Here is a 144179-nt window from a genome sequence, read left to right as displayed (position 1 = left end):
TCTTCAACATCTCTTGACAGAAAGATTTTGGTGTATTATGTACACTTTCATCATGTATTAAAGTACCGAATAAATTACACTATGTTTTACTGCCTGTTACGGTATCTCTGTGTTTATCCACTAACAAAACAAAAATCAGGAAATAATTTATAATGAAAAATATGTAATGACAAAATTATTTATATATATATATATATATATATATATAGAGAGAGAGAGAGAGAGAGAGAGGCAGCAATGACATTTTGGACCACATCTCATCCAAAGAAAGACTTTGTAGGTCTCCTGACGCTCCATCCACCGGGATATTTGAACAGATGTTGTCACTGAATGAGACACAAGTAAACAGGTACTGTCATTGTGTCTCACTGGTGTACAACACCTGTCAGCACTCATAAGACAGGAAGTAGGTCAAGAGGAGAACTTTGAGGAGGGGATACAGGACAAAAGGACTCTTTTAACTGACAGGGCAAAGTCTGCAGGATCCATTAATAGCTGAGGTCAACTCAAAATGGTTTGGACAAGTGTGTTATACAGATTATTTTTGTGACACCTGTGCGCCTGTGTGTAATTATTAAGTGTGAGAGTTATGGTGGTGGATCAGATGGGCTGATCTGAGGTGACTCATCTGTAATCATCTAGTGAGGCCGCTGCTTTGTCCATGCCCTCTTGAACGACACATACGTTTTGATGTCTGGTAAGAATACTTGCTAATTCCCCAAGTCTGGTTGTTTTGTGCCTGGTTAATTTCTTCCACCATGTCGTTTTATGGCTCTTGCTGAAAGAACTGACTCTATCATTTTTTTGGGAGGTCTCCTAGTAATGGTGATTAGAGTGTGTATGAGAATGTGTCCTTGGTTGACATAGCCTCGTAGGAAAGGCTGTCTATAACTACATGTAGAGATGAAAAACAAACTACTTTGTTTTAGTAAGTCAGGCTGAATGCATTTCGCTTCCTAAGCACACAGCACCACATTTATAAATTAATTGAGTTATTGGGACATACAATAAATACGTTACATGAAGTACACTCAAAGGTTGTGAAACAATTCTACCAATCCACTGTAAGAACTCCTCCAGGCACACACAGAGGCCATCTTGTTCCCTGTGATATCCCTCGGCAGTGTGTCAAAACGTTTGCGGAATAAATGATAGAGAAACCAAAGAGTGCGTTTCAACTCTTCAAATCATGATTTGGGACACAGCATACCTCAGCGGTCGGAGCCCTGCAAAGGCTGGATGGGATATCTGTTGAACTCAGCACTTTAAAAACGATTTATTGGCACCCTCTGTATGCCCCAGTAGATCCGTCTCCTTTGATGTTTCTTTAAAAAATCAACTGATTTGTGTGTGAGATGAAGCTAGTGTCTAAGAGGTGATAAAAAAAGGCAACAGAGGACACAGATGATGCATCAAACCATACTCCAAGCATTCAATGAAAGTCAGAGGACAGTTTTACGAATATGAATTCACATTTTTAACTTAACTCATAATCAGTTTGATGTCTAAAGTCCTGCGTGCAGTATTCTTATGTTATATCAGCACAAGAAGCATGCACTGGACACGAGTACATGAGTAAATGGGAAATAAATCAAAACACTGACCTCAGTTCAAGGAAAAATCTACGGGTTGAATATGGATTACATGCCTTTATAGAAATGTAGTACCCCCTCTTACTTCTTGCTTGCTGATTGTGGTGCAATGATTTTTCCGGCTAAATACATATTACCTAATTTCCTGTGAACATCTTGCTGGAGGTTATGCAGTACAACTTGAAGAGGAACTGTGTGTCCTGGTGGTTCTGTTTGGCTCTTTCCCTAATGTTAGGGAAGTGTTTTGAGCAATGGTTCTCCTGCTTGGACCAGAGCAACACATTAACGTCTGACCCTGGAGGCTTATTCATGGTGCTGTAGACTCGCTCGTGACAATTTTGGTCTTCTAACGAAAAGGTTTCCTTGTACTAAAAGAGTTTTGTGGTGTCAGTGCTCCACACCATTCCCTAACTCCTCAGAGCTCGATGTCACTGAGTTCACAACTTTTATTAGAACGCAAAAGAGCTGATTTAATTTGTCAGGCTTTTAGGCACCTGTTGTTACAACATGCAGGTGTGGCTCGCCTGTGCCTCTTGCCACAAAGTGACCAAATATTTGCACACTTGACTGTACTTTATAGCACGGATTCCCAAAGTGAGCTGCCTCTAGGGGGTGCGCGAGAGGAAAAATGTAATGGTGGTCTAATGGTGCAGTCCTGTCTCCTAAAAATGACGTTCCCCCAAAACTAAAATGCATTCTCAATTACGTTTGACCATAAACGTATTTTCTCCCTGATTACGTTTGTGTTTGACTTATTACAAATACGTTTCTCATCAACATATCTTTGCCATACTCTAGTCTTTATTATTTTTCTGTGATCTGCCTCGCCTCTACCCCCGCCACCCACGAGTTGTTGCCCCGCGGCCTGTTCCGAGGGCTGACAGACCTGACGATGGGGTGCCTCACGGCGGGGGCGGCTGGAGACCTCGCGTCCGGCGCCAACGGGTGAGCGCCCGCCACTCGGAACCATAAAACCAAGTCCCGGATTTCACCCGGGGGACATTCTGGAGGTATTGTGGCCGGGTGATGTGCCTCGTTGCTGGGGAGGTATGAGCCGAGAGTGGCGGGGTGTTATGGAGGTATATTTTATTTATTTGTATCCATCTAACCCTAACCATAACTTCCACTAGGAAGCCACGTCTCCACCCAAACCTAACCCTTAAGAGAGTCACGGTTACTCCCGGATTTTACACGCGGGCCTTTGTGGAGGTATTGTAGCCGCGTAATGTTCCTCGTTGCTCGGCCTGGATGAGCGCGTTTCTGCTGGAGACAGGCGGGGTGTTTTGGTGGTATCTCGGCCGACAACTCGGTGTTGTTCCTGTGCATGGATGAGCGCATTTCTGCCGGAGACGGGCGGCGTGTTGTGGTAGTATTCTGACCGCGTAATAGGGAGAAGGAGAGGAAAAAAAATATTAAAGTGTTAAAATGTTGATTAGAAACGTATTTGTCATAAGTCAATGTAATAAGTCAAACACAAACGTAATCTGGGAGAAAATACGTTTTTGGTCAAACGTAATTGAGAATGCATTTTAGTTTTGGGGGAACGTAATTTTTAGGAGACAGCTTGTTGGTGCAGTGAGGTTCTGGCTAACAGCTGTCTGAAGCCCTCTTATTTACGTCGCCACCTGAACACCAAACATGCCAGTGTAAGTCAAAAGCCCCTTACATTGTTTATATCGAAATTGGAGGAGTTACAAAACAGCCCAAAACAACTGCAGTCTCATTCATGTGTTGGGTCTACAAAACACGCACTACGGGCTTCATATCTGGTCACAGCATAGCAAGAAAGGGGCTACCTCACACAATCGCCGAAGACGTGTGCTTGCCAGCTGCCAAGGAGATGGTGGAATGTATGATTGGAGAGAGAGAAGCAAACAAGTTGGACATGATCCCGGTGTCCAACAACACTGTCGCGCCGCATCGATGCTTTGTCCGAAGACATCCTGGCTACATTAGTCGGAAATGGACAGCATGTGAGTTAAATATGAGTGTCACAGCAAAGGGTCTGAATACTTATGACCATGTGATATTTCAGTTTTTCTTTTTTAACAAATTTGCAAATATTTGTACATTTCTGTTTTTTTCTGTCAAGATGGGGTGCTGAGTATAGATTAATGAGAAATAAAATGAACTTTTTTGATTTTAGCAAATGGCTGCTATGAAACAAAGAGTGAACAATTTAAAGGGGTCTGAATACTTTCCGTACCCACTGTATATCACATGGTGTAGCAGTGGTGTGTGGGAAATGTTCTCACTGGGTTATTTCTCAGTAGCATCGCAGGTTATGTCAATATTCCATCACCACATCTACCCCCTGAAAGGTAGTGCGGAGAATCAAATTAAAACAGATAAATGCTTGAAAATTATCTTTCCATGATCTAAACAGTGCCAATGAGGTACACAACGGGAACCAATTATCTCTTCATTCTGAATATTAGCCTGGGTATCATTAGGTCGAATATTACTCTAGTCATTTATTTTCACTCAAGTTTTTCACATGAAAATGACACCATAGAGCTTGAGTGCCCAAGCATTTAAGTACAAGTCCCCCATTAAGTACAATATAATCGGGGAATGGCAGTCAATGAAAAGCAAATTGCATTTTACTATTCTACTATTGGTTATCTTAATTCATTCTCACATGTTGTGATGAAAACAATGCATTTTATCATGTTAAGTGCCCCCATTACATGTATCAATTTCTCAAAATAATGTGGGTTATACGGATAATATATCCAGTAGATGTAGAGGATCAATAATGAGCTGATGCTTAGTGCAGATATGGTATAGTTTTGTGAAATGTATACTGAAAGAGTAATGCAAAGGCAGTCTGTTGACTTTTTTGCTTAAATAATTGCATTTATAGTACGCACACATATACAACATAGACCTATATAACACATTTGATCGGTTAAAAAATGTCAGTAGTGATATTTGTAGTAGTAGTACTAGAAGTTGTAGTTGTAGTAGAAGTATTATTAATAGTAGAAGAATAAGTAGTAGTAGTAGCAGTAGTGATATTTGTAATAGTAGTAGCCCGCCGGTAGCAGACTTCCAAATGATCATCAGTTATGGTGGAACGGTGTTTGGCCTTATGTTCTTCATGTAGGAAAAGGCTGACTCACATAAATATGTATAGAGCCGAATAATGCAGTCAGGAAGGTAGCACATTTCCTCATGTTTGGGTACTTTTCCTCTGTGAGTAAGTTCCAAAACTGTCCATGAGTCGGTTAAAAATGCCAAGTCCAGCAGCCACTGATCGTCATTTAGTTGGTTGTATTCTGCATGTTTAACGACAAGGAGAAACTCCTTTATCTCCGGACAGAGCTCTCGAAATCTCTGCAGGAATTTCCCCCTACTAAGCCATCTCACATCAGTGTGTAGCAAGAACTCACAGTGGTCGCAGTCGGCCTTCTCCAGATGTGCACGGAACAGGCGATCTTCGTTGCCACATCCATTATCTCTTTCATGTTTAGCATTTTAGCGCATAATGCTTGTTGGTGTATTATGCAGTGGTAATTAAGGAAGTCGGGGATAGCATCGTCCTCCCTGCACTTGGCAATAAATCCATTTGAGCGGCCAACCATTGCGGCCGCACCGTCCGTGGTGATTGACATCAATTTGCACACTGGGAGCTAGGTTTTTTGTCGATAAAGTTTTTGAAAGACTGAAAAATGTCCTCTCCCCGAGTGTGTTCTTTCATGGGCAGTATTGTTAACAGCTCTTCTTTTGCAGTCATATCTGTAAACACCATCCGAATAAAAATGCACAACTGGGCTGTATCACATTAGCGCCATGCTTTGTCGTCAGAGTGAAATCTGACTGTCTGCAGACGCTATGACCAGTGGTTCTGCCGGGGCCTACCTCAGAGCCTCAGAGCTGTCCAGGTGTCCAGCTGTCCTCTGGGAGGTTCAGGAAGATACTGTTCTGAACTGAATTATTTGGTGGATAATAGTTAAGACAAATAATAATAAGTCTTTCTATAAATTATTTTTTGTTTGGGTGGCACATTTCACTGCTCTGATTGGAAGAAAAGATTACACAATTTACATTTTACTGCTATGACTTTTTTCGACATGTCGGCTATATATTCTGGCTGTGCTGTTGTCCCTCCCCAGACAATCTGCACTGCCAATCGAGGTGCACCTGATACTCTAACCCAGAGGTCCCCAACCTTTTTTGCACCACGGACCGGTTTCATGTAAGACAATATTTTCACGGACCGGCTTTCAAGGTGTGGCGGAAAAACACGACGAAATAAAATGATACGATCGGCATGAAAACAAATATAAGATGCATAAATAAATAAAACTCACAATAACGCTGAGTCAGTGGGAGCCCTGAGCTTGTTTCTCTGCAACGAGACGGTCCCATCTGGGGGTAATGGGAGACAATGACACCCGAAGTCTGTTCCTGATGTCCAGTCTACTCCGTCATTTTGTTTTGATTGCCGTCACTGCAGAACATCCCGCTTCACAAAGAGGATGTATGAAATGGAAGCAGGGTTTTCAGTGCTTTAGTGGCGATCTCATGATATTCAGCCTTGATTTCAATCCAAAACACCAGCAGAGTTGTTGTCTCAAACATACTTTTAAGGCCACCGTCATTTACAATCTCCAGCAGCTGATCTTCCTTTGTCGCCACATATACAGAGCCTTAATGTTGCCACCTGTCTTGTAAAATGCATTTATCAGCTGTTTTTGATTTATATTACGTTTTGCTGTCCCCTTGGCCAGGACCATATATTTTTTGCTTAACAGCATTCCAACAATTAACATGGCTTCGATAATTCAGTCATCTTTTTCTGGCTGTTTCGAAAACACCATAACACAAAAGATTTTGATTGGTGCAGATTTAAATTGTCTATAAAGCAGTTGGCCTAAGTATAGCCCAAATGATACTGTGTGTGTGTGTGTGTGTGTGTGTGTGTGTGTGTGTACACTACTCAGTGACAGTGTGGTCATTACTTTTATGAAGCCTAAAAGTTGTACATGGAAAATTACTGGAATTACTTGTCAGCATCCCGAAACTACTTTCCATGTAACACTTCTACACAGCTTACAGCCACAGCAGGATGCACCTCAGTAATGACTTTCTTTCACATGAATTCTAGGATTTTTCCTCCAAAACATATTTGTTTCCCATATGCTGGACTCTGAAAGTTTTTCTTCACTGTTTTCATCTCAGGTCTGCCAGACTGCCAGATTGACACAAATGAGTGTGTGTTTGTGAGAGAAAGACGGGGAGAGAGAATGGGAGGTGGTAAGTCCCTTGCTTATACAGCAATCGCTGACCATCTTGAGCTTCTCTGACAGTGATCAAGTGTGGCTTACCAAGACAGCTTAGGTGATCGAGGTGTCCACAGTGGCAATTCATCATGCTATCAGGGAGCACGAAGATGACAAGTTGTGCCACTGCTTGAATCGATTTTCCACAATTTTCGACTGCAACTTGTCTCGTGGTTCAAATGCACTGTTCTCCATTATCACTTCTCTCTTTCTCTAAAGCGTTGAGTCAGTAAAGGATGGAGCGATCCCTAAGAAAGCAATTATAAACAATATAAACAGTTCTGAACAATAGAGCAGGTGATGCCTCTGAGTCATGTGTTCATCAACTATCAGATATCTCCCCGAGCTACCTGCCAACCACCCGACCACACACACACACATATTTACAATCACCCAAAGTTTTCTATTCAACAGAATATCACTGTGGGTGACGGCGCTCCATTAACGCCATTAAAAGATCTAATCATAAGTCAGCCACAGCAACAATAAAATTAAAGCATCAGCATGACATCAGCAATTATTAACAATCATCTCTATGGAAAAGGAATGCCAGCTACAGAGTTCGGAGAAAGAGGAATGAAGCAGCGTAGGTAATATTAATAAAGGAGGGGAAACCATGAAAACGGATAGGCCAACAGGTCCCAGGTCAGAGAGTAAGAGGATAGACAGAGCTAAAAGAAGGGAGAGTGAGAGTATTAGTGAGATGGCATGCAGGAAGTGCATCTCTGCATGTCCCGCAGGACTGCTCATGTAGTCTGCCCCGGTTAAAGACACTATTGTAAAAGACAACAGAATTATTTATTGAACTAACATTAAAATTTAATACTAAATGGCACTCCCATGCTATTTCCTATTGTTGTTGTTTTTTTCAATTTACTTTTATTGTTCCCTCGTTGCTTTTATTATCTGGGGTATTGTGATATGCTTCCTATTTTTTTGTTGGGTTTCCTATTTCTACCTCCCCCACTCCCTCATGCTGCCCCTCTCTCTCTCTCTTTCTCACATTCCTCCACCTGCTCTTGGCCTCCATCTGTTCCTCCGAGCGTTTGACTTGCTCTTGTTTTCCCCCTTTCCGTGGCTTGACTAGCTGTATCATCCTCAGGAGATTTTGACATGAAATTAAGTTATAGTTACAAGGCAATACTGTGATGTGATTCCTGGGGGAAATCTCCCCGATCTGGAGTACGCCATTTTTACTAGAGGAAGCAGGTGTCTGACTAGCCGAACCAAACAACGATATATTTAATTTTGAAAATGGATACATAGTACCACCTTCAAGCCACCAGGGATTTTTACTCTGGGATGAGAGAATCTGCTTCTCTCTCTCTCTCTCTCTCTCTCTCTCTCTCTCTCTCTCTCTCTCTCTTAGCCCAGGAGGATGTTAATTCATTGACAGAATGAGGTATGATTCCAGCACTGACAGGTGTAGGCATAAGCAGGTGCTGCCTTGTGATACTGTCATGCAATTTATGTCTCTCATCTCCCAGTGAGGGCCTTGTCTATACCAGCTGCCGCAACCTTGTGAGGAGAAAGCTAAGAGGTTTTAATTAGGAGTAAGAGTGTAATTAATTACACATTCATTTGAAGTCCCAGTACCTTCTGACTCCTCCCACTGTCCCTCCTTGTCAATGCTGTATCGTTTTAAGTACCCAAGAATTTACTCCGTTGCCTACCGGGAGAAGGAAAGCAAATTTGTTAATTTGATGAATCGCACTCTTAAGTCCCTTCTTGCCACCCCTCCACCCCAGTCTCCCAGATCGTTCAGCACACTTTCATCTTTGATCTAGGACCCCCCATGGGCAGTCATGTTTGAAAAGGCGGACCCCTGACAGCCCTTTCAGGGGGCCGGGATTTAACTGAGATGGGGGTGTATGCAGCAGATTAGTCTCTTAAACGACTTGGGGAACAATGAGCAGGGAAATTTCTTATGAAAAGCACCTAGGTTCATTACTCTAACTAATTTAATTTTTCCCTTTGTACAAACGAGATGATGAGGTCATAACTCAGTGCGGAAACCTGAGACAGAGGCTGTTGCAGCCGACAATGTGATAAAGACATGTAATATGCTTAAGTTCCCCAGATTTATCCTTCAGAGAGAGGGAACTTTAATATCCCCATATTATAAAGACAGGCTTTATTAATATGCATTCATGGGTACAATATATAGCTTTGCTGTATTATTAATGTCCATTCAATCAGCAAGAGCAGACAGAGGGTGATCCCAATCCTCAGTTGGAAAGAACATTTTTAGGAGTGTAATGTTAATGGTAGTTCACCATGTCGCCTAACAGCAAGAAGGTCCTGCGTTGAAATAAGCCAGCTAGCTAGATCCTGTGTGGGGAGTTTGGATGTTTGCCACAGTCATGAAATATCTCTTGTCCATTGCATGCTGGGATAGGCTCCAGCTCCTCATGATCCTGAGCAGGTTAAGCAGCTTTACCGAACAGATCTGTCATGTTCTGGCTCTGTGTCCAGAGGCCTTTTGACTCTCTGTTAAGATTGAGCTTTTAAGAGATTCTCAGTTTGAAGACTATCTTTTTATATTGTTTGCTTGTATTGGCCTTCAGTAAGGTTTTTCCCCTGTTGTATTTTGTCATGTTTTGCTTTACTCCTGTGTTTCCTGCCTTTATGATTAGGCTCGTTCCAGATGAACTGCGTCTCGCCTCGAAAGTAGACGAGAGCAGGCGGCAGCAAAATATACTGTGGTCAAGTCGGACAGTTTTCAGCCGCCTTCAAAGAATAAACAGGAAGTCAAAGAAACAGTTACTTCCTGTTAGATCCGATCTGTAGGCTAATTGTAGTTTGCAGACCATGTTCAGGTTTGTAAATATATATTTATGTGCAAATGTGTGTGTATCTGAATTGTATGTTTTTGTCTTTTTTGGTGTTTTTCCCCTTTTAGTGTCAGGCCATCTGCTTTTGTTCCCAGTGTTAAGCGGTCAGTCCTGGTGTTTTGGCATCTTCTTCTGTTTCTGGTTTGTTTTTGGACACTCTACGCTGTAATTATTTTTTCATTAAATCATTGAACTTCTCCAATCTTCCAACAGTTTTTTTTTTTACCTGCTTTCCGAAGATTGTGACTGAAGATCGATGTTTTTATGTATACATGCTACAACCTTGATAGAAACATTCTACAGTACACTAAGGAAATACTGAGCTTCAAAGCTTGATAACCTGAAAGGGATAATACTTCATGTAGTTACATCTGCCTTAATAGCTCATCAGTGCATTCAAATAATGGCACTCTCTTAGCAAAATATAAAACTCCTTGTATGGTTAGACGTTGCAATTTTCAAGAGGTCTCAATCAGAAATGGAGTCTGCTCTTGCTGGGAGCCAACACATATACCATGATGCTGATGGCCCAGGCCGTATTGCTGCTGTCGGCGGGTTGTGGGCAAGCTCATTATTTTTTCCCTTGGTGCTGTGTCAAACTACCACCATTTAGTAGCTAGTCTTTTTCATACCTTGGGTCCTTATTACCCCATCTCCAGTAAGGTCTTAGCTAGAGTCTGACTTTCAGTGGGTTATTCAATTGGTAACACTTGTCCCCTGTTGAGCAAGAGAGGAGAATTAAACAAGGCATTGCAGCTACTGTAGTCCGCATACCTCAGATCAACCTACCCATAGCTCATCAGTAAGCAAAGGGATGCTGGTGGGACAAACCAATTCCCCGAATTCTTTTTCTATTCACGCTCAGATGTATGTTCCTCCTTAAACAGTCAGTATTAATCTCTAGGCATCTTGGATTCTTAATGCTTTATAGACTCAAACTCGTGTTTGTTGCTCCCTGTATGCTCACTACCCTTTGATACTCCCCTGGAAGCTGATGTACATCTCATCTACATAGCTTCATCTCCATCATTTTTTCCTTGGGTTTGCAAATGTGCTGATATCACCTAGAGACAAACTAGGTCCATGTTACTGATTGCTAAGGTTCCTATGGTAATCCTCATGTTGACTGGTCCATCAAGTACACTTCTCCTCTTGGTTCAGTTCCTGTACATGTTCCTGAATCATTTTTAGACTTCTTATTGCTCTGTTTAACCTGGAATATGGATTTGATGGAGAACAAAAATGCAACAAAATTACTTGGCTATGCTTAGGCAATAAAATGATTGTGTTAGGTTTAGTAAGACATCATGGTTTGGCTTAAATAGTATGTCTGTGACCTTATTTAAGCTAAAGGTGTAAATTGAAATAAATCAATGGTTTCATGCTGGACAACAACAGCGGTCTCCATTGGTGAAGGTCCTGTGTTTGTTCATGTGCGCACTTCTGCAGACTTTGATTAAAAACTCATTTGTGATAAGTCAAAACAAATGTAATCAGTTAAATCTAAATATGATTCACTCATAATATAATTGACAATGCAGTTGCGTTGTATGGGAACATCTTTTTTAGGAGACCAGGCTGACCACAAATATTACTTTACCACTGACCTCCTGCTAAGTATATCTTTCCTTGGGGTGGTGCATAGTCACTAGCTGGCACAGAAAAGAAAGATGTGACCCACGCCAGAGGATCTAAGGTTGTAGTGCGTTTCATAAAGGATCAACATATCTAAAATGTTGCTTGGAGCCTCTCCTCTAAGGTTATCAACAGTGAGATCTGAAAATCAATTGTCAATCAAAACTCACAAGCAGCCAGTGACAGGAGCAATAATGTGCCTTCTTGTAGAGGTCCTTAAAATTGACTTCTGGTTGCGACCTGAATAGACAGCATTCCAGTAGAGCAGTTGCAGGGAGCATGGACTACTTTCTCTCAAGCTATGCCATTCAGCTTTTTTTATATCTGACGGACTGGACAATGGCTTTATATGAAGTCACCAGGTTGTACTGGGATGTAGAGCTATGTGTCATCTGCATAACCGTGAAGATTGATACTGTGATGCTGAAATATGTGGTCCAGCGTCAGCATGTAGACATGATGTGGTAGTAGTAGTAGTAGTAGTAGTAGTGTGGTAGTGAGTAATAAAGACCACAGCCCTAGGATACAAAGAACAACCTGTATATAAATGAAGTACATTTCAACTAGTCTAGCCTATTTACTGTGGTGTCTTTATATGACAATAAAACACACCACATTCTAACTGATTTATATTCTTGGCACAGCTATCTAGAAGAAAGCAAATTGATACCAGGATGTCGGCACATGCATACTGCTAATGCTGTCAATCACAGATAACTTTACACATCTGAGAATAGTTTTGTTTGCTGTAGCATGCAAGGTGCCAGATAGATGACAAATGTTGCAATGGGCAATACAGGTCAGCTGTATCTGAGCGTAACTGGGGCAAGGGCTTTACTGTGTCGGCCTAGTTTGAGACTGTCTCATCCACTGCATGTGGGACAGTCCCAGATGCTTCTCGTAGAAAAGCCGAGTAAAGTGGCTGGGCACTGCTCTTATTCACAGGTGGGGGAGTTAAGCAGGTGTGCATTTGCTGAACCAACAAGTTAACCATCTACTGTACAGTACAGTGTATGAGTCTGTTAATGGTTATATAATTTGTCCTGTTACGATATTTTAATATTTTTGTCCCTAGAAATTTCAAAGTCCCTTGAAAAAGAGATTTTTAATCTCAATGGGACTCACCTGGTTAAATAAAGGTTTAAATAAAAAAAAAGAAGTAGGATGTGACAGGAACTAAAAGAAGAGGTTACGCAACAGTGGTCCTGAAGTGGACTCGTACCTAGTCGTATAGCACATTAACATGGTCTGTACCTCAATCCTTTCGGTGTTTCTAGAGGCCTTCCGCTGTATGGAGGTATTAGTATTATTATTGACGCAGATTACTGATATAAAAGTCCTCTTTGTGCAGCTACGACCAGTATTTGCCAAATATGACCTGCATATGGATCTGTGCACAGGCCTCACTCCGTTTATAAAAAGGAGATCGCAAATAAGCGCAATACTGAGCGTAGAACTATATTTTGTATTTGCTGTCCCAGCACCTTGCTGCATGAAAAAACTTAATTTACCTTCACACAGGTAATTTGCTCTCCGTATCTATTTATTATTCACTTTATTCACGATTTGTTGTACCAATTAATTTGTCTTTTCTTCTGGCCTAAAAGGCAACACTATTTGCTCAGATGTGCTTTGTAATTAACATCCAGGCTCATCCACCAGACTGTGTGCCCGGACCTTTGTCACGGGCCACGCTTGCAGTGGTGTATTTGAAAGCACAGGCATGGAGCAGCTTCATCTGCTGGGAAAAGCCAGATCAAATGACGGATTCAGATTTGCCAAAGTCATTAGTTTCACATGCTGGCAGTGGAAGTCCTTGTGGCTACTGAATGAAAAATGTTTTCAATCAAAGATTTGAATTCTTATTCAATCATCACAACCGCCATTGGGGAACCAGGCAGGACACAATTGTGGTTGGCAGAAAAACATTTGGTTCTTGTGTATCATTTCGGTCCGTCAAATAAAGCGAACTTGTGCTGCATTGTGATGAAATAAGAATGGAGTGAGTTTTGGCAGTGTGTACTGCTCTTCACTTTGCCGTGAACACATTTCTATCCTGGCATCCGGCTAATCCGGTGATGTCTGTCATGAAAGGTGTAAATGCCAAACAGTCACTCAGATATTCAAACAAATATTGCAGACTAGGGATTAACTGGTAGGACTTTGGGGAATTTGGAGGGATTCATGAAGGTAAATCTATGTAGGGGCTGGCATTTTAATAGCTCTACAGAGTGGAGTAACATTATGTGTGAAGTGTGAATGTTCTTTTGGACCTGTGCTGACATTTTTATGGAGCCAATTTAGGCCCGAAATGTTTAATAGTTAGGAAAAGGCTAGATTAAGACTGCTGTAACCCCATTTGTTGTTGTGTAAACCTCCTATAACCTGTAAACGAGATTCCTAATTACTAGAAATGACAGATTTCTCCTTCAGCGAGTTGTCTTCGCTTAGATGGCCTTTGTGCACCCTCGCACAGGGGAGTTGTCTTTAGTATGGAAGTTCATTCTTGACCTTGGGAAGACTGTGTGTGACAACAATTCTCAACTCAGTGGTCCAGTAACAATCATTTCAATGGCTTCTCATGGTCTTCATCAAGTGTTTTTAAGTCTGGAGCGTTGGTCTTGTGATAAGGGGCTGTGTATGGTGGGATATCGAAGTCTTTGTTCAAAGATGGACTCTTGCTACTTTGATCCCTCCCAAGTTGATGCTGTGACCAGTTTTAATCTGGTGTTCACAGACAGTTTTCTGCTCTCCAGAGTCCTTGCCATTTCCCCTATGTAGTGTTCCTCTCAGCTGTTGCAAGTGATGTCATACACTACTCTACTACTTCTTATCTCTAGGCTGGTCTGGTCTTTAGGTCTCAGAGATCTTAAAGTGTGGAATGGTTTGTAGTGGCTCATTATGTGGTCCAACAGCTCAGCTGGAGTCCCACTGGGACGGACATTGGGGTCCCTATTGAGTTAGTGTTCTTCCTGATCTTAAGTCTGTATCTTATCATCCACTCATTGTGGTAATTGACCCGTAGTTCTTCTGACCTGCTTCACCTTCCACTCTCTATCCATCCCCTCAGGAGGATTTTTGCGCTGTCCATCTGCTGAGCTGTATACTGTAAACAAAACAAAATATCTGTCTATAAATTTGTTTTTATGTGTAATTTAGAGTTGTTGTCTCCACTTGTACTTGCTTTCATACATTTTGCCATCTTAATAATACAATTAAGTGCAAATGGAAGAGACAGAGCTTTACCAGGAAAGCAGAAAGCAAAATGAAACCCCTTTTAGGAGAGTAATTTTGGTTTGGTTTTGGTCTCGCTGGACCTGTAAAAAGGGTAGACCATGCGGGCAGAGCTACGGCACTTGCTAATATACGTTGGATAGCAGTGATTTGAGTGGATCCAGTTTCGTAAAAGAACAAAGTGTTATGTTTTAAGTAGTGTGCTGAGTGTTTGCAGCATTTACGGGGTCGAGCCAGCAGAGTGGCTATCCCTGTGTAGCACCAAGAGCTCGGTGGTATTTCAGCCTCTGGCGGCGGTGATTACTGGAGGTGTTATTGTCCGGTTTTGCTCAGCTAGTTTGTGAATATGGTTTTCCACTCAAGGCATCTCCTGCTGAGCCACCTGTTAGTGCAAGAAGTCTCCAACAGCAGGCTGAGAGCCTCAGTTTTACTGTGCTGTTTGTCTGTCATGGGGATTATATTTTTTGGAAGTTAAAGATAGTTTTTTTTAAATATCATGGTGTATTTGGGCATTCTTTTCCTCAACAGCCCAACGTCTCTTCGGACACCTGGTTTTAGTTTTTTGCAATTTTTAGGAGAGCCGCACATCAACATATACCTGGAAACAGTAAATATCTCCCGAAAATCATTGTGGAAAGTAAACCACAGAATTAGCATTTGTGGGACAGAGGATGACGATGTGACACAGTCAAGATTCAAGCAAAACACCTTTCTGAACTGAAAAAGGAGATGTGAATAGAGCATTACATGATGTGACTCTTTTCTCCTCTACTTTCAGGCTAATTCATGTGGTTTGCAATTACATTCAAAGGATTAATTAGCTGCAAAAAGTTGATAGCTTTCCATGTTTTCTTCTCTGTCAAAGAACACCATCTGCACTGCCTTCCTGATTAATGAGCAGGTGGAGAAGAAGCATTTTCATCATGGTGTGCATTGAGGCAAACAAGAAGTGGATTTACTATTCCTAGAATACCCAAACTATCAAGTGTTTTTTATATATATATATATATATATATATATACAGTCAATATATATATGTCATTTTAATCCAAGTTTCGTACATATTAGAGGTGTGAGTCTTCACCGGCCTCACGATTTGATTCGATTAGTCAAAGATTTTCGATGCATGGCAATGTATTGCATCCTCAATTTTCTATGCTACCATTGCTACTTTTTTTTTTCAAGAATTAACACAAGCAGTGAGATAAATCTCCCTTTTTATTGAGAAAGTGCTTTCAAAAATCAGTCTGCAACAGTCTAATATAAAAAGCTGCATCTTTTCAATAGCAGTATCTGTGTGAGCCACCTCAGTACATAAACATTACGAAAACAAAACGTAAGCCCTTCTGCAGTGCTTTAGAAGAGTGCTGTGATCTACAAAAAAAGGTGTTCAGGTAGCACCTCTATGGCATTTTACACTGCATGAATTAGCCTAGTGGCGAGCGGACTTAGTTTATTTTACTTTCTCATAGCTTCTACTCGAACAAGGTTTAAGTAACTGCATCTTCCGACAGGGTTAACAACACCACGGCTGAATTTCAGCCTGCATGCACTTTTTTTTGTCAGCCTAACATTATTAACAACAGAGCAGCTAACATTGGGAACGAGTGCCACAAACTAGCAGACAGCAGAGTGCCGTCGCTCTGCTCTGCACACAAGGAGTATGTGTAAGCTCCGCCCTTGGAGAAACAGAGAGATCAGAGGAGAGAATCAACCAAGAAAGACTGTGGATGACAGCAGAAGAGACTCGCGCTGAGCTCAAATGAAACCAAACTCCCGATTATGTTCTGTCACCGCATCAATGCAGAGTCGTTCAAATCGCGATGCATCTTAGAATCGAGAAATTTCCCCACCTCTAATACATATAAATATTTTTTTCTATATTCAATTAACTGAAGAGTTAAACAAAAAAAAATGACCGTATGTAAAACATATAATTCTCGGCACTCTTAAATAATAACAGTAGTGCCAACAGTGTATCTGCAAGCTTGATTAAAACCATTGTAATGTACAATAGAAAAAGAGCATAAACCTACTTTTGCAGGCAGGGCACTGATTTGTGTCCTTCTCTGTTCCAATGCTAGAGAAAATGAAGATTGTGATCATTTGTGATGTCCTGAGGGGATACAACCTGGGGCTTCTCCTCCTCTGAGGAATCGGATTGAATTTGTGGAATCAGATGCTTTTACCATTTTACACGAAACACGTGTGATTTGGATTGCTTGCAATTTTCTTGATCTAGAATATTTTTAGTAGATTGTCTACGTAGAGTAGATTATTGTGCATCATACGAGGGACAGATACATACTTTGAAATAATTTTCATAATGGCTTCCACTAAAGATAATACATTACGAGCCAAGCTTCAAGATGACTGTAACCTGTTGGATCACAGTCATTAGTAATTTGTGTACACAACATAATATACTTCAAGAACTGTCATATCTTTCCAAAACCGAGCAGAGGTCTGTGGCATCAACCACAGTCTTTAAAGAGTAACTTAACACTAGATTCAAATTCTTGAGTTAGTATATTATGTGAGTAGTCACTTAATTACTTCTGATCCTAGTCTGTAGTGTTCATTATAACAGAATTTATTTGACTTTTTCCAGAGAAAATCCAGTAAGTCTATACTCGAGAGCCCCTCCCTCCTGGGACAGCACGTCCCTGCACTACAAAGCAGGGATTTTCTTAATTTTTGAAAGGAGCAAGTTTATCTTAAAATGGAGTGTTCCATTGCTTTTTTTAAGACAGGATGGCAGCTGTGGGATGAACAACCCAGCAAGAGCACTCAAGCATATGTACACCATGCTCGCTGCTACAGCTCCACGATTTCCAATTCCACCATCACGCTCACTAACATCAGCAGGAAAACCTGTGAGAAAGCATGCTGTTGTTTGTGTGCACATACAGATGTGTGTTTTCACCCACTTGTATGTGTATTTCAGGTGTGTTCACTGTGAAAACCGTGCGTGAGGAGTGACTGTAATTAGATGGGTTCAAATATGTTTGTTGGTGGATAAGGCTCGGCACTTGAGGATGCACATGACTGCTAGCAGCGTGCGCTGATTAGGGAATGCAATCAACCCCCCCTGACGAATAGAGAACAGGACTTCAGAGACATGTCTGCAACGAGGTATTTAGATAACTGCAAGGCAAACTATGGCATCGCAAGTAAGATTAATAAGGAAGCGGCGCAGATGTGGGATGAATCACTGACAATCATGTGTAACAGCCGTGTCTAGGACATGAGAATGAGACTTAAAACCAACTGGAAAGGATACACTTAGAATACAGATACCTGCCAGGTATGTCTGCAATAACCACTGGTGTAATGTTTGATTGAATGAATACAACCCACATTTGGCCAACCCCCGTCTAGACCGCAAGTGTATCATATGTGTTTTTCTCTCGCACATCTCAAACAACAGATATACGCTCTCATTTTAATCTATGGAGATGTCTGAGCTCCGTCCGGCAGCAATGCAGTCAGCCGTTTGTGTACTGGTAGTTCCGTTAGCTGATAGCCAAACACACCGTCCATAACAATAAAAGTGAGCAAAGCGCCTGAGTTATCACTTCTGGCCATTACTGGCCGGAGGCCAGTTAAGAGTAGTGAATGAGTCAGCAGTCAATCAATGGCAGAATCAAAAAGGCAATAGGAAGTTGTTTTGAGAAAGTGTGAGTCACTGCAAGCAGGAGAGGTCCTGCATGCAATCATAAATGAGCACCCAAAATATAATGCAGTTTGATGCAGCAGCATGTGAGATTAGCCGTGGACAGACACACACACACACACACACACCTACAACCAATCTCATTATCTCCTGGCTAAAATAATAAAAACGGCAGTAGTAGCTATATGGTTATAAGGCTTACATTAAGCTCTGTTTTCACTTGGCTAGGGTTTCTTTCAACCTAAAAATGTTGAAGGTCAAATGAAGAATATGTTTGTAACAATGTGTGTATATATATATATATATATACATACATAAATTCCCTTCTGCATTTAATACCCCCATTACAGTTAACAGAGTCACTACAGTGCTTGCACAGCTGGAAATGGAATATATGATCTTTAAATTAACTAAACAGAGTTTCACTCCATTAATATCATATACCAATAAAGCCTCTCTAATTGATACAGCACAGGTGTTTGTTAGTCAGGAAGGCTTCATGCAATAAGTTATGGGCTTGATTTTAATTACCTTAGGGATTTGCTAATTTATATTCCGCCTCAAAAAGTCTCTTGTTGATACTAGGAAGTATGTGTGTGTGTGTATGAGTGTATGTATAAGTGTACTGTATATGCCGAAAAGTGGTTTGATGAAGGTGTGGGTAAAGAATCAATACAGATTTAATGGGAAACAGGATGTCCTCAGGTAAAATTCAGGCCAAAATACTGCATGAAATTCGATCTGCGGGATCAGTTTAATGTTTAACGTCTAATGGTGCTGCCTTCTCATTAATCTATTTTTCTCATCTCAGGCAAAACCTTTAAAAGTGGTCCCACACACTGAAGTATTTATCAACAGTCCAAATCTCCTCTGATGTAGAGATTCACAAGGTGATGCATCTAAAAAGATTGGTGGCTCATCCTTTATCTAACAACCAAAAGTTTAGAAATCAGGCCTGCCACCTCCGACTGCCTGAATACAAGCTGGGTATCTACAGGGCCCTCCCACTGGTCACGCAATTTTCATGATTATTGACATAGTTGGATCATTAAATGGTACACAGAGCCAGGCCAAACATATTTAATTGATATTTGGTGGAGACATGGCAATTCCAGTATATAATCCTGACACCTTGAAACCAACTTGTTCTGCAACTTTCTTTTTGTGCTTTAAAAAAGATTTGGGGGGCTCGAACGCTGCAAGCACAGAGACATCTGGTTGCAAAACTTATAGCCGCCCTTCAAGACTGGGGCCAAAGTACTACCACACATCGCTGAATTTCATTGTTTTGCTCTCATGTGCAATAACATTTCGACAAAGATGACTCCCAAACTACCTACACTCCTGATCAGCTGATGAAATTCAACAAAGATGACTCCCGAACTACCTACACTCGTGATCAGCTGATGAAATTATCATCAATAGTGTTAAAGAACTGCAGAACAGAGTGTCAATAGTCTTCAATAATCTTCTAATAATGTGCATATATCACCAAGCACAATTTTAGTCTTCATTAAGTGTTTGTGAGTAAAATCGCTGCAGTGTACACAACTTTATTAATTAATGTATGGTTGTAACATTTAACCAGCTGCGCACATTTACAGGTTGATTTAGAATTCATACAATGAAATTGCGCAGAGGCAGGCGTACACATGGTTGTATAAGTCTGTTTTATAAATGAGACCCCAGAACACTGGAGACCAGAGTTTGCATTCTACATTCCGTGTGATGTTAGTTTTAGGTTTAAAAACATCTCCCCGTAACCCAATGAAATCACACCAGTGCAGCAGTTACAAACAGGAGAAAGACAGAGGAGAGTCATTATGTCATGAATTAGGGCTGCCACCACACTCCATTTTACAGAGTTACAAATGCACTACGCACTGGAGTCCACCGATGAATTGTCGTCTAATGGATGTAAACATTGAAAGGTGGAGGACATTAACTCTTCCCTCCTACTATTCCACACTAGAGATGTTAATGTCCCACCTCCACCAAAACACCAACACATTGGATTTGTATTCACATCACATTACACATTACATGTTTTAGAAATGTTTTTGCTTATCGTGTTTGACTTCATTGCTACCACTCTGCATATTAATGTCCTTTTGTGGATTCACAAATGCATTCTTAATGTGGAGAGGATTCAGAACTGGGCAACAATGAGTTTAAATGTCTGCAAACAAATTCCTCTAAAAAAGTTGCAGTAGTTCAAACAGGATATTTATAAAATGTTGATCTGAGGGCTTGTATTTTCCTAGAGCGCTGAATTAACATGCGGTGCCTCACACATCATTTGGTAGTCACATTTTAATTGCTCTCCATTAATTACATATTCTGAGTGAGCAGTGGATTTGCATAGATTTCACAAGTGTGACCTACTGTTATGTTGTGTGGGTGAAAAGGTTTCCGCTCACTACGATATGATATGAATACAGTATGCAGTTGGAACCTGATCCGCCAGACTACACCACTGTAGGCTTGAGCACATCATTTCAGCTTTCAGTATGCGCCAAGGCCAGGCCGAGTTGAGGTTCAGTGTGGTTGTGGTGGAAGTTTCGTGTGTGTTTGTACTTAACAATATCTTTATTTTTGTTAAAAATTACACAGCAGGATTTGTGGAACAATTCCCTTGATAACCAAATTATTTGTTTTCTCTTAGATTACAAACCTCTTACAGTTTAAGAACGTCTTTAAAGCTTCAGGAGTCGCTATCTGCCGCAGTGGGTTGCCGAAATCAGCAATTTAAAATTGAAATAAAGATCCCTTTTACTTTTGCCTTTTTACAGTTTGGTTTTTAATCCAGTTTGTTGTGATAATTGCTATTTGAATGGCTTTAAACACATGTCCCTCTGTATTTAAAAGACACTGATTTTGCCAATTAGAGAAGAAAACGGCCCCTTATTAGGCTTGTGCCTATTGACGATCGGAACGTATATCCGCGTTTGAAGGGATGAGCGACGATTGCTTTTTCCTACGGCAATACTGTTACGCCTGGTCTAGGGGAACCTGGACGCAGCATAATGTAAGGTCTCCCCCCTCTCTCCCACTCCCAAGAATGACCATTTATGCTGTAATACAGTCCATCATATTTATTATTTTACCCCATTTGTAGTTATATACGTCAGGGTGAGCCTGGCCCAAAACAACAAACAAAACAATCTTTATTAATCAACTACCTGACCTACTCCCAAACTGAACAAAAACAAAAGACAGGCAGCTTACCTAACTCCCTACCCAAAACAGGAGAAAACAAAAGTAAAGAAAAGAGCGGCTCACTCCTACCACTACATGGACTGTTAGTTATAGGATGTTATAGGATGTGATAGGACGATCGCCCCGATCCGTATTACAATGATCCCTGTTGCTGTGCAGCACGGTCCGGTTGGGAGCCGGGGAGAAGAGAGAGAGCCAGCCGGCCTCCACAGGTGCCTTCTTATGTCCCGCCTCATGAGTCTCCAGTCCAATCAACTGCCACTTACAGGATACAAAGAAAACGGTCGCAATATACAGCACCACCCTCAGGCAGGGAGGCACACGGCATATATGATCCTATATTATGACGCTCAAAGTCATAACAATACTAAGGTGATTTTAAGTAAGTATAGGAACTAAAATGTTATCAAAATAATCTCTAGAATCTGTGCCCTGTGCATTTAGAGATGAGTTTTGGTGGAGCGGCATGTGTAACGTTAAACATCTTTTTGCGACCTGTAATTTAAAGGATTGTTGTTCCTCTCCGCTTTTTGGATCTTCAACTGAATTTCCTATGATGGAAACAAACAAGAGCTCTGAGAACCTTTGGTAGCTTATTATACACAGCTGCAATGTGTTACTGTTACTTGCTGCATCGCATAACTATCTCAGTTTGCAGTCGCACAAAAAGGTCTTGTTAGCAGTCTGCCAACTTTGAAAAGTTGTTTAGATTTTGACAAAGATCTTCCGCTTGAGAAATCAAAGCGATGCCGTTTCGCATTCAATATTTTGTCTTTTGGAAAAAGAACAAAATGGGAAACGAGCTCTAAAAGCTGATCATATCCTTGACTACAAATTCTAATTGAATCCTGACTGAAAAGGCAAAATTGTGCACTCAAGACAGCTTTTGTGTCTAAACATTGCTGCATGTACCCCATACCGTTGACTAACTGTTGATTTTCAGTTATTTTTCTCTGAGAGCTCCTTGACTGCAAACACCAGCATTGGCTACTTCTGAAATGCATCTCCTTTTTCTCTTCTTTTTTTTATATCCCTGGGGCAGTGGAGGCCATTCTGCTGTCCACAGCACATTCCCATGAAAATACCTTTGGGGATCCTTTTCTTAGTGGCAATGCCATCACTCCTATCATCAGTCCCCTAAGTGCCACTGTGCTATACCTGTCTGTCCTGGCAAGCAGGGAGGCACTGCAAATGCAATGGTATATCATAACTTGCTGTAAGGGATCCTTAATGAGAATGTATGAGACTGATATGTTCAGTTGGGAAATAAAACACTAACAAATCAGTAGATATTGTCTCAGTATAGTATTAGTTCAACTAGACAGAAAAAAACGATTGGTTAATGCAAAGCTTATCATCATTGAAAATGGTTTTATTTTAACATTCAGCATTGCAAATAAGCATTTAGCAGTGAAATATAACTCAATATACTAAAACTTTCTCCTAAGAATCTCACAGTTGGCGTTTTTGAGGCCTTATGTCTCACAGTTGATTTCTGTTATATTATTTTTCACCCATGCACTGTATGTATGTCATGGGATGCTGAGAAATGACAACACTGATTAATCGGCTTGCTTTTGTAGTTTTCTTTCCCCATTTTGTACATTAACATTTGCTGCATACTACAACTGCTCAGCACATAGTGTAGGATACTCAATTAAATTTTACTCTTTTATATGAATGGCTTTACTTGTTAATGATTTCATTGTGTAAAGACTGTGTTCTCTTAGCTCGAATCAAACCAAAACAATGTTCTGGGACCCAAGAGGAATCTCCCTATGTCATTAATTCATTTTCTTCTATTCTTAATTCACTGATATCAAACATGTCTGTAACTTTGTGCAGAATTCTGTCACTCTTCCTGTTGCATATTTTATTCCTCCTTTCATTCATTATTAATGCCTCAAGAGGTTTCTCTCACAGAATGCTCGAATCTTAATTTAATATATATGCTGTCTTATTTCTGGTTTAAAGGAGAGGGGGAAAACATGTCAAATAATTTAAGTAGAAAATGCCATTACCAGACTAATTCAAAAATATTTCTTGTCAGTGCTTTCCTTAACACTGACATAAGAATGAAATCCCCCATGACAACAAAAATCCTAATATATGACTTCCATTAATGCCAGCATGCATAGTCATTTAAGAGCATTACAGGGTTTTGCATGACTTCCAGTTTTGGTATTAGCATTGTGTGTTGTTACTTAATTTTCTCGATTGGGTATTAATTTAATAATAAAGGCCAACTCAGTTTGCTGCACATAGAGACCATATTCCTACACTACCACAATAGTTATTTTAGTAAAAAGCATTAACGTATGTACTTGCACATTTATGATTGGTGAAAGTGCCCCCTCTCTCTCTTTGTGTTTGGATAAAACTTCTTTAGTAGAAGATACAAATAGTTCATTGACTGATTTGGGTGATCATTTTGTATAAAAAATGTATATGTGACAGCATTTATATTTAATTTATATCATTATAGTATTTGTCTGGGGAAAATCTCATTGATCAACAAAAAAAAAAAAGTAGAAATAGCCACATTTAGACTAAATGCCCTGTTAAGTGCCAGGGGAGTGGCTTGCACTCCTGGCAGACAATGAGCAATCAAAAGCTGTCCTTACCAACTGCTGGTGGTTAGAAGCGTCGGCCAAACGAAGGCAACAGGGCAACTTTTTCAAGCCAGAATTTGTCAAGTCTTTTCGAGTATGTACTCGCGGGTCAGTACTCGCGGGGTACCGTGACCCCACTAATCTCATCCATCCTACTCTCTCAGCTCATGGCGAGCAAGAGGTGGCAGGGGGGCTTTGGAATTGCCAGTCGGCAGTGCCGAAAGCTGACTTCATCTGAGGCTACGCATCCTTGCTCTCCCTCAACTTTCTTGCTCTAACTGAGACCTGGATCACACCAGAAACCACTACCACACCCGCAGCTCTGTCAGATGTGTACTCTTTCTCTCACACTCCCAGAGCTGCGAGGCAAGGTGGTGGTACTGGCCTGCTAATTTCCCCAAAATGGAAATACTCTCTTGTCTCTGTTCCACAGTTCTCCCCGTCCTCTTTTGAATTTCATGCTTTTACTGTCACTTATCCAGTCAAGCTCAGCATTGCTGTTGTGTATCGCCCACCAGGCCCCCTTGGTGAGTTCCTGGAGGAGCTTGACATGTTAGTCTCGCACTTCCACGATGATGGCTCCGCACTCATCCTGCTCGGCGACTTCAACATCCAGACTGATAAGTTAGAACCTCTTTTTTGCTTCCTCTCCTCCTTTGACCTTTACCACTCCTATTCTCCTCCTACCCACAAGGCCGGCAACCAGCTGGATCTTATCTTCACTTGACACTGTTCTGCTGCTAACCTCTCTGTCACTCCCCTCCAGCTCTCTGACCACTATTTCATGTCCTACTCCCTCTCTCTCTCCTCTCCCCCCTTACTTCCGCCACCTACCTACATGGTTTCTACCCGTAGTCATCTCTGCTCCCTCTCCCCCGCTGATCTTTCCTCTTCTGTTACCTCTGCCCTCCCTGACCCTGAATCATTCTCTCTCCTATCCCCTGATACTGCTACTGATCTTCTCCTCTCCACCCTTTCCTCTTCTTTGGACAATCTCTGTCCCTTCACCTCCAGGCCTGCACGGTCAACTCCACCTGCCCCATGGCTGTCGGACTCAGTGCATACTGATAGACGGAGCCTAAGAGAGGCTGAGCGTAAATGGAGAAAAGGCAAACTCCCGGAGGACCTTCTTAACTTCCAATCTCTGCTTTCCACTTTTTCCTCCTCTCTATCTACTGCTAAAGCTGCTTTCTTCCGCTCTAAAATCCTAACCTCTGCTTCCAATCCTGAAAAACTCTTCGAAACTTTCTCTTCACCTCTCCAACCCCCACCCCCTCCTCCTACTTCCTCCCTTCTCCCTGATGATTTCGCCAACTTCTTTGACAAGAAGGTAAACGATATCAGATCCTCACTTCTCTCAGCCCTCCTCTCCCTCTCTACCCTCTCCAGCTCTTCCCCCTCAGCTTTCCCTCCCCTCTCCATGCCCCATCTTACCCTATCTTGCTCCCCTCTCCCCTAACGAGGTCCTCAACCTTGTTACATCTAACTGCCCCACCACGTGCTCCCTTGACCCGATCCCCTCCCCTCTTCTTCAGTCTATTGCGACTGAACTCCTTCCTTTCCTCACCCACCTCATCAACACATCTCTTGTTTCAGGATGCTTTCCCACGGCTTTCAAGACTGCCAGAGTCCCCCCCTTCTGAAGAAACCATCACTTGACCCCTCTGATGTGAAGAACTTCAGACCGGTTTCTCTTCTATCCTTTCTATCCAAAACACTTGAACGTGCTGTCTTTACCCAACTGTCTTCCTATCTGCACCAGAACAGCCTCTTGTACCCCCACCAGTCCGGGTTCAAAGTGGGTCACTCGACTGAGACAGCCCTCCTTGCGGTGACAGAGTCGCTTCACGCAGCGAGAGCTAACTCTCTCTCCTCTGTCCTGATTCTCCTGGACCTGTCTGCGGCATTTGACACTGTGAACCACCAGATCCTCCTCTCCACCCTCGAGGGGATGGGCGTCTCAGGCTTTGCACTCTCCCTGTTTGCATCCTACCTGACAGGTCGATCCTACCAGGTGACATGGAGGGGGGCCGTGTCGGAACCACGCATGCTGACTACAGGGGTTCCACAAGGTTCAGTTCTGGGCCCCCTTCTCTTCTCGCTACATAACATCTCTGTGTTCTGTTATTAGCTCGCATGACTTCTCTTACCATTGTTATGCCGATGATACCCAGCTGGTCTTGTCATTTCCCCCCGGTGACACTCAAGTGGAGGCACGCATCGCTGCGTGCTTGGCTGACATCTCGAAGTGGATGGCGACACACCACCTGAAGCTCAACCTGGACAAAACCGAGCTACTGTTCCTACCGGGGAAGGGTTGCCCGCACCGAGACCTGTCCATCACCATTGATGATACCGTGGTGACGCCAGCTCAGACTGCGGATGAATCGGGGTGTGACCCTGGATGACCGACTGTCGTTCTCAGCAAACATTGCATCGGTTACACGCTCCTGCAGATTCCTGCTCTACAACATCAGGAGGATTCACTCCTTCCTCACTGATGAGACGGCGCAGGTGCTCATCCAGGCTCTTGTCATCTCCCGCCTGGACTACTGCAACTCACTACTTGCCGGAGCCCCGTCGTCGGCCATCAGACCTCTGGAGCTTGTCCAGAAAGCTGCAGCTCATCTGGTGTTCAATCACCCCAAGTTCTCCCACACAACTTCCCTTCTCTCTACACTGGCTCCCTGTAAGAGCTCGCATCCAGTTTAAGACTCTGGTGGTAGCCTACAGGGCAGTGAAATGAACAGCTCCTTCCTATCTCCAGACCATGGTCAAGCTCTACACCCCCGCCCGACCACTTCGCTGCGGCCGATTGACCCGGTTGCGGATTTTTTCTGTTCTGGCCCCACAGTGGTGGAATGAACTCCCCACTGACGTCAGGACAGCAGAGTCGCTGACCATCTTTCGGTGCAGGCTGAAAACTCACCTCTTCAAGAAGTACTACCCTGAGCCTTCCACTTAGCACTTATTGTATTCGTATTAGTTTGTGGCACTTATTTTATTCGTATTATTTAGTTTCTGCACTGTACTTTTGCTCTGGTTTATGCTCTTAGATGCTTGTTTAAAAAAGGAGATGCACTTATGACTTCTGGTGACTAGTAGTTCTCTTGAATACCTATGTTGAATACACTTATTCACTTTGGATAAAAGTGTCTGCTAAATGACTGTAATGTAATGTAAAGACTAATTTGAATGTAGTCCCTATCTGTCCCTATCTGTTATCACCTTCATATTCATACTTTAATACTGTACTTATGTTATTAAAATTGGTTACTTTATTTAATGATAACATGTAGATCTGTCAATATTATTTTTTGGGTAAATAAGTTCTTTACAAAAATTTTTATCTTTTCTTGATCTACATCAGTCATTGGTAGAAAAGTCCAACTATTGTTTTCATAAAATAATGCCAAAAAAGAAGACCTGTGGTATTGATGAAACACAGATGGCTTGTTACAGATGGACGAGTTTTGAATATCTTCAACCGCTTCAAGAAAATGTGGCGCTGCACACCAGTGTGACAACTATATGTGAGCAACATTGTTGGAGGGCTCAGAGTCAATGATGTCTTCACATGCCTGCACACTATTAGTTACACTGATAGAATGACATTTTGTGGCAGCAGTTCTCTTCCAGGATCAATACAGCCTTTTCAATAGTTGAGGAGGTAGAATTGAGGTTGAGTAAAAGCAGTGAAGTGGACCACCTCTAATCCAGTCAGTTGTCAGGGCAATAGAATAAGAAAATACAAGTGTTTAAGGAAGAAATACTGCACAGCTTCTTTTTTAACTCTAATACCTGTTATATTGGGGCACACCTCTCAGGAGTGCTGGACTTTATGAATACTACCACTACTATGCTATTAAACTAATAAGGAACTCTCTTTTGACTTATCATAAACCAGTACTGCCACTTTATTGCAGTATCGGCTTCACATTGTGATAGAGTAAGTTGGAAAAATACATAAGAATATCAATACATGACTGGCTGCCACAGAGAACAGTTTTAGATCAGAGACACTTGTGTTCTCGGTCATAGACATGACTGTCTGTTTGTGAAGCTTCAACCAGACAGCTGGCAGGGTGGACAGATTGTTGTCATATTCAGTTCTGTAGTAATAGTTTTTTCTGTTCGACCCTCAAAACCCAGTTTGTAGCAGTTGCCATTGAGAATGACAAACTACCGGGGAAACATCTGTTATTGCTAACTTGCTGTTGCGAAATGTCAAGGTGCTTGCATTTTACTTTGTAGAGAAAGGAAGAAAGAGAGAGAGTGTGTGTGTGTGTGTTTGTAGGTGTGAGAGGTAGATATTACTACTTACGCAAAACTGTCTTAAGGTTACTTGCTGTTGTGGGTGATGCTCTTTGTCATTGCGCCAAGTAATATACATGTAAAGGAAGAAGTGATGCTGAGAAAAGGCCAACAACTTTACAGACATTAAGCATTATGTCTATAAATGGATTAGTCCGTAGCCCATATACCAATCTAGTCAAGTAAAAGTTGTGAAATAAAGACTGAGATCCTTTGAAAAGGCCAACACATTTACAGTCATGTAGTATTAGTTGTCTTTGACCGGCCAGTGTGATCAAAAGCTTTTACACCCTTCATTAGTAATCATCCATCGCATACAATAGATGTGTTTCCATAAAAAAACAATGCACACAGTTCCAAAACTACTGTGACATTATAAACCAGTGGTTGGTTTGGCCTCATGAACCCTCATGAAAAGGAATGAGTTCTCTCCAAAGCCAAGAAAAGCGTCTGATAATACAACCATAACTCTAACCTCAACTACCCAGACACAGCTGTTTCTGCTTCTATTTTAGAAATATTTGGAATGTGGTGCACTCTTTGACAGATATCTATATTTGATGACTACTGAACTCCATCATTGTACAGTAGCTGAAATAGACATAATCTCAAAACAATGCATACCTTATGTTAGAGAAATATATTAAAACCATGAATATTTTACTTGATATGCACTCTTAATTTGTGTGCTTACATATTGCCTTTTGGTAACTGTAAGCACAAAGCTTGGCTCCTGCCTTCAGCTGCAAAGATATGCATACAAAGTTAGCCGTTAGTTGCTGAGATTGTTGTTTTTTTTCTCTTGGAAGTGAACCAGACCAGAATGAACTTCAAGCCCTGGCCCAACATCCTACTTGGGTCTAGCCTGGGGATAAAACATATGACCGCTGGCTATCGAGTCACTATGCTGCGGTGAGCCTCAAATGGCCATGTCGCTCCATTGCCTTAGCTCTGCCCTTGCCCAGAGCAGAGATAGGTGAACAACAACATCTGCAGGCACATGTCCTTCATCTAAGATGTTGGAATGTGGCCCACAAAGACGGTGGCTTGGTGACTGTCCAATTCCTGTGACATTTTTATATCATCCTATTCATGTGGCTGCATTTCTTCGATACACCTGCCAGGTATGGTGGTAAGTTTTGTACAAAAACAACTTAAAGTTATAACACTTTCAATTTCTGTATTAAATCAAATTCTAATTTCAGTGCTATTCATGAATGGCATTTTATTCCAGAATAGCCTTTTAAGTGTATTTACATTCAGTAATTACAGTAGGATTTTTCTTTGTAAGCATTCAACTAGCAAATCACGAGGTTGCTTTTATTTTAGATGTCAGATCAATGCAAGATATTGCAGATTAGTTCTACATTGTAACAAACGAGGGATCAGCCAAAGTGAGCTCCAACTCCTCAGCAAGGTTGTTGTGTGAAATATTACTTTTTTAATTGAAGTTGAATACTGTAAGTTTGTTGTCTGCTGTGTGAACAGTAGCCGCTCAAGGAGTGTTTGCTGCTGCCTGAAATCTGGGACCCGTCGTATAACCTGCTCTCGCTGTCGCCACCAGTAACCACGGGTGTTGTCATATCAACCAGGACTTGATTATAATTCTAATCCCAGTAACGTCGTAATTATTTTGGGGGAAAACATTTATATTTTATAGGTATTTTTCTAAATATATCAGATGTTCACATGACCAATTTTTCCTAATGTTACAGTACATTACATTAGGTTGAGCTTACAACTTAAACCACTTGGTCAAATATCCAGGTCACGGTCACATATTCTTGGACACTAAAATGAAATGAAATGGAAGCACATTCCATTTCATACAGAGTGGTTATGCATAATTCGTGATGCCTGTTTGCAGTTTAGCGAAGACAAAACAATTTCACTTCACATGTGGGTGTTTTCAGATAGACAGCCAGCAGTATAGTCACGCACTTAATTTAGAATTGCTCTCTGCAATGGCACAGAGAGGGAAAATATAAAAGTCCACTTTGGAGGACTCCAAAGGTTTTTTTATTCATCAGTACTTCATTTGTTTCACTATTGCACAGTGACTTCTAAAATGAGGCAGCAACTGCAGCAGAGATAAGACCAATATGGAGTTGACAGATAATCCTGTGATTTGACACACTGCTTTGCAATTCCAGGGACATCTTGTGTTGATGCCTGGTCAAAGTTTAGGTGACCGGAAGTCAGTGGATGTCATAACAAAGACATGCAACTATTCAATACATAAATTATACTTTGGCTGAATTTAATGGTGCGAAATAATTCATTCATGACGGTAGAGGAGAACAAATATTTAAACAAACATCTTAAGCGTGTGTCTTTGTCCAAATGATTATTTATTTTTACATCTCAATATATGCTCCAGCATTATCACAGTAGAGAACAACAAACTGAAAAGATTCAAAGTCAATGTGCACACAATCTAAAATAAGTGAAGTGTGTGAAACATCCATAACACATACTGCTTGTTTGTTAAAAGAAGAGGCTTCAGCAATTTCATGTGCAACAAGGCAGTTACTGTTTTTAAAGCCTAGTCCAGTTTACTGCTCTGGAAGGTGTTCTCAGGTTTATATTAAAGCAACGTGCACCTTAGTAAAATATGGAGAGGACATGGATAAGGGCTAAGCATCCAATTTTAAAACAGTCAATCCAATCTCTCTAAACAAACGTGGATGACTAAGCTTTGCTAAAGGCTAAATGTTGCAAGACTAAAATATGTAGTATGAAGTGTAAAACTATGGAACAACTGTGGAACAACTACAATCTATGTAAAGTAATGTTGTCTTTAATGAACACTCCCTCTCTATATGTTGTAATCCAAACGTCTATGTGCATTGTGGATTGTAGCTGGTCCGGCTGCGCATGCATGTTAGTGCTAACACTGTAAGCTCTGTCTGCATTGTTCGTTCGTGCTGTTTGCACCGTTAGCTGCTAGCCGCCGCCGGCTCAGCTGTCGCCATGTTGAGATGTGCTCCGATCTTCAGCACCTTTTTCATATACAGAAAGAGAATCGCATAGGCCTTGCCCTTTATTGAAAGTGAGATTGTCAACAATCTGAAAAGGAATCTCAAGGTTAGTTGGGAAAATAAAATAAAATAGTTCACAATGCACTTAGTAATACTCTATTTCCAACAAGAAATGCTCTTACTTATTATTGGAGATTAAGTGGAAAAACAATACACAACTCTTACACCCAAAATGTTCATGCAATGATTGATGAGATTCTCTTAACAATCAACACCAACACTGTATGCAAGTTGTAGCAAGTTGTAGTTCAGGGCAACTAAAATGACTTGGTTAAGGCTAGAAAAAAATCATATTCATGGATCGGCTGTGTTGAAAAAAACAAAAACAGTTCAAACACGCATTCACCCTTCCAATCGCTGCCTTTGCTAGAGTATCTATATGTCACACTCCTTTCTGTATTGGAACTCAATGTCAGTAAGGAGACATATTTCAACACACCAGTTTTATTACACTTAACAAGATCAGCGCAATGCCTAAAAGTTGTTGTGTCCCAGGACACACCTTCAACGGAAAGACAAGTCTCAGGTTTTGACACTTCCACATCCCAATACGGAGCCTGAAAGAAAAGTGCTCTGGCTTCAAACTATTAGATGTGAGGATGCCTCAGGCAAACAGTGGGACCCCGCTTCATCACACACCGAGTGTTATGTGTGTAACGAACGCTTCATAACAAGTGACACAACTGTGTGTTTGTGTCCAAACGAGCAAAACTATCCAAGCTTTTTCTTTTTAAGAAGTCGGTCAGCTTTAGCTTTTCTGCCATCTCTCTTATAATGTCAAGGAATAGCTGTTCAACCACAAGTGAACAGAAAACAGTGTCTCTGCTGCTTTTATTGGTGCCGGCCTGTGTTTAAGTATCATGTTTTTTAGCTACAGTATATGTGTGGTTGGCTGTTAATGATATGATGAATTACCTGGAGGATTAATCAAGTATGAACAGATGTCTGGATGTGACACCTCTGGCCACCAGGTGTTACCAAACATTTGGCATAGCTCATGGTTAAGGACCAGATTAGTTTAAGCGCAGTGTTGTCCAAAATGCACTGGACGGCGCACATCAAAGCATTCTCTGCATTCATTTATATCGTATTTGCGATCCCTCTGAAGAGTTTATAAACCAGACCTTTTTTTCTCTTCTCTTTTTCACATAATTGCACATTAAAAAAGCCTATTTATTAATGCGAATAGTCATTATTGTTATTGTAATCTAATTGACGGGTTTATTTTCCAATACTACTACAAATAGAGGTGGTTCAGTGCAAATATAATTGTCAGGGTAACCGTGGCAGTATTCACATTTCATCGAATAGAATTAAGGGCGATGAAAAGCCAAGCTGGAGTCATGTCCTGCTGCAGCAATGGCTGCACTCTCACTTGTAAAATTGAAAGGAGGCATCCAGGCCTTCCACGTCAAAGAAAGATGAGCCTGATATCTGCAGTTCAGCAGACTTGCTCTGACCCACGCCTCTGCCTGTCCTCTTACTGCGAGTCCCCTCGACACCTGTCCGGATTAAATGTTCGCGGTGTCTGTGAGGCAGCCTTACTGCCACAGTCTGGGGGGGGGGGGGGGGGGGGGGGGGGGGATCCAGGGACAAAAATAACAACAGTTTAGCATTAATATATGTAGTGGGGAACGCTCCTCAGAGAAGGAAGTGTAAGGTTGTGAACGCAGCCCTCAGGCTAGGCTCCTCCCCCCAATTAGTTCCAGCATTTATAAGGCACCTGTGGTCCTGTCCTCATTCCTTTTTGGCCCCTGTCCTGGTGCTGTGGTGAGTTTCAGACATATTCCTCCTCTTGTTGCCGTCTGACTACTTACCCCTTGTTGAGGTGGTAAGTAGTCACAATCTTAACTTGTATTATTTGGCAGCATGGTGTACCCTTTTAATCTCTGTTTATCATTTGTAGGTTCACCTGCTGCTGTTTTGCTGCCTCCATTTTGCCTGTTTTGCCTCCATTTTACTTGTTTTGCTTTTGTTTTGATGATTTTCATTGAATCCTTTAATAAATATTATGTTCATTTTACGAAACACTTCTCTGTCCAAATATTGATAATAAATCTGTGTGCCCTTAATAAAGTCTAAACCATATAGTAGGGCCGTTAAGTTTATATTTCCCGGGATGTAAGTCCCCAGGTGCCATTGTTGGTTCCCTTTAATCTCCCCCCCCCCCCCTCCTAAGGCCACGCTACATATAGAGGAAAGCATTGTCAAGTTAATTTGCAATATATTTTAATGTCTGCTCTGTGTTCAATAAGGTTTTCTGGAGATGACTGAGGATCGTGCCTCTGAAAAGGCTGGTGGGCATACAGTGTGTCAAGGAGGTCACAGTAGACGTTGACCATTTGGAGCATTCTGGTGTAATACACATATACCTGATAATGGTTCCTTCCATCTAATCTACTTTCTGTCAGGGACCAATGTGATCAATGTTTTGTTTATTTGCCTGTGTAATAAGCAAATTATGCTAAGCGGGAGAAGTCACCTCTAGCATTAACCTGCTTACATTTTAATCAATGACTTAAGTGATTTTTATCAGGATGCCACAGGCAATGGGGTGATTCAGTCAGTTACAGACTAGAATCTGTCCTTTATAATGTCTAAGAGACACACTTGCGTTATAAGGTAGTTCTATCGGTGAGAGCAATTTTTCTAGAAGTCACCCATCCAAGAAGCAACATTCATCATAGTTTCAATTAATGGGCTCATTTATTACAGCCACTGCAATCCTGGTAGATTTATAGTTTAGACTTAATAATTTAATTGATAGTCAGTTATTTTTGATCAGACTACACTTAATTTGTTTTGTTTTTTATTACAGTATTTTAATGCTTGTAATTGTTAAGTAGTCAGGCAGATAAAAAGAAAAGTAATTAACCCTTCTCCGTTTTGCCACTGGGCAAAAAAGCTCAGAATTGAAAGATATCAATATCAGAAAAAATGGCTTATAAGAACTAGGTGTATTTATATGTGAGTTTGTATGTAGGCATGTATGCAAGTGTGTGTGTGTATAAATGTGTATATGTATTATACTTATATTTGTATGCTCCTCTAGATGCCTCCAGCATTTCAGGGTGAATCTCATCGAAGCCTGGTGCCTTGCCGCTGAGCAGCGTTTTGACTACCTCAGCGACCTCTGCCAGGGCTTTGGCCAAGTCTTCCCCCGAGACCGCAACCTCTGCCTCCTCCACAGAGGACGTGTTGCTTGGGTTCAGGAGTCCCCCAAAGTGCCTCCTCCTCTGCTCAACAATATTTCTAGTTCAGGTGCACAGTTCTCCTCCCCTGTTGCACACAGCCTGAGCCAAGCCTCACTTTCCCTACCTGAGTCTTCTAATGGTTTGCCGGAACTTCCTTGAGGCTAGTCATGCTTTTAACCTTTCTAATATCTGTTGATGCAGTTGGTGACCTTAAAAAATGGACCCAAAGTTAAGTTTCTACATAACTGAGCTCTCGCACGTATTTCTCAGTTCTATAACTTTATAATGTTTTTATGTTGTATGTAAGTGACTTTTCGAGTGGTGAATTTTTTATTTATTTTTTTATTTTTTTTTAACCTCAAAACTTTAACTGAACCTTTTGCTAATTGGAGTCAACATCCATCCATCGCATTCTGTCTTAGCCTAATTATCTTATATGTTGATGTGGGTGTCTATAATAATATTGATCATGTGCTAATTATTGTTGTCCATAACTGTAATCATTACAATCATTAGCATTTACACACAAACACTGCCATACCATATTTGCATGATTGTACTCCTTTCACAATAATAGTAATTACCCTGTTATCCTTTTAGTTTTCACTGGCACTGCCCACCATTTTCATCAAACCCCAAAAATGTAATACATCTTGTGTAAGTAACGTGTACTTCAATACCCACTGTCCACCATTCATTAGACCAAATAAACTTGTTGAACATGTACTGTTTAAAGTTTGTTTAAGTCTCTTTAGACGAACCAACAATTCCTCCAATTAAACCACCAAATAGGTAATTTGTCATTACTTTCCAAAAGACCCAAGAATCCACAGAACTGTTTTCTCAGACTAGCTCTTGACAAACCTGGTCACCTTTACATTAACAAAGATTCCTTTGTGAAATATCCATGCATGTGTACTAAAAATGATTTCTCAAATACCGTATTTTCCGCACTATAAAGCGCACCGGATTATAAGGCGCACCTTCAATGAATGGACTATTTTAGAACTGTTTTTATATATAGGGCGCACCGGATTATAAGGCGCATAGAATAGAATAGCGTCGTAAGCGTGTCTCTTGAAAGGTGCCATTTTGGGGTCTTTATACACACAAGTGGTGTTGGACTAGGAGTAAGCACAGTACCGGTGTTTACCGCGGTGCGGCTTTGTAGTTTACCAGTCGTACTGAAACATTTTGACAGAGCGCCGTGTACAACCAGTATGGATCAACCAATTAACCAATTGATCCATATATAAGGCGCTCCGGATTACAAGGCGCACTGTTGTTTTTTGAGAAAATTAAAGGCTTTTAAGTGCGCCTTATAGTGCGGAAAATACGGTACTCAGATTCTGAAAATATAAACCACAAGTCAGTATCAACATTTGGATGTCTACTACAATGTAAGAGTAGTGTATGGAGCTTCTGTTTATCCAGTCTTCCATATTTGGTCTGTGTGTTATGTATGTGATAAATCTATGGGTTTTGTGGCTCATCAGAATCACTCTAAAAACAAAAATGTGTGTATATATATATATATATATATATATATATATATATATATATAAACTTCCTCTCAAAAGGTTCTGCAAAAGTATGCAGAACAATCTCAATTATAATGGGGAAAGAATTTGTGGGTGGATACAGAAGGAGCAAGAGATTGTTTCAGGCCAGTAATGCGAGGTGCCTTGATCATCATTAAAAGTCTGAAACCAGGCATGGCTGCCAGGGGAGAGAGAAGAAAACTCCCTGTAAGCCACCACAGATCACATCATAGCAGGATTACACTTTGTGTAGCTTGTGCCACACTTTAGCAACTATTTCTAACTCTTTGACATTGACCATCAATGCTCCAGTAAATTTACCAGAAATGTAATCCCACACTTCCTTAGTGCTACGTCCAACATGCAAACACATCATGCCCTTGCTTTTGTAGCAGGCAGCGGGTATCATCCCTGCCAGCACAGAAGGCATATTGCTGCAAGTTACTTTCCAGAGAGACGGCTAAACAGAGCTGAATTGCCTGTTGCCCCTTTCAAGTCATCACAAGCCACAAGCCATATATAATGAGCTCTTGATTCACATGGGGCAAAAACACAGGCAAGATGGTAGATCAAAACATGAGAGTTGGCAAACAGCTACAAAAATGAAGTAAGCAAGAAAATGAACTAAGGTGCAGTGGCCTGTACAACCCCCCCCCCACCAAAATAAAAGAAAAAAACTGATCAGCCTCCAACATGCTGCAGTCAAGTCAATTGTATTTATAGAGCCCAATACACCAATTCACAAATTTTGCTCAAGGGGCTTTAAAGTCTGTAAAGCTAACCCCCCAAAAAAAACAATGAAAACAAAACATAAATAAAGCAATCCAGGTGACAGTTCAAACAAGAATAAAACATTTATAACTTATGAATTGTATACTAATGAGTGTTAATGTAGGAACAATGCTTTATAAATTATCAATTAAGTGTTTACTCATACTTAACTAATGCTTCATAGCGTGTAGTTATTATAAAGTGTTACCAGATTATCTCATCTATAAACTGTAAAAACAGCTATCACAATATTTTAGACACAAATAATTAGGTGTGTTCATTTGTATCTTAATCTGAAGACGACATCATCAACTGATGTGCCTGCTAGTGATGTTACAGTTAACAGAAGTCACAGTTCGGTTTCTACACCGGTTTAGGGATCGCAGTTCGGTGCAAGTTTGGTAAAGCAGGGGGAAAATAAATGCATTAGGATACATTTGTTTTGAACAGAGTGTATTACAAGTGTCAAAAACTGAAAATCCTCTTGCTGAGTACTCGGGTAGAATTTTGCCCACTAGCAACTGTGGTTTACTGTTTTTATTATGAAAATAATGAACACGTCAAACACTTCTGCACACTGTACAAGCATATCGCACGCAAATTGAAAATGCATGCACTGGACCGTAGACCCCCATACCGTGACGAGACATATCAATATCTCGTCATCAATACCCTTATCAATATCACATTCAGGCTGAGTTCCAAGATTGAAATCCAAGAAGAATCTTCAATGCACATCCACCCGTCTTTCCTTTTTAATCTGAAGAAGTCAGTCCCATTACAGTTCGGCTTCAGTTAAGCTGCTTCCATTTGATTTTTTGCATTGTGTTTCACCGTTTGGTCATTAAAATTGAGCTTTAAATGATTACTTGACTTCCAGGTTGTGTGTGTGTGCAAGTGTGAATGTGCGTCTCTGTATGTGAATTTAAATGTTCCTTCTGTCAGTTATTTGTTCGTTTAAGCTGCTAGGCGGGGGCTGGGTTCTGTGTTGGGGTGTGTGTATGTGGCATGTGGGGAGGGGGGTAGTTGATAGCAAAGCCTGAGTGGACTCCCAGAATGGCTATGGTCTGATAGGGTGCAAATCTAACTATGGGCCTATCCTGCTGCTATTGGGCTTAATGTCACTCCTGCATTTGGAGACCGAAGAAAATCCCAGGAATGATTATGAAGAACGAGATTGGTTTTCACTGTGTTTAGCACATTTTCATTCCCCAGGCACAAGCAGGAGATTCTTAGAGAGAGTGGTCTGTCTGTCATTTCAGCGGCATGGTGTTACATTGTCAAGGAAATGACTTTTGGATGTGTGCTGTTCACACTGAGCTGAGTGAGCTTCATATAGGACTGGCTGATAAAATCTGACAGTGATCCATGGTTTTACCCTATAACCTTAAGTACAACCCAGATCTCCAACAAGCCAAGCTGTCCCATCAAGTTTGTTACAGTGTAATCCAGCCCCCCCCCTTCTGACAAAGTGTAAAAAAATGTCTCATCGGGAAGGATGCAAATTACGATGCTACTGTACATGCATAATCATAAAGGCGCACTATCGCGCATGCAACACACACACACAGAAACGACAAACGATATTTGAAAGCTAACTTTATAGATGAGGAACCACAATGCTGACCTTGTGTGATGTGTGGAGCATCACCTCCAAAGCAGATTTCCTGTCTCCGTTATTCAATATTAATGCCACATTAAAGCACGTAATTATTGATGAGAAAACAACTCTGATAGTGTTGCTCCATACTGTCCTAATAACTAAGGACAGCTTGGCTGGGCTGCATCTGTCAGGTCAAAGCTATAGTTGATTGATGTTTATTTGACATTTAGCCAAGTAAACATATTTTATGCCTTTTTTTGGTAACACTTTATAATAACTACACACTATGAAGCATTAGTTAATTAAGTATGAGTAAACACTTAACTCATCATTTATATAGCATTGTTCCTACATTAACACTCATTAGTATGCAATTCATAACAGTTATAAATGTTTTTTTCTTTATTAATAAGCTCATCTATTATGTGTTTCATGATTGAATAAAGTGTTACCCTTTTTTATTTTAGGTCCATGGTAAAAATACTTCCAATACACAATCCAAGAGACAGTAGGCCTCATGCATTCAACTCTTTGTATTCACTATTCCTCAAGACTTATTTTAGAACAAAAATCCGAAGAACTGCAAAGTGTGAAAAAACTGCCTCATACTCACAACCAATAGTGAGGCATAACAATTAGTTAACAGAAAGGCAAAACATAATTTAATTTAACAATCCTTCCTTAAATCTAAAGCATATATATCCACAGGCGTCTTGATCTTTTTATTTAAATATTTGTGTTGATCGGCACATCTATGTATGAATACTCTGGCTGAAAAATTACAAAATTTCACTTAAAATTATGCTTTAGGCAAAGTGATTATGTTTAACTGTGTCATTTGTAGTACAAAACAAATAAATCCTTAAATAATACTAAATAGGCTAAAATATGTCATTTTTGTGGATTATTATCTTAACGAGCAGATCAAGCGTGCACATGGCAAAGATCTTTTACTTGTTTTTTCATAGTTTCATATTAAAAAAGATACCGATTTTCATTGTCATCAGATTGTCCTGCGTTTGCGATAATTATTCTTTTGCTAAAAAACTGTGAACATTATATTATGAACAAATACATTAACAACTATTATAATAAAACCAAGCGAAAAAACCTCATAGTATAAATAGCTGGACCCATCCCCCCCAACACACACACACAGGCCAAACAGTCACACTGCGTCAGTGCACCTTTTTCGCTCAATGAAATTCAATTATGAAAAGAAAATGTTGAATCATCACAATTTACTGAATGGAAATAAAATGAGATGCAAATAAGTGTGGTACTATGCATTTGAGGCATTTTGTCACACCATAATGGTATAATGTTGATAAGGGAAGTGAGGCCAAAATAAATTCATTCCGAGTAAAAGAAATGGAGAGAAAGACTGAGAAATATGAAAAGGCTCAAGTGTAATACGGGGGAGCGAATGTACATACTATAACAAAATATGCATAGATGGCGGAGTGTGACTAAAATAACATGTTGATAAAAGAAATGATGCTTTCATTTGCTTGTAGTGTGTTGATTTCTATGCGTAATGGCTGTTTAATTTAAACATACTGAGCTCTTTATTATTTTCAACTATCCATTAGGTTATTACGCTTTCATCCAGACATCTATTCAGAAGAAATAATCTCCCTTTGGCTAATGTGACAGCCCAATAGTCGGCTTAAATGTACCATTAACACCAGGTCTGTGGTTTTTGGAAATGTCTGCCTACCAGCCTATCTGCCTTCCATTTCGGCATGGCACAATTTGAACTGTGACAGTTCATACTGCTCTGTTTCACCCCCATCAGTGTGCTGCCAAGATGTCAGAATCTCGTTAGCCAGTGAAAAGCCCCCAAATCTTAGCCCGTGATGCCTACAGCTTTGCCTCTTCAAGACAAAACGTTCTGCGGCGTGTGTCTGTCTGTAGCATCTATCAGTGCCAGTGGTGGTGCCAAAGACTTATCTCCTGTTAGCTGCAGTCGACTCATTTGCATATGTCCTTGCAGTTGTTTGGCATGAGCTCACAATGACAAGAGGGGGGCTGGAAGACTTATAAGAGCGCTCAGACACAGTCATGATGGATCTGTCCATCTGCATCTGATTTGGTCTGATTTGGTCTGATTTTGTGGTTGTGTTCATGCTGTTTAACTTGGACATGTGCCAAGTAGCACTTACGCTGCCTATGAATAGCAGTTATTATTGTGTCTATGAGTCATTACTGAGTGCCTTTCTCAACTTCAGCTGTCTGTGGTGTTTAATTAAGATTGGATGGTTCTTCTCTGGATGGCAAACAGGGATTTCTTCTTTTTTTTTGTTACCGGACAGGTATTTGAGTCCCATTTTGATCGCGACCTCTGGCTTTATGGAAAGATCTTATACTGAAAATGAATTACTCTGTAATTAATAAAATGTAATTTATGACATCTTACAAAAACACTTTAAGGCAGTTCGAAAAAAGCCCATACAAGTGTCATATTGAAGTTGTAAAAATGACTTTAACACACCGTACTCAGTTACATTAAAGACAATGTGTCTATTTTATAGGCAGCATGATTGGCCTTGCCACAGGTCTTTTTTTAGACCGATGTGTAGGTGTAAATTGCTGCGTCTGATACTGTCTGTTTACTTTAGTTCTAAGTGTAGGTCTAGTGTTGAGTTTGTGAAGATGTCTATTTTTTGCTCAGAAAGGACTAGTTTACTATAATTAAAACATATCTTTTTTTTCTTTATGATTAGGCTACATTTCCCCCTAAAGGCAGTGTGAGGCTGAATAACAAACTATGATTGAATGGGCCTACTTGACAACCCCAGTGCCATATGTGTTTCTTCCGTGTCCTCTATACTTTGACTTTCAATCAAGGCTTCTATTTCAAAACTAAACATAGTTTAGCTGCACAAGTGCTGTACATTGAACTCATATCATATATCCCCCCTTTATACCGTAAAAAGGTCAGATAACAAAACATCCCAGTATCACAGCATTGGGTCAAATTCCAATGACGTGTCCCTGCATTTCTCTTTAAAAATGCGAAATAATCATGTGTTACCCAGTTACAAATGTGCAGCTATAAATACGGATGTCGTTGCATCCATAGCACAGTTGGTATAAATGAGGTTGCAAACCACATTTGGAGTTGGTCAGGAAGGCATGTTATTAGAGTAAAGTGCTTATTTTTTTCCCAGTCAATGGACTCGAGCTAAAAGTGAGATTTGAGCAACATGAGGCTGAGTCCACCAGTATGCAGGTATTTTGTAAATATAGCTTTTTATATGACGTTTTGAACTTTCGGCGACACTCAAATGTCATTTTAAGGTCCCTGAAAAGGGAACTTTTGAAAAAAAAAAAAAAAAAAACAGCGAGAAGATTTTCAGAAACTCCGATTTCAGTGTTGCTGTTATCTCCTATGCGAGGCGTCAGTAATGAAGCATGTCGTGCAAACCGTGGCATAAATACATCCGTGAACGGCAGACATTGTCAAATAACCTTCTAACAGGACTTTTTACATGTTTACTCATACATGTACAATTACTCTTCCTCTATATTAAGGAACAGAGGCGTTAGAATGCGCTACAGAGGTCACTGCTAATTTTCCAATGCAACATTCCCATGACACAGATGTCAATGTGGACTAGGCATAATCCTGCATTCACACTGTAAGCGACATAGCAACATCCTTCAAGCCATTTTCAATGGAAGCTGGTTGCCCGTCGTGAGTTTGGGGAAGTGACGCACTACAAATCAAAGTTGAGCTGGTCTCAGTTTTTTTTTTGCATTTCAATGACAAGGTGAGGAGTTGACCAATTATATGTTTTTGTTTCACCCTGTTCCATTCCATCTAAAAAGTGCTATTTAACGACATAACTACGTCAACGACAGCAACACTTAAGCAGCGTCTCGCCATTTAAATTTGAACCATTTGACTCATTAACATAATTGTATCAGCCTTTAAAACAAAGAAACAAAAACAAAAAACACTGAGTGACTCTATATATTAAAATCCAGGATGACAACAGTGGGAGGCATTGAGAGGTAGTCTGTAGGCTGAGCAAAAAAGCATGAACAGTGCATTGACAATGTCATGAATAGACTGCCTTGGTGTGAGGGTTATATGTGCAGCATTTGTACTTGGATATCCTGACCTGTTTCTTCATTAAACATAAAGAGACTTAGAAAACACAAACTCATCTCACTATGGGAAAGATAGAACTGACAGTCTCCTGACTAGTGACCGACTAGTCTAGTTTTAAATTGTATTATTGTGTCATAAACACTTATTTCCCGAGAAAATCACTATGACTTGATCGAATACATTGAAACAATGCGTTCTCGGCTCACATTTTTTGCTCATATCACATGTGCATTTCAACAATGAATCATTCAGTGGGGGACATCCAGTTCTTTCAGCCAGCAACTTGAAAAAAATATGCAGACAAATCCCTTCAGCTAACTTGATCGAAGAAATTAATTTTGATTAGTCTCACTTGGTATTAAAACATTTCTCATCAGTGTGACATTAAGGTTTTTTATACAACTTTTAAAACCATTTTCTCTACACAAAGTTAATTGGAATTAATTAATTCAAGGATTACAGATAAATTAAGACGAAACAAATAAATGTTGCTACTCAGGTCAGGTGATAAAAATGTAATGATTGATAAATTATTTACAAGAATTACTGTAGCCAATCAATTCTCACTATCAATAAGGATGAAATGAACCCTCAATGAAAATATATGTTTGCGTGACTCATCTAGAGAGGTCAGAGTCCAGGTCCAGTGGCTCTGCAGGCATGCTGCTGTATTATATATCATACCAGACAGCCCAGTTTTAAGTAAACTTGTATGTGTATGCTTGTTTTTCAGTTGGTGATTTAAAAGAAGGTAAAAATGAGCTTATCTTGTTCCTGGGCAGCCTCAAGGTTAATACTATTGCTATCTCTTCTTTAATGCAGAAATCCTTTGTTTCTCCAATGGCCCTTTACTCATTTCCCTTTGCAAGCCCCAGAGTGATGCTTTCCAACTGACAAGGCCAAATTCCAAATGTGGACCAAGGCCACTTGCACTCGGCAGGAATAGAGAATTAATCATTTGCTGTGGAGAGGTGAAAGGTGTCCATGGCCTCCACCGCAGACTAATGCTACCGAGAAAGCTACACTACCAGCGCACAGCCAGTTATTTCTTCCATGTCCTAGGAGTGCATGTTTGTGCATACACAGCTCCTACAAATTAAACTGATTTACACACGCACACACACACACACACACACACACACACACACACACACACACACACTCCGTGGCAACTGATAGCACTAGCACAAGCCTTACTTACTAATCTGTGAAAGCAAGTCTTGTGAAACATAATTTAGATTTTTTTCCCCATTTTCCCAGGGTCCGTGTCCTCCACGGGTTGGGTGGGTTGGGACATCGCCGCGTGCTAAAGACTGGTCAGTGGCAGGGTGCCCCGTTCCTGCCCGCAGGGAGAGAGGGAGCAGCGGGCAATTTGATGGCCACGGCAAACTTTGGGTGAGGGCTGCCAGAGCCTCGAGCTACCTTGAACCGGGCCACTCCAAGCCGACTAGTGCTGGTCGTAGCCCACGGCCATGGAGGAAATGCGCCCTGAGCCGCACACTTTGTCAGCATTTGGCCGACGTAAGATTTTCAATTAATGTACCTCCCAGCAAACAATGAGATGTCATTTATAGTTTATGAGGCTGGGATGGCCTGTTTAATAAGTGAGACACAATATTTTACATTATTTCCTCAACAGTACTAAACATTTTTTATTATCATTTCCTCTTTAAATGCATAGTAGTTGCAGTTGTTTTATAGATTATTAGTAAAGGTTTGCAATTGGATAGTTGGGAATGGAATCAAATGTAATATTCAAATTGGATACATAATATATCTTTTTTTTACCGAGGTGTCTCTGTGTGCATAGACAGTCATGACCAGTTTCCTTCTGTAGAATGCTGGCAATCTTTGGAGGAAAAAATCTAATTTTGAACACGTAGTGGAAGTAGTAGTTCAAACTTCTCTTTTTTATGGAGGGTACCTTTTCTGCCTTTATAGCTTGTCAAGAATGTTCTGATATACGGTGCACCTTCTACTCAATAAACACCAAAACAATAAAATCAAAATACAATAGGAAAGCAGTGGGAAAAGAAAGTAAAAGGAAGTTGTAGAAAGTTCAAAGAAAGATGGTATTATTATTTCTGCTTGGATATCCTGGTGTGAATTTGCCAGAGACATTTGTCTGAAGTAATAGCTTTGTCACTTATGTCATTGACTCACCATGGGAGACAGTCAAGGAGGGATTACATTTTTGGGCACTCTATCATTACAATTCAAGAACTGCTGACTTGGATATTAGCTCCCAATAGGGAACAACGCTTCCAAACCCTCCCACAGAGCATACTGTGAATATTTCACACAAAAACGGGGAATGAGATATAAATGAAACCAAACAATTATCTGGTGTTTACATGAAAAAACATGTTAGAATATCGAGGTTTCAAACAACAGAGACTTGTTTTGTTCCTTTTCCCTACTAGATGCTTTGAGTGATTCAACCCCTGTTGAGCCATGCTGCTCCAGACTAAGTGCCATTTTGAAAGGGACCCTGTGCATCTTCTGTTTTCTAAGCCAAACGGATCCATTGTGAATACAAATGAAAGTAAATTTCATGTTTGTTTGTTTTGACAAAGTTTATCAAAGATGGGATATGTGGACCAACATGGAGGTCAAATAGTATTTGAAGAAATGTTCAAAGACTCAGTAATAATTGCACTAACCCCTGCCACAGTGGGCAGAAAACAGGATTGCTGTGTTCTTCAGCGTTGCTTCCTCTGCCCTATTTTTAGGCTCTATTTTGATATTTTAGATCCGATTTTATCCTGTTTATATATGCTCCCAGTGGGCTCTATTAAAGCAGCAACAACAACAAAAATCCATATATCCATGTTCCTCTGACCACACACGGCTGTACTCTCCACTGAAAATGGATGATCCATGTTGCTTTAAGTCACTACTCTTGAGGATGTTAAATTCTGGTTTGCTGAAGGCGTTATGAAGCTAAACAAGCATAAGTTGTCCTCATCTTTGGCTCCAAAGACTCCCATCATTTAGGCAAAATTCAAAAACCTTGTACTCGGGGGTTAAATGGGGTTTGTTGTGTGTAGAAGCCTCTGTGGTTTAAGTTGGGAGCTGCGGGGATCCTCCCCCGGGAAATATTTTTGATAAACAGCTCTATTTTGATGCTTTTTTTATGCACTCTAAGAAAGTGCTTTTGTGCACAAATGACTCTTTGCAGTTCATGTTAGAGCAGTGTTAAAACGTAAAGTAATGTATCCCTCTTCTTCCGGCGCACTTACTTTGACCACACCCATCTTTAAACTCGGCCTTGATTTTGATCTCAACTACACACTTGTAAAGTCTCGTGATTGCATCATTCACAGTTGTGACACTATTACAGTGACAAAGTTTGTCCTCAGTCAGATAGACATAAAAACACCTGGCAAAGTAGTCTAAACCGTGTCTGTGGTAGTTCCTGTTAAAGTAGGTGTCTCCAGGACCACATCCAGCCATGATAACACACACACACACACAGACTCACAAGGTTAAAATGATACCAGTGCCACGGCTGATAATCATTTCTGTTTTTTGGGAATTTGGAGATCATAGTACATGCTGTAGTTCCTTCTTGTCTTGATTATTGTACAGTAATTCCCTTTAAGTGGTAGTCAGCCAATCAGCCTTGTCTCGCCCACAGCATGTTCAAAACGCAAGGCTCTTCATTCAGAGGAGAGGAAATTCCTCTCCTTTTCTGGCCTCCTTTCACTGGCTACCAAACACAGAATTGATTTTCAAGATTATCTTATTTCTCCCTCAGTTTATATCACCAGAATCCTCAGCACCTTATTTCTCCCTTGCTTGCCTCCTATTGAAATCCGAAGGTAATCCAGCATTTCAAATTGTTGCCCCCAGACCCCCAGAACAGGTTACCCTTCACTTTCAGATCTTCCCATTCACTTTCAGATCTTCCCATTCACTTTCAGATCTTCCCATTCACTTTCAGATCTTCCCATTCTATAGACATTTTACCTCCTCTCTTAAATGATTTTTGTGGCATTTCGTTAAATGTGCTTTTTCTCTTTCTTAGTTAGTTAGATGAGAAGCTCCCACTGCAGTTCCCAGCCACAATAATAGTCTGGCACATGACCCCCCATAAAAGAGTGATTATCTTTAGTGGTGATAGTAGCTATTTTCCTTACCTTAAGACAGTGCAAGGCTGGCTGTTTGTCCCTTCTTCCAGTCTTTTTGCTAAGCTAAGCTAACCAGCTGCTTGCTCTAACATCTCTGAGGCAGCACTTGGGTGAACATTTAATGTTTTTTGTTGTTGTTGTTAAACAATCAAATCCTCCACAGTCGGGTGGCCAACATACATAGTATAAACTGAGGAAGAATACCAGAATACCAGAGGGCAAGTGTTTTTCTTCACCAGTCACTTTCCTTTTTAGCACACTTACCTTTCTTTGGGTGATTAGTCTGTTTTCGCTGTCACTGGATTTAGTGTTGATTAGGTTTGTGTGTCTGTAGGCACTGTGCTTTGTCTGTTAATGCTTTTAATCCAGTTATTTTATTTATTCCAGACAAGCCACTGCTGCGGTATATGTTAATGTTAATGCATCACTAACTGCAACCCGCTGTTAGGTGTTTAGAATAGCAAATGCAAAAGCTTTGTTGAATAAGGGAATGCTTGGATCACTTTTGCGTGATGTCAATTCGGAAAGGAAAATGCTAATTATGTGTTAATCTGAATATGTATAGAATTATTCAATTGAATAAAATGGACTTTCTCATATTTGCAAATGAGTAGCAAAACGTATTAATGACATTGAAAACATTGTGATCAAGAATAAAGAGTAATATGTATTTGTATACATTTATTTATCTTTGTTTGCTTTGCTTGATGACTGAGCTGGCCAGTCAAGACTACTAGACTGCTGTTTCCTGACTGATGCTGTGTTGTTTGAAGCAACCGCAGCTTGTGGCCTTTTTCCTTAGCGTTGCCTTTGGAAGTGAGTGGCACAGTTATAGATTTAACTTGTTGGTCGTAGAAGGAGTGTCAGTAGCATTACGGCGTCTTTGAGTTTCCATGAAAAGAAGAGTATTTTCTAAAGAATCTTTCCCCAGATGTCCCCCAGTTCCTCCAAAGAGTGTTTCCTGTAATATTTTCTATGTTGTTTCCCTGTCTCATGGAGAGAAGAGTGCGAGTTCACAAATGTTTTGGCAGAGGATGTAGGACTGACTGTGGTGTGCATACCTGAAAATATCATGTTGCAAACAGCCACTGATAACTTGAATTTCAACAACATTTTTCCAAAGTTGTAACCATTTATTTACAAAATAATATTGTATTGAGTTGCAAAGTGGGAGGATATATTTAAGGTGCCAGTTCTGTCAGTACAATTCTCACTCAGTTGGACCGGGGCATGAATCTCTCCTGGTTGAATCATCAAAATATTTGATTCTTTGGTAAAAATTCACAAGTGCAAGAGAGAAGTGAACTCTGACTTCCAAAGTGCATGGTAAGATACATCGCTTCACCAAGTTGAAATCATTGACACAAAACTTACAAACTGGAATTCAGAGAGAAGAAAAAATACTTCCACAACCAGAACTTTCCCTCTAACTTTATAGGAAGAGATAATGGGCAGTATGATGCGACTCCACCTATGTGGCTATGGTATGCACTAACACGGGCACCATATAAAGGTCTCCCTGGTGCATCTCTGCGGCCTCTGCTGTGACTAGACATATAAGCCAACCAGAAATAGAGCATCCTCAGATCTGTCTCCTAGAGAGTCAATCTTGTTACAGATGATGCACTGAGAGTTTTATATGTGCTTGTTTAGCTGTATGTAACTTTGTTGTCAGTGGAGACATTCATTGTGTTTTGTAATATGTACAGCCGGTCCCACTTGCTGTCATACTTGTAACATGTGAGTGTGTGCAGTGGTGACATCCAGCAATGCATCTGTCCTCCATCTCATGCAACATGACCGCCCGGCATGCACGAAGATGAATAAGGAATCTAAATCAAGAACGAATCAATAAGGAATCTAATTCAAGCACAGCAGCACCGGGGGATAAAGTACTGCACTGTAGTTTTCAGTCAATGATAGATGTTGCTTATAACCTAAACTGGAATTATGTCAATTGAGGACAAAGTAGGTCGAGCAGACAGTGACTGCTGTGGCTATTCATCACCTAGACGCAGCTCCAGGGAAGTAGCATAGTAGTAGCCCGTGTTTACATCAGCCATCTGTTGAGCTAAAAATGGACACTTTTTAAAGCATGTGTGCACACACGCAGAACCTTTTCATCCATTTCTTTTCAAAACAGCACATCCAATGTAAGTAAAATCATGTGAAAATCATTGCAAAATTATATTTACTGTAGAACCCTTATGCCCTTACTGCCGGGTTTACAAAAATATATTCAAGACTACATTGTGTTAGTGTTGTGTTTTTTGTACTTGATTAGGGCTAGTTCAAATGACTGTACCGGCTAAAGGGATCAATTGGTGTAAGAACCACGCAGCTGGCCTGACACATCCTGTACATGCAATCCACAAATAATTTGCAGTCGTGGTGGGGTTTGTCTTTCCATCGTGTGAAAGGTGCATTAGACTCGGTTTAGTCTAATCATTACAAAGCTTTTATGTACATTAAAAAAATGAGATCAACAATAAATACCCATAAATATATATAGATATAAATGTGCATGTTTTATTTGCATCTTAATTGGGGCACTGGGCCACAGGTGTAGAAAAACATTGCAACCATAAGATAAAAGTTTTTCCTCAAATATAATCTGCTATTTTATTCATGAGAATGTTCTCAAGAGCTATCTATAATGAATGCTGAAGCCATGGCCTTTTTGCTATGAGCTTTTGACATGAAAGAGGGCTACCTCTAAACCAATGTAAGATTGATATAAAAAGACATCTGGAGTGCCTTCAAAGAAAACCCTGCATCCTATTTATTACATCTGTGCACACAGATTTACTTCCAACCTTGACTTCAAAGTTGACATATTAACATTTTAGGGCACTTGGTAGGTTCAGACTTGTTCCTCTGAATTGTTCATAATGGATACAGTTTGTTCACTTTTTCAAGGTTAGCTACAGCCACTACTTAATTAATGTGGCAACTACAAGTACACGATCATGTTTCTTTGAAAACTATGATATGAATGTTCAAATTTCAAGCTCAAAAGGCTATTTGCTATTTTTCTCAAGTGAATTATATCATTCTCATGATTGTTCAAGTGTTTGTCTGAAAGTAATCTGATGATAGTGTTTCAATGCTGAGTTTTCACACTTCATACAGGCTATTAGGTAAATGTTCTGAAGCTTTATCCGTAGTTTCCTGCCTTTACAATGTATCAGATTTACAATAATAAAGTTTGAGTTTCATTAATATATATAGATGGATAGATGCTTGCAGTAGGTTGATAGTTGTATATTGTTTTCACATCAATTTAGCTATTCCTTAATGAAGTTAAATTAATTTCATTAATTTCACAAACCATTGTAAACACAAGCATTATTTTAATGTCTTGGCCTCTAGTTTCACAGCGATGTGGTACAGTGATATGTGTTAGCAGGAACAAGATACATTTAGGATACTTCTTCTAGGAACCAGAATTTTGCAGTAATTCGTCTAGTTGATGCTAAGATAATTCTTTGGGTAAGTGCTGGTGGGGCTACATGGAAAGTCAGGAGATCACCAAGGTCAGTAGAATTCATCCTCTGGTTAACTTGAACATATCTGTACCAAACCTCATGGCAAACTATTCATTACATCTCAATACTGAAAACCAAAATGTTAACTTCATGATGGCACTAGAGGGTGAGTTGGAAGATCATTAAAGTAGGTAGGCTTCATCATCTGGGGACCATGAATGCTTGTGACAATATGCTTGTTGAGATATTTCAGTCCGGACCAAATTGGTGAACCAGTCAGTCGTTAAATTCTCAGCACAAGTTTTATTAAATGTGATTTTTCCAGAGCTTTCAGCCACACGTCATGGCAATTTTCTCATTAATGAGTATGGCCTCCTGGATGTTTATGAATATGATTGTGATCAGGATCCAGCTCTGTTTTACACTTTTAATTGTAAATCTCCGGCAGATGCATTTGTTTTGAACACATTATACAATACATTGATTACTTTGCTACTTTTTTCACTGTCTTTACAAGCATTTAAATATCTTTGGCTTGCAAAATACATTCATAAAAAAAAAAAATTTGAGATTTTACTTCTTACTGTCAGCTCCTCTGTCACTCTTTTCACAACTGTTGAGAAAGAAATGCTTATCCAAATTTGAGTTTGTTTGCCACCTCCTTCAGCCTGAACAGGAAAAAATGAAGGAGAAATGTGAAACGACATTACTTAAAGACTGCTTCACTGCTTCCAAGAATAACTGTTATGTTCAATAACAATAACATAAATAAACACAAAACAACTTGTCAGAGCTTTCCCCCTACCTCTTCTATTGATGTTGGATACAGAAAATCAACCAGAAGCAGGATTTCAACATGGTTGTCTTTCATTCTGCATGCCCTGAGATGTGGGCAAGGGCAGGTATTGTCTTCTCCACTAATGAGACAAACGAGCAGACTCTGCTGCTGCCGCTGCTGCTTGACCATGCATGCTTAAGTAGGTGGTAACAGGGGGAACAGGAAGCAGAGCTTTTGAAAATGAAAACAAGTCTTCATATCCATATTATTCTTCCTCTGAATTCTTGTTTTTTAATCGTTCTCTGTCGTGGCAAGGACATTTGTGTCAGGATAGCTCAATGAGATCAAGGACTCAAACAGTGATTAATATGTTGTAACCGTCTACAACCTCACTTTAGTCAGCCTGATAATGACTGATTGAAACATCATTAGATGGTAGTAGTTGGCAGTTGTCCAGCACTGTGAATATACATTTTTAGTTTGTTAGTTTTGCAGAATCATCACATATTTGTATTCAAGTTTGATAGAGTAATGAGTAAAGACTTTCTGCAAGGACAGTCATACGGACATCAGCTGATGAGGAATCATGATGTGGAAACTTTTGGATCTTTTATTCTCAAAGCTCCTCAAAGTTCTCCGTTTTCTCCGCCCATCCTCGTCTGCATAGTTGGACAATGCTGAATGTGTGTTAACCTTTTAACTTTAACAGGCAAACACCTGCCACACAGAGGCCTCGCGAAGGGTCATGTCTGATGGTCTGACATTATAAAGGGAAGCCCAGTAATCCTAGGAATTACGTTGATATTAAATACTCACAATGAACCGGCCAATGCTGACTTTAATTGCCAATTCAGGGTGTTTTGTGCCCTTTATGAGGTGAGGTGAAGGGCTGTCTGTGGAGGTCAGCATGATGGATGGGTGTATACCATATCTAATGTTTATGTGGGGGACCGCATTTTGTACATGTTAAAATCCAGCAGTTAACCTTCGCTTTTTAGCAGTTCTTTGGATGGCGTCGTCAGTTGGTCCACCGCTGGAACATCAACTATTGATTATGATTGATGACATTTGGTTCAGATCTCAATGATATGTATCCTTATGACTTTGGCTATCATCTGACCTAACCTCTATCAGGCTGTACTCTCTTAATCCTTCCCTAACTGCAAGGATTTTATTTGCCTAACTTTAACCATAACTTAATTGTACTTTGTGTGCTATAACCACAATCGCTTCATAAACTTCCAATCCCGTAGAAGCTATGCACAGATATTGTATTGTTGTGTTTTGTGTAAAAGTACCAGGCAGAGATACTTGGCAACTGATTTAAGATAATAGTAAAAAGAGACAACATGAAAGTTGTTCTTTCACTTTAATCATGTGCCATTGAGGGTTAAAAGAATTCAGCCTTATATCCATATCTGCTCCGTATTTTCTTCCACTTCTCCATTTTATTTAAATGTCAAATTTCTCTTTGTGAAAATGATTCCCTTTAATTCCCTCTATAATTCCCTGTGCCAAGTATAGGCAAAGTGATTTTGGACACAGTCCAGGTTATCATTGCAGCCAAACATTGCAGGTGTTATTATTGATAAGTTGTTTTCTCTCTTGATAAGTGGTCAGATCATTATTATTATAGATGACTGCCCTTCACAATATCATCGCTTTTCTCCACACTACGTGCAGCACATTTTCTTCTTAACAGACAGACCCATAGATCCTAAACCTACAATGTTAAACATTAGCTATTCAAATATTTCACATTGTAATTAACTCAGTTGCAGCTAGAATAGAGAATAGAACGAGCTTAGCAGCCCCACAGCAGCATGGCAGTTGGCTACACATATTGTTGGCAAAGTAGCCCGTAACTTTGCAAGTTCAATTTAATACATATTTTCTCAATAAACATGTCCATGAGATCTTGAAGAACCTGCTACACACTTTGCATGAATAAAGTCATCAAAATGATGTCGAAACAACTCTTTTATATAAACTTAACTGATTAAGCTGCAATGTAATCAGAAGCCACAACAATACATTTTGTAAATTTGTTGACTTTTGATAACAAACAAGCTAATTTAATCTGAAATTATATAGTACTCACAAAGGCTTTCCTGAGGTGATTAGTGACATTGACATACAAATAACATATTTTAATGTCCAGTTTGCAACCTTATTGTCACAGACTGTTTTTTTTCCTGGCCTTTAGGAAACCATGCGTATAATTGTAACATATAGCAGATTCAATACTTTGCCATGTGCAGGATAAGCAAGCTGGAACCATGCAAGAAACATTACTGGCTGTATGAATTATGTGATTTGCCATTTTTTTCTCAAACATATGTGCAAGACTGCATTATAGAAATCATCATCTTCATAGAGAGATAACAGCTACACTAGTTGGGGGCCTCTTCTTTAAGAACAACATATTCCAGGGAGAAAGTGCAACAGGCTTTTTTAAACGCATCACATTCTGGTGATGTGCACATGTGAGCCGCAAACATGCTACGCATAGCAAAAGGCGTGACACTGCCTTCAACCAAATAACACCCTCTTATCTGACACAACTGGAGAAACACATCTTTTTTTTTCTCTCTCTTTTGAATGTCAATGGGTTGCATGAAACCGCTCGAAGGTAATTTTACACACCACTGACACAAAACATGTTTTAGCTGTTTCATACAGAATTAGACAAGCTGTGGTCTTAGCAAGGGAAATTGGATTATGGGGGATATGTTTTAATCTCATGTGTCAACAGGTTAAAACGCCTTGTAGAAAGACGGGGACAATAGCAGAAAATCAATCAAGAATGCAACGCAGCAGTGGAGGTTTGGACATTCAGTGTTGAAAATGACTGGAGGATTATATAGTCCCTCTAGGATAAGGTCACGTAGCTTGGAAGAAAAAAATGCAAATTGCTTTTCTTGAAGACCCACATACAGTTGTTTTTTTTCTTCCAAGCAACATATTAAAAGACCTGTTTTGTAAAATATGTAATTATGTATATTATTGATGGTATATCATAAAAATGATTGGATTTGCAAATTAAAAAAGGAAAAAATTGTCATTCTGCAATTTTTCAAATGCAAAATACCAGAGCAACACGACAACTAAACTGTTAACCTGTAGACAAGGATGGTCCTCTCCTCTTCTCTGGAGTTCACTACCTGCCTGGCAATTGGACAGGCCATCAGGATCCCTTTAACTGTTAGGAGTTGTATAACATTTGGAACTCTGTTAGAGGGCTCTTCCTGTGCTCAGAGATCTAAGGTTAAAATGCCTTCATCATTTTGTATGAAACCTGATGCATACAATAACTTACGCACAATATGCACAGCATTTATACCTGCTACTATGTTGCATTTTACAATGTCATCTGTAATTTCCTGGTATTTGTTCGCAATTCCAAATTGTTTATTATTTTTCTTTTTCGTGTGTTTATTTGGAGGGTTACACAAGCTGAACCTTCTTTTCAATAGTTAATCTTAGATTCATAATGCTTTCATCTCTGCACTTATGATGACCTTGTTTGATGTGTACTAGACCAACACTTTTTTCTTTCTTTATTTCTACCCGTTTGTACTTTGTATTAGTTCTACTAGATTCCTGAATTATTAAATCCTGCAGCTGTGAAATGGAGGGTTTTTCAATCGCATGAATACAGAATGCAAGAACTGACAGATTAGAGCATTAAAGAATATTCCTGGTCTTCTGGCAAATGTTTGCTGTGCTTTAATGCCCTTTGATAATGAATGAGATAAAAGTATTCAAACCCTCTGACCATATTTTCTACTTTGATATTAATTCTCTAAACTAAAAACATTTGGTGTAGGGACGTGGTTGAACACAGTGTAGTCCTTCTCTTTTACTTGACTCAAAGACTACCTTGTTAAAAACAATGTTTAAGATATGATACTATTTTTGTGGTGTGACTGAATCAATGACAAAACCAATGACAAACTGTTTGTGTGTTAGTGTGTGTGCATGTATGCAAGTGTGTATGATTGTCATGTGAAAGTATGAGCTTGTGTGTCTTTGTACACACCAAACATTATTCAGTCTAAATTGCACACCTGGACCAAACCTGCAAGCCCAAAAAGATGCAGATTGCTAAACTGGGAAACCAAAAACATTATTAACAGCTGGGTTACCTGGGGAATCTACATTGACGTCTGCCAGCCTTGGTTCCAAACGGAGATGAGCATGTGCTCCCACCGTAGTCCGTCTGGTCTTCTTCAACAGAGACATTCCACTATTATATCAGGCGCTGACACCTTCTGCCCAGCTCTCCAAACACTCTGTAACACTAAAGGCCTTGACACACGTGTTTATTTTGTGCGTTTGCACTTCAATATATATTTTACGGACTGTTGTTTTTGTCTGGAGTACCTTCACATAGAACGCGAATACTACGCGGTGAAAAACCCACGTCATTTTATTTTTCTGTGCAAGGTTGATTTTTTTTGGGCTTTCGCGTCACAAATTAAGGCATCAACCAAACATCTTGTGCGTACACTATATTGTACAAAAACCACGGAGGCTACTTGGTCCGAACCAAAATGATTACTCCTTCCAACCTTGACAAAGGCAGCACATACCAGATAGTCTGACAGTAATGAGCAAAGCCTAAAGAGACTCTAAATTATGAATTCACAACAATAAATGGGATGCAAGAGGTCAATGTGGTTTCACCAGTGCTTGTCCTTCACCTTATTGTCCACACATGCCCTATTATAGGTTTGGCAATCAGTTTTACTGCAGAACTGTAGCTCTCTACTACTCTCATTATAGTGTCTCTCCATCCCTATTTGAAATAATATCATAAAAAGCTCAAAAACCACTTGCAGTTGCTGCTTTTCAAATTTGCATAACAGCCAATTATGGTCAATCCCTCCCGTGCTGTTTGTGGACTAAATGCAATGCTAAAGCAACAGGGACAACATAGTATTCCCCACATGCAAACAAAATCAACAAAGACGATTTATTTTACTCAGCATGATTCCTAAATGTCATTTGAGCCATAGTTGGAAGGCATTCATTAAATCCACCATACCATATTCTGAAGATTACTTTATTTACCAAAAGAGAAAGCACACCTAATCTATTAACACACACAGGCTATGTGTAAAGTTGAATGACTCATCACTAGTGTAATGGCAAAACCCAAATTTCATTCTACTAAAAGCTGACTGCCTGAGATAATGTCAAACAGTAACCAATGATGCAGGTGGGTGGTGAAGGGTAGTATGTGACATTTCTCGTACGTTTACTAAAATCATTGTCATTGATAGCATCAAAATTCATAACCATTTTACAGTAATATATAATTCTCTTGTGGCGAGGATGACCCAAATGGTTGAGAGTAAATGAAAAGAAAATATAAGAGCTGCTGATAATGCTACAGTTCCCTAAAGTAATAATGCTTTTATATATATATATACTGTATATAATTGGAAAACAAAAAATAGTAAATGGAATATGTGAGCTGCATTTGCTTTGATGCTTTGACGATTTTTGCATAATATTTTAGTCACCATTTTCAAGATTTAGAATTAAACTCACATAAAGTCCTTTTATGATCTGCTGGATTGCAAGTTTAAACACACATGCATAAGGACACAGATCACACACACAGTAACAGTATGTGTGTGACAAGGACTCATAATTTAGGGAAAAGGTCCGTTCTCTTCATCATTTATTGATTGAAAGAAATATGTTGGTCACATAGTAATCACTCAGAATGTAACATGCATGTGGCATAGATACTACATGTACAGCACAGTGACACTCTCTCTCTCACACTTTCTTCTCTCTCTCTCTCTCTCTCTCTCTCACACACACACACACTTCCAACTTTTATGGTGTCCAGTTTGTTGCCTGCATATGGGTGTCCGTCCTCTGGAGTAGACCATCTGCTCCTTCCTATTTATTGCTTCTATCCCCAGTTGTGCTCTATCCTTCTGGTGGTCTTCCACCCCCATGCCAAAGCAGACACCAATTAGAGAGTTATGCATTCGACTTTTTACTTTTTTTCCTGGCACTCATTATGTCATATAAGAGTTTGCTTTACTCCTCTGAGCACTTTAAAGACTTTCAAACACTCACAAATTCCAGTAAAATAGAGCTAGGTAAAGTGAGCAACAAACCATATGCTATTTCAAAGTGTTTTTTGTCTCTGTGAAATTTCTTGTGACATGGATAAATTGTAATTATGTAAAAATAAAATTTGGAGTCTCTGCTGAGTACAGACATTCTCTGATTCTACAGCTTTAAGACATCAGTTCCCTGTGGTTAGCTACTTCTACTGTATTCATGGATTTACGATGACATTTGGATAGATTTGTCTTGCAATGTTTGTAAATTTGTTGTTCACCTGCCAACCGGGGTGGACTGGCCAATCGGGAAGTTCAGGAAGACTACTGAAATGTCCAACTATTCCAAGCCAAATCGGCCGTTGGTCATAGAGTTGTTTTTTTAAATTTCTGCTGACGCTAGTTACTGTATGGTCCTTGGCCGTAGCATGGACCTGTCTGGCCCTTTCAGCCGCAGACATCACAGATCGGAAATATGTTAGACTGGGCGAATACTATACATATTGCGGGAGAGGTATAAAAATGAGGTCCGATCCTCGTTTTTGTTGAAATCTGATTGGGTCAGTCATTTCATTGTGAACATGAAGAACTATGACTGGCTCACTTAGTTACCTGGCCGGTCTCATTTGGATTCAGCGCAGTGGTGACGTGCTTATACAAACTGAGGAGGCAGGTGTCGGCAAGACATCCTAAACGGTCTTGAAGTTCTTCAGTATGATCATATTATCTTTATACCACAAACATTTTATTAGTGTTGAAATTACTGCCAAACAGTTTTTGGCTAGTGCCCTTTGGGTGCTCGCATAAAGAGCCACTCCATCTCAAAGTGCCAGGCTGAATTTCAGTCCCAGTGCGTCCCTGCCAGCCAACCATGGGCACTCTAGGGGGGCTGAAGTTGTTCAGGAACTTTCCCTACTACCCTCTCACAAATATTACATTACACATTCCTGCATGTGTTGGGTTAGTCTTGTCTTTTCTTTGGTTGCACTCCAGGGACTTTGCCCTACCAACCTTAAGGCACCTTAAGCCATGGTTTGAGGAATTTGTGGAAATTGTAATGCCACCTATCTTGAATCACTCACAGTGAATGTGCTTGTACTAAGCAGTGGTGGATTGCAGAGAGGTTTGAAGATTTTAAGCTTTCTTTTCATTTCCAATATTTTTTACATCCTCAGTAGACACCATGTGTCATGCCATCTCAATAGATAACGAAGTCTTGTTAAGTCCTTTCCATCCCTCGGAACCCCATTAATTATACTACTCAGTTGAGTCAAAACATGTTTAAAAGTGGCCATTCATGATTGGTTCAATATTAAACCACAAGAATTGCAATTAAACAAATAAAATTAATATATTTACAATATCAAAAATATAAATATTCCAACTGTTTTTACTTTTTCCGCCTCCAGTGTGAACCTCGAGGACAGGAGGAAAGACAGGAAGTGAATATAACTTGGTCTGTACCTGTTACAAACAGGCTCGGTAGTGAAACGACGTAGTAACCTGCTGATAGATTTAGTTGTTTTGTTTTTAGCCGAGCTAGACCTAAGAATATTCAGTTAAAACAGATCAATGATGCTTTAGTTGATTCACAAATAAACGTTGAACAAACAAAAGTAGATTTATTTTGAAAGTATGTGTTGACAAGATAACTTGAGTAATCCACTTGATGCCCTGACAGTGTTATCAGAATAAAGCCCCTGCAAACAGCTGTGTGTCTGAATCTGTCCCATGTTGGCTGCAGTGAAGTGTAACCGATGGGAAAACACAATCCATAGAAAGACCTTGACAAAATATCTTGTTTTCTTGAAAGCACAATGTCTGTGTGTGTGCGTGCATGTGCATGTGTATGCGCATTTATTTAGACACAAACAGTGGTGCGCATACAAACTGGCGGTGTGTGACTGTGTACATCTATGTGAGTTAATGTGCGTACATCAGAGCTGCCATGGCTAGACATTGCCTTCTCCTGACAATGCAATTAAAGCTCCGGTGCTGCATGTAACCTTCTCTTTACTGTCCAGGGAGACCAATAAATTGCCCCCGAATTTGTCACAATAAAGGAGCTATCAGACTAAAGGAAGCAGGTATGTGTGTATGAATCTAGATGCTGAGCAGCTGTTCAATTAAACTGGTAAGGTGGATATGCACCCACGGCAATAGCATACCACCAACTCCGGGTGAGGCTAATACATTGTACACTGAAATGACACTGAGACTGGAGTGCAGAGGCAAGGTTGCATGTGTACCAGTTGTCTGTGAAACTTTTTGCTGCCTACTTTTAATTAGATCTCCAGCTGTGTAGGTATATTTCCACCATTTAAATATAGCATCTCTTCAGCGTTCACTGATGTGCCTAAAGACAACAAAAGACATGCCCAGCTTGTAATCTCAAAGAGATGTACGACATTATTTTCATGGAGAATGAAAGACAAAAAGGGGGATTTTGCAGACCTGCTGTTTTCTTTTCTTTTTCTTTTAATTGTCATGACAACACGGAACAGACAGAATTTTGCTCCATGTTGCTGATACTTTCTGCTGATGAACTTGTGTCTTGTTCATCAAGCAAGAAAAACCAGCAGCACAGTTTGCCTGTCAGCTAAAGCGTTATCTTTAGGTCGCAATAAACTGCAACCATCTCCTTTATGCCTATGCATTTACATACCATATCGCCTACCAAACAGCGGGAGGCCCCATCAAACTATCTAGGGAGCCGCACAAAAAGTGTTACAAGAATAATATTACTGAAGAATCAAAAACAATTTAGAGCGGGAAAAAGGTGGGCTACAATAAGCCAAAAAGAGAATGATTTAGAACTATGGTATTTCCTTTTAGCATTTAAGTACTGCAAACAAGTTATTTTACATAAATATCCCAACAAATATCCGATGGATTTCTAGGAAATTTTAGACTGACGTTGATGATCAGTTGAACTTATTCAGTGAAGTATCCTAACATCTACTTCATGAAACACATTTATTTATACAGACCTTCACGGTTCTCGCAATCCCATTATGTTGGCACTCCCTTGCTTCTCCTGTAGCCCCTCCATGTGTTTGTTTTTTATTGGATGATGAATTGTGAAAGCTTTAACTTATCATCTCACACAATCATCAGTTAACATTTTTATTTTTATCAATTCTACTGTGACGTTCACACGCGCCTCAGCTGCATGCTAACTTGCAAATCGAATGGGGGGGGGATACTGCTGGTCCTACTTACAGCCTAGTTAGTCTTGTTGAAGTCTACATGGCCACCTTCGAGTACACTGTCTGATGCAAATAAGTGACAGAGGATAACTTACCTTATCTTGGATCTGGACTATTGAAATTAATTCATCATCATCAGAGATAATAAGGAAACTTAAATGAATAATGCCAAACATTGTTAGCACACCAAATTCTATTACATATTGCTATCTTTTTGTCTGTCGACTTGTCATTCTCTCTCTAGTACTCTCTTTGGTTTTAGTTGCAAGACCAGCAAATTGGAAAGGCTACAGTATTCAGCCAGAGGGGAGACATTACAGACAAGGGAGAGACAGAGCAGACAAGGGAGCGTGTGAATGTAGACATTGGATGATATTTGGACAGTTGAGTAATTGACTCCTTATCCAATGCTCTTTGCACATCAGAAGCTCTCCCCCTATTTTGACTCTGTGGCTGATCAGTTGTTCTGAAAATGCTGTAACCCAAAATATATCCATCCCACAATGAAAATGAAGCATGACAACTGACTCTCTTGTTCTTTCCTTCCCTTTCATTTACCCTCTTTGTCTTTTTCTCCTCCTTGCTTTTTGTCTTACAACATCATGACAGCCCCCTGAGTTCCCCTGTCCATAATGTCAATGCATATGTACAGTCATGGTGTGACATGCTTCAGCTCACCCTTGGGATTTCCCTCTCTGACAGTTGGATGGTGTTAAAAGCTATTTTGAGGTAGTCATTTTATGTCAGAAAAGCATTTGTGGTGTCGAATTCAAGCCCTTTCATCATGTCTTCTATAAGCATATTTAATCTAAACAGAATAAAAAAGCCGATATGCATAATGGGTAGAGAGACAGAAGAACAAAGAGACCAGACCATTCATCACCTTTTGTCTCATATACCGGTCCTGGTTGTGACCTGACCACTCTATACTAGTATCAGCATAACAGATTGGTCTCCGTTCTCATAAAACGGTATCAAATTCTTCTCCAGACAACGTAATACTAATTCATTATAACTTAGTTAGCTAAACAAAGTACCTAATTGACTTTACATACTCATTTGAGAGTTAATGTTGTTTGTATGAGTCCTAGTTCCTGTTTTGTTAAGAATTGAAATATTACCCTAAAGGATATGAAATGTGCCATGTTACATCTGGATATCGGGGTGTATGAGTGCTGCGTTAAGCTGGAGAACAGTGTATGACTACTCTTATCACGCATCCGAAACAAACTCCAACACACCTCCCTAAAATGTATTTTACCAGGAGAGTTGTCACCATCTGCAAGTGTAAGTGCAATGACACATTAGCACTGTCTCCAAAGTGGCAATATAATAGGAACTGAGAAAACCAGCCTTATTGTATAACGACAAATAGATACAGCGTTGGAATCAAGGCCCCGTTCATTTCTTTGAAAGTTTCTCAGCGGCGCATGAGGCAAAAAAGTTTGACTTCTGAGTATAAAACTCAGATAAAATTGCCCAGATCATCTGGTGATCTTCAGTATCTATGGGGTCCATAGAGCAAGGGCACGAGTGTTTCCTTTAACCCCGCCTCCCTGTCCCCGACCCAGCCTCGGAAGGAATATAACTCTGGATTCGGCTATTAGTGCATTTTACAACTTTTAGGACCTAATGATTTGAATAAGGGCTGTTTATGTGTTCTTGATGGGAAGGTGATTCACCTCAAATAATATGATGTCTTTCTCAATGTAAATCTATGTGGACAAGTGAGTTTTTGCCCAATCGGATTACAGGTGCATCTCAATGAATTAGAATATCATCGAAATGTTAATTTATTTCAGTAATTCAATTCAAAAAGTGAAACTCATATATTATATAGATTCATTACACATAAGGTGATATATTTCAAGCGTTTTTTAATTTTAATTTTGATGATTATGGCTTGCAGCTAATGAAAACCCAAAATTCAGTGTCTCAGAAAATTTGAATATTACATAAGACCAATTAAAAAAAGGATTTTTAATACAGAAATGTTGGCCTACTGACAAGTATGTCCATGTACATTATACAGTATGCACTCAACACTTGGTCGGGGCTCCTTTTACATGAATTACTGCATCAATGCGGCATGGCACGGAGGCGATCAGACTGTGGCCCTGCTGAGGTGTTATGGAAGCCCAGGTTGCTTTGATAGGGGCCTTCAGCTCGTCTGCATTGTTGGGTCTGATGTCTCTCATCTTCCTCTTGACAATACTCCATAGATTCTCTCTAATGGTGATGATTCATTTTTCCAAAGTTGGTTTAGTGCCACAACAGTCAATAAATACGTTCTTCTCTGTCCCTGTATGTTGCCTATTTTGGCATTAAATGCAATCAACCTAACTATTCAACAGCAGGCCAATTCGTAACTTAAATGTGATTTATGTATTTTACACTAAATTCCAGAGTGTACTGACAGCATGGTAAATCAGGGCACTGTTACCCCGCTGTACCTTCTCCTTGCTGGTTGACATATTTCCCATCCTCAAGACATGTTGTCTGTCTGTCAGAAAGACAAAGGAACCTGGAGTCATGATGACGTAGATGATGATGGGTGAATGGCCACCATCTCCCCATATAAATATACTGTTGATGGTGTTATCTGTAAACATTTCGGACCCTGTCCACTGATGCTTTTGCATATATGTTGAGGTTTACTCATTCTACTCTGTAACCAAAATCGAGGGAGAGTTTGGGAGCAGGATGACAAAGATCCAAGGGATTGAATATGGGGAAGCATAAATTTGCATGCTACATGTTTCACAATAGGATTGAAGGTAAACTGAATGACACAGATTTGAGCATAGACTCAGAGAGGGTGTGCTATTAAACAGATAGAAACTTGTTTTAACAGAGTTCTGACTTTTTTTCCACACTTATATTTAAACATCTTGTCAAAATGAGTTAAGTAATTGTTTGCAGACGACAAAATATGTCATACAAGGCATGTTAATTGTATTATAAAGTGGTGGTATGCAACCTACCCTCGACAGATAAGCGGTTTAGAGTGAAATGTTGTGTCACCTGGCGAAATTGTAATTTGACTTGGTTGTCTCCGTTTCACCAAGTTAGGCTGTGTGGATGTCCATGAGTAGCACGTTCCAATTTGCACCTAGTTACCACTATGCCAGGGGACCTCAGGAGGAGGATAGATTGGGGTGCTGACCTTTCTGTGATGTTATGTTGATAAGTATGATGGCATTTTGAAATAGATAGTGTGGAAAGGTTACACAACTGCACTGCCAAAGTATATAGTAAGTTCTACTGCATGTACCAGGAGAGAAGTCGACACAAAATGTAAAGGTATTGTAAAGGAAGAAGGATTTTAAAATACTGACTCTGGCAAATATACGTATAATTATAATGTATTGTTATTATTATTATTATTATTATTATTGTGTATTAATAAATTATTGTTTTTGTTAAGTTTCCACTATATTCTAAAAATAGTCTGCTGTCAGGAAAGGTGACAAGGAATCCAAAGTCTGCTATGAGTTTGCTTTACTTAGTTTCTATGATCCCTTGATGATCTTTGTGACCGTAAAAAGCTGGACCACAGTTTGGCCTTCAGAACAAACACTCGCCTGGTCCATCTGAATTTGGTTTTGTCATTTTTAGGTCAAGTCTTTTTTCCAAGAGACTTACCAGGCTGAAGATGTGTTTCACAAGGCCCATCCCTATAGTCTTCTTTCTTAAAATGGATAACGGCCATCTTTTTTTTCCCAATCCAAAGGTGGTTTTTCCAACATCCACAAAACATAGTGGAAATGTATGTGGCATATCTGCCCAACCATGTCCAAAGCCTTCAGCATTCATGCCAATCAGCTTAGATTGAAACCGTGTTAAAAGCATAGACCTGCAGACTGACGAGCATTCTTTACGTTAAATGTCATTGTCTGCTTGAACAACATTATGCAAATTTCCATTTTTGTACTATTTTAATGACACTTGTGGACACCGAGACATTACCATAAAAATTCATAAAAAATATGGGGGAGGCGGATAAAGATGTCAGCAGTCCTTTGCCTAAAAAAGTCTATTTTGTAAAAATAGACTGAGAAATGGGACAGCAAACAGGGAGAAAGGCTATCTGCACAATCACTATGTAAAACAAAAACTCTAGTCAGCTCTAGAAAACCAAACCAAAAGCAGAATTTTACCTTGTGAAGTTCAAAACCAAGAACAATGTTAGATACATATAGATTCAGTTAAAAAAATATTTTTTTGGAAAGTTTCAACATGGTCCTTTTTGATTCCATGTCCATAACCTCTGGTCTTATATGGTTGAAGGGTCCTTAGAGAAGAGCGTTAAGTGTAAAGTAGTCGAGAGAAAACTGAAGGCCGTCAAATCTGAAATCTTTATTATGGTAAAGCATTTACTGCTCCAGTCCTAGTCAAATCTTAAACTTGGACAGGATAGGGAATATTTGTGTATATCTTTATTTGACTTTTTACCTCAACAAATCACAATACAATATCATGAGGTGTACGTAGAAGCCATAATACTACAGTTTTTTCTTGCCAAGAGTTGAACTGGAATCATAAGTGTCCATAAGGAGAACTCTAACCCGGTCAGATCATACAGTTCGCCTAAGCCTTCTTCTGCTTCTACATTTAATTTAAGTGACTGATTATTCATTGTATGAATTGCAAACTCAGTGGACAGTGTTGTTTCGATCAGGAAGCAAGAATTACCCAGAGACTGTAGCTCTCACTGAAATTATATTCGGGACAAAACAAGGCATTATACTATGTTTCAGCCACAGAAAGATGCAGTGCTCATGCAAGAGATGAAGAGTAGGCCTTAAGAACGCTTTGTGTGTGTGTGTGTGTGTGTGTGTGTGTGTGTGTGGAGGAGAGGCACACTGCACTGTTCTGTGCTGCCACAAGTTAGTTTATAAATGGCATGTTCAAAAAATTATTTATACACGACTAATATAAGAAAGTTCATATTTTTTGCAAACTGCAAAGAGCCAATTAGGAAAATTAATTTACGACTGTCCTCAATCTACTGCATCTTATTTCTTAAAACCATATTACGAGGATCATTTTCACAGTGCCAGTTTATGATGCGTTTCTGCTATTCATGTACCGACACGTTACTAGTCAGAGATAGACAAAAGCGCAGCATTATTCTCAAACTATTTTTCTACACAACTGGGTAGGAATATACAAAGGTATCATCACTCCCGAGTACATGTAGGTTAAGGTCTAGACTTGCCCGTCAATGTGATTTATGAGAGGTTGAACATTTACACCTTGGCTTTCCCTTACTGTCTGACCAAGTCATTCATCAGGCTCCATATAATGAATGGACTTGTTCTTTGCACTGGAGCTAACAAGACGGTGGGGTCCTTAGAGTTCAGTAAAACGAGATTACAAGTACTGGTCAAGTCCAGGAAAAGGGAGCAACTCCTCCCGGAGTTGGAGCAGGAGCATTCGTCCACTGGGGAGGAAGCGATTGGTGTTGCAGAAGGCAGCATTCCTGTGAGTTTCTGCTGTAGTCATGGTCTCCAAATGGCAACACAGGATCACAAAATACCTGTGTTTTCAGGGAGAAATGCCAGATAGATAAATTGGCATGCAAAGAATGACACCATTTGTTGAAAATATAAACCACAATATGCTACTCTATTGATTTCTGTAGGAATATTACCTTTTGACTGAGACTCTTCCTCAGGGAGGTTAGTGGTCACTGACTGCAAACCTTTTTCAAAACCAGAAAATACTATCAAGACTGACTCGTCCCTGGAAGGCCAAATGCCATTCAAACTCCACGTGTGGCCCCCACTCAGCAGCCAGAGCTGTGTGTAAGAAACTCTGTTTTCCATAACCTCTAGTAATACATTAATTTGTAAAAATGTAAATTAATAAAAATTGAAAGGCAGGTCCTTTCCAGCAGCAAGCGTCGTTACATTGCAACAGTAGAGAGCTGCGATCCCTTAAAGAGCTTATTTCTCCTGCCACTCAGGCTCAATAATAATGAAAATAATAGGAAGAAGAGGAGGTAAATCTATTCATGCTGCATTTTTATTAAACAAAAAGGCTCTGCATAGAAGACAACCAGGTCATGCAAAGAACATCAACTCTGAAAGAACCCTCTGGCGAGGCTCACTCAAGAAGGGACCCTTTTTATGAAAACTTGATTCACCTTAGACGTGGAGTAGTGTCAAACAGGCAAGATGACTGCACTTGTAACACACAGACCCATTTCAAGTCAAGTCAAGCACGCATGGACTCTATTTACCAAATAGTTAATAACATCTTCTCATTATAAAATAATTGAAATTCCTTTCACCTCCGCACTGTACCAAGTTTAGTAATTTTTCAAGACGGTAACAGTAATTATCTTGGTATATTTGTTTTTCCGAAAATGTCATGAAATGTTTTTCCTTCTGAAGGGGTAGAGAACTGGCATGGCAACTCCATGGCAGTTTCAACCATTTCAAAGTCAGTGCAAACCGTCAAGAATTCTAAATGTCATCTTTTTACTTTGTTGTCCTTTATAATGGTTATTTGCAGAAAGCATGCAATTCAAATAATAACAAAATTAATTATTCTATTTCTATAGAAAAACTTTAATTAATTAAAAATGAATCTTTGTTTTAGTAGTTTTCTGTATAAGCTGCCTTGAGCTCGTCTGTGGAGGTTAAACAGGTCATAATTCCTCATCTAATAACTATTTATTCAAGTTTTTCGCCCCAAAAACTAGATTTTACAAGATTATATTTGAACACTTGATAGCGTAATCATTTTCCCTCGCTCAATATTCGATTGCATTTCTAAGCTCCACCGGTCATCATGGTATAGTCAAAATTGTACCTTTTATACAGTCCATCTCTAGTACGTACTGTACTAGCTTCTATTTTTTTTTTTTTCATAGATTTCGTCCGAACTTCAGACTAGCACTGATGCCCATGACTGCATCCCTTTAACAATGAATCCTGCCCCCTCCTAACTCCCTCTAGCTCTGTAGGGACACGGTTAAGAAGACAGGTATCCATTACCTTGACGCAGAGCAGTACACACTATAGCTCCAGGCTTTATGTCACACTCTAATATATACAAAGCCCTACGAATCTACCCTCTTGAAATCCCCCATGCCCTTTATCTGCCAATCCTATGACTTTCATTGGCTGACTTGAAGGATGATATCCCTAATGTTCATGACAAATTAATCCACAGGGGGAAAGCCAATGACAGTGAGCTGCCAGTGGGTCATCCCTTTGGCTAAGTCTGTCATTTCACATTTGCAGGGACTCATATGCAGGTCTGCATAACTAAGCAACGTATTTGTACTACCTGGATGAAGGCGTTGGTACGTACAGACAGCTGGTAAGGATTCCGATCTTAAGAAGGAACTTAATTGGGCATAGGTGTTACGCTTCAGAAGCAATACAGATTTTTGAATGAAATGCAGCAGTGTACCTGCAAACCTGTATCTGCTTGTAATACATGGCTCATGAGTGCCCGTGAAGCTTAAGTTACAATAGACCAGATTTAATTTGCAATTATATACTGAAGTATGATCTTTGCAGAAACCGACAAAATTTCCAGTGTAAACAAACAGAAATAACATGGATTTTGAAATGTACGAATGAAGCCTGTCAACCTAACATTTTTTTTCAATTCCTTATGAATTAATCAACTAATAACTAACAATGATTATGGTAATATTTGCTCCAACTAGTATGTAACGGTGAGTGTTTTTCAAAAGATTGTAATTGGAAGTCACAGGTAGTCATTTGAGTGGATCCCTCATGAAATTTTTGTTTTTGACAAATTCGCGATTTAAGGTTTTATGATTATAATTTTGGCTATGTTCTTGTGTATTGAAAATGTATCTGGAAATTATAACAAATAAACCCCAAATCGTTTTTATTTACATAAAAAACAGGCAGATTCAGAACTGCTAACTTAAAAATGTACTGCATATACCATAAACAGTGTTTAACATCAGGGACTGCTCATCTTCACTACATCCATGGCATATAATCCATTACATCAGCACAGTACTTTAACTTGAGCATTTCAGAAAATGAATTTGACCTCCTGGGCTGTGATGCAGCTCATTGCATGTTGTGTTAACATTACCAGTAAAGGGCAATTTGCCTGCATGAAAGTTATATATACCCGCCTGTGTTCAGAGAGGCGAGAAGAAGCAAATAGTTGTCGTCTGTTGAGTGCTCCAGGAGTGAGAGGCCAGATGAAGCGTATAGACACAGAAGCCAGGACAGAGTGCATTAAGGTCTGCATACTGTACATCGACAGTAGCAGAAAATAAAAATGTGTACTCGTCGGAGTTTTGCAAAGCAGCATGTTTACATGGTAAGAATGTAAAGAGCCAATGCTGGAAATGAATGCCTGAGAGAAATCATGTAATGCTAATTGTATCATTTCTTACCAGATTTAGTGGAAGTCCGTACCTAAAAAACGGTTCTGGTAAGTTTGATTCCAGCTCTGGCATGAGAATCACTGCACTCTTCATCTCACATATCTGAATTCAAACAGGTCCCCAGATAGGTAGACTGCTCACACCTTGCAGAGAAGCTCCTGTTTGGCCCAAAATGTATTCACTTTTACTTTGCTGCTAGCAGCGCTGCATCTCAAATAACGCTTGAGGAATTTAGTGACTAATGTTCTGTGGCAGAGACACTGTTCAATTTAAAACAAATCTGCCACTATATATTGTTCAGTCATGAAAACTCTAATCACAAGATAAACCATTTATAACGACAAAGGGTGATGCAGTTATATTTGGTATTCATTGCTCTGCAATAAGCTCTCGCCTGCTTATCCAGCAACCATGCTGTTGGTGTAGCAGGGGCATAATGAGCAGCAGCAGGGTAGCAACACTGGGCTGTGTTATCACTTTAAGAGCTACCATAGGCTCAAGTAGATATGCTGGCACAGGTGGAGGCTGGGTAGTTGGAGATAAAGCTTTAACAAGCAACGGAGTGTGCAGCAGTTGGTGTAGCAAGGATGTTGTTTTGACTGGAATTTGGTTTGTGTACATAGTGATCATCTGGTAAATTAGCAACACATGATGTCTCTGTCCTGCCTGAACAAACATAACGCTTTGTGGAAAAAAGTAAAGAACAATTGTCATTGGGTAAAATGTATTCATTAAAGCGTGAAACTGAAACCCACAGCTATTCATTTGGGATGATGCATAGCAGACCTTTGTAAAAGCTGGATGTAGGTTTAGTGTTTGAATAAATATGACATACTTACAGAATATGTATCCAGATAAAACATTCACTTGCATTTTCTTTTTTGTGATATTCAAACCATATAATTGCACCATACATCATCCAAACGCTAGATTTTATTGTTTGCCTGATTTTATTGCGTGTGATTTTGCATGCAAGTTATCCATTCATCTCGACACACTTACAGTGCATATTTCCTATGGTCAAAAATCTGGCTGCTCTCCCACTGAGCAGCAACTACAAGCATGGATTGGTTTTGAATTTAGCTTTCAGGATTAATTATTCAGTGTATTTTTTGGATGGACCTCTGAAACTGCTTCTCCTGTTGCAATATTAATTGCCTTGCCAAAATGTATTACAGATTTATTTTCAATCATTGAAGGGTGTCAAAACATTACCCTCCCACCCCACCCCCAGCGCATCTCTCTTGCTCTGTCTCTCAAGCCACTGTGATAGAGTTCATCCTGGGCAGCTGCTAAGCCAAGCTTCCTGTTTGTGTTCTCTATGCTTATTGTTTTTTTTGTTGTAATTTCCCCTCTTTTTCACAGATTTTTTTTTTTATATCGACTTTGCATTTATTTGACAGTTGAAAGTAGAGAGCGACAAAAGGGGAACCTGGAGACGTCGCATCTTTCGCAGCACGTCTTGAACCTGTGTGACACCTGATAATTACTAATATAACCATTAAAGAAGCATTTGTCGGTACTGTCAGTAGGCTAAGACAAAGAAAGTCTGAAGAAAAGGGTAAAAACTTGTGCAACGTGTTCTCCTCAGGCAGGTCATTCCAAAGCTATGCAGCCTTAATAGCGAATGCAAGGTCACCGCGAGTTTTCAAATTAGATTTGGGTACAGCTAAGAGTGACCTTCCCGATGATCTCAGGCAGCATCTACGGGCTCGTAGGGACTTAAAAGCTCAGTAATATAGCTGGGAGCGAGACCAGGCAGTGTATTAAACATCAATAGTAGAATCTCAAACTCAACCCTGAACTGTTGCTGGAACCAGTGCAGGGCAGCTAAAATATGTGGGATATGCTCCGTTTTCCTAGCAATAAGGATTCTGCCCGCAGTGCTCTGTAGTATTTTAAGTCTGGTCAGATCATGTTTTCTCAGACAGATGTATAGTGAATTGCAATGATACAGACATGATTTAATAACAGAGTAAATCACTTTTTCTTGATTGTATTTAATAAAACACTCAGTAAAGCAGTGTGTGTTGAGATCTTTGTACTGTACAAGCATTATCTATTACTAATCAGCTAAGGACATTTGTGTCATGCCATGTCGGACAGAAACTGACACAGGATATCAAGATGGTCAGTGTTATTGGAATCAATGCTAAATTACAGCTGAAATGTCAACTGTAATTGGCTACCACTACTGCTGTACTAGTTAATCTGGCATCCCCACGGCAACTCAATGGGAGTAAAAACAAATGCATGCTGTTTAAGACAAGACATGAGAAAAGCCAAGAAAGGGAGGGTAGAATTTGAGCTCAAGTTATTCGGAATGCTTGGATTTAATGATGGCGTCTTCAGGCATGATTGAACAACTGACTTTTACAGTGAGTAAGGACAGTGTTTGATCCAAGTGAGCTATCGATACGAGGCAATCATTAATATACTTCCTCAAGTGAGCGAGCAGCGAGACAGTCGAATGGTAAATGGGCTGCATTTATATAGTGATTTTCTTGTCAACCGACTATGTCAACATTCACCTATTTATGCGCTGATGGCAGAGGTTTCCATGCAAGGTTCATCCGCAGTAAAGGGTTTAGTGTCTTGCTCAAGGACACTTCAACACTCTCTCTGGAGGAGCCATCCAATTACTAGAGGATGACTCTACCTCCTGAGCCATGGCGCCCCTTTGATGGGTATGACATGTGTTTTGTCTTTGCAATAGTTGTCGTCAGATCAACAGTAGATTTGAATATCTGAGGAAACGTTGCATCACTTGTCGCAACTTAGTGGAGATATCAGCCACTGTCATTTCCAGCCCCGCCTCCAAAGTCTCAAAAGTCAACTGTCAAGTGTTAAGCAGTTGTGAGTGTGTAGGGAGGGGCTAGTTTGCGCTTGTCACAGCTGCTTGCTCGCAGGGACACATTTGTGCACGCAGTGGAGAAATGCTGCGTCGCGAGATTCTTTTCTGCTCTTGGATACGGTTCTGCACGCTAACATGCACGCGCCTGGCTTTTATGACCAAGTAAAAGCCATATTATTGAAACAAAATCCAGTTTTATTTCAAGTAGGGACTCCAATATATATATATATATATATATATATGCATGAATAATGTACATCTAAATAAGTTCTTAATCATTTACTAACACTTTATAAATTATGTTATTAATCATCTACAACTCCTTAATAATTGGTTTGTAATATATATAATACTTCATTTACAAATGGGGAATCCATAATTTATAAAGTATGAAAACACAATCATGAAACACATAATAGACAAACTTATTAATCAAGAATAAAACATTTACAACTGTTAATGAGTGTTAATGTAGGAACAATGCTTTACAAATGATGAATTAAGTGTTTACTCATACTTAACTAATGCTTCATAGCATGTAATTATTATAAAGTGTTACCAAGTTTTTACTGCCATATGGATTTTTATACCCGTATATGTCCATCAAAAGGGTAAACATTGTAATTCTTTGAATTTTTCCTTTTTGTCGTATAAATTTCCATAGTATACTTAGTATTCAATCCCTGTACTCAGTTGGTTTTTTAAAACCTTTTCTATTTTGCAGATTGGTAGAAATTCGAGATGTTCTTTGGTGTTTGAACTATTGAACAAACATAGAACTAAACCCAACCTCAGGTAAATTATTTTTAAAGTCAACCTTTTTATTTAAAAAAAAGAAAGAAGCGACAGTAACGCTGATCTCTGCAGTATGCTAATAGGAGAAAGTAATTTATTCATATGAGGAGCTGGAGTATTGTGATCCGGATATCATTAGTCAGCCCAAGAATAGTGTCAACTGCTCCAGTATTCTCCTGACAGAGGTCTTAAGTGTTTGGTTTCACGCCTGAGAAATACAGTGCATATATTGCCTGACCCTGACTGCACTGATGAATCATGCAGCACTGTAACAAAATGTATCCTGGGAACCGTGTTAACAAGGAGAGCAAGGCCAACATGAAACACAAGTAACATAACCTTATGCTTAGCATTAACAATTCAATAACGGATGCCAATGGGACTCGCTCCTCTTTCCCCCTCACAACAGTGAGCAAAAGATAGAGGTAGAATATTGTTAAAGAAAAAAAATGTCTTTAATGCAGAATCAGGGAAATTTCAAAAGTTTTGATCACTGTTTCATAATGTATTGAAAGTTCTGTTCTGTTTCAGAAGTAAGAAAACTTCATTTGAAATCCCTTTGCCATTTAAAACAATGCTAATAACTAAAGGCGGATTTTGATACCTTTTGACAGAGCCAGGCTAGCTGTTTCCTCTCTTAAGCTTAGCTAAGCTAAGCTGCTGGTGGTAGCTTCATATTTACAATACGCACACGGGATGTCAACGATCACCAGCTTACCTGTGAACCACGACGACATTGACCCGTTATGCTAGTTGTTCTAAAGTAAAGCCAGGCCGATCTAATGCTCTTTGGTTTATAGTTTTGAGGTGTTACATTTCTTGACTCAAGCTATATTTTGGTATGGAAACATAGGTGTTTGTCCTCCATGTTGTCCAACATTGGGTTGTCATTGCAGATAGCTGTGTCTTGCCTCTCGTACCAGACTACCTGTCACTGTATTGCAAGTAGTAATGCTCTCTGCTGGAGAAACTATGTGATGACCCTAGGGATGCACTGAAACCGATGCTGTGCTCAGGCACTCGTAAAACTACTCCGATACATCCGCACCTGGTACCAGCACGGCAACGTGATTTAAACCTCTGGTCAGTGGTGTCTAGTGATCCAGCTGCACCGATAACCTGATGGATCATTTATCGCTAGCTGCCTTGTATGCTCATTACTGTCCTCGGTTGATCCATCAAGGAAAGTAAGAAGCCACAGTTTTTGTCAGTGAATAAATTCTACAACTCCTCAAGACCCTTGAGGAGACCCAAGCTAAGTTTCAGTGTCCATATTGTCATCCCGCTCATGATTAAATGGAAGGGGGTTCAGGAAAACACAATGTTTAAATGTATACTGTAGCATAATGTTGTATATTAATGGCTATAAATGAATGAAATGTCATTGTTAGATCTGTAATGGTATTATTAAGTACTCATATCGGTACTTGGTATCGGCAAGTAATCAAAAGTAAACTTGTACTTTTTCAAACAATCAGTATCTATTGTACTGTTCTCTCTATGAGTTTTACTTCCAGTGTTAACATAGATAAACAGCCAGCCAAACTCCTTTTCAAGAGCCAGGAATGCGAGCATGCTTGCTCCTTTATTTGACTTCATACAGATTCAATTAGGTTGACAACGTTGAAATCGGCATGAAAGTAGAAAATAAAATAAAAAACATTTTAATTGACTGCAATATGAATAACGGATAAATATAAACAGCTTTATGTTCACTTTAACCGAGAAATCCTAACAAAAGTCGCCATTCTTAATCATTCAACACATGAAGAACATAAAACACTTACACCCTTTGCTTTCTGAGGAATACAGACGAAGGCTTACTGTGGATTAAACATGGGATGCCACACAGCTGTGACCATGCTCCCTGCAGTTTACAGCTCACAACTTCCTACTTCATTACAGGTGTCAAAATAAAAGGACCACACCCATTTATGCATGAAATAATGAAAACACATTTCAACAGTTAACTTTAACACTTCTTCAATATATAAACATGTTCAGGGCAGAACATCTATCTATATATTTGGTATTGGTGCATCCCAAGATGATCAAAGATCAAGCAGCAGTTTCCATATTAGATATTTTAGAAAGACATGTTTTCATATCCACGCAAATGGGACAGCATGTGCCCTAATACCCATATACTGTATTTGTGATAAGCTAATTTAAATCAGGCGACCAATAAATCAGTAAAGCTCTTGTCCATATATGAGCTTTTATCTCAAGATAGGTGCTGCTTTTGGGATCTCGACATCTCGCGCTGTTCAGGCAGGGTGGCAGGCGCAGCGTGTGTGCGACATGGCTGGACACACACACATACACCGGTGTAAATTGTGTGTTTGTGTTGAGCTGTGTCTCTGTCAGAGCACATTAAAAAGATCAATCAATTCAGAATCGATGCGTCATCTGATTGGCTCTTCTCATCGGCCGTTATTGTCAGGGTGGGGCAAAAAGTTAACAGGGGATGGAACCAAATGCACACGGGGGAGCAGAAGGACGAATAACAGTGATTTTAATACACAAATATCCAAAACAAAACTTATAAAGTAGGGGAGTCCAAAACTGAGGAACTGAAAAATCCAACAGTCAAACCAGACCGGGCAAAACGGCACAAAACAGGATCTGGTAATTCAGACATGTGCACAAGCAATACCAACAGGAACATACGCAGTGGAAGGAGAACACATGGTTTAAAACAAACTGGGGAAGTGCAGGTGATTAGACACAGGAGGATTCAATCAGGGGCGGGGCAGACAATTACAAAGGCGGGAAAACATACAAAGAAAGGAAGTGAACACAGGACACAAGAGGCAGGGAACTACAAAATAAAACAGGAAACAAACTTAACCAAAACCAACATCGTGACATTCATAGAGATTACCGATCAAAATATTTCGAACGAATGTTGGCCGCTAACGATCGGTGGCCGATTGAGGCATCCTTAACGATATCCTTGTCAAAATGCGGCTGTAAACTTCAGCAAATTCAACAGATTATAAAATAAAATGAAAGAAATTTACAACACAAAAATTTCATATTTCAGCCCCTCTAAATGGAAAGCAATAAGTCAGCTTAAAAATAAATAAAAGAAAAGCGCCTCTTGTATTTCACGTCATTTTGCATTAAGTCTCATAAACACGCCAACATGTTGATAAGGGGAGTACCTTCACCACTTAAAGCACCGACTCTTTTCTCATTTTGCCAACTAAAAACTTCACCAAGACCTCATCTTGGATAAAGCACATGCTGAGACGGTTAATTTGGATGTCATCACACAGTGATAGAGTATCTCTCCCTTCAGTTTCTCTCATTCCAGGCTCCAGCTGTTATAGTGAAGTGTAACAAATGCCTCATAAAAGTGTGTGGCTGTGTCTATCTTTGTGTGGGTGTGGTTGTGTGTTAGTTCTATGTGGTAGTTTGTGCCTGTATGCTTGGCAAAGGGAATGTGTCAGTCACAGGTCTGGTAAAGCGAGCAGCGAGTTCATATGAGTTAGCTATCTTACATGCAAATCCCCACGTTACTCTACACCGTATAAACATCGGTGATCAAATACAATGAGCAGTGAGTACTGGAAACATTCTGCCTACTTTACAGGGAGAGGAATGCTTTGGATTTTTCTACAGCCTGCACTGACTGCAGCTACTGGAGCTTTCCTCTGTTTTCATGTAAATTACATTCTGCAGTTTGACACAGAACATACATCTGGCAACACCGTACAGCAACAGACTTTAAATGTTTTTTTGGAGGGTAAAGACAAAATCTGATATTAAGTTGATGAAAGCTGTTCGGTTTGTTGCTGCCCCTTTCCACAGTACAAGTTACCAAAATGATGCATTATTGTGTCTTAGAAATATTCTTCAGAGTGGCTTTACAAAGCTACGCCCCTGGCCTCCTCAATCACCATCACCTGGTTACAAATGAACACAACATTGATACGCAGCCATGGGTCCCAAAGACTCATGTTTCAGGATCTGATTAGCTTTGATGTTAATGAGAGCTTTACCTCCTTTGCTAACCTCCAAGGTATCCGGATAAAGCTCTCCATCATCCTCTGTTGGATTCTGACACCCGTGCCCAGATGGTGGTGTAGTCTCACCCCTCTCTATCCTTCTTTTTTTTCTCACATGCTAAATACACCAATGGAGTGTTGCCCCTGAGTGTTGACGGTGCATATGGACACCATGCATACCTGCCTGATCTCATTATAACAGACACATACACAACAATGGAGAGGAAGCATGGTATGCGAACAGCTGGCTTGCCATCCTCACTTCATCTAAAACTTTTCTAATGGCTGGTTTAATTAATACATTGATTTCTGTTTTAACCATTGACAGAGTTGAAACGGGTGCTGGGAATTTTGTGGGTTTATAGAATAAAATCTGCCATATAATCAGTTAAAACTTTATACCCCTTGATGGAGTTTTTTTTTATCCAACCTGGCCGATGGTACAATTGTCTGGTGTTACTTTTTCCAGAAGGAGTCAAAACCACGGAAAACATATGGTACATGAATAACAGCAGGTGAATAGACAACTCCCCTAAGGCTTTTGCCCATCACTATATGTCGAGCTTCAAGCTTGTTCTCCCTCTTCCTGCCATAATTCATCCATTTCCAACACAAACAAGTTCATGAAACAAAACTTCAAAAACTGTAACAAATAGTATAGATTTAGGGCAGCGCCATGGCTTTATATAAGTAAGTTATCTTTATCATATAACACTTCCCAAACTACACTTTACAGATACACAAATACATTACAATGTAGCATGAGCAGTGTTGCTGTTAATTTAAGGACTGGATAATTCAAACATCTACAACAACAGTAACAGTGGTAAAAGTGTGCTTAAGGCTGTGCTAGAGAACTGACACTATAACTAAAAAAAACACTATCGTTCTGTTAATTTGTTCTTTCTTTACATAAAAACTACAATATCGCAGGTATCTGTTTCAGCCCGACCATACTTATAATTCAAGGTCAGAAAACATCTCTCTGTGAGATTGATCATTATGAGCATAATGACACAAGATCAGTACTCTTTAACTACAGTCAAATCCCCTACCTATGCAAGTAAAACATGTCTAAGCCATCCATTCCAGGGTTTTGTATTAAGACTGTCTCAGCGCTAATTCCCAGCCTTACCTTTGTAATATTCGTAATGAGCCCGTAAGCCCTGAGATCCCTCGTTCTGCTGTGTTCCACGTTCCCTTTGATCCAGACGATCCCTTTCCCAGCATCCTCGGGGGGTCTGCGCATGGTGTTACCTGACTGCGTGGTGCTAATACATCGAATATTCATCCACACTATCTGTCCTCCACAACAGGAAAAGTCAAACACCTTTTTTGAATATTTCAAGGGAAAAAAATTCCATGATGACTCTTACATGACACAACATATTCTTTGGTTTTTGTGGCAGGTTTGGTTAATGAGTGCTGAATGCTGTCTGGTTACTACACTGCAATTGCCTGTGATTACATTTTACCGGTGTTGCCAGTGGTTTGACATGGCCAGACTGGCAACAGCTCCGAGACCCCTGTGTAAACAAGCACGGGCTGCTCCGCTTCGAAGGAAGACATTAGAAATAAGACAAGGTCAGCAATGTCTATAGCTAGGCTGGTATCATGTGTTACAATACACTTTAAATAAACACATGGAAATGACATTTTAAACATAGATGTTAGCCTAAAACCGTACAGTGTAAAAGGGACTTTTAGACCTCTCCGCACACTTATCTAAACCTAATGCTTAATTCCATGTGGTTCTCCATTGATAATGTTTTCACAACTATGTAGCCTCCCAGCTCTTAGTCAGCAGCATCCCCCACGCAAATGTTTTATCAGTGAATGACCTCTGCCGGTTACGAATGCCACTTGGGATACTGCTCACTGGTATATTTTAAGTACATTGTAAAACTTTCTGAGTAAGGCTTGATTGTTAGCTTGTCCCTGCGCTCTGCTGTGTTGCCCTGCTGCCACTCATCTGCATGCACATTCAACTTTTCCTTCAGGAACCCTTTAAATAGATACGTTATGTGTTGTATCAGTGTATATCAGTCTATCCGTGTGTTTCTGTTGTGCATTGTGTATCTGTTTTTAGACCCTTTGCTCCCACACCTGCCCCGTGTACACCCTCAGTGAGTTCCCTGTCTTGAATCAGCTCATTATTGTTGGAGTGTATGTCATTTGTCAGATTGCCGGGTTGCTTTCTTGCACTTTGTGTACTCTCCTCTGAGGTTGCCTCGCCTGTTCTTAGTTACCTGTAACCTCCCTTTGCCAACTCTATGCTTGAACAACAAACAGCTAAAAAGCCTTTTATCCTCGGCTGTCCAACCTGCGAATTTTGCGTGCAATGTCTATCCACGACTGTTGCAGTGTGAATACCTAACCGCAGGACCTGCAGCTAACCTGGTGCTGCGTGATGCAGAGCCTTTCATTTAGCCCTTTGTTGTGCTGTATCAACCTTGCCCAGACACCTCACCCTTGAGCACACTGCCCCCTTTTTTCAACGTTCCCTCAGACTGCTGTTCAGAGCGCCATCTGATAATTAGGAGCTTTGAGAGACAACTGGGAAATAAGCGTAACACCATCGGGATACATTGCAGTAAATCACATTTGTCATCCACAACTGATCATCAGAGAATCATGGATGCATATCTGAAGCAATTCAATAAAAACTGATATTCAAAGTCCATCCCTGTAGTTCTTCTCTGAATTATATAGTACATTTGCACTGTGTTTACTGTGGACATGGCTGAGACACTATCTACACTTTTCATGTGCTGCTGGTGGTACACAGTAAATCATCTTTGGTTCAGTGAATGTATAACAATTTGTCTATTGCTGGATGGTAGTTTGGGAGCTGTACAGGATCACATTGTGGGCCACTGCTTGGATAGTGCCCCGTGTCTTGTGGGTTTAACAACTTTCGTTTAATTTGACTTCTTCAGGAATGTTGTGAAGTGACTGATATTATTTCAAGTCCTTTATATACACATACAATTACTGAAGACAATTGCTGGACACACAAACCTTTTGTTTCAGTATAGTGTACCATTAGATGTGCTGTCTGCAATTGGCCTACAACAGGGAAATGATAGAAAAAAGGTGGACTGTGTTGACAGAAAAAAAACATGAAATCATCACATAGTAAAATTAGTAGTCATAGTAAGATTTTGCAGTTAAATAAGGTCATATTACAATATTAGCAATAAGAAATGTCCTGCTTCAAATGCTTGAAGTTTAATAACGACAAGCTAGCTTTTTTTAGCATGCAGTGCTGTGAATGATTTGTAAAATGAATATTATATGTTGAGTTTTTTCTTCCGTTGTTTGCAAAAACACTTGCCTAAAATGAATTACAATTTCCCTCTTCATTCAACTTCCTTGCTTCATTTACATGATTAATTCAATTGCATTCATTCTTTCAAACACATCTGCATCCTCACCTGTCCCTGGTGGTTTTGTTGATTAAAATAACAGCAAGAGGCATGCGTGCACGCAGGCAGCCATAGACCCTCGTGGCGTTTCTTTTTACATAAACCTCCATACAAATGAGTTAAATACCAAACAGACACAGGTGGCCCACGAGCATCACAACACTCCTTTCTTTTCCCACCTTGTAATAGCCACAGAGATTTCTACAGGCAGTTGAATTGAGCTGGGAAAAGAGGTCCTGCCGAAGGAAAGTGTTTAGTCTGCACTGAGCTCAGCTTCAGCTAGAACTCCCTCTTTCTTCGGTTGTGCAGTGTGAGGCTATCTACCCTCCCAGGCCTCTCTCCTCCACCCTTTTCCCTCATTACTAACGAACTCACTCTGCCAGGCCTTACCTCAGGCGGCCCCCTCTTACCTCAGGCGGCCCCCTGTAATTATTCCCCAATGCCACAAACTGGTGAGATGGGTGTCCGTTACACACTGTGTGCAGAGCTAAGAAAAACAACAACTGTGGGGCCATTATTTGTCAATCAAACCCAGGGCCAAAACGAAATGCTGTCTGGTACATCCTGAGTCCTAGTTATCAGCATTGACAACTGTCAGGCCAAAGAGCATTTTTATTGATTTCCCTCCTTATTTATTTATTTTCATCATCCTGGCATGTTCCGTGATCATCTGCTTTGTTACTGAGCCTTTCCTACAATCCCCGTACCTTCCTTTGAACAGAATACAAAAGTTGTTTTGCAAGCAGTTCACACCGAAAGTATGACAATGTGCAACTGTTCTTTACTTTTCAATGTGAGAGGATGTGCTACTGCAACACAAATTAAAATACAAAACATGGACATCAATGTTACACATATTAATTTCTCCTTAAAAATCACCAAGTAAGGCTTATAAACAGGTCTTCACAAATCAGCCAGTCTCCAAAGGGAAAGTATGTTTTTCCATTAAGGGAGTTATTTTGTACTCATGAGACATGAGTACAAAAAGACGAGATGAGTTAGAAATGTAATCATCAGCAAAAGCACATGAATGAATCCGGATCAGTAGATTGTAAAAAAATGAATCAATGAAATGGAAGAACTACACTTTTTGAATGAAAAATACAAGCATTTCCGAGAAATCATGGTAAGGTTTTTGCTCGTTACCCCTCTGTTGTTCTGGGCTGAAGCGTCTTGGGGATGGATGCAGCAGATAGTTGCTCAGGTTGGACGAGCCGGATCGTTGATTCTGAATGGGGACGGAGCGCATTTCGCTCCGTCCCAACAGATCGATGTTGTTTCTTTCCCGAGTATTTCTGGTCTTTCAGAATGCGTCTGCTGATCAAACAGACTTTTGTCGTCGTTTGCAAAGGTGGCAGATGTGCGGGTGATGGATGCACAGCAGGGGAGGTCATCACTTTGGCTGCAGGCAGAGTCTGTTAAAAGTTTTAGTAATGTTCTGCTTATGCACAAACACAGCTGAGGATATTCTCCTTTGGTGGTTGTCAGAGTCTTCTCCTTAGGCTGAAGGCTGGGGGAACAGATGCAGTTTTCTCAGGATATAATTACATCAGTCCTACGTAAAACCAAATGCTTCGTAGCTTCAACTGTTGCTTCAACTGTTTTCCTAATTTCACTCAAATGTCTAAAATGATGGTGATATGACTGGTTGGAAGAGTTGTACAACCGTGAGGGGGTAAACCTAGTTTGTATGCTTTGCCACAAAAATACCAACTAGCTCATGATATAATAGGAGTCCCACATTATTCATTATGCATCAATATAAATTATTATGAGTTTTGTTTTTCTCAGATGGATAGTGTGTGTAGACGCTGTGTCTGTGTGTGCTGTTAAAAGCAGGAGGAGATCTATAGACAGTCAACAAACACAGCTATTTAATTTTAGGCCTATATGTTGGCATAGACTGCAATATATTTATTTACTCATATGTTTATGAGCAAATTTGTTTTCATGAGCCATCACTGGAATTTATTTGTTATGATTATTGCATATTTTGTAGCACTTTCAACACACTTTTTCTAGCAGGTGTATATCTGACTGATCTGTTTCTCTTACTGACCGACTGAGCGAATGGTGAGAGGCAACTTGTCGTAAAGAGAAGACGTTCTGTATGTGTGTATGTGTGCATTAAGTATGCCCGCACACAATAATAACGGTTGTACTTGTCATCATGCATGATTCACAGCAGTAAATTAGGTTTGGAGGACAGGCGTACATACATGTGACACTGCCAGCCACAATTGCATGCAATCTACAGTCTTTCTTATAGCATCAACTGCATTGGTTTCCGCTTCGCTTGTGCATGTTGCTTTTCATTCACTTTGATAACTCAAGGCACCTCGCAGGCCACAATGTATTTACAGAAAAGCCTGCTAAACCAATAACACCAAACACATACAAAAAGTTCCATCTTAACACAAACCGAGCACAATAAACTTGTTTACAATTCTGCTAGCACACACGATCCATAACACACATTACCACTTCAGAGAGATAGCTTGTGGGACAACTAATTAGAGCGACCCACAAACATGCTGAGCCTAAACTTATGACTAGAAAAACTACACGCACTTAACGAAGCTGTGTAAATCGCACCAAAAGCAACAAAAAATTAAGAGGCACACCAGTGTTGACAGTGTTTTTTTCCATGTATGTGGAAAGGTGCTTAATTGATTTGTTTCCTGTCTTTTCCAAATTTAGATCCCTTGTAATACATCTGTGGCAGTATAACAATGCAACATGATTATATCTCACATTAATAACATCCCACTTCAACAAGTTTTGAGAGTTTTAACAAATTCAGACAACAAAGGTTTAAATGAATCCCCTTGTTCTCCTCTTAGGATTATCCAAATAGTCTTGGACAACTGTGAGCAGGATGGCTCTTTGTTGAATCACCAGTGCAGTGCCCGTTCAAAACGTGCCTGTTCTTAAGGGTCTGTTTGCTTGGCCTCCGGTATTGTTGCTAGCAGCCCGAGAACTGCTGATCCAAACAGCTTTCCACTCGACACTGGCTTCTTCGGGTCCTGAGCAATACACCTGCCATGACGTTGCGTCCCCTAGCAATTAGAGTATATGCGTCATTTAGGTGCAAAAGCTCACACTACACAAACTTTCGACGATAGGAGCCCCCTCTCAATGCGCTAAACAGTGTATGCATAACACACTACTAATACATATGTTCTGTAGATCTCAAGAGCTCGCAGTGCACTTCCTTGGGTTCTCTGTAACACACCCGGCAAGTGTGAAGTCGATCGGATGAACGGTTCTCGAGAAAATCAAAAGATAGGCATACAGAGGCTCCTTCCACTTTAGTTAAATGTCATGGCATGCATCATCTATGATCCAGTGTGAACCTATCTTTATCATTATGATCCACATTGATTGCAAAGGTCAAAGGTAAAAGACATTTTATTTTTAATTAAAACTTGAAATTAGCATTTTAGAGAGACTGATAATGTGATCCGTTACTCCATGATACTGTTGCTTTTGTGGTGACCAAAATGGAGCTAATGTGTCAATGAATATTGGACAGAAGCATGATTTTAATGTTAATGAAAGGTAATGAAATGTTATAGCCACAACAAATCTGTGAAGAGACCGTATTGTATGGCAGGGCTGTGTGTCTGTCTGTGTAATTAATGCTGGAATATATGATCTTATTAAACTGAATAGTTTAATTTGACTAAACTTAACCTTACCATGGGTGGCTTATAAAACATTTATGTAAGTCTAGACCAGGAGAAGGCAACCTTAGGTACGAAGGTAATTTGCATTGTTTACAGCCTATACACCCACCTCTAGCTCTACCTGCACCGAACACGTCACTTTAAGAATACCCTCAGCTCTCAAATATCTAACATGATGTTTTTCCTCTACAGTGTATATGCCTGTTGATCAGTCTGTTAAAGATGAGGGAAAGACCAGCAGTACAGCAATATCCGTATTTCCACTCTGATTGGAGTAAATATATCAAACCATGGATCCATTAATCCTCAATTGAAGCTCAAAGAAGTTCAAATAAACATGCATTCTTACTTATCTGTCCAGTCAAAAGACATGAAAACAGAAATAATAAATACAGTCATGTACCTTTGTTGAGCACAAGTTACGTCATGCTCTGATATTGACAATATGCAGTAAGGATACTAAAATGTAATATCCGTTATTATAAAATGTAATATAGACCTCAGAATATGAGGTCTTTATTACATATCTGTAAAGACCAAATAGTCGTTTGCTGCTATATTAATGCTATGAGTGTTGAATAGAGAACCTTTAACTGCACACATTTAGTTCCTTTTTAAAGCAAGATGTGCTGACTGTACAGAATCTTGACAACCTGCATCATCATCCTTGTTTTATCGGGTGACAAAGAGTGTCACCCTGTGAAACCAGGATGGCAAAGAATCCAACTTGGGCTACAAATGGATGGCAATGGTGTCTTTCTGTTTTCTGAAATATATCAGGAGAAATCCAGACTTTTGCTTATCAGGTAAAATTTCAGAGTTAAAAGGAGCTCAAAGACCAACAACAAAGAAGAGAGAGACCACGGGTCAACAATGGTACCCACACCTTCATCTAAAAGACTAAAATTGCTAACAGATGTTTAATAGCGAACACAGCACATTTTGCACAATCAAAGGGGTCCTGAGACTGTACTGCTTTTACAACAGAAACATCAAAGAAGCGCTCAGCAGCTGATGTGGTAGAACTCAAGGGGAAGGTGTGGAATACATTACATCAGTATTCAGAGATGCTGCTGGTGAAGGCACCTTTCTGCTAATGGAAGGAGTTTCTATACTGTACACGCACTGTGAAAACAACCGATACCTTGTTTGACACCACTGATTACATTTCAGTGCTTTTAATTCTAGAAAACATGTGTGGCATGGCGTGTATTTTATTTATTTTGGTAATTCACAAATGTAAATAGTCATATTCTTAGAGAACTATGTCACAGGAATGGAGGGAAAATGCAGTTTATACAGTATTTCAACCGCATATTGAATTTCCCATCCTCATCAGACAATGTTCAAATAAACGTGTGGACATTATTTTATCTTGAAAATTCCTGATGACTCCACCTAAAATAATCTACATTTGATTTCTGAATTAAAGAACTGTTATATCAAGCAGCCATTGTAATACTTCCCGGCTTCTGATGTGTAATTTAACAATGTACTGGACGGTATGAGGCAGGGTGATATAGTGTGCTTGGAGATAGTGCTCCAACCAGGACATGTCAGCATGCATCTGCCTTGCTGTGGTGTTCTTGAACAAGATACTTGATCTCTACCAGCTCTACCTATAAAGCTGAACTTGGAATCTGACTTCACGGCTCAGCGGTAGGTCAATAAACTGCATAAAATAAATCATATTGATTTTTTATAGCAGGACGGTTTCTGTAATGTTGTGAAGGTAGTAAAACCTCTGCAACAACTGTACTCTTCCAAATGAATGCATGAAAGAGATCAGATTTGAGGTGAAGTTGAAGGCTGAGTTCATGATAATATTTATTTTTATTACGCCTCTGCGCCGGCGAAAGCCGTGGCCGGAGGCGTTATGTTTTCGAGTTGTCCGTCCGGCCTATTCCTGCGAACGCATTATCTCAAGAACATTAGGAGGAAATTTCTTCAAATTTGGCACAATCGTCCACTTGACCCTCAATGATGGATTGATTCGATTTTGCTGGTTAAAGGTCAAGGTCACTGTGATCTTACGTCCGTTCCATTCTTGTGAACGCAATATCTCGAGAACCCCTTGAGCAAAATTTGGCACAAAAGCCCCCTTGGACTCACGTTTGAATGGATTAGAATTTGTCGAGGTCAAAGGTCACTGTGACCTCATAAAACATTTTTGACACACATCTCCGATTGGACAAAATGATGAAGTGATGTAATTTCGTTTAGACATGGATGTTAACTGCTACTGGTTGGCGGAGGCATAAAACCATGAGTCAGTATTTGTATTTCTTCCCATGTAGTAATATTGCTGTCAAAATCTATCCCAAAAATTTGAAAATGTAATTCTATTTCTCTAGGTTATACATGTTCCTGTTTAAAAAAGAATAAAAGCCTGTTCAAAGTAAATTTCAAGAAATAATTCCATTTTCCTAGAAAGCAAACATTTCGGGGAGTATTGTGCCCTCATGTGTGTGAGTGCACATCTATGCAGAGATGGAATCACACTTCAACTTGCAGATCATCAGTTGAAGTTTATTTTACTGTGAAAACCAATTATAACATTGTAAAATTATTTAATACAGTAACAAGGAAACTGAAAAAGATGTCAACATTAGTTTGGACACGGATCTGCCAAAAGCCTGGATGCAACAATGTCAGTTAAACAGTCTAACTGCTATAGAACTGTGTTTCCAGCTTCGTTATTTTAAAGTTTCCGATATGTATCACAATGAAACATTCCCTGGCCTTCGATACTATATTTTGCAGGTGCATTATTCTTCTTCATCAAAAACATGTCCATCATCTGAAACATGATCAATAATGGATATTTGTGAATAAGGTGTAAGGGTAATTCTTTAAGCCACTCAAACATATACTTGGTGATATTTTGGCCTAGTAGGCAAAAACAGGTTTTATATTAGACAAGAAAGGTTCAAGGAAGGTAACAGATAATCAGATGTCAAAATACTGTTATGGGAAACTTTAAATAATACAGAATGGGAAATAATGGATCTAAATGAACTCCATAAAATGTATAACAATGGATGGATATAGAGATGCGGGAAAATGTCTTTGCTGGAAAAACACGAGACAAAGCGAGGTTAGATAACACAGTAAGTTCAATGGATTGATATAAAGAAACCTTTGTAATGAAAAAGTGTTGTGAAAATTATAAATTTGTCCATCAGAATACCTTTCTCATGAATATAATAAACTCAACTTGATGATAATTAAGAACATTAATTAAAAATCGGAATACACCAGGGGGTGATGAGGTTCATCTCTTCCCATGGGTAAAAAGACACACACTGGACCTGAATTCACATCAAATATTATAAACCATGCACTTATTGGATGTGGATAACTCTACCAGTGGGAAATTGGATTAGAAAGGGGAGACACATTTTAAAAAAAATGATAGTGTAGCCTCCGGGGGGACAGCTGCACTTTACCAGTTGGATGTGAAGCTATCGTGTCAGCATCCTTTAGTTAAAAATGGGGACACATTGTCCAATGTGGCTGATGTCCATGCAGGTGAGTGTCAGTGTTTTTAGCAGTTAAGTGAGAAATAGTGTTTACACAGATGGTCAATTTGGTTTGGAACAGAAGGAGTAGGGTAGCATGGCTGTTACTGTGAAACGTTAATGGTAAATAGTGAATTAATGGTGCGCAGTTTGGGGTTTAATTGTTTAGAGACGACAAGAAAACATTGGTAAATGAAAAGGGTCTGTACAGCTCAGGTGGTTTACTGGACGTGTAACTCAGCCTGTGTACATTACTGGATTGTTTAAAATAGTGTGAGATGGATGACTGAGAAACATGGCTGAAACGCCACATTTGTAGACCTAACCCTGAGCAAAACTTCAATCATAACCCGGATCCTAAACATTAACTCCAGCTCAGAAATACCTCAGAATTAACTTAGCTCTTTCCGAGCACGAAACACATATCCGATCCTTGTATGCCTACATAAGCTTTTTGTTCTTTTCCTCCGAACAAATGACTCATATAGCACAAGCCCAGCAAAGCATAGGCCTAATTATCCTCCACTGCACCAAGCTGCAGTTGTCTTTGGCTGTAAACAGTGCAATCAGGGAGGCAGCAATGTGGAACACATCAGAGGTTCCTCACTCACAGACTCCCAGGTGAGTTTGAATCTGTCTGTGATGGACGTAAATGAAGAGATGGGTAGACAGAAAATGGAGTTGAGCAGAGGAGGTGGGGACTTGCAAATAGCATAATAGAAAATATGATTCAAATGTTTGCTGCCTATCCTTTGAAAATTGCTTTAAAATCAATCCCACCTCTTAAGGGAAATGCCCAGCAATTTGGGACATGTTTGTTTGTTGATTTACCCAGCCTTTAGATGGGAATATCCATATAAATTTCATCTCTGTTGGTCCACTGCAGAGATAGGTCTGGGACGTGTGCCTAGCTTAGCACAATTTGCACTGGAAGCAGGCACAACTAATAGCATAGCTCCATCAAAGATAGTTTCCAAATATTCTAAACAAGTTTTAATTTAGTTTTCTGTCACTAATACAGATTCCCTTGTGTCTCGTTCACCATAGCGTTACAAGATTGTGTAAACCTGGCAAACCCAGCAAGACTGTGGACTGCATTCACAGCCCACACTACAGTACGCTGTTGGTCAAAGCATTGGTCAAAGGAATAACTGGTAGTCACAATGTTTTGCTTTTACATTTCTATTTCTACAGTTATTAAAACTCCTCATGCTCATCCCCCACGCCAACCTCACTTTTACTCAAAGTATGGACTTCTGCAGCTGTTTCTACTCTCCCGTATCCCCTTTTATTAAGTGGTAAAATATATGCACTCAATCCTGGTAAACCATACACTAACATTTCAAGAGAATATAAATGTTGGATGTTTCAGACTTGCTGTTATAATCCACTGCTCAAGTGGCACATCATGGCACCTTGCTCACTTTACTGAGTGAGACCCACTTCCAACAAAAATTTCCGATCACCCACCTCAACATATCCACAATATACTCCTTCAGTTAAACTCGATTAAAGTAGTCTGTAGACGTACGGCTTTAGCTTTAGTTTTTGTGTTGACATTTTTGTTTTTCTGTATCAGCAATAGATGTTTATTTCAAATATTTACTGTCTTTGCTCAGTTTTAATGAGCTGGTATAACATATTGTTATACCACTAACAGTCCACCCAGTGCTACAATCCATTTTGGAACGTCGGTTCTTTTTCTTTAGTTATTATATGAACACAGAGCGTTTCAAACGTGGAGGCTTTGATAGGTGCTTCTCACCTGTCAATTGAACAAAACACAACTTTTAAGTCATAATGGACTTGTCTTGCTTCCGTTTCCTAACCAGCCTGCTGTGAAAGTGACTGTGAGGTTAAAATCTGACAGCAATGTACCCAGCTCAGTTTTCCATGATGTGGTAGGAGCTTCCTCACAGATGATGATAGGAATCACTTCTAACGATACTGCTGTAAGTATTTCTTATAATGAAGCTGCTCCCGTTCAGAGTAAAACTTTACCGAGCACCATCTGCTTTCCCAAGCCCTTGAACGTCACATGGGACCTCACAGTTATTCATACAAAGCTTACAGTTATGTGATGTTAGTATAGTTGAGCAGCACAGTGTATTGAGTCGTTTGATGTGTCTGCAGTTTTGGAATCCAGTCAAATAGTAATTACTTAGCATAAGCAGGCAATGATTAATCTACTCATTCCATTTAGGGAAAGGTGTAACATTTTAAACTGCTCGGTTTCAGAATTTGGGTATTTTAGTTTTTCTAAAGTAGGACCAGAAGATCTCCAAGAACTAAAGGAAATAAACAGTGACTCCATCCCTCTAATGTTGAAGGTGCATGATCCAGTCTGAAGAATAATTACTCTTTGGGGAAAGAGTTAATTGGAAAATATCCTGCAATACTTCCATACAATCTTAATGCATACCTGGGTCTGAGGAAATACCTGGATCTAATAAAAAATACTGCACTACCACGTCCAAACAGTTCACAGATCTTGAGTAATATTACTGGTCTGTCTCACAAAACTAATAGGAAACTTAGAAGGCTTGTCTTCAGTAACAACACAGGAGATAGCTGATTCAGCAGGAATTCAGGAAATATAGACAGACACCATTCAGAGTACTTAAAGGTCCAGTGTGTAGGATTTAGTGGCATATAGCGGGGAGGTTGCAGATTGCCTCCCTTTCGAAGACTGCAGTAACGCCAGCCGCCGTCAGAATTGAGTTGCTGTATGGCATTACCGCAGTTTGACACTCGGCAGCACATGTTACCGCAATTTCACTAGCGAGTCAGAAAACTGTTATTTCCTCATTAATTATGTATTATTCATCCACCCACAACCCATCTGCTATTAATAATAATGTAAATTCGTATTTAATTTATATATTTCATTTTTACTTGACCCACCCAATGGATTCCGCTGCTGTAAATGTAATCTGTGCATCTCTAATGCAGAAGTGAAAGGAGCTGACGGGATTGCATTTCACTGGAGTTGTACCTTGTATGATTTCATGTGACAAATAAATTGATTAATTGTTAAGGGAGCAACAGCATTTAGGGGCATCTGGTGGCAAGGTTGCTGATCGCGATGAACTGATTAAGACTCCACTCACTCCTCCCTTTGCCAAGCGTGTCAGAGAACTACAGTGGCCTTCAGAGTAGCGTACAAAAGCCAAACGCAACTACCCTTTCCCGTTATATATTTTTGGGGAAACGGGAAATAGTTTGGATGTGTATTCCCTGGAATCATGTTTCCAGGGATTAGACCCCAGTGATCAGAAGATCATTAGCTGCATGGGACGACAACTTCAACCTCCACCTGTCTAAGCGAAGAAGCATTGCATCCAAGCCACATGGTGGTCTTGGACATTTTACATATATTTTACATATATTATATTTAGTGTGTGCAGGTGAGAACGTGTGTCTGTAGGACCACTGAATTGCAGTGATATACATATTTAGGAATGTATTGATGATGTATTGCATCTGTTATACTGAAACAAGCTAAAAATACATCCCTCCAGATTTAGCACTCTTAAGCATAGCAGTGTTTGAGTTCAGCTTAACAAAATGTTAAGTTGGTGAGGACATATTTTTGAAAAACGCTGGTTGGTGGAGCTACTCTGACCGACATACTACAAACAGCCACATTCAAACATGACAAAACACAGCTACTCTGTGATGTCAGGTCCAACGCCAGTGCTCTTTCCGACTGTTATTCTTGTGCCATTGCAATCTATTGAATTATTAATAGTAAGCAGTGGCATTTTTTATTCCCTGTCCATACTTCTTCCTGTATTCGCCTTCACTCAGCACTCGGGTAGTAACAGACTAAAAGAGAATCTTGGCTTGTTGTTTTTTGGAATATTTTGTTTTTCTTGTCATGTGTGTCCAACCCTTCCAGCATCCTCTTGCTATCTGATATTTCTCTCACACTCCCCAGCCACATCTCAACCATACACACCTTCTGTCTTCACAGTTGTCTATCCCTAATAGGTTGACAGGTTTGTGGCAGAAGATGCTGGTTGATTTATTGGGTGCTCCAGGTTCTAGTGATGCATGTCTGACTTGTATCTTCCTAGAAAGACATTTAGCCCTCCCTCATCTCTCTCAAGTGTCCTATGTAGCAACACATGCTTACCAAGTATCAAAGGTATATTTTGTCTTCTAACACAACGAATTTGTGTGTCAGCAGCTCATAGGATGGCACATCAACACTGTCTAAAACACCAAAAAGTTGGTGATGGAATCTTGCAAGCACTGAAATAATATATGTCAGACATTCATTATTTAAACTGAATGTTATATTTTCACGTAAAGAAATATTTCAGGAAAGTGAACATTTTCTCAAGAAATACTGTACACAGTTACAGAACCCTGTCATACAAATGAATAGATAGCAAGCAACTCAAGTCTAAGTGTGTGCTGATGGCTGAAGACCCTGTCTTTTCTCATTGAAAAACCCACTGGTTGGAGCTACTATTCCAGTTCAACGGCATCTTTTTCGACAGAAACCTGACATTGCGGTAAGCTTAAGTGCTGCTCTGCGTTTTCTGGTTTTCATGCACAATGACTCCTTGAGGCCCCAGCACTAAAAGCCATTAGCGCTCCCAGTGGTGTAAAACTTGCATGAATCTATAAATCTTTCAAGGCAGCGGATTGAATTTGTACTCCTGATAAAGGACAGATTTGGGATGAACAGTGTTGCGGCTGACTCAAGCTGCCAACAGTATAGGCCCTGATGTTTATTAAAGCAGTAAGGGAACATGAAAACTCCATCCTCTAAGGATTTGTTATTCAAACACTGCAAAAGCCTCCTCAATGGACGGATCTTTAGCAGAGAAGGGAATCCATCCATTGTATATTCTAAAATATTTAGATGTCATATTTTCATTGGCATGGAGTAAGGACATGCTTTTTTTAACAGCTGTTATAGTTAGAAACAATACAAAAAAAAGAAAAGAGGGCAGACGTGTAAGTCATAAAATGTTGAAATCAACCACTCATACTCATGTCTATTTCACTTTACAAGGATGTTCCACATATTGGCCTAAGCACATGCATTTTACCAAGATGTTCATCCTCCACTAACAAGTCTGTTCCTGTCTCTCTATTACATCCATGTAGCCTACTGTTCTTTTAATGCTCGTGTATTAAAGAGGGGCTGGGAGAGATACTGCACGTTGTTTATGCCAAACTGTGAAGGACACTAGGAGGGGCAGACAAAGAGGGAGGTGGGAATCCAATCGCCCAGCACAAGGGCGAATTATCTGACCAAGGTGCTGAGAGTGGGGTGTCTTCAGCCACTAATTGATAAGAGCCGTCTATCTTTAGTAAGCAGCAGTGTTTGGCTCAGGACATCAAAACCTTGGCTATGGCTGAAAGGCTTGTTGTGTCCCTCTCCCTCCTTATCCCGGGCTATCGAGGGAGGGTAAAAGTCAGGATGTCACCTTGCCAGGGGGTGACTTCTCCACTTTCCTGCTAGGAACGTTGGAGTTGTTTTCACTAATGTGAATCTGAGCCTTTCCATAACAGAAATGGAATATAGCACCTGGCACACATTGTCTCCTTGAGTTTGCTTTCACCCTGATTTAATCGCAGAAAAGAATAAAAAAAAAAAAGAAGTCGGGACCCTGTGCGAAGTACGAAATAATTAGGAAGGGGTGCATTATGCTGGCAGGGAAGAGTCTAATAAGTCCTCTGAGTGATTGCAACTTCATAATTGAGTTTGTTGCTTAACATAATCGGAATGTTGTAAAGCAATAAGAAATAGATATCAATAGCAACCTTTCAGAGTATATTACCTTTCCTTACCATGTGTGTGAAAACAAATACGCAAATACAAATAGACAGAAAGCACAAACATGAGTTGAAGTTTTGGTCCAATGGTTCAAGCCAAAACAATACTAGTTCATATAAAACCATGTGCCGATGCTCTTAACCAACACACTCATACAAGCTGACTGTACTCAATATCTGCCAGTGCGATATGTTAGGGACTCAACTGATGTAAATGAGTGGCTGCTGAAGAAAGACAAATGTTTAGACAGATGGTACCACTCAGTGGAACTCTCCACTAAATTAAGTTATGGGTTCATAGATCTGTCTTCTATAAAAACCAAATGAAAATAATTACAAAAAAACCTCTAATCACAGAATCTGCATTTTGCTGGATTTTAACACTTCAACTTTGGCTTTTTTTTGTATTTTGTTATCCATCCACTATCCATTTAATGTTGTACAATATGCTGGTGGGATCATTTCCTGTGCTACCAACATCAGGACAGAATTGTGGCTTGTTCACAATGAATAAATAAAATGGGCAGGCTCCATGAAATTTACAGAGCCCACTCATGCTCCCCAGAGAATAAACCCTTTCCCATTTTGAACCCTCAATGAGCTTTACCCTGTATCAAAAATGTCAGCTTTGCACAAGAGATATCTCATAATCCAAAAGGCAGTTATAGGTAGGATGCCATGACAGTTTGGAGAACGTTCATGCTCCAAAGGGTAGAAGGGGGAAAGCCCTTCAAATTTGAACGATGCCACGGCCATTAATCAAATGCCACCCTCAGGACAAATGTTATGTTTTTAGCCCCACTTAAAGAAGGAAGAAAGAGAAGCAAAACGGTCAATGATGTTATGTCCCCACTTTTTCATATTGTGGGCTGTAGTATGATGTTAAGGGGCCAACTTGCAAGGCTTGTGTTTTTGTCATGCCTACGTAGCTTAAGAAATACTGTTAATTAAAAGACAATTAATATCATTATTAATATTAATAACTATCACACTTATAACCTAGTCTCTAGTCTATAATCTAGTCTCTCTGCTTGCCCCACCGTCATCTTCTACATTGGCTAAAAAATTTCAAACATTATTTTCCCTCTTGAATAAACAAAACCTTTTATTTTATTAAAGAAATCTCCTTTCAGGTCTTTAATGAAAGAAATCCTGGTCTTGGAGACACATCTTTGTCCCCATCCACTATTCATCCACAAAAGTATCTGTGGCACACATGAAAGGGTCTGTGTATTCTTTGTGTGCATGTGCGACTGTACACTACTAGTCTAACACAGAAAATGAGAAATTGGGCCAGTATAACCTCATAGTCACAGTCAATTCATGGACCAAGTTGGTCAGTTTATAAGACTGTTAGCTTGTGACACATCCAGCCAACCCACACACTCAGCAGTCCACCATGGTTCCTGCTGCCTCTCCCGATTTGCCATTCCTTTTATGGAAATTGTTGCATATCATGGGTTGCAGACATGGTTTTTCTATTATAACCATTTAATCAAATAAAATGTTCTTACTCCATAATTTAAAAATGATTTTAAAATAACACTTGTTTCCTGCACCAATGCATTTTGTGTACTTTATATGTAGCACATTTGCAGTTCTTTTTTTGATTATTTGAAATGAGAGAAGTTTCATAAAACATACCAAAGGTAACTGGTTTTATTAAACAAAAAGGTATTTCTTTTCCAAACTTTTTCTTTTTTTGCATTTTACAAGTAGTCGAGGTCCAGACCATTCAATCTAATTATTAATATTAGCGGCATATGCCTGCCTACATGTCAAAATTATTTGAAAAAATATCATACATTTCTAAATTCAAACTGTTCCCAGTGCTTGATTTACCCATCGCTCCATCAGTGACAAAGAGGAAAATACAAGCTACAGCTCAGTGTGTGCCAACTGCTGCATTTCTCCGAGGTCAGGGCATTGATTAGCCACAGATGCCCTGGAGCCCAGGAGCGAGGCAGGTTGCAAACTGACCTGAATTAGACTGTAAAGACGACATCTGAGCCAGTTCAATTAGCAAATTCTAATCCACACTGATTACTCTAAAGCCACATCACTACTGATGGCTAACTCCCTTCTTGAGTGACAGTCAGACTCCCAGATTGCTCTTAGAAATGCTTTACCTTTTGATGGGTTGAAGCTCAAGGAAACTGGATCTAGAATTGAGTTTTGCAAAGCATCTGAATCTACAAAACATCAAATAACCTTAAACATACCAGTCCACTCCGCTGTGATATTTCCCACACAAGCCCAAATACCAGGATGGTAGGAGCGTTAGGTGGCAGTAGGGAGATATGTTAATTAGGCATTTCCAACAAGCTGTTTAACATCACGCGTCTGCACGAAGCTGCTGCTATAATGGTAAAATGTGTAAGTTGCAAGGATGGTATCACTCCTGATTCACAATTTATTTTGAAAACTGTTGCTAGGGTACCAACGATGGAGCCATCGTATCCCGTGCTGAATCATAACTCGACCAGTTTGTTTTTATTTTGAGTCCTGGCTGTATGTTGCAATGAATATACACTCAACATCCCTCTTCCTCTTCTTGGAATAAATATACAGGAAGCTCCTGTCATTGTATTTTTAAAAACTAACTAATGATGGACTAATTACACATCAAAGGTGCCCAGTAATGTTGGCAAGACAACTAACAGTTATTTTTTTATTTTTTTCATTGCTTCTACGGGGATGAACAAACGTCAATGATAGATGCCTTTAGGAAATGGATAATTATTTGATTTAATAAAAGGCAGCAGCAAACAAAAAAGTCTTCAGCCCAAAAAAGCTGAAATTTGCAGCTGACCTGCAGTTTCTTTTTTTTCAGATATTTGATGCATAAAAACTGAACGTTGCTTCTCCAGCTTTAGATTTGAATTGGAGTACAGAAACCAGACCTGTCTCAGACGACCTGAGAATCTAGATGGTTCATAATGTAGCAGATGTTCATAAATCATTGTTTTGTCTCTTATCCATTGCTTACCATTATTTATTTTTTTTAAATAGTTCTTTGACAAACAAGAAGCCAGTTTGAAGTCAGGACTGGAGTGATGTGATCCACTTTCTTGTTCTTATTGAGTACAAGCTCAAAGCATGCGGCAACGTGATTCACATTCTAATGACAGTGTCACGCTGTTCCACTAATTGTACACATTAAACAAAAAGTAAAAAGTTTAGTTTGTAGGGGACACTAAAAACTGACGTACATATCCATTATTAGTAAACACTAATGCTAGGAGTATAGTTAATATCTGCAATAAAGTTGCAATTACTAAAATAAACATTGTTAGCTGATTGACATTGACGAGTGGTTAAAACATTTTCATCAGTTTTTCGAATGGGTTGTTTTCAGAAGTGATTTCCTTGATTTATTTTAATTTGGAGAATGTGTTGAAACTCAAGAGAATTCAGTTACAGATGTACAATTCTGTGTGTTCTGTAGCGAGCTGAGGTTTTAAAGGGACACTATCTGCACGCCTATTTTATTGTATTTGAAATTATGAAATTGCGACGCATGGACAGATGTGATTCCGAACAGCTCTGTTTTCCATATTGACTCTTCGGCTATGCTGCTCTTGTTGAAACACTGTTAACATCTACAAATGTTTACCACTGATTTTCTCTGTCTTTTGTGAATGATGAATAGCTTCCATTGTTTACCATTACAATGTGAATGGCCCCTTTAAGTCCTCTAATGGCCACTCAGCTGATGGCAGCAGACAAAAAGGGATACTAAATATGGCCCGTAAATTTTGCCTTGTTCTGACATCGGCTTACACGCACAGCAAATCACTAGACTGGCAGATCTCAGTCCTCGCTTATCCTTCACTGCACTCCCACCTCTTTCTATTACTCCACCGTGATTAATGCCCCACTGCCGTCAACAACATACAACACAAGTTGCATATCTAATGTAAAAACACTCAATGAGCCTTCTCAGGTGGGTTTGAGGGTCAGACGGAGTTTAAGACCTCCCATCACCACAAATCCTCTCGGTGTCCTTCTGAGGCTGCTCACAGCGGAGACGGAATAAATTACAGGCTGAAGAGAACCGTAGGCTCCTTTTTAACATCAAATTCCAGCCTTTGTATCACTATTATTGTGTAGCCGCCTCCAGTCTTTCACTTCCACAAAACCCTAAACCCCAGCTTTACTCCCACAATCACCTTACTTACTCCAAAGCAAGGTGAAATGAATGTGACCCAGACGATCTGACTTCTCAGATGGCATGAAACCTAAATTGCTCAAGTAAAATACACAAGGAAACCTCCCTTTTTCTTCTCCTCTTAAAAACTTGATAGAAATTCACCGGCACACAAATACTGCTACAATTTTCACAGATGCTTGCATTAGTATTCTGCGGGGATGTATCCCAGTGACATGCAATACATCATAGTCACCAGGAGGCACTTCCACTGCAGAGTTGATGTGCAAATATGGACAGAGCATGTTTCAGTGTTTTAGGCTCTACTCTTCATCCTAAAAATGTTCTCTGAAGTTTCAAGAGAGACACGCGTGTACATGCATGTTTGTGGGGAAGTACATACTGCATGAAGACACACTTGCGCGGTGGTACAGCAAATGCGTTCCACACACCAACCCCCCACCTGCCAACACTCTCACACACACACGCGTTGCACATCAGGGTCATAGAGTCTTCGCATCATGGGATATTTGTGAAATGTTATATGAAGTGTGTGTGTGTGTTTAGGGACAGGAGTGTTCTCACCTCGAACAGTGAGCCAGGCAGGAAGGTTGAATGCCCTTGACTAACCTTGTAGCTTTTACTGTGCTTTTATGAGAGGGTATAAATCATTGTGATGTTTAAAAAAATAAAAAAAATGCTGCTGTTTTACAATGTGCAACCAGATTGACAAGGCACATGTGCACCCCTATAACAAAGCCTATTACAAACACTGTCTGGACTACACTGAAATTCAATACAGCTCAAAGTAATGAAAGGATGTCTGTGTTGTCCTGTGTCAGTCACAATGTAGAAACAATGAGAACTATTTTCAGTGGAAACATTAAAATGAATCACTCTTGTGGGGAACATAAACACAGTGCACTGCTGCTGTACTTGCAGGTGAATGGAAAACACACAAATTATCATATTGATTGCTTTTCGCCTCAATGAGAAGATACCCATCTTTATTTTATAAAATGTGTACATACAAACAAAGGTTGGGAAAAAGAGAGCTTTTAATGGCATCCACTGAGAGGGACTGTCCGTCTAGACACACAGTTTTCAACCAAAACCATGAAAGAGCAGCTCTCTACCACTGCTCTCTACAATGTAAACAGCTCAGGCCTAAACCTCTCCACTCAACAACACATTTGCCCGCTTCGGCTCCCACTCACATATTTATGTATTCATGTGTTTATCAGAACTTGGCGGCTTACGTTGCCATTTTCTCCTTATAATGGTGAGCGAATGCACTTCTATAGTGGAATGGAAATAATCATGGATCCCATGAAAACCCAGATACACATTTTTTTGTTTTGTTTTTGGTGAGATAGAGAATCTGGAGAAGTGATGAGAACTGCAGAGTGAAAGGCCAAATTTAGCCTGTTTTCCCACACACGCCTCGCAAAATCTTACAGCCAAAAGCAAACTATGTTTAATTAACATCCAAGTGTGAGAACTTTTTTCTTTTTATTTTAGAAACAAATCACACAAACAAATGCATGAACAATCTGTACAGAAGGGAGGGATTTGTATTTAAACTAACCATAGTAATTGTTTCCATTGATGATGTGCATATTCATCCACTTCATTAAAAATGTCACTTTTCCCTTGATGTCTGCATAGGTTTACTTGCCTATGCATATATATATATATATATATATATATATATATATATATATATATATATATATATATATACCTAAATAAGTAGGTGCATGTCTCCCCATAATGTGAGTTATATATATTTCAAGATTTGTTTGTGATATGTGTACAAGTCTGACTATCAATACCTGGTGCTACAGGGCTCTCTGTCCTCCTGCCTCAAACATCTCAATCTCCAACACTAGTGGGCAGTCACATTCCACACAGGACCATTGTGTCATATACCTGGATACACACACACACACACACCCAAGGACATGTAGCTTGAAGCCCTCCTTTTTTTGTCTTTCTCCCTCCGTCTCTTTTGTGTCTTTTCCTCTGCTCTACACTAACTCAGTTGAAGTGTATAGTAGTAGAGCAGCTGCAGCCACTGCTCTGCCAAGCGAAGCAATCAACAAACTGGTGAGGGAAACTGCCATCCTGGTGAGGACTGAGAAAATGTCTTTTTAATGAATGTTTTGATTTTGGGTAGTATATCACTCTTGAGAAGAAAATATTGAGCTGAGTGGCATTTAAACGAGGGGGTTACAACCACTGAATGACCATTCAAAGCCATCATGGAGTTTATTGGATATTAATTAGGAGACGAGGAGGGAGAGGAGGCAAGACTGAGGTGTGTGTGTGTCAAAACACTTAGCATATTTTCTTGTGTTTGTGTTGGAATTCAAAACAGTTGTCTGCAATCAGCACTACCATTTGATCATGGAATACCGCTACTATAGAGACCGATGGTAGAAGGAAATAATGGTAGGCAAGTCTGTACAATGATTGCGAAATCAAGTACGCATATTAGTAAATATTGTGCTCACTTTAACAATCCAGACCAATGACCTGTGCAAACAGATTGCTAAACTGCAAGTTTTCTATATTAAAATTTACAGAAAAATATAAAATATTAAAATATAAAATAAAGTGCACAAACGAACAGATAACAGGACTATAAACAAGTGAGATGTAAGTGTAGTGTAAAAGTGTTGAGTGTAATAGAAGGGATGTGCAGGGGAGTGACCGGTAGGAAATTGTCCTAAGGATGACAGAGTCAGTGGGGGTCCCAGGCTCTGTTAATGAGCCCGACTGCCGACGCGAAGAAACTGTTCATGTGCCGTGAGGTCTTGGTCCTGATGGACCTCAGCCTCCTACCAGATGGAAGGGACACAAACAGTTCATGTCCAGGGTGAGAGGGGTCGGCTACAATCCTTCTTGCTCGCTTCAGGGTTCTTGAAGTGAACAAGTCCTGGAGGGACGGCAGATTGCAGCCAATCACCCTCTCTGCAGCCTGCCCTTGTCCTTGGCAGTGGCTGCAGTGTACCAGACTGTGATGGAGGAGCAGAGGATGGACTTAATGATGGCAGTGTAGAAGTGTACCATCATTGTCTTTGGCAGGTTGAATTTCTTCAGCTGCCTCAGGAAGTACATCCTCTGCTGAGCCTTCTTTGTGATGGAGCTGATGTTAAGCTCCCACTTGAGGTCCTGGGTTATGATGGAGCCCAGGAAGCGGAAGGACTCCACCGCGTCGACGGGGGAGTCACACAGAGTGATAGGGGCTGGTGGGGCTGCATTCTTCCGGAAATCCACAACCATCTCCACTGTCTTTAGAGCATTGAGCTCTAAGTTGTTCAAACCACACCAGGTCACCAAATGGTCAGTCTCCCACCTGTAAGCGGACTCATCCCCACCAGAGATGAGTTCAATGAGGGTGGTGTCATCCGCGAACTTCAGGAGCTTGATGGACTGGTGACTGGAGGTGCAGCTGTTGGTGTACAGGGAGAAGAGCAGAGGGGAAAGAACGCAGCCTTGGGGGGAACCGGTGTTGATGGTCCGAGAGGCTGAGACGTGCTTTCCCAGCTTGACGTGCTGCTTCCTGTCAGACAGGAAGTCTGTGATCCACTTGCAGGTGGAGTCGGGCACGTGCAGCTGAGAGAGCTTGTCGTGCAGCAAAGACGGGATGATGGTGTTGAAGGCAGAGCTGAAGTCCACAAAAACGATCCTGGCGTATAGGTTCCTGGGGAGTCCAGATGCTGGAGGATGAAATGAAGGGCCAAGTTGACTGTGTCGTCTACAGACCTGTTGGCTCTGTAGGCGAACTGCAGCGGGTCCAGGAGTGGGTCAGTGAGGGTTTTTAGGTGGGACAGGACCATAATCTCTTTTTTTGTTTAAAGTATACATATTTTTCAGAAGTTAGTGTACTTTGCTTCCATATATTTCTTTTATAAGAAACTGTGTCCTCACAGATGTGGGATCTATGAGCAGAAATATGTGTCCCTAGGAACTGAATCTCATACATATTTCTGCCCATAAGAATCTTTGATCTATTGTTGTAATTTTGATAGAAACAACATAACTTTTACACTTGCATGCACGGTATATGATCCCCTATGTGAGGTTCATGATACACATGCATTTTTTGGGGTGTAGTTTCTTTGCCATTTTCCTTGAATCACTTTGATACAGACGGGGAGAGAGAGAGCGAGAGAGAGAGATCAAAGTGATTCAAGAAAAATGTCCTTTTCCATATATTGCATTGAAAGATTAGAGGTTAGGGCACTGATTTATGGATGTGTTTGAACTTTTGACTTGACCTCTTCCTCCTCACTTTCATCTTTGACTTCAGTCCTCTTCCCAGAGTTAAGTTTAACATGCACCATGTATGGAGCAGATCTTGTTTTTTTAGACACTTGGCTACAAAATACTTTCATCTCCTCAGTCGTTATGTCTTCCTCCTCAATGTCAAACTAAACTACATCTTCCGGGAAATGTCTTTTCAGATGTTTTTAAGTCATACCTTATCAATTTCAAGTCATACCTTATCAATTTCAAGTCAAATATGTACCTCTTGATTAACAGCTTTTTCAATCCCCTTTTTGTTTATTCATCAGATATAGTGTGTTGATGAATGACTTTATTCTTTCAGCCTATTGTTTTTCTTTACTGGCAAAGCGTGTATTAAAATGTCATCTTCTCCTCCTCATGTTATCTATCTACGGTCTACACATCAATAATCTCACAAATTGTCTTTGTTTTTACGTTACCTAATGCCATTATTAGATATACGCTTGATGACATTTCTTCACTGCGATCAGCATGGCCGGTGTAGTTTATTTAAAAAAAAACTTCACTACTGCATTTTTTACCACTGGGAGCAGCTTCACATTGAGCAGGTGTAACACTCAGGCATGCAACTCTATGCTTAGTTTGCTTTTCCAGTTTGGTGAGGCGCGAGGAATATATTACACCTGGCATTTTGATCACTGCATGGCTTTTACTCATGTTCTACTGTTATTGAAGGAAGTTATACGGCAGAGAAACCTAAGCTGCTGTATGTCTGTGTTTTAAAATGAACAATGTCACCGGATGACAGAATAATCATTGATCACCACATCGTCTGATTTATATCCAACTTCATGCAACCTTTATGCCCTTAGTGCATGCATATGAATGAAGGCAACACGTCTTTGGTACACCCTGATGGGCCATGGTACAGCAATATTTGGAAAATTCTAGCAACTTTGCGAAGACATGCTTTTTAAAAATAGAAATCTAGCGGAGAAAAACAGGCCTTCTCTTATGCTGTAAAAAAAATCATACTTCCCTCCCGAATACCATATATATATATATATATATATATATATATATATATATATATACACTAGACCCTGCTAACCTAATATGGCAAGTTTCTGTGTTTGTTTTCTTTGTTAGGGAGGGGCACCGCTTCCTGGTCTGTGAGGGAAAGATAAATCACTAGTCAGGTGGAGATGAAAGCCTGTGGGCCAAACTGCTTCAAAGAGTGGCCTTCAGTCGCCAGCTTATCTTGAAAGGACTGGAACAGTCCTCAAAAACAGACTTGTCTTGAGTTAGTCTGATTGAAGTTCAGTTGTGCTTTAACCAGACCTTATATATATATCTTCTTACTGTATTTTCACTAAATCCCCTGCCCCAAACAGCAATTGTCCAATCACAGCATATCATTTAGTCTTTTTTGCATCACTACTTAACACCAAGTTAACATTTCATCATATATGTAGCCATCAAGTGAATATTTACATCCCTTGCAGCCGAGGACATAGAAAAGTTAGCCAGAGACAGCTACGGCGTTTAAACTGGTAAAACCTGCCATTTCCGATCATAAAGTATCTTGCTTTTTTTCTGAAATTTAGGCCCCATGATATCAAAATGACCCAATCCTATTGTCAGAGAGGAACGTCCGAATGTACATCCGAATATGATGAAAGCTAACACCTTCTGGTCGATTGGTTGATCAATATGCCTACCGAATTCTCATTAGTCTGACAGTCTCTGGTGTTACTTTGATAAGAAGAAAATTGCTTCTTAATCCATATTCGGGAAGCCGGAGGAGCATTTCTACGAGCGAGAGGAGCGTTTGTGAGAGAGAGAGAGACAGAGCTTATGTCTTTTATGAAGGGTTACTTGTTTTTATCTGTTATTTTTTAACAATAAAGAACAACATAATTATTTTGCCTATATCTTGTCACTGGGAGCGGGAGTGTAAGAGAGACCTCTGAGCCGCTCCAGCTGTAGCTTCTCCCCTTGGGAGGAGGTCCGAGGAAAGCCTCGGAGAATGCTGCAGCGCTCTATGTCTCTGTTCTTGTCCCTCATTCCTTAATACTGACAATTGCGCTACTATAATGCATAAAGCTGGCAGTTTGCGGCTCAGGATTAGGTAATTATTACATTTTTTAAAGGTTGGTTGGGTTAAAAAACCCTGACCGGCACGTCACTTTTTGACAAGCTTTGAGTGCAAACATATCATACTTGGTATATTTCGATAAGTTTGGAATAAGAAATAGTTTTGTTTGTATTGTGACTGCAGGGGCTACGACAGCTTCAGCGGTTTGTTTATTTCTAAATCATATGAATGTAGGCATGTGCGCACTGGTCGGCTTTGAGTCATTCAAGTATGAACTACTTAGGTTAAAAATAATTGAATATGCTGCAATAGTTTTTTTTGTAGGCTACCATAGAGTGCACACTGCACTGTGGCTGATTGAGTTAACCTAGAGTAACATGCAGAGTAACACTTTTTCTTATTTTATCTACCAATTGATTGATTAGAGAATCAAATTTCAGGTGATTTTCTTTGGTTGACTACAGCCCTAATTACTTTGGTCCAGATGCAATAAAAAAAAGAAAGCTCTCTACAATATGTGCAATATGGACAACTGCAGTATGGTTATTAAGGTTTGTTGAAATTGTAATTATGGAAAATGAACTGTTGTTAAACTAATAGTTCAGCCATCATGTTTTATTAATTAAACAATTTTCACTGCTCAGACAGTCCGAGTCAGACCTACATTTTGATCTCAACTACACCTTCACCATCTGAAAAGTTTCGAGACTACACCTTGCGCGATTTTGATGCTAATGGGAGAAAAATATGATGAAATTCATTAAATCACTTGTGCTCGCTCTGTTCGTATCAACGTTTCTTAAATGGGAATGTATTTCAGGGTCAGAGTGAGAGATCCAGTAATAGACTGATCAAGTACGCTGCGAAAGTAAAAAACATTCAGATATTCTTTGTAACTTGCTGTGCTTACTGCCGTTTGGGTTCAGAAATAGCAATAGCAAGTTTACTTATAGCACATTTTGTACACAGGGGCAATTTGGTGTCCTTTACGTAAATAAAATATAAAATATGATTAAAAGACACAAAGTACATACATAGTAATTAGATAGACATATACAAGAAAAAACCAAATTGAAGTTCAATCATAAGCATATGTACATAATCATATTCAATGATGTGCTCAAAACTTCTGTAACTTACCTATTGAGTTTGAATTGGAAAAACTGCTCTATAATAATTATTACATAAGACATATTTAGTGGTCAATGGTTAATCTAAAATAATTCCCAAACAACAAAGCCCTAATTGTGTACTTGTACGCCATCATCTCAAAATCTTCATTTTTTTTATTGAAGAACAAACTAAACTGAAGGAGTTACTCATCAACTTCTATTGTTGCCAGTATGCTGCTGCTGTTGTCCATTGTTCACATCATCATCATTCTCAGAGGGATTCATTCACAACAATACTAAAAGGCTGATTTCTGTGATGACGGCCTATTGTCAATGCTTTTCAATGGGTACTTTAAGTGGGAAACACAGCAGGCGGCATATGAAGTCTGTATATGATGTCTACATAAATGGTGCATACAGTACATGCTGCCATACATACAAGATACAAGCAATGGAAATCCAAAAGTAGGCATTGGTTTATATGATGTTTGTGATACATACTTATTTTGACCATGTTAGTTACTGTAAAACAACAAATTGAAACAAAAATATATTAATAATGTTGTCAAATCACTAATTACAGTATGCTATTTTGATCCTGTTTCTCAGGTTTTGCCTCCACTTTATAATAAAAAACTAAAATTGCAGTAACAATGTGATTGCATAAAACTCTTCAACATTAACAGTAAACACAATATTTTGGTCTAATTCCAACCAAATCACAGAGCAACTACTTCTTGATGTACACACAAGTTTGCACAAACTATTTTCCCAATTGAAAATCTGCAGCTACAGCAAGTTGTTTGTATTACATTTGCTGAGAAAATAGCATGCAAATGTGATGCAACCAACATGGAGGTTGTAAATGTCTGACTTTGCACCCAAGCCCATAAAAGCTGCATAATGGTTCTGGCTAAAAACTGTTTAATGGTGTAAATACAAGATCTGGATCACCACGAGAATTTAATCAACTTGTACTTGGGCCATTGAATTTAAAGAGCTGCTTGCCTGGCTGTAGCCTTGGCTTAGGATTCTGGTAGCAAAGCATTAGTCATGGTGGCTGTGACATGCCACTGAATTTTCTTTCAAACATTGAAGACAATGATGTTCTGAAGTATTTTTTTGTTTTAACTGCATGCCACATTTTTGTTTCTGTTTTTTTAAGTATTTAATTAAGGAAGCCTTTAATTAAAAGTTTGGCCAGGGACAACAGATGAAAAATTGGCTTTTGGTTAATTCTGGTATTGTTTATACCATGTGTATTTACTGATTTGCATTGTCCCTTCTTCCATTGTTACATTATAAGCACATTATAACACAATAAGGTGGCACTGTAACTGTGATTGAAAAAAAGGTTCCAGTTACTATTGCATGCCTAATAATGTAACTTTAATCTATATCCCCTTTTAGGGGTAAAACACCGTTAAATGGGAACTTTAACGGACCGTTTTCATTGTGTTTTTTTATATTGCATTGCAATTGTCACAGCTCTGCCCCTTCTCTCCTGTCACTCTCTCTCACTCACCTAATCAGCTCATTCAGTGCACCTGTTAGTCACACCCACCTCATCAGCTCAATCACTCTCACCTGCTCACTCTGCTGCACCTATTTAGACCCCAGTCTCACACACACTCACTGCCAGAATGTTTTCCACAGAATGCCAGACTTTCCCGCTTTCACCCTCCGACTGTTTTCCCGTTGCCGACCCTGCCTGTTTGGACTTCTCCGCCTTACCTCTGCCTCGGTAAACGACTCAGCCTTCTGTCCCCGACCATGAGATTCTGCCTCTGCTTCCTCTGGTTTCTGTCTGCCTTCTCCCCTGACGGCTTGGCGTTCCACCGAGTGGATTTCTACACGTGTGCAGATCCAAAACTGTTTGCTTGTTGTGTGTTCAGCCTGGAATAAAGTTTTGTTCCAATTATTCCGTGTGTCCGTCGTACTGCTTCTGGATCCTTACCGCACCCGTTACAGTAATAGCCTATGTAAAGTTTCCGAACAACTTAGCAATTCTGTATGCTAATAGTTAAATAATGGTGATAGAGTACATGCTTTAAATTCTTTACAGTAGATATAGCTGTGCCATGTTCCGAGCAGACCCAACGGCATGTAGCAGATGATAGAACGTTCACTAAAAAGAGACTTGACTTGGACTTGCAAAAAAAAGACTTGTGACCATCTCTTTCTCAAATAAACTTTAATAAATCAGCCCCAATTAGTGGCCTTTATAAGGAACTCATCGGTATGTGATTGTATTTATTTAGTGAGATTTTTACTCTTCTGGTTTAATGATGACTTAAAATGAGTGCATGCATCATCAAATACACTCAGAATACATTGAACTAATCTGAGTGTAAGAGGTGTATATTTCTTTTTTTTAAGGCAGTAAAACAGGCCTCTTCTCAAAGGGCTGAAGTCTCTCTTCTCGTCTTTGTCACTGAATTGCCTAGCAGACCATGTGTGACACAACCAACTCATTGAGGGGTAAATGAGCTTTTAATGAACAGACTGGATATTTCCGCCATTGAGCTTATTTATTTATTTGCGGGAGCTTATTATTTTATCTATTTTGTCATTTGTCATTTCTTTCCTGTCTCTGAATCATTCCCAAATTATTATGGTGTTTTTTACTCCTTTTTTAGCTTGAATGATCTAATGTTTTCCACGAGACTGTGAATGCAGACCTTTGGGCAAACCTACGATACCTTTTGTAACCCTTTGCCTCCGATCAGCTTGTTTGTTTTAGTATTTTTACTTAATTTTGACGAAAAGGTCTTGCAATACAACATCCCCATAGACTGTAAAGAATATGGACGTAGTCTGTCTAACATCCCTCATTGATTTTTGGGGAGCCGCTGTAAAGCTCAAAGTGGGTGACTGCGGCTGTCACCATCTTGGCAGTGACGACACAGCCTAACTCCCAGTATATCTAAAAATGAGCAAATAGGTGGATCGTCGTCAGAGCTGAAGTGGCCCAAATGACGGAGTAGAGCAGACAGATAGCAGCTAGCAACCTGTCCCCACCTGTCACTCAAAGTGGCCACACCTTCAAATAAGCCTATACTTAAGCCTTGATATAATTTAAATGGACTTGTACTTATATAGCGCAATTTTCTAGTCTTCCGATCACTCAAAGCGCTTTAACACTGTCACTGTTGGGGCTAGACCTTTTCAGGGGAGACCCAGATGGGACTTTCGCTGCTGCAAACCTTCGGCAGCGAAGTCGCACCAAAAATGAACTGGATCCGGTTTACAATCAAAAAGTATTTAATAAACAAGAGAAGCTAGAACAGTTGCAAACTGAATTACTCTTTCGATATCAATATGTCCCGTGGGGCAGAGTTCTCACAAGGCCCACCTAATAAGCCAGCCCAGCTGGTCAACTACCCAGAGTGGTAACGGCGCGAACTCTAGCCCAAACCCTCTGGAACTAGCCTATATTTAAAAGTCTCTGTCCGAAAGTTTAAATGTCCAGTATCAGCCTCTGTGATTGTGTTATTAATCCTACTAATGTTTTTAATACTGAAATCCTTCACATCACCTATTCATACACTGATGGCAGGGGATACCATGCAAGGTGTCACCTGCCCATCAGGACCCTAACTAATCATTCATACCCATTCATACACCACAGGCACAGCTTGCGGGAGCAATTTGGGGTTAAGTGTCTTGCCTAAGGACACATCGACATGGTCCTCTGATTGAAGGTCGACCCTGCTCTACCACTGAGTCACAGTCGCCCCTATTTAACCGGGTGGGTTCTATAAATATTCATCCACTGTAGCCTATAGTTGTCATGAACAGAGACATTAGCTATAGATACCAAGATCGTTTTTTGTACCACATTTATTTCTGTTCCAAAGTTGGGCATTTTAACTTGGGGATCTATGGGGCTTGATTTGTTTTGGAGACGGCCTCTAGTGGCCATTCAAAGAACTGTTTTTTAGCACCTCCGTGTTGGCTTAATTTCTCAGTGCCTGCGGTTGCTTCTTGAACACCACCTCTATGGCATACCAATTTATAGCACAGTTGAATCAATACCTCTCTGACACATTCTCAACAAAAAAGAAACAATTTTATAAAAAACTAAAAGTAGCATTTATTGCATGGCTATTGCTCAGGATTGCATTTACAAATGTCTTATTGTGTCTGCCGAATGCAAGTTGAAGCAGGATCCTCAGTATGTGTGTGCCTGTCTGTGGGTTAGACTTCACTCCTCTTGAGAGGTAAAGAAGCAAACAACTAACAAGCAAAGGTATCAATATATCTTTATACAGGATTCTTTGGGATTTTGGGGATCATTTTTGGCATTTAGTTGGAAAGTCTTACCTGGATACACTCACTGGAAGGTCTTGCATATAAATATGCAATTATTTGGACAGCTACTCTCTTTTCAGTGTGACCATCTCTTTCTGCTATCAAAACTGTACAATTATTTAACTTGAATACCACCCTAATAGCATAAGAACTGGAATACCCACTCGAAAGATGTACCAATAATGATGTGTAAAGGATATTATTTTACCATAATTATACTCTGCTTTTTCCAAATGACAAGAAAAGATTTGCTTTGTGCAGGAGGTAGTAACATAAGCCTTGTGGGATATTAACAGAGGCTGATTTTAGCTCAAAAAGTGGGTCATGGAGATCAGGTTCAAAGAGACTAACTCACATTACTCATGGTGACTAAATATCAAAAACACAACAGAAGATAAACAATGATTTGAAGTCTGCAGCCTTGACATCTTTTGAAGTGTGCAGACATACGCTTTTGAGCGGTGCTGATGCTGTAAGACACTGGTGGTTTGGGCCACCTCTGTGGGCTCGCATGAGCTATGAAAGGTTTTTGATTGATTTTGAAACAAATGAGGACAACATTTTTATATCAGCATTATTGTCTCATAGAGCATAGAGGGCAATGTGAGTGTGAGGGGTGAAATACATTTCGGCAGAATTCGTAATTTAAGTATGAGGGGGACTCAAATTTGGCACAGTCGTGTTTTAAAAAAAAAAATGTATTACCCAAACGATGATCTATTCTTAATCCTAACTAAGTATTTCACAGTCTTTTCCGAAACCTAACCAAGTAGTTTTGTTGCCTAAACCTAACTGAGTTTCCTGTGAAGGCGGAAGTTTATTTTGAAAATACCGTATGCATGTAACAAGCGGAAATTGACACATGCTGATGGCTTTAGTACGAAAATGAACAAAGAATGAGGAGTAACTTTTCATAACATATCATACTAACCGTTGTATAAGGATGCGTTGTTAAGTAAACACATAAATGTAATTGTTTTTCTTTTTGATTGTGAACAAAAGAAGCAGCACTATTGCTGCTCTGCCTCACTCGCTCGATCGTTATTTGGTCTTCAAATTAAGTTTTATGATAAACAAATTTTATTTGTTTATTTTGTAATGTTTATATAGTTATTCTAAAAAACATGTTAATGTTGAAATGAATATACAAGTAGTTATGTCTCTTTGTATTGCTTTGCCTTCTCATGGACATAATGCGAAAAAATTGATAATCAAATCATTCGTACCTCTTTTTTTTCTAGAAAGAATTATCGAACATCACTTTTGGACACCTTTGATAGACTGGGGGGAGACTGTTCCCCCAAGAACAATGACAGCATCAGTCATTTCAACAAGTACCCCAAAACAAGTAAGGGATTATGCGTAGTCGTGTCGAATGGTTCTGTCCTCCACGAAGTCCATCAATTCCATATAATGGACACCTTACCATGGTTTCTTGCAAAAAAACAAAGACCATTCATTTATATTTATATGTAGTTTTGCAACCAAAATCTAAATTGTATCACAAGCCATTCATTCAGTTTCCCTGATAATCATGAGGCTTTGATAATATCATTACCATCACCTAAGGTTGTTCACTGCTCCAGTAAATAGGACTGACCTTAGATACAACAGGAGAGAACCCTTTGGTTCAGCTTCGAGCCAAAAAGCTAACATTATGCTAGCAAAATTCCAAAATTGCTTACGATTGACGGTTAATATTTTTGTTTTTTTTAAGCATGAACACATCTTTCCCTAACATAACCATGTCTATATAGTGTAACCATGATGACAAAGGTCTCAGCTGAACTGATTTCTTATTCAAACCCACTGTCGACAGTAGGAAATAGCAAAATAGTAAATATGAGCAGTCTTCTAAGTATCAATTTACCCCTTACAAATGCTAATTAACTCTTAAAAAGCTTTCAACCCCACTCCATGTGAGATTTAATGGACTGTATGACAATGGTGCTGTGAGTGTATCGATCTCAGCTGGGTGACCTGGCATTTGTTTTGTTTTGGTTGATTTTTGGTAGGATTTTCGTTCAACAGAAATTCACCAGCTTTTTTATGTGATATTTAGTTTTTACACAATCTCACAATCTAAATGAGTGAAACATCTGAATTCTGACATCTTTAACAAGCTTCTAGTTAAAATGTGTTGTTCTTCGGTTCTCTGATGTTCTTGCACTTTCTGTAATCCACTTTCATTAATAGAACAGTGCCCCCTCTCTCTTCATCTGGCTTTTCAACAATTGTTGAATCATCCTTTAAATCCCTAGCATCTGCCTCTGCCTGTGAAGGTGCCACCAAAAAGCCATGAAGTCACCGCGGACTCAGATCCCTTGAAAGGTTTCCAGCACTTTGTTGAAATCATCCCTCAAAGAGTTCAGGATGTTCTCAAGGAAAATGCGTTTGTGTGTGTGTTGGGTGAGGTGCTGAGGGGGCTCCTGGCTTTCACTGTGCCTATCCTCATCTAAGAGGGAACAGTTTCTGAAGTTGTACTTTAGTCCTAATTTTTTTCAAGTTAAAGTAAAAAAAAAAATGTTTTAAGACGAGCCATTCCTCCCTCCATCACATGTTATCAAAATTGATGGAAACTCAAAACCATAAAAAATGACTTATCTTTTAAAATGTTTCCTCTCTGTTGATTGGGTGTGCAGGTTGTGCTGCACATCAGGTACTAAAGGTTAAGCTATTGTCCACAGACATATTGTGTCAGTACCTCATTTTACAGCATAAAGGCAACAGGTATAGGCCTCTCACAATAATTATTATCGAACAATATATGGATATGACCTCCATCACCTTTGCTGACCTCGATATTACCCCACAACATGTAAACAGGCAGCGTGTTTATTTACATAAGAAAGTCACCAACATTTTAGTCAACATTATGCCAGAATAACAGCAGGGTTTTCCCTACCGTTATATGACTTGGGTGCAGCAATTAAGCATTTAAAAGAAATATATAAACAGATATATTTATTCATAGTTATATTTCTATATTATATGAAGTAATTACACTGATGTATACATGTTTAATATTCATTTAAGTACAATTTTTGTCAACAGTCCTTTTTATTAATTGTTTTGTTTGTATGGTTTTATTTTGTTCAGGTTATATTTATTTAGGATATACTGTATTGTTTTTCCACATCCCAATTCAAGTGTGTAAGTATCCTTAAGAATTAAAAGCTAATTGCTCTTTGAAAGGGTGTACTTGCAATATTATGCTATAATATTATCAATGGAATAAGATGTTTTGTTAGCACATACTATTATTGATAATATTAAACATAATCATATTGTTTATCCCAATTCATTTTGGACCAATATATTTCCAACAAAATGAGTTGTCATGACAGGCCTACACCCATAGTCACAGATTCACAGAGAGTGAGAATAAATCTCATAAGACCCATTCCAATGAAATAGTCATGAAAAACAAGGAGCTCAACCTTAGCTCACACTGACTTGGCACTCCCACTAAGATTAATTTTGTATCTTTATTGCTAGCTATTGAGACACATTTACATTTCCAGACACCATTGCTTGACTGTAATCAAGTTTAAATGAAAAGATCAAATATTAAAGAATAGTGGCAGCTGTTAAGAATGAATTAGAAAACAGGAGTGCATTTGATCCTCCCATAGTTGTACTAAAAACACTGAAACTGCTCAAGGATGCTTTGAGATGCAAAATGTGGTATATCTAATTATATTACTGTTGTACTTAGTTGCAGTCTGGGATGAGTTTTTTGTTTGAACATTAGTGTTAATCCTTTATTTTGTCTCACATGTCCCATTGTGTATATATAACTCTGCATTAATTCATGAAACACACAATTAGAGGAGTGGTAAAAGCAAGGCTGTGAGTGAAATATATTTCATTAATTTGCTGACAAATACTGTAATCAAAATAGTAATTCAAATACATTGAACTGAAACATGGGGTCTAAGAATATATAACCCTCCTTGATGCTAGTTTGGTGGTGATCGTTAAAACAACTGGAAAACTCTTATTGTGAAGGGCTGTTAATTCCATTTATTATGCAAAAACATTTTTTGCATGTGGTTCTTTATTTATTCATTGATGTTCATTGACTTATTTTTATTTACATGAATCCGTTCAACTCTCAAAATGGAACAAAGTAATGCTGCTGTTTTGCACAGCCCTGGCCTAGCATGTTTTATAGTTAGTACCAAGTGAACATAAGTTTATGGTGTCAATCGCTAGTTTCAAGTCTTTTTCAAAACAGCATGATGTTCATTTCGTAAGTTATGGTCCCATTTAGAGTAAAATAGATCATAAAGCGGAGTACGCTTTAGGGCGGGCTTATTGTGATTGACAGGTCGCTGCCGCTACCAGAGCCGTGTATGGCGTCTCTCCGTCACTCCTCCGCATTTCAAATATGGTAACTTCCGTTCATTGGTTACTAAAAAAACCAACATGGTGATGGTCGTAATCCAAGATGTGCGATGGCGAAATCGCCGAACTCAAGGCTTCAAAACGGCACAAACCAATGGGTGACGTCACTATGACTACGTCCACTTCTTATATACACTCTATGGTTAATCCCTCTAAGTCGGTTATTTGATTCCCTCTTAACTCCAGAGGTGTCCTGATATTTTTTTTCCTAATCACATGAAAGGGAAACTGTCAACTCTAAAGACAACGTACACTTTCACTCGAACTGTATGCAGCTACAAAATACACACCTTTAATTGGTGGTAGAGAAATAAGCAGCAAACCTATTTCCCCCACTGCTGTGACCTTAAAGTTGAATATATTTACCTGGTGTCTATGAAGAACCTGTAATTGTCTTTTCCATCAGTACAACTATTTCAATAGAGTCTAAGTGGTTTACTTCAAAGTGTTTTAATCTATTGTGAAACATTGTTGGTGTCAGTGCAGATACGCAGCTTCTCTGCTGATGAACTTTACTCCTTCACTTGTTAAACCATCCTGAAGTTAGCCGTCCCATTAGAGCAGATTGGTCAACTTCAAACAAGCATGTACACAGACCCTAGAACAAAATCAGAGTATCTTGAAGACTTGCATATTTCATATAGTCAGTGACTCTCTGGGATGGCATGACTAATGTGAGTCTTGAACAGGACCCTGGTGCTTTCGTACAAGTAATTTGTCGGAAAACAATTATTATCGTGGCAGCCAATGCATGTATTACTGCCTTTTCGAGTTAAATATATAAATCCAAATGAGTTTCCAAAATAACAAAGAAAGCCAATAGACGCTAACCTTTTAAAAATATCTGTCTGAGTATTGGTGCAGGTCGGGGGGAAAACACACCAAATTGCATCTTTAACATATTTGTACCCAAATTAAAACTTCCAGCAGCATGTCTGAGGCTCTCACATCATTCTCAACGGTTCCAATTCTAAGGTTTTCCGTCTTTGCAGTGGAGCATTTAGCACAATGCCTGATCTTAACTACTTTGATGTTAAAACTGATTTGGACAGGTGAAGACTGATGAGGTGTATATACCCTGTGGCAACTGTTTCAAGTTGTGCGAGTGCGGAGCAACCCTGCCTGTCGCCAGCAATGATCCTCAGCAACAGAGAATGGCGACGTCAAGATTTGTCCATCTTAATTGCTCCTTCATCTGTCGGCTCCACCCATCGGGGGAAACCGGTGGTGTCATTTACCGATGCAAAGCACACCTCCTTGGGAAATGAATACATGAAAAACCTGTTGTAAATGCTTTTGATATTAAAATGTTTGTTTTTCCTGTTTTCATTTGGGGAAAAACCCATTTGCATTTATCCATTCTTGAAGACATTTTCTGCTCTACTTTCTGTGCTCTCTGTACCTCTACTGCATGGAAAGGGGCCGCTCAATAATTTACAAAACATTTTTAAAGTGTCTTTAATCAGTATTTTTCTCTCAACATTTTATCACATGAACAAAAGGAGTAATTTATAGTGACAAACCCACAGGTTATTACCACTCCTCAGCTTTATGGGACTTTGACGTCTCTCCCGTTGCTTAGCTGTCCGGTCCACAACTTTACTTTTTTGTTTAACTCTCACAGCTTGAATAGCAGAATTTGCAGCAGCAGCAGGCAACTGTTTTTAGCAACAAAAAAACCTGCTCATCACCAAGCGGCAAAAGAGACAAATCAGGCGACTAGCTGGTGAACACAACGCAGCAGAGAAACAAAGAGTAAGATATTTCTCTCAGGAGTTGTTTGACACCCAAAACAGAACTAAAAGGAGGTTAAATATTTGACTTACAGTTGGCTAAAATTAATTCTCCAAATGAATGATAATGTTGCCCCTATCTTGCTAAATGTGTAAATAGGAAACTGTTTGCTTACAGCTTCGTCCTGTCAGCTTCAAGGGTAATATGTCAGTCTTACGTTTACATTTGGTTTCTACTGCCTCCAAGTGACCAAATAATCAGTTATTGCAAGTTTAAAGATGAGAGCTTGATGACAAAATAATATTCATTTCATGGCTGTTATTTTGCAAGTTGCAAACATTGTGGAACATAATTTAATAATGACTGTCTAGAATAATAAAAGTGAACATTGTGTTTTCAGTGTTTAATAATTATCATTTAAAATGTTGACAAAGTTTGCTTTCAGTGTTTTAGCAACTAAAACCATTAGGCCGGTGATGATTTACTGAAACAACTCGGGTATGACGGGACTCTAACATTAACTAAAATAGATGTGCTTTTTAAGGAAAAGTCTGACAATGACAATGCTTTTTTAGTGAAGTAGATATCTAAAAAAAAAGTGACAAATGGATTTGACTGGGTATGGCTGAAATTTGACAAATGGGCTATTGGCCCAGAGGTCAGTTAAACTGATTTTAGTCATAATGTGGAGCTGGGACTTCTGCCAGTAGCGATAATAGTGGTTACATATTGTAATGTAATCCTAGCTGCGTGATCATAAGACAGCTACCCTGCTCTGTGGATTAAGGTTGGAGAGAGGCACGTCCCAGGTTGACAAGCAAACCCAGTGCCAGATGTGGTAACAGGGGGCAGGGGATGCAGTGACAGTTGCCAGGAGGATGATCACTGGACTGGAGAAACAGGCTGGACGGCTCAGGGGGTCTGCCTGGGAACTGGTAACTGGCAGAAAAAAAACTACCCAGGCAGTGGGAGCAGTGGTGGGAAAGCTCGGGAAGGCAGCCAGGGGACAGGAGAGACTACTCAGGAGTGTGGCCACATGGTGGGAAGACGGGCGGAAACACTTGGGAGTATGGTTTGGGGAAAATGGACAGGACTACAAAAGCCAGTGAATCTAACCACATAGTCTACCCAAAATCAAGTGGCAGGCTAAGAAACATTCGATTTTGAGGGGCTGGTTGCTGGAAGATGAGGCCTGAAAGGGGAAATATCATACAGGGCTATGGCTCAGAATGGAGGTAAATTGATATTGGCCAAGCTCTGAGGGGAACAGACCTGAGCGGAGGCTTACAAAAGTCAAGCTAAGGAAGAGGCACAAGCTTGCTCCTACAGGGAGACGGATAACAGCTGAGGAACATACGTGGTTTGAGGGACAGATGAGAAAGGCTCAAACCAAGACACAGGTTCCAGGTCTGGTAGTTAAATGGGAACTGGCTCAGACAGTGACAGAGGAACAGACTTAGGCTGCAGTGGAAACAGATACAGACTCCAAAGGAGAGGCAGAAACAGAAAAATAAAAAGAAATCGGGCTCCAGAAATAACTGTTGATTTTTGTTGTCATCCTCAGTATCCCAACATCTTATTTTAAACAAAATGTTGTTTTCATGTTTGTGGAAGGAAAATAATCCTAGGATCATTTATTGAAAAGTGATCTCTGCCAAGACATTCAAGACAACAGGACACAGAGCAGAGACTGGCTGAATATATGGTCAGGGGGGATATATTCATCTACATCTACTATACAATATTGGATACAATTATAACATTTCTGTGACATGAAATAATTAAATATGACTAACTTACAAACTGTTGATGTTACAGGAGTTTCCTTGGCATTATGCCCTGCAGAAAACCCTGTGACTGATTTTGTTTCACATCGTAGAATTCTCACAAATTATATAACATTTGTTTTGGCACATATCAAACTGCACCATAATGCTTTATTGCCAAATGCACAACTAAAAATAATACTGTGGCCGTACATCAGTTAAAAATAAGCATGCCTTCTTGCTGTGAAACATACAAACACACACACACAATGTAAACACCCCACTGTGGGAAGAATAAGGGCCGTGTGTCAGTAACATTTTCAGAAAGGGATGTCAATACCATCCAACTCAGCTTGATTCTGAGTAGTACAGATTCAAATACTACACACGGGGTTGGGGGAATAAATCAATTCATTTCAGAACTGGGATTCTTATCTGCTCAAATTCTGAATGGATTCACCACTTCCAAAACTGTCCATCAGTATTAATATGTAGGTACTATTGCAGAAAAAAACGTTTTTAATAAATCCTACACACTAGGGCTGTCAACGAATATTCTAAATAAAAATTGTAAAAAAAATAAGACATTCAAATAGGAATAGAAATGGTTGTAAATTCAATTGTGAAAGAGAGAAAAAAGCAGCACTACCACGGCTGTCGGTATTGTGTGCACTGAATGCACCACATGACGCGAGTCATACAATGTCATTTTCATTGATCGTAAATGAAATGTAACTTTAGATCAAGCTGAACGAGGAATAATTCAACAACTGTCATGATGGCAGAGAAATCAGCCGCCATGTTGACAAACCAAGTACCTCTTAGCTGTGTGCTCAAGATCAGACTGAAGTCGTCACCATCAAAGAGTAAGAGTGAGTAATACTTGCTATCTTCCCACGCTTGTATTTTTGAAACAGAAAACACTCATTTTATATTGTGATATTTACTGGATATGACATACAATACAGTCCACAGAAACTTGTTTATATTGTGCACGTTTAGCATAAATACATGTCACCTATATATAACTTTTTCAAATATGAAAACTCCACAATCTTTACTTTTTTACTTATTACTAATTACTTTTCATGCCACAATTTGCAACCACACAGGGGACTGGAGTAGGTCCTGGAATTAGTGTCCATATTCTCTGAATCAGGAATCAATTTGGAGTCGGGGGAATCGAGAATCAGTCTTGAAGTCGATAATCAAGATGGAATCAACCTGGAAACATGGAATCAACCTGGAAAAGATTCACACCCCTACAGGGCATGTATCACCCCCTCAATAATTGATGCACACCTCTCAGTTTAATGTGTAGCTGTAGAGAACTTGGTACTATTTTGTTTACCCAGCAGTTAACACCTTTCGGGCAGAGGTGACTGACTCTTTGGTAAACTGAACATAAATCATACATTTTGCAAGACTTGTTCCTTGCCTGTTGAGAGCCAGTGGTGTGTGTGTGTGTGTGTGTGTATATATATATATATATATAAATATATAATATATACATGCAATGAATGCATTGCATGTGTAATTTAAACAGGTTACATCAAACCATCTGCATGATATGCACATTGAAAATAACCTCTGAGCTTCACTTGACATGCCCTATACACGGAGGAAAACTCCTACAACAGCTGTGTTTCTCTTGTGTGCAACCAAGTTTGCTTCGAAGGGAAGAGAATAAAAAATAGTGGCAACTTAAACAAAACTCTCTCCGGATCAAGGTGCAAGCTGACGTCTCTCATCTGAGAAAACAGATTTGCAGGTGGTGCAACCAAACAAACACTCTCTAACAAAATTATCTATATGTTTGCCCTGATGTGCTTCAACCTCATGAAGTGTCGTCCAACTATCAATTCACCCCTGACTCTGTCGCGTTGAGTAAAAGTCTTTATTAAATGGAGCTACATGACATATACTTCAGTTTTGAAGGTATTTGGACAATGACGTGTCATCTGTGTGCTAGTTCTCTACACACTGGATTTCAAAAGAAACTAAAAACCTTGAGGTTTCAATGCTGACTCTTGGCTTCACAGGTGTTTGAGGCTGTTTACACCCATGTAGCGAGCATGCGTTTAACTTTAGCTCTAGCTCTAGCCCCTTTTATCCTTGAGAATCCATACAATGTGCTGTATTTACACTGTTAATCACATTTAGGCTGGAAGTTGGCACTTTAACCTCAGTCATTTTCTCATTTCAAATCCAACGTGTTGGAGTATAGAGCTAAAGCAAAACTGTCTAAAAACGTATAATCTGCTCTGTAGTTCTGCTATCTAATGTTCTACATCATCGGCTCAATCAATTTCAGTCACAGTATGCCTCACAGCATTACCACCCCTGAAAATAACAGGTTTCCAGTCAGAATTTCCAATTATATTGATGCATTCTCTCTGTGTGAACGAGCCTTGCAATTTGGCAGGTCGGCCTGGTTATGTGTGTGAACACTGCTCTGATTGGCATTGCTAATAGCGCCTTTAGTCATGAGTTTGGCTCCAGTATACACCCTCATTTGTGACAGATTATGTTACTTTACTGATTAATATGCCATCCCCTCTACAGGGTGTTGAATCATGTGGCTCACCTCAATGACCTCTGCTCCATAGGAGACACAGACAGACCTCGATGTGACCCTGAATCTCCTTTCCTGGCATGCATCATAGGTGAAACATCCAACCTCCCAGTACCATCCACCAACCTTTAAATGAACCCCCAGTGGGGGTCCCCCACTATACCACTTCCTCTCCTAAAAGAGAAGTGACACTCATCAACACTTTGCTTCATCATACCTCTGGGATATTGTTTAAAAAACGGAAAAACAAAACCACTTGAACATGTATTTAAAGCAGTACCAGAACAGTATTACTCACAAACACAAACTTGTCAAACATCTGATAACACTAATTATGTGCCTAATGTAATATCTAACCAGCAGGCCCATGTTTCATATTGTTTTTGGTGCAGGAATGGTAATTTGGTAGCTAGGTAATCTCATATAAAAATTAACAGTTAGAGGCAAACTGCACACAGATTTCACTTCAGATTTATTATTAAACAAATGACATCAATAAATTAGTACACATTGCCAATCATTTCTACAGAACCAAATACATGATACATTAAGCAAGTCTTCTTTTTTAATGACATGACTAATCCCAAAACACGGGTTTGTTTCTTTTCACACAATTAACACCACCCGTAAGATACATTTTCTACATAATCATTAACATCACATTCTGTCTGCAAACTTGAATACATTGCCCTCTTCTGCTCCTTCATTTCCAATTACTCCAAAGACCAGTTTAATTGCATACAATGGCAGTTTAATTGATATACGTTTTTGTTAATTACATTAAAGCTTGTCACTGATGCAGGCCAATAAAACTGACCGAATTTTTATTGTTGTTTAGTTGAGATGGTAATAATATTGGTGTAATGACGTTCATTCAATGGCCCCTAATGTACGATTCACTCTATTACCCTCGTCTTTGTAAAATTTTGTTCTTAAATTAATATTCAATTTTCATGTTAATCAACAAACTACATTCTCAAGGCTTCATTAGCTTGTTGTACTAATTTGACATAGAGATGAACTCGTATGACCGACCGCATTGAAGAATTCTATACACTGTAGGATTAAACGGGGTATACTCTCACAACTCAAAGTCAAACCAGACTCCTTGGGTCCCCTTCAAATGAGACAAAAACTAGGGGAAAAAAATAAATGAAGAGACGGTGATGTGCTAAATGGGTTCAAATGTGTGTCGCAGTTAACCATTACAAGGTCATTGATACATTTAAAAGCTCCAGAGGAGAGAGAAAGGATTGATTGAACAGATTCCACGTCCCGCTCTCCTCATTAGACTCATTTCTCAGCTGCCTGGGGTTAATTACCACACACACACCACACACTGTTGTTCCACTTACATCATAATTACTGTGGCGAAGATCGAGAACAATCTAAAGCTCATGATGTTAGACCTTCCGCCATCCACCAGCCACACATGCACGCACATAAACATACGCACACATGGATACGTGAACGCACACGCATGCTCACTTCACAACAGCATCCCCATCAATATTTTCTGCCTGAACCTCCCGGTATATTCCCAAATCGCCCTCCCTCCCCAGGAGCCAGCTGTTTTTGGGATTGATTTCATTTATTTAATGATGGCTGTGCTAATGACCCTTCGAACATGGCTGATGGTGTCACAGACACCACAACATCTCAGGAATGAGGATTGGATGGGGGCCTGGAGAGTAAGGGGTGGGTGATATTGAAGAGGGCAGATTGAAATATGGGGAGCACAACAGAAGGACGAGGGAAGCTGGAGACACCATGTACGCAGGAGGTCTTTGTCTTTCTCAAACTAACAAGGACACCGGATGCAGAATAGAATTGAATAACCACTCCATGGACTCATTTTTACACTGTGGCACAGATGAAAGAGACCTATCCACCTCTCATCAGAGACGGGTGGCTGGTTAGCATGGCTCCGGTGGATATTTGTTTTCTGAAGCACTGGTGTGGCAGCTTTGGAAAAAGCCCTGGCTATACAAATGGATTTTTTTTGCAATTACGATTGCCTTGGGGACAAAAAGAGACATTTCACTTTAAAAGGTGTCAGGAGCAAATGAAAAAGCCCTTCGGGTTATCATGAAGAATCTAAAAAAAAATGTCTACAAAGCAGCTATTATGAGCCACTTTTAGGGGTGATTATCTTGCCAAGAATGTATTTTAATTAAATTAATTGAGCCTTTGTCCGAATTTGATGTTGGTCACCCATCAATGATCCATTACTCAGTTTTAGAAATGTTGACATGTCACAGTAGGAAGAGCACAGGTGTAATTGATACAGTTGGTGATGCTTGATTTACATTGAGCAGCTTCAGTTTTAGGGTCCTGCTATTGTGCACGCTGGCTGACTGTCATGGCTTACTGGGGCGCTTGAATAGAACACAACCATTGTTAATTCCATTTGTTTCACCTGTGCTTTTTCGTCGACAAGTGAAAATGTGTGCCGTAAAGAAGAAGAGTACCAAAATGCTAGCCAGCGCACTAGTTAGCATGCAAATTAGTTTGCCAACTTATTGTTGACAACCATTTACTCAATCATATATCGCATTTGAATACAAGACTGTATGGACATTTACACTGCAATGTGCTTGTCCTTTTTTTTTTAAGTCCAATTACTTGCAAACAGAAAGCAGCTTAACAGCTTGTGCTATTAGTCCTTTCCGTACGGTTGGCGACTAATCACAACCTGTGACACAGGCACAGCAACCACTAGCAGTCTGGCTTTAGTAGCCTACAAAGCAAGTAACAACTATAAAACTCCCAACTTGTAGAGGAAACCCAGATCTCAGTGCTATGAGCAAAACACCTGGTAGAATTACTTAGTGTAAGCAGATTTTGTTACTGACTGGTCTAACGGAAAGAATGCCAACTGAATGCCTACCCTCTCAAGTCCCTCTCCAGCTCCCATCCGTGGTTCACTCTTGTTTTACCTCAGTTTTTTTTCATCTCCTCTTCTCCTTCTTTGCCTCCTCCTTCAGGGGGCTCATTTTACTTTAGCATGGTAGCGTTTCAACAGTCACTCTGGTTGTTCCACCGTCGGCCATTTCCGCTAGCTGGAGATGGCTGTTGATAGCTACCGAGGAAAACAAAAACATTATATCCCCCTCTTATTTCGGTTACACAATGGTTGATGCACTTCTTTTGAGCCTTCAGTTTCCCGGGAGATCATACCCCGTGCTAGGAAGAAAAGGCTTATAGGCTTATTCTAGCCATTACATTTTGCAATCAACATTTACTTCAAAATGACGAGTTAAAGACAAAAACTTGTATATTGCCAGTTTAATTTACTACTCAAATAATTGATGATGATATTGTAATTAAAAAAACTACGTTCAAGATAAAAGCGGTTTGTATTCCAGTTAATGTTGAGGCTGAGCCGACATGTTTCATTTCACCTGCCAGTGAGAGCTCTCGCTCATTCGTTCTTGGACACATTGTTGAGGGACATGGAAAGCATTACATCCCTCTTGATGGGCCTGTTGGACTATTTATCTGGGCCACACAGCAGTGTGCTGCATTGTAGGGCCCATCACAGGACCTCACCCTTGCTCTAATATGGCTCGTCCCTCTGACTCTCATACTGATTCTCCCTAAGGCTGTCTGCCAAATGTTCATCACATCGCTTGCCCAGACCTTCGTCCTGTTTCTCATGCACCCTGGGTCTGGTATAAGCGCTTACTTTGTTAATCACCTTGACTCAAATGTAGGAATGTCACACTAAAAATACAGCTGTTGTAGTAGAGAAGAGTTTTCCTCTGTGTATAGTACATGTCAAGTAAAGCTCGGAGGTTATTTGATGTAGTGGTTTGATGTAACCTGTTTAAATAACTCACTTAATGCATTCAGCTAGATAAAATACCTAGATCAAGAGCTACATATGTATTTTCAGTCTCTAACTCCATACCATGTGCACACTCTGTGCCCCCATGTGGAAACTTCATCTCACAACCTTATACCAGAGTCACAGATACTCACTGCACTAATGTCTTTGCTACTTTTTCATAGATAATCCTGCAAGTAGCAGCTGCAGAGAATGCAGTCTTTAAATAATTTGCTTTTAACTGAGCAGCATGTAAGGCAATGTGCAACCAGTTATGCTTCAGACACACACACACTACAAACAAATGGAGATCGACTGCGTCCCACCATCCCTGACATGCACAAACACTTTACAGTGGCATGAGCTGCTTGTGACATATGTATAAAACGCAGTGGTGGGCCAGCAAGGCCTTCTCTGCTGGCCTAGACAGAATCACAAAGTTATAGCTATTTTATAATTTAATTATTTTTCATAAATACACATGTATTATACTTTTTTTTTTCCCCAGTAGATTATTATCTCATTGCATAGCTACTCTCTTCCTCAGTTGCGCTGCTTCCAGCGCAGCTTGTTTTAAGTAGAGTTTTTATCCAATCAGATTTCACCCCTATGCTGTCAAAACAAATCGTCCCGGAGGCCTTCAGAATTACAAGTGAATCCCTTTTGTAGTTTAAAGGCACATGCTTCATGTATATCAAGAAGTATTTAATCGCTCTTTCAACTGTTTTAATCCGGACTGGTCTCTCTGAGTCTGAGGCGATGAAAAGAATAACCTTGGCAGATCTTCACATACAAACACAGCAACAACCCGAACCAGAGAGACGACATACAGAAGACGGCAAGACCTATAGCTCTGGCAGCTGTTGAACTTTGAGTATGTTCCGTGTTGTGTGTTCTGTTCCATGTTTTGTTCTGTGTTGTATTCTGTGTTCTGTTTTTTGTGTTGTGTGTGTGGTCCGTGTTCTGTGTTTCGTTCCTTGTTCCGTTCCATGCTCTGTGTGTGTTCCGTGTTTTCCGTGATCCGTGTTGTGTTCCGTTCCATGTTCCATGTTCTGTTCTGTGTTCCGTTCAGTCTTCTGTGTTCTGTGTGTGTTCCGTGTTCTGTTTGTGTTCTATGTTTGTACTTGGGATTGAAATTTTCATTGTACTGAATGCTGACGCTTTTCCAGTGAAAAATATCGTAATTTTTTACAGTATGCGAACATGCTGATGAACAATGCAATGCCATGAACATTAGAAATGTCTTTATTTTACTATTAGTCATTGAAAGTATGTGGAAGGGTATTCTTGGAAATGTTTAGTTATCAGAGCTATTGCAAGTGTACACAGTAGCAAAGCTGTGGACGGACAATTGTAGTCTACAATGTCTGTAGTCTATTTTATAGATTATTGGATTTCACATTAAAAAGTCTGTCAAGTGAAAACATAAGCAGCTGTCAGCTGGTGAAATTACACCTCCACACAGCCGTGACACTGTCCATCAGACTTGGGGAATGTTGTACTAATGGGCAAGAAAAACCAGGGGTGTTGCTGCCCCTATTTCTCAGTGTGGAGGGTTCATCCCTTGAACTATATTCAACAAGGCAACTGTGTTAGGATTAGTCTTCTCTTTTTTGACGTTGATTGGTCACATCTTGGTTAAATCAAATCACTGCAGCTGTGACACTACAGAAAATCCAGCGATAATGTCAACAAATCAAAGACGTCAATTTTGGTTGCAGAATTGAGAGGAAGAATAATAAACTACACTGCCACATACATAGACGACACAGTGCCAAATAGAAGGCCATTGGTATTCATCAAACTCCTGTCAGGAAATGACAGTTTCATTAAACAGTCATTTTTCTGTTAAGTACTTCTCCCCCTTCACTTAAATTTGCTCTCAGAAAGGACCCTAATTGAAATGTCCCTCTGCTATGACCTTGGGAATTCTAATTCTAAACCAAGACATTTATCTCTGACTGTGTTGCCAGTTTAAGTAATGTCCTCTGATAAAAGAAATGTCGGGAGAGTCAGGCATGTATCAAGCTGATCATTGTCAACCAAATGCAATTTATCCGGGTAACAAAACGTTAATTACAACTACATTATCTCATAGACTTTAAGATATAATCTGACAAAATTTCTTTAAAAAACAATGTATAGACTGACAAAAAGAGTCCCTCTCAAACATCACTAATGACCCACTTGAAGTGTGTGGCGGTGTCGTATCTGCAGATAACTTGTCCTCTGCCTTCATTTGATCTTTTAGTCTTATTTTTCTGTTTCGGGACTCTTTTGGGCATCGGCAAAGAGCATTTGGATCCCATATGGTGGGGTGTAACCCCCAGCCCATAAGCAGGGTGTGCAGCCTGTTCTCATACCCATCTCAAACATCACTGCTTTGTATTGCCACTCTTCGAACCAAGGCTCACAAACCTCACAGGCCTGACACAGACAGGCATAGATCAAGCTTGCTTTGGGCTGCCTTCATCCAAAATCTGGCACCTTCCCGCAAATGTTTTTATTTGTGCTTTGTGTCGCCACCACATGTCAGTTTCATGCTGTCACACAGCGGCACAAACACACATGCACAAAACATGTGTTAGCGAGTGAATAATACATAAAGCTCACAATTTGTCATGACTGCAAGTCCAAATCAAGCTGTGGAAGAACAACCTTATAAACATTTGAAACAACTAACTTAATAAGACACTAATTATATTGTTATTCATTCCCATGCATGCAGCTCAGAGTAATCCCAGTGACCGGCTCGTCTGCCATCAGCAGGGGGTCTTTCCCTTTGCACAGTCCTGCTTATAAAACAGCTAAAAGCTGGCTTAACAGAGGTTGCATTGACTTGCACAACACACCCAAGTCACTGCTCACTCAGTCACACCTGTGAAGTACTTTCTGGTCGGATTCTACTTCCAGTTGGCTATTCGTTCATGGTGACTCCAAAGAAGTGAGAAAGAGTCCGGTTGTAACTTTAGTATAGCATCCATGTAAAGTTAGTACATCTAGCATCCATGTTACATAGGACATGCTTGAGTCCTGAAGCCCTGCCTCCACTGGTGCACAGAGTCACAGTCACTTGTTTTGTCAAAGTTTGTTAATATTGAATGTTGCCATGTGTCCAAATTACGCCAAATTCAACAAAGTACTCCCTTAGGTCCCAAGCAACACACCTGCCAAGTGTAAAGTAGATCGGATGAACGGTTCTTGCGATTCCTTGCTTTTTAGCTATAAATTGTGTTTAGTTGTATTTAGCAAATGGTAGCATGCTAATGTACTTAATTAAGATGTGTTAGGCACTTACTTACAGTTTTAGTTTGAGTCAAATGCTAAGTACAGCCTCACCGAGCCGCTAGCATGGCTGTACACCTTTAGTCCAAACAACATTTGCAAGCATACAATATAACTCCTAATGTTGCTGTGACAGTGATTATCAGTAGACAGACTAACTAGACCCAGCATCATACATTGACATGTGAGTTAACATACTGTAAATATAATGTGCAATGATGATTGTTGGCTGCGAGCATGAAAAAAGCCCTGAACTATTGACTCAGACCAGCCTACCGAAACACACAACAATCGACAGACCAGATCACACAGTTGATTAATAGTAAAGTTACATGATGAACAGACAAAAATATTATTATGTAATGAATATAGCAGTGCATCTAGTGCAAAAATAGTTGATCAAACGGTGCATGAGTCGGACCAATTCTTTACTGCTTTAGATGAAAAAGCATACTAAAGTACACATTGCAAATGCTTGCGTCACTTTATTTATTGGTGAACAATGGCTGACCGAGTCAATATAGAAGTCTTTCTTTCTTTGAAGTATTACGTTCTTTACATTGGTAGCTTTCTAGGTTTCATGAGTTATTAGCAATTATTATTTTTAGCAAAACAGGGAAATACTTTGAGAAAGGTTTGATTTAGTGAAGTGATGTATGTAGGTTTGGTTTTCCTATAGCTGTATCATTTTTGCTTTCTGAGGATCTAAAGATCAAACTGAATTATTTAGCAGCATTGGCTTTTACCTTTTGTTTTACATTATTTAAAGTAATTTGGGATTTTGAGAATCCTTCAAATACCTGTATAGAATGTTTTAGTGAATATACTGTATATTCTGCCATGTATTGTGAATGAGAATATCAGCAGAACTACCAGCAACCTAGCTGTTTTTTTTTTAAGTTTGCACTGCAAAGAAGGTCACACAACATCGAAGTTGGTTTCTTGTTGGATGCGATTGAAAGGTGAGTGTCATGGCATTGTTGGTTGATCATACCAACACTTCGGTCGAGAGGGAAATATCTGGAACTGCACATTGGATTGCGATGTTTGTTTACAATTCAAATAACTCGTTGACCTTTATTTGTATGGCTACTAATCTTGAAGTTGCTGCCGGCCTCCTTTGATTGATTAGTTAGTTATTCTGGGGGTCAGATTCATATATGTGCTACATCTTACCTGATGAAGGGCTGAGGATCAAAACATCATGGATAAAGTGAGTGTAAATAATCAGTAGTGTGCAGTGTTCTTTGGTTCCTTCACAGTCAAGAAATTCTGATCTTACACACTATTAACAAGACTTTATAGTTCACAAAAATACATCCATGGTCCTCAGAGGATGAACCCCAATGACTTTGCTGAGAAAATTAACAACATACAAACAAGATACAGACATACAATTATAACTGTACATATTGTACCATAACTCAAAACCTACAGTATAAAGGCAAATTCTATGACATTTGATAAATACATTCATGTCTCCCAGAAGATGCATATTTTGGATTTTGGCAACTAAATGACCCCTTCTTTAGTGCTTCCTTCAGAGCAAACAAAGCTTTATTGTATGTAACGTATTGTGATAGTATTGTATCATAACTTACCCAGTGATTCCCACCTCTTTCTTCAAAGGACATCCCAAGCATTTATGTGAAGAGTGATCAGATACCTGAAGATACTGCTCATTTCGGGGATTCACACATACTTAGATGGACTCTTCCGAGATAGTTCGATACTACTGAGCCTTTTTGCTGGAACAGTGGCTCTACTCAGATTATAGACACTGGATACAGCTCATTGCAGTGCTTGAAGTTAAGTAAAAAAATGTAGGATACTCTGAATAGATAACTGCAACATAGTCGGGAACCACAATTTGCTTTTGGCCACCAGAATGATTGTTAGATTATCTTCCTGAATGTGCGATTCAATGTGTAATAGGGACAGTCAGAGGAACTGGGGGAAATGCATAAATGAGAGCTCTGGGCCACTGTCGGTGAGAGGATTCATCCAGTCCTAGTGGAGAGTGGTCTCGTGTGTTCATAGAGAACTACAGTGCGCATTGTGAATTATCTCGAAAGACATTACACTGCGCGGTTCTGCACCCCGGGGATGTACACTGCTGATAAAAGGTAGTTGTGAGACCACAGCAGACGTCTCCTGGCTATTTCCAGCAGCCCGACAGATCGCATACCGCCCTGGCAGTTAGTGTATGCTGCCACTGTAATGTTGTCTTTCCTCACCCTAACAATGTACGTTTTTTAGTAGTGGAGCAAAGTGTTTAAGCACTTTCAGCACCACAGACAGCTCCATACAGTTTTTGTGGAGGGATGGGGGATTCTTCCACTTTCCACCTACCATTTGGGACTGGCACATTCCACCACATCCATAGAGGTACGCCTCCGTGTAATTTGATTTGTGGGAAAATGAGAGCTCCCCTGCCAATTGATGACGAAACCTAGTGTTTGCAGATGCTCTACATCTTTGACCGTGTGGAGTGCAGCATTCTCCTGACAAGGGGGCAATCGGATCAGGTCGTCTTAGTAGGACAAAACCCTGATCTTTTTCCTGTGTAATGGCTCCAGCGCTGTTTCCATACTCTTGGAGAAAGTGAGCAGAGCCAGGGAATGGCCAAATGACAGCCGTTTGTACTGGTATTGGGAGAAACGCAGACACTTTCTGTGTTTGGGAATGACAGGAATGTCAAAAAAGAGGGTTTTTTTAAATTTGTAAAAATATGAGGAAGTGACAGGACTGTGCCTGCGGCATTGTAAATTGTGTTTGCTAGCCTTTTATTTGTCTGAGGAGTATGTGTCTGTGTGAAGGGGACTGCAAAATGTTCAGTGGGAGCATAAGCAGATTGGCTGAGAGGAGACTGCACTATACAGGAAAGTAGTTGGAGTTTAAAAGGGCCATTGTGTTTTTTTATTTCCACTGTTTGAAGGAGCAGAACTATGGCTGCACAGCACAGAGAGACCTGTGCAGAGCACAAGGGCCTAAAAAAAATATTCATGACTGCACGTGCGCGTAGAGACGAACCCAATAGCAACACTTCTGAAATATAACTGGAAAATCCTCCTGCTTCCCTGAAGTAACCAGTGTGGCAACATGTTGCCTTCCTGTGAGTTGTATAAAAAAATAAAATAATTGACTATATAGCCTTCTTGGATTACATTTCCCTGAAAAAATATGGCAGTCAAATCCCATTTGAAAATGTAGATGATAGCTGATGAAAACTGATGATCTGTTAATCTTTAGAAATCAAGACTCAATAGTCTAACAATGGCATAGCCGTCAACACTGAAAAAAGTTGTTTAAATTGAATCATCACCTTAAAATTAAAAGTCAAATCAAATCGTGGATCTAGATAACCGTGACACCCTTGATACTAGTTGCCATTTTCCAGTAGAAGGCAATTTTGTTGAACATTTTCTACTCTGAATCTTAAAAACGTCCACCACATAGCTACACATCTAAATGGCCAAACACAATAACCCACTACAAATGAGTAGATATTACTCTTTAACACACCTTAAAGAACAAAGAAATGACAACACAGCCCCGCCCTCCCTCCCTTGATATGCCATCTGATGCAATCCCATGCAAATTTAACAAGAGAGCCTATCCGGAGCAAACTTTTTCCAAAACACGGCAATCGAATCCTAGATAGGTCCTCGATATCATGTCCATAGAGTAAATTTGTGAGCACGGGAAACATGGATATGATGGACATTATGCATGCTATGCCCAAGTGTTAATTCTATCAGCTTTTTCCATTGATGCTGAGCAGCTTTCTCAAATGTGTCTTCTCTCAATGATCATATTAGAAGAAAGGGAGTGTGTTATTTTTTTCCAGGTACTGAAAAAGATCCACCCACACTAGGTAATACGGTTCATTATAATGTCCTACAAGCAGCCTTAACACCAAGCCATGGCCGTCAGAGTGGTAACAGGTTAACTCTTAACTTTTAAATTGTCCACTTCCCTCATGGTTTGTTCTTTGTTTACTTTATAGATTACTAGATTCTAGCTTTGTATTTTGATTGAGTAATACTCCAAGTGGCCAAGCATCACAATATCACTATATCCTATCTGACAGAGGAGCTTGATGTGTATACAAAAGGGATGTTAATAAAGGTCGATAGATTTCATTATTTACTCAGTCCTGAAAAATATGTTTCCCACTTGCAATATTGAACGTTTTCACTCATCACCTTTGCAATTCTCGTCGTCAACTGCCCAAAACCTCGTCTAAGCTCCACTGTTTGTTGTCTGTTTCCTGCCACCTGCCTGTGTGCACATCTCCAAATGGCGCAACTGGGAAACCACTCTATTGATTCCAACTTGGAGGCTACTTGATGGGCTTTGTGATATTTTTGTAACTCCGTGGGATGTGGTAAACATGACTGATTGCAAAAAGGATAAATACAGCATCCAGATGCAATCCAATGCTATACTTGTGTCTGGCTAAAAATGGAAAATAATGTTTTACATGTAATGAGGCGTTTTTATCCACAAAGACAGAAAGACACATCCCTGCTGCTCAACTCAGCAGGCATGTTATTTTCCATCTAATGCGATTGTTTAAGTGAAGCCCTAATTATCCTCAATACACTATTGTTCTGCATACAGGTGTGTAATATGTGAATTATAGATGAGTGTGCAGTGTACAAATGCACTAACCATTTAAGTGTTGAATAGCTGTAGAAGGAGAGGCCCGAGATATTCTCGTTTTGGTTGCCTACTAATGCCCTCTAGCCCATTACTGTGGCACAAATGGGGTATTTTGAGTACAAAAGTTTTTTTCAGTAATGAAGTCATTTACAAGCAGAATATTTTTGAGAATGTGTTGTGTAGTAGGACATTGTAATTGCAGTGGAAGATAATTTAATTTGTAATCTCTATTCCTATTGCAAAGTTCTCTTGGGCTTTTTAGTGATAACCTAACTTGACCTAACCTTAAAGAGAGGTGGGGAGGCTAGAGGAGCACTGCAAGGGTGTGTTGAGAGCAGGCACAATAGTGGTGGGATTTATAACTGTAATACCAAAGAGAAATCAAATATGAATCGTAACATAATTTTAAAGATATAAAAAAAGAAATAAAAGTACCAATTTCAGAAAGTTCCCCCTCCATCAAAGGGGAAATGACCATTACATTTGCTCGATATAAATATATTATGTATAATTCTCACAGACACAAGCAAATTACAGCATTGCATTTCTTTCTCCGATATGTATTTGAACTCCCTTATACTGTATGGACAACCCATAAAGAAAAGCATTGCAAGTTATTTATTACAGACACAGATGCAAGTCAAACTGCTTCACACGAGGCAATAAAATGCATTTGCACAACATTCTGAATTACAGTCAGGAGGAAAATTAGTCTATGAGAGTGATTTAAAAGGTAGAGAAAGGTAATTTTAAAAGCATTAGCATTGGATGTTAAAAAAACTCCCTGTTCTGGTTAGATTATGGGTGTGTGTGGTCATGACTGAAAAACGAAAGAATCACATCGTGTTTCAATGTATCCCCTAGCTCAACCGTCTTTTCTGACTAGCAGTATATTTTTATAGCCCACTCACTGGTACAGCCACTGAAACGTGCCCATAATAACCCATCAAATTTTTTTTAGAGAGAAGATATCACAAATGTACTGTAGACATGTGTACCACGATGTAGAAAGGACTGGTAATCGAATCAAATGGATACCATCTGTTTGAGATAAACAATTGATAATACAATCAGCCTCAAGGTGTTCTTCATACTTCATACCAGCTTCACTGTCTTTAAATACATGGTTCAAAATGCAATCATGTTTGAGATTTCCACATTCTTAATCACGTTCCCTGCCATTGAAACAAGACGTTAAAGACATCTTTAATAGGCTGTGTAATGGTTTCATTTTGTCAGCATTTACAACTTTGTCAGTTCCTACCTTGTCAGAGTTCTTTTAAAAAAATGCTTTTACTGCTCTGCTACAATGTACAACCTCTCAAAATAAATTAATCTAAATTCCTGTGATTATATATGTTCCCGTTTTCCTTGTCGGATTCTGTCTATTATGCATATATTGTTCACTGGAAAACAATTCCTTAGACACAGCATGCAGGCCGTTAACTTGCGCTTAGCTTCCCATTAAACTTGCATAATTGTGAGATGGGTAGCATGACAAGCATTGTAATACAATGGCTTCCCTTCAGCGACAAATATGGGGTGACTTTGTGTCATACATCATCATATAATGCCAGACTTTGAGGGAGGTCAGCCGCACATCCGCCAAAATCACCATGCATGAGTGAGAATGAGACACAGACAGTGTATCGATGTTGCATGCATGCCTATTATATAATTCACTCAAACACTTAAACGTCTTTACATGATAGAAGCAGGCATTTAACTGCATTCCCTTGTTGGAGGGAAATAAATATGAAGGAACAAAGGAGACGATACCTTCCCTTGCTTAAATTAAATTGGCACCAAATCCGGCATTTTGGGTATTCCCCGCTCATTAGACAATTGCCATTTTGTTACTTAAATTAAACCGGTTTATACAGTTTGTAGAGGAGTGGGTAACACTTTATAATAACTTCACACTATGAAGCATTAGTATAATTATTAAGTATGAGTAAACACTTAATTCATCATTTATAAAGCATTGTTCCTACATTAACACTAATTAGTATACAATTCATAACAGTTATAAATGTTTTATTCTTGATTAATAAGCTCGTCTATTATGTGTTTCGTGATTGTGTTTTCATACTTTATAAATGATGGATTCCCCATTTGTAATTGAAGTATTATATATATTACAAACCAATTATTAAGGAGTTGTAGATGATTAATAACATAATTTATAACGTGTTGGTAAATGATTAAGAACTTATTTAGATGTATTATTCATGCGTTTATATATATAATGATTTAGATATGCACTAATGATTAGGGACTATGTTAATATATGCTTTATAAACGTGTATTAATACTGCAATTCATGATTAATTCAGGTAGTTACTAGTCGTTAGTAAAGTATTTTGTGTGACCTCATCTAAAGTGAGGACTGTTCTTGAAAAAAAGGTTGAATTTCCTCTTGCCATTTAAACTATTTTTGTGTTGTATGTTTTGCTATTGAAATCAGTGTGGCTAAACCACAAGGGCATTTATCAGTAAACACAGAAAGAAAGATAAATCTTCACCATTCTCCCTTTCCTATCACCAAGGAAAGCTTAAATCAACACGTGTATGCACAAATACTGATTTAAAGGGTCAACTGCATGCTCGCAACAAGCTGCTGAAGGTCAGTTTCCTTGTTTAGTCTTTGCTTTGTGGTTTCTTCAGACAGAGGTCATCACGACACATTGTTTTCTCAAAGGCATCGATCAAAGCCATCTCCTTTGGCATTGATTACCGTGGCTCATTAAGAAGCCCTCTGAAGACTACCATTGTTCCTCTCACACCCCCACCCTCCTACACACAAACACGTACCACCAAAACCACCACCACACATGCACACATCATTTATGTTTAGTTGCACAACAGCGGCTTCTTAGAATCTGGAATAAATATTAATGGATGCATGCGTAAGATTGTTTTTAATGAAAAATATATTCTAGCGTTTTGCAATCAACAAAATCCCTTGAATCAACAGATGTAAGAAAAAGAACCTCATATAAACGTTGCAAACATGCATGGTCCAAATGATGAGTGGCTGCCCAGAGGTATATAATGACGTTAAAAGCTTCACGATCCACAATGCTGCATTAAAGCAATAGTAAATGATTTAAGACGGAAAAGTAAGTTTTTGTATTATTTTGCACTAATGAGTTCTTGACACATCTTATGAAAGCCTCTGTCAAGGCAAAATACATTGCAGAGAAGAACAAATACACCCAGTGGATTTAGACACAAGTGCCTGCTTCTTTCATACAAACCAGGACTTCTTTTAAATCAATATTGCGAGTGATGCCTGATTGCATTCTGTAAGAAATGCAATTGAATGGTGACTTCAATGCAACTCAAATCAATGCTGTTTGTCGATCCAGGAAATTACTTGTGTTGTGAATCCTGAGACCGTAACAAGACAGGAATACTCTGCCAATGACATTTGTTTAAGAGGAAATTGTCTCCATTTCCCAGCCTGCTGTTTGAGTGCTCAACTTCACTTTTAAGATATTCATGTCTCTAATATCCTGACTGCAAAGATGTTAAAACGAAATGAAGAGAACTTTAAGCGGGAAAATTAAGACAAATTAGTTTGATCCACTTCAGTTGAGCCTCTAGATTAAAGCCGTATTGACTGTGACTCTAATGTGGTGACTTTGAGTGGGGACGCAAGTGTCCTATTAGGTTTTGGCAAAGCCAGGTTAGTTTGACATAGCTCAAGGAGAAATAAATGGGGCTGGCAAAGAGGAGCCAGAAAAGTAGGCTCAAATGGATCAGGTAGCTGGCAGAAAGACGCGTCACAGAACATTGTCATGGGGCGGGTATTTTTAGGCCCGGCAGCCACAGTTCACTGGCACTTTTACAAGAAGGATTGTAGGGCGACTACAAAAGAGAGCGAGAGAGAGCGAGCGAGAGAGAGAGTAAATTGTCATTGAGGGAACCTTTGGTGTAAGATAACCAGTGGCAGAGACATGAGCACAGCATGGCTCCCTCAGGGACTTTACACACACTTCTTAATTGTGTTTGATAGTTTAGACTGGGCCATATATTTCCCTTGGCCACTGGTATCACTGAAATGATTTGACTCTTACAGTGGGGATGCACCACAGAGATATTTTGTGAACAATTGAAAGGATTCACAGTTATAGCTTGAAGAATAATTGCACTAACGATTTCAGACTGTGTGCCATTCTCTCCTTAACTGACATTATATGGTTTCACACCTGTACAGCTTCACAAATGTTTTTTTATTCTCCTGTTTCAACAATGAACAAATATTCAAGCAGTTAGTATGAGCTTGTGGATCTACTGTCGGTAGCGAAATGCATAAAGGTACTGTGACTCGCTAACATTAACAAAAAGTATTGATATGAAGTACAATACTGTAGACTGCACTGTATTATTGAAGAGTAAGTTGCTTATGCCACTGTGTGGTGTCTTGTGACTCACATTTTGGTTTGCTCACGTCTCACTTCAGCTTCGTACACTTCTATACATATACTGTAGTGTGTTAAATAACATCATTATGTAAACTGAGGAAAGCCTGCTAGATTAAAGCCCAAATGTGCACCATTTAAAAATTGAACACATGCATTTGCATTCAATATGAAATTGAATTATATCAAGGTATCGTGAAAGATCACACTGGAGTGCTTAAGCAGTCGTTTCTCATGACGCTCTTCATTTATTCAAAGAAACCATGTATTTACCTGAACCAGCTACTTTTCTCAATATTAGATCACATGCCCCCTTGAAATAAAACATACATACAGAGTAAAAAACATGGGAAGACAAACAGAGTACACATGAGCAAAAGAAAACCCAGAACGTATAAGAGAACTCATTATGAACTCTTGCGTTACAACTGAAAAGTAGTATGTATAGCCTAAACAACAATGTATCTGAATATGGATCCAGAAGAATACAAAAACAAGATGAAGGAACCTGGGCAAGTGTCCCAAACCCAGGGTCCTGTCACAAAACAGCTTCCAACATTGTGACACCAATCCCAGTCTTCAGCCAAGACAGCAATACGTGACAGAGCATGTCAAACAACCAGCTGTGATGTTGTAAAAGAAGGCGGCGGAGCTATTGCACATACTAACACGATAATCTGCAAACCATCCAACCATCTGTTTTCTTTCTTTTGCTTTGCATGGGGCTTGATTGTCAACTCTTGTCTTTACAAGTTATATATAATAGTCAACACTTTTTGTGAGCAGGTGACGTGATGAATAATTGCTCAAAGTAAAAAAAGCCTCAAACATTCTAGTCTAAATAATTAGCATGAGTGTTGGGTAGGCTTGACTGAGTAGCAAATATGAAGCATAGTCACTTATGTCAGCTAGAAACTATCAGCTAATTAAAACCACTCCAGTAGCCAGTCAGCCAGGGTATTTCAGGTGGCACAAGTAGGTTTTTATTTTATTTTATAATTACTTTACGCCTCCTCATCTACTGTTCTCTGTTATGTGACCTGCAAATCAATTCAGGTCTGCGGTCACCGTGATCATTCCAGTCTGTTTAAAATGTGAGGAGCAGTGAGGTTCAGGAAGCTTCCATCGTCAAATGAAGTGACAAAGTAAATGCTTATTGTTGATGTGCCTACTTAGGTAAATGTTTTGTGATATAATTATTATAATCCATACACTCTCTTATAATAATTTTGTTTTTGCTTGTGGTTTTGCCCCTTTTCAACTGCAAAAATCTTTTCAGGAACTCATGGCACAATAGACTCGCTGACTCCTCAAACACAGGCCACACGACTGCTAGCAAGCACCGGCAATTATTTGTATTAGATCTTGGCATAGAATTTCTTTAAATGTTATTGTCATTATCACACTATAATTTTTGCTAGATATACCATGTATGATATTGCGGTTTTCTGTATTCTATAGCTTTATAACTATAGTATGGCCATTTGATAGAAAAATGTGATGGATAGTGTTTGTATGCATCCACTCATGATCCATCTATTTTGAGAAACTAACCTTTGTCATAGCACTGTCATAAAACACTGGGGAGAAGCGTGGGAGCTCTGTCCCTCCTGAGGTTGACCGAAGACAAAAGTTTGAATGCACACCAGGAGCCATTACCTGCTTGGCAGTTCCTTGATTTCATGGACAGTAATAGTGAGGGAGAAATCAATTTCTTCCACCTCTGCCATCCCAATGTGGCAGGAACAACTATGATGGTTTTAAGGAGGCAGCTGGCAAGCTGCGAGTTAGTGCCACTGCTCATTAAATTGACCCTCATGCCATATTGAAGTTTCTGCTACAAAGATTATGAGAGAGAGGCTGATTATTCCTCTTCAGCTTCTTCCACATTCCATTCATTATTATTTTCTCTTGCACTACAAGTTAGCAGTTAGGTCTCAGCATCCATGTACTCTAAACCTCCATCCATCCGCTTGACTGAAAATCTGTGCAGTGCAGTTATTTTTAATCTGTCAGTATAGCGAGAAGGCTCGTCATTTTGTTGTGGATATGTAATTCATCACTTTTCTGTTAAGAATATATATTTGTCCGCACTGTTTAACAATTTTTAGATGTTTGGCAATATGCTTTTGCATTCACTTAAATTAAATTAATTTGCAAGTTGCACCAACTTTCTGCCCTGAAACTGCAGGCACATGCACAGAACATTTGAGTGGCTAGTTGCCGGTTACCAAAGCCGGGCTCAAGGAGAATAGATCTTGAATGTTGTCAGGTGGCCTGCAGTGTTACCAGATTCGACTGACAAAAAGTAGCCTGATAAGAGCCGGAATCCGCCCCCAATCAACAAAAGTAGTGAGTCGCATATCTATGACCAAATATTAATTTGAACAGAAAAAATGCAGAGTAAATGCTTACCTAGTGGTAATAAACAGAAATTAGATACATTTTGACCGTCATCAGTTATCAGGCAATCTCAATCAAACAAATCCGAGGAGAGGAGGGAGGAAACCAACCAAATAATAGACAAAAAAGTAGCCCAAATATTTACAACCACTCAAATCTGGCAACACAGCCTATTGAGGAATTATTATGACCCCAAAGGGCAGCAAAAAAAATCACTTAACACAGTTTTATTACCAAAAATGGATTTTATGAGATTTGAGTGGTTATAGACAATTCTAATTTGCATCTGTCTTACTTTTTTCCTTAAAATCTGTTTGAGTGTTGTCTTCAGATGAATTACAATCACGATCCAAACCTGCTAACCTCCATTTAATTTTGAGAATTCCCCTAAAAAATGTGAGCATTGTCCAATATGAGATTACATAGTTGACATTGAAATACCTACCTTCCCTGCATTTCTATCCCCACTTTTACAATCCCTTTGAAAAGTTTTAGCCATTTCTTAAACCTCTGTTTACTCATCATTTTAAGTATCTCTCCTCTTTTTAGTAAACAAATACTGCTTCTTTCTTTGTATAGCAGCAGAAATGTCTGTTTTCCAGATGTCATTTTAGAGCTGAAAATATGCATAAACCAGTTAAATAGCATGGGAAACTTTGAGGACAGGCTTGAGTCTCTAGTGATGTGCAGTTTTTCCTCATTATGAATCTCAAACAATGCCCAAGGGCCTCGTTTTGACCAACGTTGATGAGAACGTGGCCCCAAATTGCATTGTGCAGGCACACACTCACACACTCACACGCCAGTGGAAATGTTTTGCATCCATTCCTTCATGCTAATCTCACTAGAGGATTATACATTCTGAGAACAGTGATTCCCAGATGTCAAAGTTAGTGCTTATTTTCATGTTTCAGTGCAGAAGCCAGCAGTCTTGGGAACACGCAGTCATTAACATGCCGTTCTGTTACAATGCAATGTTTCCACCCATTCTCTTTCTCTCCCCACTTCCACAAGTCTTTCCTGCCTCCTTGCTTCTCTCATCCCATCCACTGTGTCTTTCTGTCCCCTGGTATGAACACAATGCAGACATGTTTTCTCTAAATTTGGCAAGACTTGAATAAATGCTGGCATACAGAATTTTAACAAGGTTTGTTTTCTTCATTATTGTTCACCAATTTCAGGGCATACATACCTCATTGGAATTACAGGCACCAACAGGATTCGACGGCGTGTTACCTACTTTGCTAGGGATTTATGTCAGATTGCCGTTCATCTAAACATGCTCAGGCATGGACAAAACACACTCTGTCACCGTATATCAGTAATAGGTTATCTTCCAATACGGTTGAATGTTTAGAAATGTTTGTCCTGGAAATTACCAGTAAGCTCTCAAACACGTAAACTAATGCACAAAACACTGATGGGTTTAAAGTAAAACTTTTCTATTCTAATTAGAACAGGAGACACCACAAACCATAGGAGACGGTGTTTCATGGTTTCATGGATTCATTTACAAAATACAATATATAGTACTTTGGAGAACAAAGAACCAAAATACTAATGGCTCTTATCCAAAAGCAAAAACATTTTCATCCAATCCTAACATTTTCCAAATGGACAAATGATCCTTTCATGTAGTATCCATACGGTGTCCATACAGGTCATAACCTCAGCTCGTGTTATTGGACATTGTCAACACATTCACATTCTTAGACATTGTAAAACCCAGCCTCCAGATCATCTAAGTGAACAGAATCAAAGTAAACAAGTGTGAAATAATGCTGAAATGAATGTAGTATTTCATTCAGTCTTTCTGTTCTAGGGTTCTATAGGGGTTTCATTTCAAACCCCTGAAAAATAAAAAAAAAACACAAGCATATTCTGAGAATAGTATGATGGTGTGATTCACTATGCCGGCCATGACTGACTCCACCAGGGCTAATGCAGCCGCTTTAAACCGGTAGCCCCTCACACATGGTTAAATATTTACATACGAAATAAGGACAATAAGGACATTTCTATACCAGATCAAACATTTACAGCTTCCTAAATCCAAATATATATTACACAGGGATTATCTTTTTTCATAAGCAATTATTTTGACCAAAACAAGTTGATTACAACAACATAAAAATGACTGTTCACATGATCATGAAAGCGTGTGAGAACATGAGCAAGTAAAATGTCACGCCCCTGTTTTGCCAAACAAATTCATTGATGGGAGACAGTGGGCGAATATGCAACACACTTCAACACAAGTCTTTTTAAATCTTGGTTAGCTTTAGTATTTAAAATACATATCATTAGAGGTAGCCAATGCCCTCTGCCCTAAAGAAAGAATTCCATTTAGCAATAAACCAAAACTACACTCATATCTTTTCACCTTCTTTGTCACGCACACAAAAAACCCTCACTAATTTCATCCACAATTATCAGAAATCCACTCCCAGCCGTACCTCTGGAGTATATCTCCCTAATTAATGACTTAATTAAAATCACTTGCGGGATTATGAAAGGGGTCATATTTGTCCCTATTCAATCAAACATATTCTATTTGGGTGAGAGCAGTGTAAGTGTAGTACTTCAAAAGGCACACACTCAGCTAATAGAGCATGATGTCATACAAGATGTCTTTTGTAATCACAGTTTATGTGATTTTTTGAGCAGTTGTTTGAAGACCTGTTTCACACACTATTTTGCAGCTGATGGTGTGAAGAACATTTCTGAGAGTGTACATGTATGTAGTACGCATGTGCAGTATGGTGTATGTCTGTGCGTGTCAGAGGTCTCGTCTCCGCATTTAAGAATGTGAGGATCACTGACAGTATTCAAAAGTCAGATTAAGTATTGCTGCCGAAGGGAATCTAAGATCGTTCATGTCTCATGGGACAGCTGAGGGGAAAATAAGTTTTCTACATCTGAGGCAAGACAAGTCACTTTGTTTCCATCTGTTCAATGTCGTTGCCCCAGCCTCTCATTGGCTAATCAATGAAACCCAAGAGGGCTCATCAGGCACCAAGGAATGTCAGCCAAAAGACTTTGATCCGCTGACCTTCATCCGCTGTGCTCCAGCAAAAATAACGTAGAGAGTGATCCATGTTTGCATGCTTTTAATGGGTCTCGGAGGGCTTTGTTGAGAGTCCTTTGGTTTTTCAGAGGGTCAGTTCTGTAACTGTACAGCGTAGCCTCTAAAACCTTTGGAAATTTCCCTCTGACATCTCCCCAAAGACTCACGCACCATCGTACACATGACAGTAAACTAAGAGGCTTATTAGTAATACATGATTAAGTGATTACTCGTTAATCAGTACAATAAAATACTGATTATGTTGGAAATGGAGCATGGGTTAAATATGGAAACATCTAACTCTAATTCCTCCGAGTGAAGCGCCAAGCCGCTAAGACATTTCAGTAACCTTTGCGGCGAGAGAGACGTAAAGAAACACACAACTCTGGTTTCTTCATGACGGCTAGACGAAATTAAGAGATTAATCTCAACATGATGACTGCAAAACATGTTTGTTGACTACCGGCCCTGAGTGTGTACATGTGTGTACGGGGGATGTGTGTGCTCAGATGTTCTAATGGCATTTTGGCTGAGACTGAGAAACTGATTCGGCTCTCTGAGGCAACCATTTATCTTAATCTGGGATGACCTAAATCCTCGACATCTGCTGTACAGTCTTTCCCTTTAAAACTGAATTTCAGACTCCATCCTCCCTTGTACCATCCTTCTCTTAACCATAATTGATGACTGTAACCTTTTAATGGTCCACCATATTCATTCACAGCAAAGGCGCCCTTCATGTTGCCTGGACTAGCACAAAAAAGTGGCATTGCCGCTGCATGAAAATGAAGAGAAGACAAGGAGACAAGGTTTATTCAAGCATGTTACAAAAGGGTAATCTATAATCAGAGTGCGAGTCTGACATCTTGACACTGTGGGCAGATCTGGTAGATAAATCAGAAAAATGAGGACAGTAGCCACATTTCATGCACTGGTTTGTGAATATGATGTCAGAAGGAAACATTGCAACATGAATAACATTGAACTAATGAAGAGTTCTCTCAATAAATACTGGGCAACGGATTTAATCAGGCAATGCTGAAAAATTGTAAAACAATTCCGGCAATTTCATTTTATTTTGTTTAATGTAGTTTTTTTTCTATCTAAGAATGCTGCATTTTTAATAGTATTGTCAGTTTTTCAGACGCTGTTCTTACATTTTTGGGGGTTATGATAATGAGATGGTCTTAGTAATTATTCAATCAATAATTATTCATGCTTACTTATTTGTATTTAGTTTTGTTATTTTAATGATCGGACAGTTATCAGTATTGCTAAATTGAAGAGAGTATTTGGGATTGTAAAATGATATAAAACAGCAAATTAACAAACAGCTTTTAATAATAATAATTATATAATATTGATAGAGTTATGTAATTGTCTGTAGGCCAACATGAGACTGATGATAATAAATCAAATCCAGTGCAAAGTAAATCTGAAACAATTTGACAAAAACACTCATTTAATGAGAAACAAACGTTTATTAATAAAAACTAATAGTAATAGGTGTAACAGTGGTGATATTGTGTGTATTAGCACATATAAACATGCATCAATATAGTTTTGACCTATTATAAAAACTTTTTGGGATAATTATATTTTGTAATTTTTTACTGGTGGGACATGAATCATTATCCACAAAATCCATTTAGAGTAGTTGATCCATAGTTTGAAGGCTTATCAGATGCTAAAACATTACAAAGCTGTTTCTAATACTCTGAAACAGTATACTTTAATATTAACAGTTACATACTGATCATTGGTGGTAATTAAAATGATACGTGTATTCAAATAGCATGTAGCCATTACCAGAATTAACTTGAGAAAATATACTCAGTGATATTGTTTCTGTCCTTTTGCCATGGATTGTATTTTGCATTATAAGTACAACCATTGTCCCCATGAATGAGAAGTTCTGTAATGTGGAAGTACTGTGAGCACAGACAAGACATAATTTGGATGGATACCCAGCCTGATTTCAGCACCATAGCATGAACATGACAAAAAGGATGTTCAAACCTCAGATTGTCACATCTCCAGCCAGACTTGACGGCAGAGCAGGCAGACATTCTCAGTTTTAATCTGAGACAAATGTGCGGAAAGGTGTGGGCAAAGAGGAAGAAAGAGCAGATCTAATTATAAGGGGGGCAGTGGGATGGAAAGAAGGGTAGAGGAAGGCGTTCACATTTCAGTTTCAGCTCCAGTGAGGCTCAGGCAGGTTTGGCTGCAGCACAGATACTGCTTATCACCCCGTGTGTGGAGAGCGCCACAGCTTTAGGTGCCTGAGGAAACATGCTGCTCCCTGGGTTTGGAGGAATAGGATAGGCCCAAAAAAGCTGAAGCTTAACACATTTTCACTACGTAAAGACTTGCCACTTAAAAGGTGCCCATGCACAAATGTGCTAGCAAGTACAGATCATACTTTTGTCTGATTTATAAAACTTGCAAATAGCGTGAAAGCGAATACATAAAGTACGAAAAGTCTAACATCTGCCTGCTCCACCCCCACAGTAACCAAATGCTTTTGTCGAATTTCATTTCTATAAAAAAACCACAATCAAATCATAAGTGATCTCATTCTGTTAAATGTGAAAAGATCATTGCATGTATCGATTCTCCACTCTGCTTTACATTTAGTTTTGCCTCTTCACTGCCAACAGAAGTAACAGTGTGCAGTAATGGAAAACGTGATGATAGTCCCCATTAAACAGAGTAATTAGCTGCATGATAGTCATATTAGGAAAACTGCAATGTACGTTCTGTTCAACATGATGGATTGCATTATTTAAGGCCGCAATATGTTTATGTATGCAAGCAGTTTTAATGAATGTTTCAAATCATGAAAGGCTCTGACTTCTGGGAGGTAAGGCAGAACTGCAGAAGCTTCTCACTGTGACAAATATATTGGTAAGGTTAGACATGTCGTAGTGGAAAAAAATGAAATAAATAAAAATAGACAGCTATTATGTGTAATATGAAAGTACACTGATGCCTGGCATATTAACAGGGTTATATGGCTGTGGAGAATTACTCAACATGCATTGAAATGTATTGGGATAACCTTTCTATTTAAAACGTGATTTATGTTTTCTTCCCAAGAGTTATGTGAGGTAGACATACAAAGTGGTCTGACATTGAAATACTGCGATGGCCTCAGGGTGATGGATGAATGTGGGTAGGTGCCATCAGATCTGGTAATCCATGTCTGAGAGTTACAAAGAA

This window comes from Anarhichas minor, unplaced genomic scaffold (genome assembly GCF_050575085.1).
Source record: "Anarhichas minor isolate MPS153535 unplaced genomic scaffold, ASM5057508v1 ptg000062l, whole genome shotgun sequence".
NCBI classification, from domain to species: domain Eukaryota; kingdom Metazoa; phylum Chordata; class Actinopteri; order Perciformes; family Anarhichadidae; genus Anarhichas; species Anarhichas minor.
The sequence above is the reverse complement of the archived record's forward strand: the minus strand, read 5'-3'. Positions refer to the sequence as shown.